Source organism: Mus caroli, unplaced genomic scaffold, assembly GCF_978045245.1.
Source record: "Mus caroli unplaced genomic scaffold, Mus_caroli_1 scaffold_5, whole genome shotgun sequence".
Lineage (NCBI taxonomy): Eukaryota > Metazoa > Chordata > Mammalia > Rodentia > Muridae > Mus > Mus caroli.
The window spans coordinates 94,465,199-94,609,130 of record NW_028227260.1 but is presented as its reverse complement, the minus strand read 5'-3'; the positions used below and the strand labels follow the sequence as shown (position 1 = coordinate 94,609,130).

Below are 143,932 nucleotides of genomic sequence, written 5' to 3'. Positions count from 1 at the left end.
ACAAAGGGGGGATACAACCTGTAGAGACCACCTCCAGTAGATAGGCATGGCCCCCAGTTGGGAGATGGGGCCACCCATGCATCTCAAAACTTTTAACTCAGAAATGATCCTGTCCAAAGGAATGACAGGGACAAAAAAATGGAACAGAGACTGAAGGAAAGGCCATCCAGAGACCACCCCACCTAGAGATCCATCCCATCTGCAGACACCAAACGTCCACACTACTGCTGATGCCAAGAAGTGCTTGCTGACAGGAGCTTAGCATGGCTGTCCTCTGAGAGGCTCTACCAGCACCTGACCAATACATATTGAGATAGAGCCAACCATTGGATTGAGTCTGGGGACCCCAATGGAAGAGCTAGAGGAAGGACTGAAGGACCTGAAAGGGATTGCAACTCCATACAAAGAACAATATCAACTAACTGGACCACCCAGAGCTCCCAGGGACTAAACCACCAACCAAAGTGTTAGTGGAGCCATGGGACCAAAGTCTCTGGAGCCATGGAGCGATCCATGGCTCCAGCTGCATATGTAGCAGAGGATGGCCTTATCTGATATCAGTGGGAGGGGAGGGAGGCTTGATGCCCCAGGGTAGGGGGATACTAAAGGGGTGAGGCAGGAATGGGTGAGTGGGTGGAGGAGCACCCTCATGAGGCAAAGCGGCGGGGGGTGAGGAAGGGGGTATGGGATAGGGGATTGTGGAGGAGTAACCCGGAAGGGGGATATCATCTGAAATGTAAACAAATAAAATGATTAATAAAAAACAAGTGAAAAAATAAAAACTGAGGAAAAGAAACAGTTATGAGATTAGCACCAGACAAAAGTAAACAGGGCAACTAGAACATAGACAATAGGGCAAAGCTTTTAAAATTGTAGGAGAGGCAATCCAGTGTTAGGGATCTCTTTCTGATCCAGGAGGTTATTTATTTCTCAATAAAACGTTGCCTGTTACCCCCCAAAAATTCTAAAGGAAAATGATTGTCCATAAGCAATGGAATCATGTACAAGTCAAAATATCTATCATGTGTAACAATGAAATAAGGAGTTATAGAGATATATGAATTAATAAATTTCTCTCAAATACATTTTCTTAAGAAGTTACTTGAGGATGTTCTGAAGCAAAACAAAGATATAAGCCAAAAAAAATGACAAACTCAGTGTGTGTGTGTGTGTGTGTGTGTGTGTGTGAGAGAGAGAGAGAGAGATCCAAGAATTAAAAACAAATTTGCTATATGTTTGTGAATTCAATGTTTTAGAATGTGTGATTAAGAGTTTGAAGAAGCTGGATATGGGTTTAGGATGTGGTTTGGTTGGGAGACTGCTTGCCTAACATACAAGAAACCTTGGGACTGATCCCCAGTGCCACATAAACTGGGGGTGATAGTATATGCCTGTACAGTACAGTACAACACTAAGGGTGTGGAATTAGGAGGATCAGAAGTTCAAGTCTTAGAACATACCAAGATCAATATCATTCGCAAAGTAAAATTTATCATAATTTTCTAATTTATGGCACATAAGAAAAAATAGCATAATGGGACAGTGTAGCATAATGGGACAGTGCTATCTTCTTAAGTAGTCCAGGAGTCATCACATTAGACTCATGAAAATGCAACACAACTCTAACATGTCTCCTCCTCCTTTTCCTTCCTCTCCTCCTCCTTCTTTTAGTTGAGATGAGGTCTCTTCAGTCTATAGCCCAGAGTGGTCTCAAACTGACAGCAATGCTTTTATCCTTAGCTTCCCAAGTGTTGAGACTACAGGTGTCAGCCACCATTCCCAGTCTTATGTGGTTATCTTAGTTGTAGTAAATTTAAACAACACACTTTAATTTCTCACGCCACTAACTTTAAATATCAATATTACATTTGACAGTTTTGTATCAGCTAGACTTTAATTTTACATTGTTGGGGTTCATATGAAAAAATTTGAAAAGATAATCACCAAAAAAAAAAGAACAGAAGAAAGTAGAACAAAAGGATATTAGAGTTTGAGAGACCCTAATAAATGATACCCATTTTTCCCACTGAGTTGTAGTGGAACTTAATAAGCAAACACACACAAAGTTCAGCTAAAAATCCCTTATTTAAAGGTTCTTCAGTAAACACATACAAGTTCAGTCAAGAAGTGAAACCTTCCTTTAACTAGATAATTTAAAATGCTATGGAAATACAGAGATGAAACAAATCCAGGTTTGCTGTCAAAAAAGACAGCCAACAGAAACACATGGATTCTTAAAGGGAGCCAACAGTGTTGAGCAGCTCCAGCAGCTTGTTGGCCAGCCCTGCTTCTATTCCCTCACCCACTCATTTTCTTAATTCACAGAAATGTGGCCCAGGACCTAGTTCTAGCCAGTGAAAGGTGAGGGTGAGTAGACTGGGGGATTCTGGGAAGCTGCAGCTGTTTTTCTCCCCTTGATCAGGGTGAGCCTGGAGAAGGCAGAGGATGTCTGGCCATAAGGCAGTCAGCCACCAAACACGTTTTTGAGGTCTTGTGAGATTAGATATTTCATCAATATCTGCTATTTTCCAGCTTTGGTTTAAATATTTTTTCCTCTGGTTATTGTTTGCTTTCTTGCTTGCTTAGGTTGACTGTTATTTTCTCTTTATGTTTTCTTTCTATGTACTCAAAGAACCAAGTTTGGTATTAATTTTCTTGCCTCTGTTTATTGACTTGGTACTTCCTCTGTTCTCACAGTTCCAGTGTTCTACATATTTTCAAACTTTGATTGTTTTCAAACTAAATTTAAATCTAATTCTAGTAGATCCCACTTTTGTTCATCATTTCTTTTCTAATTTTGAAACTTCTTGAGGGTCATTTTTGGGCCTTAATATTAGTCTCTGGCTCTTCCATGAACCCCCTTGCCACTATGCTAAGCAAGATCTACTATCTAGTGTGGGACACCCTGCAGGATATGAGAGAGGTGAAGGATGAGTTTTTGAGTCTTTATTTGCCTACCATGCACAAAGCCCTGGATTTGTTCCCTAGCACCACACAAACAGGGAGTTGTGGTTCCAGCTCTCCAGTGGTGAAAGCATGAAGATTAGAAACTCAAGGTCATCTTTAGCAATGTTTTTCTTTTGTTTTTAGAGTAAGCTGAATGTTGATAAAATTGAGAAGAGGTTAATGAAAATTCCCATGTACCTTCTGCCCCAACAAGATGCACAGTTCCCTCATTATCAACACCCATTAGAGTGAGACTTTTATATATTCAATGAATCTACACTGACACGTCATTATCATTCAGAATCTGTTACAGAGCACTGTTTTAAAGTGTGTGTGTGTTTGTGTGTGTGTGTGTGTGTGTGTTTGTGTGCTGGTTAGTCTTATGTCAACATGACAAGCTAGAATCATCAAAGAGGAAGGAGATTCAATTGCGAAAATACCTTCATAAGATCCAGCTGTGGGCAACTGTGTACTCTCTCAGAGTGATGAGAGAGAGGAAGGCCCAGCTCATTGTGGGTGGTGCCATCCCTGCACTAGTGGTCCTGGGTTCAACAAGAAAGCAAGTTGAGTCCATGCTTTCAGACAAGATCAGACACATTTGCCTTGATACACCTCTCTCTGTGGAAATGAAGCTCATGAGCAAGCATCTGCATAGTAGAACTTGGCCTGAGAACTGTCCCCTGAGCACCACTGTCTAGATCTAGCCTTGCTCCATGGTCTGGAGAAGTCACACAGGACCCCAAGAGCATCCTGCCTTCCCGTGGAAACCTTTGGGGGCCCCAAAACTAACCAGCTTGGAAGCCTGCCTGACCACCCATCCTAGTTGGAGCTGCCTGACACCTCAGCTGGGTCTGACTGGGACACACCCTGTAGAGTAGTGCCCACTCAAGAAAAAGCCTGCAGAGTGGTGTCTGCCTGAGACACAGCCAACAGAGTAGGGTATCCTGACCTACATTTTCTAGCCTATGGCTTCCCCCACCTCCCCATGAAGTCCTGCTGCTATCAGGATCATCCTGCCAGCACCAGGGAAAACCAGATGCCTAAAGGACAGTGTAAGAACACAATCAACAAGACTCAAGGCAATATGGCATCACCAGAGCTCAGCTATCCTCTACAACAAACCCTAGATATCCTAATGAAACTGGAGCACAACAAGAGAATCTCAAATCCAATTTTATAAAGATGATGCAGGCCTTTAAAGAGGACATAAATACATTCCCTAAGGAAACACGGGAAAATACATTCAAACAGAGGCATTAAAAGAGGAAGAAAGGAGCTAGAGAGATGACTCAGCAGTTAAGAGCACTGACTGCTCTTCCAGAGGTCCTGAGTCCAATTCCCAGTGACCACATGATAATGGGATCAAATGCCCTCTTCTGGTGTGTCTGAAGACAGCCACAGTGTATTCATATAAATAAAATAAATAAATATTCTTTTTTTAAAAAAGAGAGAAAGCAGGGCTGGAAAGATGGCTCAGTGGTTAAGAGCACTGACTGTTCTTCTAGAGGTCCTGACTTCAATTCCCAGCAACCACATGGTGGCTCACAACTATCTGTAATGGGATCTGATGCCCTCTTCTGGTGTGTCTGAAGAGAGCAACGGTGTACTCACATACATAAAATAAATAAATCTTAAAAAAAACGAGGAAGCAAATAAATATAAAGAAATACAGGAAAATACAATCAAACAGGTGAAGGACATGAATAAAACTGTCCAAATCCTGAAAATAAAATAGAAGCAATAAAGAAAACACAAACTGAGGCAATCCTGAAGATGGAAAACCTAGGAAAGAGAACAGGAACTACAGATGTAAGCATCACCAACAGAATACAGGAAATGGAAGAGAGAATGTCAGGTGTAGAAGAAGAAATAAATATATCACTCAAAGAAAATGCAAAGTCTAAAAGGTTCATGACACATCCAGGAAATTTGGGACACTATAAAAGACCAAATATCATCATCATCATCATCATCATCATAGGAGGAAGAAGAGGAAGAGAAAAGGGGAGGAGGAGGAGGAGGAGGAAGAAGAAGAAGAAGAAGAAGAAGAAGAAGAAGAAGAAGAAGAAGAAGAAGAAGAAGAAGGAGAAGAAGAAGAAGAAGAAACTATTTCCAGTGCCAAGGCCCCAGAAAACATCTTCAACAAAATCATAGAACAAAATTTCCCTAACCTAAAGAAAGAGATGCCTACAAAGGTACAAGAAGCTTATAGAACACGAAAGAAATTGGATCAGACCAAAAAAAAAAAAAATCCTGTGCCATATAATAATCAAAAAACTAAATATACAGAACCAAGAAAGAATTTTAAAAGCTGTATGGGGAAAAGGCAGAACTATCAGAATTACACTGATTTCTCATCTGAGGTTCTAAAAGATAGAAGGGCCTGGGCTGAGGTCTTGCAGACCCTAAGAGACCACGGATGTCAGCCCAGACCACTATACCCAGGAAACCTTTTTATCATTATACCCTACAGAGGATACTAGAAGGAAAATGCCAACCTAATGATGCTAGCTATAATTAAAAAAAACACAAGAAATAAATAACTTCACCATTAAAATCAATAGAAGAGAAATGTACACACACATTCAACCACTACCACACTCAAAATAACAAGAACTAATCATCATTGCTCATTACTATCTCTCAAAAATCAATGGACTCAATTCCCCAGGCTAACAGAATGGATGTGTAAACAGAATCCATCATTCTGCTGTACACAAGAAATACATCTCAGCAACAAATATAGTCATTATCTCAGTAGAAAAAGGTTTTCCAAGCAAATGGACCCAAGAAAAAAACTGGAGTAGCCATTCTAATATCTAATAAAATTGACTTTCAACAAAAGTAATCAAAAGAGATGGGAAAGGACATTTTATACTCATCAAAGGAAAAATCTACCAAGAGGACGTCTCAGTTGTGAACATCTATACCCCAAATGCAAGGGCACACACATTTGTAAAATAAACATGATTAAAGCTTAAATCACACATTGAACTCCACACATTAATAGTGGGAGACCTCAATACCCTACCAATGGATAGGTCACTGAGATAGAAGCTAAACAGAGAAATAATGAAACTAACAGTGGTTATGATTCAAATGGATCTAGCAACTACCTATAGAACATTTCACCCAAACACAAAAGAATATACCTTCTTCTCAGCCCCTTATGGAACCTTCTCCAAAATTGACCATATAATAAGTCACAAAGCAAACCTTAACAGATACAAGAATATTGAAACAAGCATGAATCTTACCACATCAGCATGGATTAAAGCTGTACTTCAACAACAACAGAAATAAACAACTTTCTACTCAATGATCACTGGGTCAAAGAACAAATAAAGAAAGAAATTAAAATTAAATTAAAGACTTTCTAGAATCAATGAAAATGAGGGCACAGCGTACCCAAGCTTATGGCATACAATTAAAACAGTGCTAAGAGGAAAACCCATAGCTCTGAGTGCCTCCATAAAGAAATTAGGAAGTTCTCATACCAGCAATTTAAAAGTACATCTGAAAGCTCTAGAAAAAAAAAGAAGCAAACACACCCAGAATGATTAGATGGCAGGAAACAATCAAACTCAGGACTGAAATCAACAAGAAACAAAGAGAACAATATAAAGAACCAACAAAAGCTGGTTCTTCCAGAAAATTAAAGAGATAGACAATCCCTTAGCCAAACTAACTAAAAGGCAGAGTACAGTAACAAGTTAACAAAATTAGAAATGAAAAGGAAGACATAACAGCAGAAAGTGAGGAAATTCAAAGAATCATTAGGTCTTACTTCAAAAGCCTGTACTCCACAATATTAGAAAATCTAAATGAAATAGATGGTTTTCCAGACAGATACCAATTACCAAAGCTAAATCAAGATCAGGTAAACTATCTGAATAGTCCAATAACCCCTAAGGAAACAGAAGCAGTTATTAAAGGTCTCCCAACCAAAAAAAACCACAAACAAACAAAACAAACAAACAAACAAACAAACAAAACAGGGCCAGATGGTTTTAGTTTTAGTGCAGAATTCTACCAGAATTTAAAAGAAGAGCAAATACCAATACTCCTCAAACTATTCCACAAAACAGAAACAGAAAGAACATTGCCAAACTCATTCTATGAGGCCACAGTCCTGATACCTCAACCACACAAAGACTCAACAAAGAAAGAGAATTTCAGACCAATTTCCCTTATGAAAATTGATGCAAAAGTAATCAATAAGATACTCACAACCTGAATCCAAGAACACATCAAAGACATCATCCACCATGATCAAGTAGGCTTCATCCCAAGGATGCAGTGATGGTTCAATATTCAAAAATATCCATCAATGTAATCCACCATATAAACAAACCGAAAGAAAAAAAACCCACATAATCATCTCACTAGACGCCAAAAAAGTGTTTGAAAAAGTCCAACACTCCTTCATGATAAAAGTCTGGGAGAGGTCAGGGATACAAAGGGGTATACCTAAAACATAATAAAGACATATCAAGCCAATAGCCAACATCAAATTAAATGGAGAGAAACTTAAAGCATTTCCACTAAGATTGTGGATAAGACAACACTGACCACTCTCCCCATATCTCTTCAATACAGTACTTAAAGTTATAGCTGGAGCAATGAGACAACAAAAGGAGATCAAGGGGATACAAATTAGAAAGGAAGAAGTCAAAGTATTGCTATTCGCAGATGATATGATATGATAGTGTGTGTGTGTGTGTGTGTGACCCCAAAAATTGTACCAGAGGACTTTTCATCAAATTGGCTGGATACAAAATTAACTCAAAGGAATCAATAGCTCTCCTCTACACAAGCGATAAATGGGCTGAGAAAGAAGTTAGGGAAACAGTACCCTTCACAATAGCCACAAATAACATAAAATACCTTGGTATAACACTAACCAAGCAAGTGAAATATTTGTATGACAAGGACTTCAAGTCTCTGAAGAAAGAAATTGAAGAAAATATTAGAAGATGGAAAGATCTCCCTTGCTCATGTATCAGTAAGATTAATATAGTGAAAATGGCCATCTTACTAAAAGCAATCTACAGATCCAATGCAATTCCCATCAAAATTCCAACGCAATTCTTTACAGAAAAACAAAAACCCAGGGTAGCTAAAATGATCTTGTACAATAAAAGAATTTCTGGAGGTATCCCCACCCCTGACTTCAAGCTGTATTACAGAGAAATAGTAATAAAAACTGCATGGTATGGGTATAGAAACACACATGTTGATAAATGGAATCACATCAAAGATCCAGAAATAAACCCATGCATCTATGGGCGATTGATTTTTGACAAAGAAGCCAAAACCTTATAATAGAAAAAAGAGAGCATCTTCAACAAATGGTGCTAGTCTATCTGGAGGTCTGCCTGTAGAAGAATGCAAATAGATCCAATATTTGTCACCCTGCACAAAACTCAAGTCCACATGAATTAAAGACATCAATGTAAAACCAGACACAATCTAATAGAACAGAAAGTGAGGAATAGCCTTGAACTTGTCGGTACAGGAGACAACTTCTTGAACTGAACACCCATGGCTCAGGCACTAAGGTCAAGAATTTATAAATGGGATCTCATGAAACTGAAAAGCTTCTGTAAGTCAAAGGACACTATCATTAAGATAAAAAGACAGCCTACAGATTGAAAAAAGATCTTCACTAACCTTACATCAAACAGAGGGCTAATATACAAAATATATATTGAACTCAAAAAGCTAGATACCAACAACCCAAATAACCCAATTAAAATGGGGTACAGTGATAAACAGATAAGTCTTAGCAGAGGAATCTCAAGTGGCTGAGAAGCACCTAATGAAATGTTCAATGTCCTTAGTCATCAGGGAAATGCAAATTAAAATGACTCCGAGATTCCACCTTATAACCATCAGAATGGCTAAGATAAAAACCCCAAAGGACAACACATGCTGGCATTGTTGTGGACCCAGGGGAATCCTTCTCCACTACTGGTGTGAATGCAACCTTGTACAACAACTCTGGAAATCAATTTGGCAGTTTCTCAGAAGATTGGGAATAGCTATACCTCCATACTCCACCATACCTGAAGGACAGTTGCTCAACTATGTTCATAGTAGCTTTATTTGTAATAGCCAGAAACTGGAAATAAACTAGATGTCTCTCAACTGAAGAACGAATACAGAAAATGTGGTGTTTCTGTACAATGGAATACAACTCAGCCATTAAAAACAAGGTCATCATGAATTTTACAAGCAAACTGCAAATTCCATCCTGAATTAGGTAACCCAGACACAAAAGTACATGTATGGTATGTACTCACTTATAAGTATCTATTAGCCATAAAGTACAGGATAACTGTCTTAATTAGGGTTTCCATTTCTGTGAACTGGCATCATGACAAAGGCAACTCTTATGCAGGCTGTCTTAGTTAGGGTTTTATTGCTGTAAGCAAACACCAAGACTAAGGCAACTCTATAAAGGACAACAATTAATTGGGGGTTTGCTTATAGGTTCAGAGGTTCAGTGCATTATCATCATGACAGGAAGCATGGCAACTTCTGGATAGGCATATCACTGGAGAAGCTGAGAATTCTTTTTTTTTTTTTTTTTTTTTTTTTTTTTTTGTTTTTGTTTTTGTTTTTTCGAGGCAGGGTTTCTCTGTGTAGCCCTGGCTGTCCTGGCACTCACTTTGTAGACCAGGCTGGCTTCGAACTCAGAAATCCGCCTGCCTCTGCCTCCCGAGTGCTGGGATTGAAGCTGAGAATTCTACATCTTGTTCTGAAGGCAAATAGGAGAAGAGCATTGTCTTCTGGCAGCTAAGAGGAGGATCTCAAACCCATCCCCACAGTGACACACTTCTTCCACAAGGCCACACCTACTCCAACAAGGCCATTACTCCTAATAATGCTACTCCCTAGGGCAAGCATATTCAACCACCACAAAGGCAAACGTTTAATTGGGGCTGACTTATAGGTTTAAAGGTTCAGTTGATTATCATCATGACAGGAAGCATGGTAACATCCAGGCAGGCATGGTATAGGAGGAGCTGTGAGCTCTACATCTTGTTCCAAAGGCAAACAGGAAAAGACTGACTTCCAGTCAGCCTGGAGGAGAGTCTCAAAGCCTACCCACCACTTCCTCCAGCAATGCTACACCTACTCCAACAAGAACAAACCTCCATATAGTGCCACTCCCTGGGCCAAGCATATTCAAATCACCACATTCCACTCCCTGGCCCACATAGGCTTGTTCAAACATGAGTCTATGGGACCCATAATCTAGTCAAAGCATAATGAAAAATATATTTTGTCCAACTTCGAAAGTTCCATAGTCTAAAAGAGTCCAAAATTCAGTCTTTTCTGAGATCTTTCAATCACTGATATGTAATCCCCTAAAAAACAAAATAAAAAGGCAGATCACATACCTCCAACATCACAGGATATACATTACCATTCCAAAATGATATTTTAAGGAAATCCTGAACAAAAGCAAAGCCAAAAAACAGCTAGGAAAACTCCAAACTCTGCATCTCCATATCTGATGTCAAAATACTCATCAGATCTCTAACTCCTTCTGCTTTGATGACTGCAACACATTTCTTTCTTTGGGACTGGTTCCACTCCCTGTTAGAAGCATTCCTCAACAGGTATCCCATGGCTCTGGCATCTCTATCATCTTGGGGACTCTAAGGCAACGTCAATTTTACACCTTCTTGTTCCAATGTCTAGGTTTCACACATGATCTTCTGGGCTCCTCCAAAGAGTCTGAGCCATTTCTCCAGCTCTGCCCTCTGTCGCACTCCAGGGTCTGGTTGATTCCATGCCACTGCTGCTGCTGTTCTTGGTGGCCATCCCATAGTACTGGTATCTCTAACATTCTGGAGTTTCTTAATGCAACTAGGTTTCATCAATATCTTTCATAGGCTCCCTTCATGGTGCCAAGCCTCAACTTCTTTGCATGACACTTTCTGTCCTGGAATGTCAACTGCCACTGAGGCTGCACCTTCACCAGTGGCCTTCCATGACCTCTCACAGTGCCAAGCCTCAGCTTCTCTCCATGATCCTTTCATGCCTTCAAAACCAGTACCACTTGGGTAATTCTTAATCGTTACCAAGTCAGCTTCAGCATGACTATTTCTGGAACATAGCTTATTTACGCTTTCAGAAAACACTTCCTAGAAGATTTCACCTCAGTGATGCCAGTCTTTTCTTAGTCACGACTAATTTCTTAGCTCTAGCTAACCAGCATCATCAATCGTCCCAGACTCCTACTCTTGATTCTAAAGCCAGAGCCACATGGCTGAAGCTGTGGAATTCTGCTGCTTACTGGAGCTGGAACATGCCTCCTTGTTCTATTGTATTCTCACCAACTTTCTGTTTTCCAATGCCTTCACTGCTTGGCTGTCCTGGGATTTTCTCTGTAGATTGACCTTGAATTTAGAGATCTGCATGGCTCTGTCTCCTGTTACATTGGGATTAAAGGCATGTACCACCATGCCTGGACTTAAGCTTCTCATGACCACTATTCCTCAAGATCTGGATCACAGTTGTGCCCTGCATTTCTGGATTGTAGTTCATTCCAGATTAAAAGTCCAAATGAAAGCAATATCCAGATAATAATAATGCCTAGATATAACTATTTCTTGTTCAACAGCAAATGTATAAACAGTAAGCTTAGCTGGGTAGGATCTTCCCCCCAAAGTTAACCACTTAATTTGCTTACCTCCTCAAACACAGAATTTAGTTCCATTGTACTTCCTGGTGCTATTTTATTACTGGAACACACATTTTGTATTTTTTCTTATTAAGTTTACTGTGTTTCATCAAAACGATCTTCATGAGACTAAACCATAACACAGATTCTAAACTGGATGGTTTTGAGACCTCCTTTGTCAGTGCAATTAATTTGACTCTCTTCACCTTAGCATCAAGCAGACTCTTCAGACAAGGGCAAAAACCAGCAACATTCTCCACCAAAGCATGGCAAGAATTATCTCCAGAATTCTATCTGGAGAAATCAAATTACCCTCAGCACCAATGTCTTCCATATTCTTACTAAGATAGCCCATTAAGCTCCACTTAAAGCATTCCATGCCTTTCCAAGTCCAAAGTCCCCAAATCCACAATCTTCCAAACAAAAGCATGGTCAGGCCTAGCGCAGCAATACCTCACTTCTGGTACCAACTTCTGTCCTAGTTAGGGTTTCCATTGCTTTGAAGAGATATCATGGTCAAGAAAACTCTTAAAAGGGACAACATTTAATCAGGGCTGGCTTAAAGGTTCTGAGATTCAGTTCAATATCATCATAGCAGGAAGCATGCATGACAGCATTCAAGCAGGGATGGGAAATTGATACTCAAAAGAGGAGAAGGGGGAGTGAGGGGAGGACTTGTGTGAGGAGGTACTGGGAGGAGAGGAAGGTCTGATATTATGTTGTAAAGTGAATAAATAATTATTTTTTAAAAAATGAAAAGAAAAGAAAGCAAGCTGAGCAAGCCACTAGGAGTAAGCCAGTATGCAGCACTCCTTCATGACCTCTGCAGCTCCTGCCTCAGGACCCTGTCCTGCTTGAGTTCCTGCCTTCACTGCTTTTGATGATGATCTATTATATGAAACTGTGAGTAGAAGGAACCCTTTCATCTTCAGTTCGCTTTTGGTTATGGTGTTTTACCACAGCAATAGTAACCCTTAACTAAGACAAATATGTTATATGCTCCAACATATAACTGGTTAGATTTTTAAATTTTAATTTTAGTATTTTAATTATGGGTACATGTGTACCAGGGGTATGTGAATATTAGTGCCGGTGCCCATGTGGTCCAAAAGAGAAAATATCTGATCCCTTGGAGCTGGAGTTACAGACAGTCATGAGCTGCATACCTTGGGCACTGGGAACTGAAGCTGAGTACCCAGCAAAAGCAGCAATGGCTCCTAACTGCTGAACCATTTTTGTAGCCCTCGGTTAGAATTTTAGTTTAGTTTTGGCTTTTAGATTTATATATTTCAGGAGTATGAATGTTTTGCCTTCATGTATGTATATGCATGATGGGCATGCCAGGTGCCCACAGATGCCAGAAGGGGACATCAGAGTCTCTGGAACTGGAGTTATGGTCATGAGCTGTCCCATGGGTGGTGACTATTGAACCCAGGTCCTCTGGAAGAACAACAAATACATTTAACCACTGAGCCATCTTGTAACTTTAATTTTTTTCAAGTCTTATTTTTAATGATGGATCTTAAATGCTTTAACCTCTCTTGTAGCCCACCATCTACCTGAGGGAGTGGAGAAAAAAGGATACTGGAGAAGTGGACCTGTTTAGAAAGGTTCTTTGGAGCAACTCCCATCTGTATTGTCTGGAAATCAGTTCAGTGCTTAGTAGGCAGTGGCAGCTTGATCCACTTGCAAACACTTCAGGAATACACCAGCAGTGCAGTTCTGTAGAGTTGGGTTAGCAACAGTGGTGACACAACCTAGCAGAGATAGTTAGGCCTCAACCTTGGCACAAGTTAGCCAGAGGGACCAGGAGGAATACCAGGAGAAGTTCTTGCCTGTGCCTCTCCCAGGGAAGGGAAGACAGGAGACCCACAAGCATTGCACAGCTAGCTCTGCCAAGTCACTGTCTGTCAATTCCTTTTTTGTGTGTGTGTGTCAATTCCTTTTTATACCCTCCAAATATCACAGGTCCTCCATGGGTCTTGACTCAGCACGTGTTTTGTCTCAACATTGTCTCAGATGACATCACTTGCCAATCAGGCCAAGTTGGCAGAGGTGGCAAGAAACCATAGTACACCACCAGAAGTCTTTTGGTGCATTTCTCTTTATGGAGTCCCCACAAATGCAGCTCAACTACTCAATATAAGGTGGACCAATACATGTGTGTTGTTAGCAAAGAATCCTTCATCGTGTGTCTTTTCACGTACTTGTTTTAGCAGAACATCCTGTCTCCTGTGTCTGCTTCAGTGAAACGTTCCTTCATGAGTCTGCCTTAGCCTTTCGTCTGTGTCTGTTTCAGAAAAACACTCTTTCATGTGTTTGCCCCAGCAAAACACCATCCAACTGACTTTCCAAAGAACCCTTAAGTTTCCACTTCACCATCTCTCCAGCCCTAACCCTGGTTACTTTTATATGTCAACTCAAAACTATTTAAGTCACCTTGGAAGAAGATCTCAATGAAGAATTGTCTAGATCAGTGATAAATTATTCTCTGCCATCGAAATGAGCCAATTCAAGCCAGATTAGAGTATATAAAGGCAGGTTTGTTGGGAAGCAGCTCTAGGTCAGTTTCACTGGTCCCAAGGAACTAGGCCAGGGAAGTTACCCCAGGGAGAGAGACAGAGGGGATGGGGAAAAGAGAAAGAACCTGCATATATAAGGAAAGAGAAAATGCACAGAGAGACAGAGATAGACACAGAGAGAGACCAAAATATCTACATTATATAGGGAAGAGCCTCTCGGGGAGGAGAGGACCAGCCCTTAGGCTGGAAAGTTCAGAGCAGAGGGCAGGGTATGCCAGGTAGGGGCTGAGGGATGCTGAGGGAACCTGGAGACCAGGTTCCTGATTTTGACTGTGGATGTAACTAGGTAGATGCTTCATATTCCTACCTGAACTTCTCTATAACTATGGACTGTAGTGGCTGGTGTTCTCTTGCTAATCATGTTACCAGAAAAACAAAAACAAAAACAAAAACAAAGACAAAAACACCTGTTTGCAGTGTCCTGCACACAGGCTGAAGAAAGCCTGCCCCCAGCTGGATTTGATTGGCAATAAAGAATTGCTGTACAGCCAATGGCTGGGCAAAGGGAATGGGGTGGGACCCTTAGAGTTGTGTGGGCTAAGACAAAGGAGGAAAAAGGAGAATTGCCTTGACCTGGCAGAGAGAGATGGGACAGATTTCGAGCTGCAGGGGGGAGATCATCCAAAATGTAGGAGTAAAGGGAAAGCAGCCCCGGGAAGGGCTGCCCAGAAGTGTCTTAGGCAGCAAAGACCAATGGACTTCACAGACCATAACAGGGCAGCAAAGTTAAAAGTAGATTTAGAAGGTGTTGAGCCAGGAATACCAGAGGGAAGGGCATGCTAGCTTCGGGAGGCTTAGAAGTGCCCAACCACTGAGCTAGTAATGCATGTTAAAAATAAGCTTATGTGTGTGTGCCTTTCATTCACGGATCCAAAAATAGCTCCTGGGTGGGTGCTCCTGCAACCCGCTGGGAGCCAAAAGTGGTGTAGCTAAAACTCACTGCTACAATGGACTATAACTTGGAATTGTAAGCAAATAAACCCTTTCCTTCTAAGTTGCTTCTCAAAATATTTTATTATAGCAACAGAAATGAAACTAGGACACATATGTTCTATTACTACTCTCCCCTGACTTAAGATTTCTTCTCCTCTCAATGTCCCCTTTCTAGTTTCTTCTCCCTCCCCCCCCCTCTCTCTCACACACACACAGTGTGTGTGAGTGTGAGTGTGTATGTTCAAATTTAAACAACACAGATGAGAGTTGCTCCAAAGAACCTTTCTAAACAGGTCCACTTCCCTTGTATTCTTTCTTTTTCACTCCCTCAGGTAGGCGGTGGGCTACAAGGGAGGTTAAAGCATTTAAGAACCATCATTAAAAATAATATTTGAAAAAAATTAAAATATATTTCTGCTTTTTTGTTTGTTTTTAAGACAGGGTCTCACTATGTAGCTCTGGCTATCCTGAAACTCACTGGGTAGACCAGGCTGGCCTCAAACCCACAAAGATCTACCTGTCTCTGCCTCCAAAGTGCTGTGATTAAAGACATGTGCTACCACATTGTGCCAGTATTTGTCTCTGTTAGTCTGGTTTATTTTCCTAAACATAATGATTTTGTTTTTTGGTTTTTTTTTATTTATTTTTTATTAGGTAATTTCCTCAATTACATTTCCAATGCTATCCAAAAAGTCCCCAATACACCCCCCCCAGTCCCCCACCCACCCACCCCTACCCCTTGGCCCTGGCATTCCCCTGTACTGGGGCATATAAAGTTGGCAAGTCCAATGGGCCTCTCTTTCCAGTGATGACCTACTAGGCCATCTTTTGATACAAATGCAGCTAGAGACAAGAGCTCTGGGGTACTGGTTAGTTCATAATAATGATCCACCTATGGGGTTGCAGTTCCCTTTAGCTCCTTGGGTACTTTCTCTAGCTCCTCCATTGGGGGCCCTGTGATCAATCCAATAGCTGACTGTGAGCATCCACTTCTGTGTTTGCTAGGCCCCGGCATTGTCTCACAAGAGACAGCTATATCTGGGTCCTTTCAGCAAAATCTTGCTAGTGTATGCAATGGTGTCAGCGTTTGGAAGCTGATTATGGGACGGATCCCTGGATATGGCAGTCTTTAGATGGTCCATCCTTTCTTCACAGCTCCAAACTTTATCTCTGTAACTCTTTCCATGGGTGTTTTGTTCCCAATTCCAAGAAGGGGCACAGTGTCCACACTTTGGTCTTCGTTCTTCTTGAGTTTAATGCGTTGAACAAATTGTATCTTATATCTTGGGTATCCTAAGTTTTTGGGCTAATATCCACTTATCAATGAATACATATTGTGTGAGTTCTTATGTGATTGTGTTACTTCACTCAAGATGATGCCCTCCAGGTCCATCCATTTGCCTAGGAATTTCATAAATTCATTCTTTATAATAGCTGAGTAGTACTCCATTGTGTAAATGTACCACATTTTCTGTATCCATTCCTCTGTTGAGGGACATCTGGGTTCTTTCCAGCTTCTGGCTATTATAAATAAGGCTGCTATGAACATAGTGGAGCATGTGTCCTTCTTACCGGTTGGAACATCTTCTGAACATAATGATTTTGAACTCCATCCATTTTTTCCCTAAAGTACTTGTTTTTATTTTTCTTTACAGCCAAATACATATATGAACCACATTTTCTTTGTCCATTCACCTGTTGATGACATCTATGTTGTTTCTGTTTCTTAATAGTGCAGTGATAAACATGGATGCACAACTACTTTTGTGGTAAAACTTAGAGAGCTTTGGATATTATGTCCAGGACTTACTTAACTGAATAGTCTCTCTCTCTCTCTCTCTCTCTCTCTCTCTCTCTCTCTCTCTTTGTGTGTGTGTGTTTTAGGGATCTTTACTGATTTTCATATTTGTTGCACCAGTTTACATTCCCAACAGCAGTATTTAAGGTTTAATCATTTCCTACATACTTACCACCATTTCTTTTCTTTTTATTATTTTTTTAAGATGGGGTTTCTCTGTGTAGCCTTAGTAGTTTCTACTTCCAGATCTCTGCGTTCAAGGTCAGTCTGGGAGAAAGCAAGTTCTAGATCCAGGCATGGTAGTATGCACCTTTAATCTGGGCTACAGCTCCTATAGGACATTGGAAGAAGGAAGATTAATTCTTAGCTTGCTTTCACTTACTTGCCAGCACATCTGTTAGAACCAGATTCTTCAAGTCTCCAGGTTATATAGAAGACCAGCTGAAAAAATTAGCCTTGTGGGACCGAGCAACTACTAGATTCTTGAACTTCCCATTCATAGTTGCCTATTGTTGGGTTAGTTGGACTGCAAACTGTAAATCATTACAATATATTCCATTAATATATAGAGACATCTATGACTCTAGAGACCCTTGACTAAACAGTTGGCAAATATTTTCTCCCATTCTTTAGGTTGCTCTGTCTTCACTCTATAACAATTCTTTTTTGTTTGTTTGTTTGTTTTTTCTTTTTGGTTTTTTGAGACAGGGTTTCTCTGTGTAACCCTGGCTGTCCTGGATCTCACTTTGTAAACCAGGCTGGCCTCGAACTCAGAAATCCACCTGCCTCTGCCTCCCAATTGCTGGAATTAAAGGTGTGAGTCACCACTGCCCAGCTATGGCTTCCTTCCTATTTCCAGGAAAAAGCCCTTCATCACTCTATGCTACATGGAGCTACCTGACAGATGGTGCAGTTTCTGTGTCCATCCAGGGGCTCTAGTCATCCTTCTCCCTCAAAATTGAGTCAAAGGCCACTTTTACAATGGAGTTTCCTAAAGCAAGGCATAGCCTGGAAAAAAAACACACTTTTTATATAATAACAGAGTAGGGCATAGCCTGAGCCCAACAACCACCAGTTTGTAAACTGAACAGGAAACTAAAGGGTTCTTTGGAAAGTCAGTTGTGTTGGATGGTGTTTTGCTAGGGCAAACACATGAAGAAGTGTTTTCCTGAAGTGGACACAGGTAAAAGGATGTTTTGTTAAAGCAAACATATGAAAGGACACATGAAGGATTCTTTGCTAACAACGCACATATATTGGTCCACCTTACATTGCATAGTTGAGCTCTGTTTATTGTGATTCCATAGAGAGAAACGCAGCAAAAATCTTCTGGTGATGTGCTGGCAGCTTCTTACTGCTTTCTCAGACTCTGACCAATTGGCAAAGTGATGTCAGCTGATACAAACTACGTGGAGTTTTGCTAAGACAGACTTATGTGCTGAAGCAAGACCTGTGGAGGACACATGATGTTTGGAGGGATATAAATATGACTCAATGAACAGTGACAGAGGCTTGGCTTGCTTGTAGCTTTTCAACACTTCTTCACTGATCTCTGCTTCATTAAGAGAGGTACAACAAAGAACTTCTCCTGGTGTCCCTGGTTTCTCCTGATGAGTCATGCTGATCTGGCTGAGGCCTGGCTGTTTTTGACACACACATACAGACATACACAAACCACATCACAAAATGAAAATAGGAGGAGGACTTATTGAGAAGTAGTGAAAGGGGGGTAAGAGAGAGATTAATGGGAGTAAAATGGCCCAAATATATTTTATACATATATAATATTTTCAAATATTAATAAATAAGAAAAAAGAGAAGTGAAGAGAAATGGAAGAAAGAGAGAAAAGGCTGCAGACAAAAAAGAGAAGAGAATAGGAATGGAAAAGGAACTTTTCTTTTATTAAATTAATTTATTCTGTCATATATTACCTCCTGACTTCAGTTTCCCCTCATTCCTTTCCTCCCAGTCCCTCCCCACTGCCCCTTTCCTCCCCATCTACTCTTCCTCCATTTCTCTTCAGTAAAGGGTAGGCCTCCCATGGATATCAACCAAACATGGAATATCAAGTTGTAGTAAGATTAGACACCTCCTCTCCTGTTAAGATGTGGAGAAAAAGGAACACTCCTCCATTGATGATGGGAGTGCAAACTTCTACAGCCACTTTGGAAATCAGTATGATGGTTTCTCAGAAAATTGGGGCTCAATCTACCTCAAAAACCCAGCTATACCACTCCTGTGTATATACCCAAAATATGTCCCATTATAACACAAGGACACATACTCAACTATGTTCATAGCAGCTTTATTTGTAATAGCCAGAAACTGGAAGCAACCTAGATGCCCCTTAACAAAAGAATGAAGAGCTGGGCAGTGGTGGCGCACACCTTTAATCCCAGCACTTGGGAGGCAGAGGCAGACGGATTTCTGAGTTTGAGGCCAGCCTGGTCTACAAAGTGAGTTCCAGGACAGCCAGGGCTATACAGAGAAACCCTGTCTCAAAAAACCAAAAAAAAAAAAAAAAAAAAAGTAGTTCACATATGTCTGTAATCCCAGTTCCAGTGAGTCTGACACCATCTTCTGACCCTTGCTAGTTCTTCATTCCTGTGATATACATACATACATACAGGCAGGCAAAATATCCATAAACATGAAAATAAAATCTCAAAACTTGAAAGAATGACACAGATTCTATACACTAACTTAAGACAAAACACATTTCCTCCAAAATGAAGTAGAACTTCATTATAAGAACTAACCAGTAACCCCAGAGCTTCCAGGGACTAAACCACCAACCAAAGAGTACACATGGAGGGACTCATGGCTCCAGCTGCATATGTAGCAGAGTATGGCCTTGTCTATCATCAATGGGAGGAGAGGCCCTTGTTCCTGTGAGGGCTAGATGCCTCAGTGTTGGGGAATGCCAGGACCAGGAAGTGGGAGTGGGTGGGTTGGGGAGCAGAGGGAGGGGGAAAGGGATAGGGGATTTTCGGAGGGGAAACTCAGAAAGAGGATAACATTTGAAATGTAAATAAATAAAATATCTAAAAAAAAATAAGAAAAAGAAAGAAAGAACAAAAACACTGGATTATTATAATATACCCACAACATCTGGCTCCTGTTATTTCTTACAGATGTTCACTCATGTTAATCATTATTTCTGATTAAGTTTCCAGAACCCTCCAGACATGGTGCCACACACTATAATCCCAACATTTGGGATGCTAAGGCAGTAAGGCAGGAAAAGCAGAGTTCCAGGCCATCCTCAGCTATAGAAAGAAGAGAGAGAGGGAGGGAAGAGAGAAAAAGAAGGAAAAAAAACAGAAGAAACACAAATGACAGAGAAAAGAAAGAAGAGTCCCAGATCTGGTGTTTCTTAGAGAGGTATCTGTGTCAGTGTGATTCAGGTTTAACCCACACAACTCATAAATACAGAGTAGGTTTTTGTTGCTTTGAGATAAGGGATCACTATGTTGCCACAATAATCTTGAAATGCTGGGCTCATGCAATCCTCTGCCTCAGCCACCCAAGTAGCTGGAACTACAGGTGCTTGTCACCATACCTGGCTAAGTAGCAGAGTTTTATCCCGTGGGTAACTAATGTGCTGTGCCTATTAAAGTAACCACCTACATGCCCCTTTCCTTTTGAAGCCTGGGAACTATACTCTCTGCTGGCTGGCTGCCTCCTTGGCTGAGATTACAGCCTACACAGGTTAGAAGTTCCTTCAATGTCACTGGCCTCAGGCTACATGCTATCTATGCACTGGCATGGAAAGTTCCTGCCAGGAACTCAGAGAGGGGAGGGTGTTACAGTCTCCCACTCTCTTCTCTTCTAGGAAAACTGCTGCTAATGAGGTGATATACAGGGGAGGTTGGGAAACGTCTTAGTTTCATCCATTGAGTTGACTTCTAGGTTTTTTGTCTATAGAAGTCTGAGAATCACGTCTTTCTGGTCCTCTGAGGGTTTTGGCTAATTTCCTTTACCTTTTGAGGTATAAAGCAAAAGCCCTGACTCTGGGCATGGAGGTGGAGTGGAGAGATGACTTAGTTGGTAAAGTGCTTATCTGAAAGAATGAAGAACTGAGCTTAATCCCCAGAAACTAATTAACAGCCAAGTGTGGCTGCTTGTTTTTGAAATTCCAGTGCTTGGGAGAAAGACAAATAGATCTCTGGAGTAAACTGGACAACCAGTCTAACCTATTTGGAGAATTCTGGGCCAAAAGAGAGCCTCTGATCTCCACACATATGAGCACACCTATATACACGAACATGCACATAACATTTAGACACACACAAAGTCATGTTTCTGGGAATCTTGGTTATGGTCCAGCATATAAACATAACACAATCTCTTAGGACACTTGTTCCCAGTTTAAAAACAGGAGACCTAAGCTGGTGAGATGGCTCAATAGGTAAAGACACTTGCTGACAACCATGATGACTTGAGCTTAACCCTTAGGATCTGAGAGATGGAAAGAACTGACTCCTGTAAGTTGTCCTCTGACCTCCACACATAGGCCATGGCACTCATGCATGTGTATGCATACACACATACAAACAAACAAGTAAATAAATGTAATAAAATATTTTAAAAAGTAATTCTGATATCCTGTCTCATTCTGATACCCTGTCTCAAGAAAGAGATGTCTCAGTGGTTAAAAAGCACTGTTGCTCTTCTAGAGACCTGGGTTCAATTCCCAGCACCTACAAAGTGGCTCACAATCATGTAAGTGAAATTCCAGGGAATCTGACACATTCTTCTAGCCCACAGGCACCAGGTATTTCAGCAGTACACAGGCATACACAAACAGGCAAAACACCCAAGGTCTATAACTTTAATTTTTTATCTTATTTTTAATGATGGTTCTTAAACATTTTAACCTCTCTTTTAGCCCACCACCCACCAGAATAGTGGAGAAGAAAGGATACAGGGGAAGTGGACCTGTTAAGAAAGGTTCTTTGGAGCAAATCCCATCTATGTTGTCTGGAAATTGGCAGTTCAGTTCACAGGTCAGCAGTGGCAGTTCAATCCATTTGCAAACACCTCACAGATATACTAGTAGTCCAGTTTGGTAGAGTTGGAATAACAAACAGGAATCAACAGTAGTGGTACTACCTAGCAGAGATATCCAGGCCTCAGCCTCAGTACAATTCAGTAGGAAGGATCAGGTGGGAGGCCAGGATAAGTTCTAGGCTGTGCCTCTGTCAGGGAAGCAAAGATCAGCAAAGATGTGAGACCAACAAGTGTAGTAAAGCTAGTTTTAAAAGCAAGTCAAGCTCAGCCTCCATCACTGTCTATCAAGTCCTATTTATACCCTCCAAATATCACATGTCCTCCATTGGTCTTGCCTCAGCACATGCCTTGTCTCAACACTGTCTCATATTACATCACTCTGCCAATCAGCCTGAGTTCGAGGAAGTGGCAAGAAACTGTAGCACACCACCAGAATTTTTTTGGTGCATTTCTCTCTATGGAGTTCCAACAAATGGAGCTCAACTACACAATGTAAGGCAGACAAATACATGGGTGTTGTAAGCAAAGAATTCTGCATTATGTGTCCTTTCATGTGCTTGCTTTAGCAGAACATCATTCCTCCTGTGTCTGCTTCACTGAAACGTTCCTTCATGAGTCTGCCTTAGCCTTTCATCATTTTGTAAAGCAAGTAAAGGTTTGAAATGCCCTATTTCTTTGTCAATTGTTAGGATGATAATTTAAAAAATGTATATAACTGTTTTGTCTTTGTGTATGTATGTGCACCACATGTGTGTAATACTTCTGGAGGCCAAAAGAAGGCATTGGATCTCTGGAATTACAGTTTTAGACCATTGTAAGCATCCATGTGGATGGTAGGAATTGAACCTGGGTCATCTAAAAGATGTTCTTAACCCCTGAAACATCTCTCCAGTCCCTCTCTGTCTAATTTGGATTTATCATCTGTGATCATATTATCCTTCCATGTTGCCTTACCATTATTTTATCTTTGTTACTTTGAGTAATCAATTTACCATTATTTTATCTTTGTTACTTTGAGTAATCAATTTACCATTATTTTATCTTTGTTACTTTGAGTAATCAATGAATAAATATTTACTTGGATAATATACAAAGAATAAAAATACTTGTGCATACTTGCTATTTTTTTGAGATAGGGTGTTATATATCACAAGCTGGTCTTGAACTTGACATACAGACAAGGTTGAACCTGTATTTTTGTTTTTCCAGCCTTCAGTTCCCAAGTGCTGGGATTACCACACCTACTTTATGTGGTTCTGGGGATCAAGAACACTGCTTCATATGTGGTAAGCAAGCACTCAACGCCCTGAGCTACATTTCAGCTCCTGGTTACTTTTCACTTATGCATTCTTAGCACCATCCACACATGTTTTGCTACTACTATATATGTATATATTTACATAAATACATGTAATTGTGTATTAAGTTACAATGTTTATAAAGCTTCTGTATAATAGAGGTCTGAATGAACAGAGCCCTTTTAAATAAGTAATATAGGAGCTAAAGAGATGACTTAGTAGTTAAGAGCACTCATTGGCTGCTCTTCCAGAGGACCTGGGTTTGATTTCTAGCATCCACATAGTAGCTCACATCCATCTTAACTCCAGTTCTAGGACATCTGATGCCCTCTTCTGACATCCTTGGATACTGTGTGCATGAGGTATACAGACATAGAACAAACATCTATACACATAAAATGAAATGAAATGAAAAAAGTTAAATAACCAATATTGAACATGTGTATGGTAGTGAGAAATGCCTGTAATCTCAGCATTGGGAAGGTAAAGGCAGGAGGATCAGAGGTTGGTTACATGGGGAATTTGAGGCCAACTCAGACTACACTAGATCCCATCTCAAAATAGCAAATGAATGAATCAGTGAGTGAGTGAACAATCAACATCTTTTATTTTCATATTTTTAAAATTGTTTCATTTCTTTTTATTTTTTTAAAATTATTTATTTACTTTCAATTTTTGTGTGCACTAATGTTTTGCCTGCATGTATGTCTGTGAGAGAGTGTTGGTTCTCCTGGAACTGGAGTTACAGACAGTTGTGATCTGCCATGTGGGTGCTGGAAATTGAACTTAGGTAGAGAGCAGACAGTGCTCTGAGCCATAAATATTGAGCCATATCTTCCACCCCAATATCTTTTCAATACCAGATATTTACCCAAACCCAGAGGTTTTTATTTTTACTATACAAGAAACTCACAGCACCTTAGTTCTGTCAACAGAGATGCCTGAAAAACCTGGACATGCATACACATATACATATGTATGTATGTATATATATATGTATATATATATATACATACATACATATGTATATGTGTATGTGTGTGTATCCATATATGTATGTGTATAAATATATGAACTGTGGCCACTTATAATAAATGGGGCATCAAACTATAAACAAAGGCTAAAGTTTCACTTTCTAGAGGATCTAATTCTTACTCAATTATCACCCTACTGTCCCTATAGGTTGTGATAATATATTGTGAGTCTGTACACTGCCAGCGCCAGGATTTTTTCATTTTCTGGGGCACCTGGCAACTGAGATATTAAATACCTGACCGTGGCAATTTCCTGATACGGGTTCCCCACAAAGCAGTGCTAAAATGAATATAATAGATCAGCAAGATGGATCAGCAAATAAAGTGCTTGCCATAAAAGCCTGATAATATGAATTTGCTCTCTAGAATTTACATAAAAGGTGGAAGGTAAGAACCAAAGATGCCCTCTGACCCTGCCACATGCATACTGTGCATGTATGCATTCACACATGCATCATATTCATACTACTACTATTACTAACAACAACAACAATAATAATACAAAAATGAATAGCACTGTTGACATTTCAGACATATGGGTATCTTTGTGGTGTGCTGGAATCCTTTGTGTCTATACCAATGCCTAGGGCTGTCACTATGGCAATGGAGGAGTCTCACAATGCAGTCTTTCCCAGCACACCGCAAAGATACCCACACGTCTATGTTTACATGTTTGTTCTCTTGCTTGTTGAGCACACTCAAGCATTTTGCCTGGCCTGAAACTATGTGAACCAGGCTGACCTGAAACTCACAAAGACCTGCTTGCCTCTGCCTCTAAAGTGCTGGGATTAAATTTGTGCATTACCATGTTCAGCAACAGTGACTTTGTTCTCAATAGCCAAGTTACAGAATGAACCAAAGTGTCCATTAGCACAGGAATAATAAAGAAAATGTGGTATGTATTTCTAAATGCAGTGTTTATTTAGCCATAAAAAATGAAATTATGTCATTTGAAGGAAAATGGATACAACTGAAGATAAATATGTTAAGTGAAATAAGGCAGATTTGCAAAGACAAATATGTAATTTTGTTCATGTATAGAACCCACATTTAAAAACTTATATGAGACTTGAAAGTGGATAGACTATTTGGGGAGATGACTAGGACTAGTTATAGGGTACAAGAGAGTAATAAGGGGTGAATATGTTCAATGTGTGTGATAGACAATTTGTAATGCCATCAAGAAGGCCATTATTTTGCATGTCAATATATATACTAGTAAAAAAGAAAAGGTAAGTCTTAGCAGAGGATGGCCTTATCTGGCATCAATAGGAGAAAAGGCCCTTGGTCCTGTGAAGGCTTGATGCCTTAGTATAGTGGAATGCAAGGGTGGGGAGGTGGGAGTGGTGGGTGGGTGGGGAGACACCCTCACAGAAGCGGGAGGAGGGGGACGGGATAGTGGGTTTCTGGGGGTGGGGAATCAGGAAAGGGGATAACATTTGAAACGTAAATTTAAAAATATCCAGTAAAAAGAAAAGAAAAGAAAAGCTAGAGTCTGGAGACAATGACTGTGGTTGCAATTTAGACAAATAGGCTGAGCCTCAGAAATCCACAGCACTGGGGATGTAACCCATGGCCTTATACACAATAGACAGCAAGTGCTCTATCACTGAAGCACATATCCAGCCCACAATCGCCTTTGGATGCAGGAATTTGAGTTATAAACATATTAACCTTGGCTTTTATTCAGTCAAACTATAAACTATTTTCAATTGAGCTTAGGTCTGTAGGGGAACTGGTCCAGTCTGGATTGACTCATCTCAAGCACTGCCAAAGATGTGCCATACCAATTCCTGGGGAAATCTTGGATTTTGATTAAAAAAAAAAAAAGCAGCTATTTGAAACAGTCAAACTATGTGTGGTGGCATATGCCAGTAATCTCTGAACTTGGGATATTGTTATTTTAAGACAGGGTCTCACTCTGTACCCTAGACTTGCTTCAAATTAGTGGCAATCCTTCCTCCTTAGCCTATTAAGTATTGAGATTATTGTTATTTTTCATTTTGTGTATGCATGTGTGTGAACATGTGTGTTATAAGTGTATTCCCCTGCACATGTGCTTGTGGAATCCAGATTGAATTTAGGTATCTTTCTCTATCACACTCCACTTTATTTTTAAAATATTTTTATTGTTAGTTTTTTTATGTGTATGTGTGTTTTGCCTACATATATGTCTGTGAACCACGTGTGTGCTTAGCAGAGGCCAGAAGAGGGCAATGACTAGAGTTATAGATGGTTGTGAGCCATCATGTGGGTACTGGAAATCAAACTCATGTCTTATGGAAAAATAGGCAGTTCTATTAACCACTAAACCATCTCTCCAGCCACTTTACCTTATTATTTTTTAAGTTAGAAGCCTCTCACTGAACCTAGAGCCTTCTTTTCATATGGAGCTTTACATGCATGTGCAACCACTCCAGATGGGTGCTGTGAACTCAGAGACTTATACACAGCAAGCACTTTACCCACTAGTATCCCATATCCTTTTTAGTTAATAAAAAACAGGTCTCACTGCATATCCCTGGCTATCCTAGAACTCTATGCAGATCGGGCTGACCTGGAACTCACAGAGATCTACCTGCTTCTGCCTCGTGAGTGCTGTGATTAAAGATGAACCTAGACTCATTTTATTTTTAAAAAATAAAAAAGCAATGAGAAAAAAAAAAGAGAGAGAGAGAAAAGGCAATGAGATTTCTGGGTTCAGGAAACAGAAGGAATACAACAAAAATCCTAACGTCTCATAGTCTTCTAAGAGCATAAAAAAAAAAAAATTCAAGGAGAAAACAAATGAGCCAGGCAGTGGTGGCACACACCTTTAATCCTAGCACTCGAGAGGCAGAGACAGGCAGATTTCTGAGTTCGAGGCCAGCCTGGTCTACAGAGTGAGTTCCAGGACAGCCAGGGCTACACAGAGAAACCCTGTCTCAAAAAAAAAAAAAAAAAAAAAGATTCTCTCTCTGCAACTGCCCAATAATTTACAATTTTCAAGAACCCAGGACGCAGACAACTGGCTAACTCCAGATCAGAATGCAGAGTTCAGGAAACCAGAAAAAACAACCACTTCATGCCACTAGGGTGTGACAAGGCATTAGGAGGTGCTAAGGGTCTCAGTGATCCCAGAATGTACTGTGATCCAGTACAGCAGGACACTGCCCAACTGTGCTTGAAAACACCAGCGTGCAGATGAGCTCAGGTCCAGTCAGAAGGCTCAGAGGAGCAAAAGGGAAAGAAAACGAAACTGGGTGGCCATGGGTACGGAAGCCCAAAGAGGTGCTGTGACCAGGAGAGGGCGCCTGAGAACCGAGGAAGCCACAGATCTATTGAGTTCCCCAGGGCGTACCTGTGCTAAGCTGGCATCTAGGAGACCAAGAATATTCAAGTATCAACAGCGAGAACAAAAGCAAAATAAAAAGGGAGAGGGGGACTGCATTTGCACAAAGGAGAAAAAAGCCCACAAAGTAAACAGTCTAAGCAGTAACAAGCAGAAGGTCTCCAGCAATGGTTCTCCCCCTAATTTTAATTGGATATTTTCTTTATTTACATTTCAAATGTTATCCCTTTTCCTGACCCCAAACTCCCATACCATCCCCCTCCCCCTGATTCTATGAGGGTGTTCCCCCACCCACACACTCCTGCCTCCCCACCTTCACATTCCCCTACACTGGGGCACAGAGCCTTCACAGGACCAAGGGCCTCTTCTCCCACTGATGCCCGACAAGGCCATCCTCTGCTACATAAGCAGCTGGAGCCATGAGTCCCACCATGTGTTTTCTTTGGTTGGTGGGGAGGGAGCTCTGGGGGTACTGGTTAGTTAGTTCATATTGTTGTTCCTCCTATGGGGTTGCAAACCCCTTCAGCTCCTTCATTCCTTTCTCTAACTCCTCCCTTGGTGACCCTATTGGGGACCGCACGCTCAGTCCAATGGTTGGCAGCAATGGCTTTTAATGTTCTCAGTGATTCACTGTGTTCTTCTTGAGTTCATGGGTTATTTATTTTTATAGATTTATTATTATTATTATTATTATTATTAAAGTTATTTGTTTATTTTCCACCCTGATTGTAGCTTTCCCTCCCCCCTCTCCTCCCAGTCACTTACTCTCACTTTCCCTCACCCTAATCTACCCTTTCTACTCCTCAGAAAAAGGCAGGTATACCATGTGTCTTAGTCAGGGTTTCTATTCCTGCACAAACATCATGACCAAGAAGCAAGTTGGGGAGGAAAGGGTTTATTTGGCTTACAGTTCCATACTGCTGTTCATCACCAAGGAAGTCAGGACTGGAACTCAAGCAGGTCAGAAAGCAGGAGCTGATGCAGAAGCCATGGAGGGATGTTCTTTACTGGCTTGCCTCCTCTGGCTTGCTCAGCCTGCTCTCTTATAGAACCCAAGACTACCAGCCCAGGGATGGTCCCACCCACAGGGGCCTTTCCCCCTTGATCACTAATTGAGAAAATGCCTTACAGTTGGATCTCATGGAGGCATTTCCTCAACTGAAGCTCCTTTCCCTGTGATAACTCCAGCTGTGTCAAGTTGACACAAAACTAGCCAGTACATCATGGTTATATCAACCAGCCTTGGCATATCAAATTGCAGTAAGACTAGGCACATCTTTTCCAATTGAGGCTTAAACAAGGCAGCCCAGTAGTGGAAAATGGTTCCAAAGGCTGGTAACAGAGTCAGAGAAAGCCCCTGTTCCAGTTGTTACAAGTTCCATACAAAGACTAAGCTGCACATTTGTTACATATATGCAGAGTACCTAGGTCCATCCCATGCATGCTGTCGTCTGGTTGGTGGATCAGACTCTGTGAGCCCTTATGAGCACAGGTTAGTTGGCTCCTTCAATCCTTCCTCCCCATCTTACACAGGATTGCCCAAGCTCCACTTTATGTTTGGCTGAAGGTCTCTGCATCTGTTTCCATCAGTTGCTGGATGATGCCTCTCTGATGAAGGTTATGCTAGGCTCCTGTCTGCAAGTATGTATCATTAACAGTGTCTCATGGCATGAGTCTCAAGCAGTCACTGGCTGTCCCTTCCCTCAAATTCTGCTCCATCGTTTTTACCTCTGTATATCTTGTAGGCAGGACAAATTATGGGTCTAAGGTTTTGTGGGTAAGTTGAGTCCCAATCCCTCCATTGGAAGTCTTGCCTGGTTACAGGACATGGCCGGTTCAGTCTCCATGTCTTCCATTGCTAGGAGTCTTAGCTAGAGTCATCCTCATAGATTCTTGAGCGTTTCCAGTGTCCTAGGTCTCTGGCTGGTCCCAGAATTTCCCCGCTATCAAAGAATGGATAAAGAGAAGGTGGTACATTTACACAAGAGAGTATTACTCAGCTGCTAAAAACAATGACATCATGAAATTTGCAGGCAAATGGATGGAACTAGAAAAGTATAGTCCCCGCTCCACCTGGGGATCCATCCTACATACAGTAGCCAAACCGGGATGCTATCTAGGATGCTGGGAAGTGCTTGCTGACAGGAACCTGATATAGCTGTCTCCTTAGAGGCTCTGTCAGAGCCTGACAAATACAGAGGCAGATGCTCGCAGCCAACCATTGGACTGAAGGGACTGAAGGAGCTGAAGGGTTTGCAGCTCCATGAGGGGAGCAATAGTGTCAATCAGTCAGATCCTCTGGAGCTCCTGGGGACTGGACCACCAACCAAGGAGTACACATGGAGCGACCCATGGCTCCAGCCACATATGTGGCAGAGGATGATGGCCTTGTTGGACATCAATGGGAGGATCAGCCCTTGGGCCTGAGGGGGTTTGATGCACCAGTGTAGGGGAATGTTAAGGTGACAAGGCAAGAGTGGGTGGGTGGGGGAATCACCCTCATAGAGGCAGGCAGAGGTGGGAAGGGATACGTGGTTTCCAGAAGGGACACCTGGAAAGGGGATAACATTTGAAATGTAAATAAAGAAAATATCCAATAAAATAAAAAAAATTGAAAAAACAAAAAGGAAAATATCCTGAGTGAGGTAACCCAGACCCAGAAAGACAATATGGTATATACTCACTTATAAGCAGATATTAGGCATAAAGTACAGGATAACCATGTTACAATCCACAGAGCCAAAGAAACTAAATAATAAGGAGGACCCAAGGGAGGACTCTTGATTCTCACGAAGAAGCAGAAATAGATTAAATATCGGGGTGGATGGAAAGAGGAGACTGGATGGGGGAAGGATGGGGATGAGGAGGGATGAGGTGGGGGGATGGAGGGAGACTGTACTGGAAGAGACAAATGGATTGGGGAATTTATATTCTTCATGGATTCTCTGTGTTTGAATCAATTCTTGTTATATAACTTTTCTGTTTTGTTTTGAATGTGGGTGTCATGCAGCCCAAGATGGCCTCAAACTCACTATGCAGTACTGGACCAAGTCAGAGGAGAGTATCAGGTTCCCTGAAACTGGAATTATAGATGTTTAAGAGCTACCATATGTGTACTAGGAACTGAACCCTGGTCCACTAAAAAAGCAACAAGTGCTCTTAGCAACTGAACCATGCTTCCAATCCCTATAAATTATTTTTGATATGTAATTTGTCATCATGTTGGCCAGTGGATACACCTTCCCAAGGGTCTTTTGTACTCTTGCCATCAGTTCTGGTGCAACCAAGATGCTTGCAGCTCATCACACATGTGTTTTACTAGGAAATACTCATCTAGTAAAGCAATTTACAAACACATTTTAAAAAGTGAGTTCCTATTAAAATTTCCAATTTCCAGGGGTTTTTTTTTGTATTTTTGTTTGTTTGTTTGTTTGTTTACATTTTCTCCTATTTACACTGAAGACCAGGATCTGTGGAACTCATTTCTTATTTTTGTTGTCTTATAATGTGAAAGCTTGTAAACAATACATATATGAAAGGGGGAAGACTGCTCTCAGTACAGGAACTGCACCCAGCTGAGAGTTCAAGAGAGATCATAAGACATGGGTGTCACTAAGCACAAAGTAGTTAAAAGTGACTCACCTGGCCCAATCCAGCTTTAAGTTCATAACCAAATATAGTGCAATACATTTTGCATTTAGTCTGGCAAAAAAAAGACTCACACTCTTGGCTTTATATTTATCCACTAGTTAAAACGAGAATAACTGAACCTGGCAAATGTTAGTGTTATTGTTGTAGACCCACGCTCCCTACCCCCTTGCTGAAGGCTTTTGTGTTTGTTCCCCAACTGTTGAATTCAGTAGTGAGGGTTCTAACTTCATCAATGAAATAACCTACTAATGGAGACAAAAATTGATAGAATTCTTGAGAGGTTGCCAAAAATATGTTGGTGAAAATGAGTTGTTAAGTATTCAAGGTACCTTCAAGGGGTACCTTGTCCCTACACCCTTCCTTTTTCTCTGTTTCCTTACTGGCTGCCATGAAGTGATTATCAACTCCTATAGGCTCCTACCTCTATAATGTGTTTGCCCTGAATCAAGCCTATAGGAAACTGAGCCCATCCACCAAGGGCCAAAATCTGTCTTCCTTGTAAGTTATTAGAAGGTATTTGTTACATCAATATAAAGCTCTGACTGTCATGTGACTTTTCCTAAGGAAACATAAAGAAATGTCTACTCACTCACTCCAGAATAAGAAAACACTGACAGACCAAAGAAAGTGTTCCATCTTGGAAAATCGGTGAGTTCATTGGGTTACTGCCAGGAATGTGGGGGACTCAAAGAGAGCCACACTAGTGGGAAGACCCTGGGCAATTTGTGGGCAGCTACACCACTAAAGAGTTCCACCAATAGCGTGGGTGACTCACAAGAAGCTATAGCACTAAAAATGCCACCCACAGCATGCATAATTCATAAAAAGCTATACCAGAGAAAAGTCCTTTCCACCAGTCAGCCTTCCATCTCCCACACAGGACCTGTGAGACCCATGATCTGCTTGTTTCTTTCCTTATTAGTGAGTGTTGTTTTGGGGTCATTCACAGCTATTCTGATTCAATATTGCAATTGCCATGTCCATACTAGAGGAAACAGCTACTAACATACCCCTATTAGAAACTTTAGTGCTGTTTGACGACTTCTTTTTTTTCAAGCTTTCCCCTGGCCTTCTTTCACATCCACCATGGGCTGTGTGAGATTTAGTAGGTTTTTGTTGTTTGTTTGTTTGTTTGTTTGTTTTTGTCAACTTGACACAAGCTAGGGTCATCTGGGAAGAGGAAACCTCAACCAAGTAAATGCCTCCATTAGTCGGGGCGGGGTGCATTTTCTTGATTATTTATTGATGACAGAGAGCCCAGTCCACTTTAAGAAATGCCACCCTGGGCAGATGGTTCTGAATGGTATAGGAAATTAAAGTGAGGGACCAGGGAGATAATTCGGTAGGTAGAGGCACCTGCTGCCAAGATTGACAATCTGATCAGGTTCAATCCCTGGGAGCTACATGTAGAAGGAGAGAACTGACTCCCACATGTTGTCCTCTGACCTCTGCATACACACACACACACACACACACACACACACACACACACACACACATACACAAATACTAAAATATAATTTAAAGAAAGCAGACAAGCTATGAGGAGCAAGGGTAGTAAGCAGTGTTTCTCCTTGGCCTCTGCTTCAGTTCCTGTTTCCAGGTTCCTACTTAAGTTCCTGCCATGACTTCCCTCAGTTATGGTCTGTGATGTGGAAGCATAAGCCAAATAAACCCTTTCCCCTCCAAGTTACTTTTGGTCAGTATTTTAGGACACAACAGAGAAGCTAACTAGGACAAGCTGAGATGCAGTTGGTAGTATAGTGAAGAGTTTTATCTCTAAAGATGTTTTAATATTTAATTGTGATCAAATGACCACAACAAAAATTTTGCCATGTTAAGCATTTCTAACTGTATAGTTCTGTGGTGTCACGTATGTGGACATAGTTATGAAACATCACAACCATTTATCACTAGAGCCTCAACATCTTGTTAAACGAGACTCTGGTCCCATGAATCACTAACCCCATGCAGTTCTCTCTGGGCCCTGGCATCCATCCTTCCTTCTTTTTATGAGTTTGACTACTCCAGGGACTACATAGTAAATGGAATCCAATTGTAACTGAGTTTGGAAAATATACCTCTTTTAAAAATATTTTTAAACTAAACAGGAGATAGTAATCAAGGGGAAATCCTTACAATCTAAGACTTGATTCTTCACTAGATTGTAAAAATGAAACTGGTTTGGAATGTGAGTTTTTTTCAAGCAAAAAAAAATATGTTGAGAAACTGGGTTTGATGGCAAGTGACTATAGTTTCAGTTTGGGAAACTGGGGCAGGAAATGTGTTTGAGCCCTGGAGTTTCAAACTAAATCTCTAACATCGGGGTAAAAAGCCTGGCATGGTAGTGCCCAGCACTGAAAAGGCCAGATGATCCAGAGGCTTTTTTTTTCATTAATTTTTGTTACATGTATATTCCTAAATATGACCTGCTCAGTCTGTATGTTACTTGAATGTTTATGTCTTCAGGACTGGCCATTTGGTATAGGATAACCAATTTGTGTGTTCTTCGCTGGGGAAGACTATTTATTTCTCTTACTCTCAATGTTGCTTAGTGTCCTTTAGTTCTTTGTGTAGGGTTGAATCATCCTAGGTTTCCCTGCCCCCATTCACGTTAGCTTGTTTTATTGTTGTTGTCCATCTTTAGCTCATGCTTGGGCAGTCATGTCAGTGAGACTTTATTGGTGTCGTTTCTGACATTTCTAGGAGACATACTCTCACAGCAAACTCCCTAGTCCTCTGGCTATTAAAATCTTTCTGAGCCTTATGTACAAGAGTGGTTTTTAGATGTATCTACAATTCTGCATTTTGATTGGTTGTGGTTTTCTGGAATGGTCACATGCCTTTAGTCCCAGCACTCAGAAGGCAAAGGTAGTCAGATCTGTGTGAGTTTGAGGCCTGCATGGTCTACACAGTGAGTTCCAGTTCTGCCAGGGTTACATAGTGAGACACTGTCTAAAACAAACAAACAAACAAACAAACAAACAAACAAAAAATACAAGTCTGGCAACCAGAGTGCATACCTTGAAACCCACATAAAAGTGTAAAAAAAAAAAACAAAACCAACTCCAATAATTTGTCATGAAGTCCAAGGGTGTAGCTTTGTAGTAGAATGCTTGCCCAGTATGTATACGTTCCACCCCCAGCCTCAATATCCATTTCAACTTCAGCCTGAGTAAGAAAGGTTGTTACCTTTTTTTGTGTGGGGAAGGAGCAAGTTGGAATTATGGGCTAGATATTTCTGGTAGACATAGAGATCTTCTGATTTTGGTAAGCTGTGTTTTCTAAGAGTTTGTCTATTTTACCATCCAAGTTGGCTGGAATAAAGTTGTTTATAACAGTCTCCTTGAAAAATGTGTACAGTGGGGCTGGAGAGATGACTCAGTGGTTAAGAACACTTGCTGCTCTTTCAGGGGACCTTGGTTCATTGCCCAGCACTCACAAGATAGCTTACAACACCTCTAACTTCAGTTTCAGGGGGTCTGATGCTCTCTTCTGGCCTCCATAGGCACTGGGCATACATTTGATCCACATACATACATACATGTAGGCAAACACATACAGAAAATGAAAGTAAATGATTTTTTAAAACATGCACAAATTTGAGTCATTGACCTCTTCTTGTCCCTCTATTTTCCTCCCTAGATTTTTTTTATGTGTTTTATTACTATTTTGAAGATGTCAAAGGCAAAAGAGCAAATGATTCCTTGTCTTGTAGTTGGTCTTATTGATGGACTTGAGAGTTGAATGAGGGGACAGGCATTCACCAAAAGTCCTAATAATAGACTTATATAATAAAAGTCCTAACAAAATGAGTCTAAAAGCTGAATGAAAGAAAGTGTCAGGAAGCTCTCAGAATTCCTAATAAGTTCTCCTTGTGAAGGTGAAGCACTATCTACATACAGAGGAGCTTGGTGTCTGGGAGAACTTCTACCTCTCCTGAGCTCCAGAGCTATCTCTCAGTTTTGCCCTGCCTGCCCTTGTCCAATATTATACTTATGACATCTCACTGTAGTGCTTCAAAACCCTAGGGAAGGAGTTTAGAAGTGGGAGGGGAAAGAGGAGGTGGAATAAGGTATTGAGTTCTAAGTCTTGGAGTTCCTGTACTGTTGAGTGCTAATTGATGATTAGGGCTAACAGAAGATCAAGTCTTGATTTAGCTTAAAGCGGATTACTACCTTAGAAAGTACCCAAACATGTGTGAGGACATGTGAGCTCCCCAGCTCTAATGACAGCTCCCTGGAGCTCCAGAAAAAGGGTGGGTAGAAGGAGAGGGGCCTTGGAAATGGAAGTGAAGGGTGAAGGTGGAGAGAAAATGGGAGTGTAACAAGGGCAATGGTGAGGGTGGAGAGAGAAAGAACTCCGATGTCAGCATCCTTTTCTCTGCCTCATCCCAGCATCATTTGCCATCATTGTACCAGCTGGTATCCTGGAAGCCTGGAAGATTAGATGTCACACTTATCTCTAATCTATTTCTAAATGCCTTTATAAAGGATTGCTTATTAGGAGTTCTGGAAGCTGCCTGTCACCTTCATTCAGCTCCTCTCAGCTTCATCTGGCAGGTCAAGGACTTTATCAGCAACAGCCAGTAGCTGATTTTGCTAGAGAACAAGGAACCATTTGATAATTTCCTTTGACATTTTAAAAGTCTACCACCCTAGCCATTTTCAAATGGACAGTCCAGTGGGACTAAGCATGATCTTTTTTCTGGGCAGCTGTCAGTACCTCCAACTCCAGAATCTGTTCATTTTGGACAAGTTGTACCCATGAAACACCAACTGCCCTGTCCTCTAGCTCCTGCCAATCACCAGCCTATCTGCTATAAATCTGGCTACTCTAAGGACCTCCTAGAACTCAAGTATTTGTCTTTTAATGCCCGATTCATTTCATGGGGCTTCATATCCTCATGGCTATTCATGTTGCTGCATGTATCAGAACTTTCTTCCCTTTTAAAGCTGAGTAATGGGTATGCCATGTTTTGTTTAGTCATTCATCTGTTGCTGCACAATAGACTGATACCCACCTCATCTCAGTAAGGAATATGGCTGCTGTCAAGATAGTGGTACAAGTTTTTCTTTGAAACCTCTATTTTCAAGTCTTTTAGATCACACCCTAATTCCATGTTTAAAATTTTTCAGAACGAAGCTGGATCAGTTAATAGGGTACTTGCTTGGCATGCATGAAGCCCTGGGTTCAATCTCTGGAGCCACATAAGCTAGGTACTGTGATTATAATCTCTGTATTTGATGGGTAGAGAGAGGGGAATCCAGAGTTCAAAGTCATCTTTAGCTATATAACAAGTTTGAAACCATCTCACAACCCCCCCCATTTCTTGCTGCTAAACTGTTTTACACAGTGGTTTCACATCTCTACCTAGTTCTAGAACACTTGCTTCACCCTCAAGGGATTCCCAGTACCCATTAGAGAATCATGTTCCAGCTGGCAAAACGTCTCAGCAGATAAAGACACCAACATCCCTGAGACCCACATGGTAGAAAGAAAGAATTGACTCCCACAAGTTGTTCTCTTGTCCTCCACACACACGCCATGGCATGTACCGTCCCCCCACCACACACGTAATTTAACATTTTTTAAAAATGTATTTTTATTTTATGTGTATGAGTGTTTTGCTCTCAAGTATTTGTGAACCACATGCATGCAGAGCCCAAAGGGGCCAGAAGAGGACATTAGATCCCCTAGAACCAGAGTGACAGACAAGTGCCATCCACTTTGTAAGTGCTTGGAATGGAACCCGGGCCCATAGTCCTGGGACCTTGTGATCCATTTGGCTGCCAGAAAACATGTGGCACAGCACTCTGTGATCCATGCTGCTGCAGACTGCTACACACAAAGAAGCTTCTTATGCAGTGCTTTCAATGACTGCAGACTCAGAACTTAGAGTCAGAGACATTGAAGGTTTCTGTAACAATGCCTCTTGAGCCCCCAAAAAGAAATAATCCAGACAGACAGCTATCAGAGAGTCCTTAAAAATTGTGATAACGATGCTAACATGTAATTCTTCACAGTTTGATGACTTCTTGTGATGCTGATAAATGGGGAGGACAGTTTTCTTTAAGAAGCTGGCCACTGGGAGTCTGACTATGCTCCAATGAGTATATGGGCAGCACAAATTGGACTTGGTAGGGTTTTGGGGGAGGCGCAAGGGTGGAAGGGCAGACCTGAGAGGAATGGGAATCAAATGATCAGGGTTCATTGTATGAAATTCCCAAATAATTAATAAAAATAGTACATTGAGAAAAAATTAAAATAATGAATCTTTAAAAATATTCTAGATATTGGGAAAGGAGATGGGTAGACAAAAGAGGTTGGATTTGAGAAGTGCCCATGCTGACATATTATAACCAATTCTTCTAGTATATAAATCAATACACACTACTAAAATATTTTTTAAAGTCTTAATCAAAAGATTTATCATGAGTAACAAAAATTAAATTATGCAGAGCAGTGTTTAGGGTAACTTTCCATACATCTCTTAAATGATTAGAACTCTGGTGCATAGGTTCTGGGCTTCCTAATAAAATTTTCAATAATATAAATGAATACTTTTGAAATCCTGTATCACAAATGCTATTTAATTGAAAAGATAGCATCAATTTGCCCCACTCCAGGAACTTAGAAATAAAGATTAAATGATCAAAAAAAAAAGTTACTTTCATCTCCCTTCCTCTAATGTACTTATCTACTTTCTGTCTCAATGGATTTGCCTTCTCTTTATACTTGACATCATAGAATCATATCTAAGTGGCTTTTGGTGTGAGTTCTGTGTAGACACATGCTTTCTGGGCTGCTGCTGGGCAAGACTGTGACCAGGATTAAGTTACACACAGAGCCTCTAAGCTTGGTTCTTACACGGTTACATCAATTAATTCCAAGAGCCATTCTTGGGATGGGTAGCTACAAAGGTTCTACCTAGCTCCCAGGTTAAGGGTAGGGTCAAGAGTAGAATGGTACTGTAGAATGATAGCACAGAGGGTGAAGACATTAATTCCATCAGCCCACGAGTCTTTACTGAGCCCAAGAAGCTAACTCAAAGGAGATACTCCTCAAGGCAGCTGGATTCCAGGACCAAGTAGAGAGGAGCTAGTGGATGTGCTTCCTGAGGAGGCCACAGTAAGAAAGCAGGAGTCTTTTCTTGGAAGTGGTCATGTTCAAGTAATTAGTGTCTCCTACTAATTGTGAAGCCAGCAGCAGCCACACTGTTATGAGTAGAGGAGGACAGTGAGGCACCCTGTCTAGACAATGTGAAGAAGCAGGCAGCAGCCAGTTAAAGTCCAAGGACATATTGTGCATTTGAACAGGCAAAAGGGAAGCACATGTGAGCACCTTCAAGTACTGTGCCATGCTTCTGGGAAGACCTACATGGTCTCCTAGTGACAATAAGAGTTGCAGCTGGCAGAGATGAAGGATAAAGAAGGCTAAAGCCGAGAGAGGCAGTCAGCTCCTACCCCCTTTTCCATGGGAGCAATCCTGCTAACACACAATGTACCCTTGGGGCCCACCAACAAACTGCGACACAGTTGTGTTCCAGATGTCTGCTTGAAAGGTTTCCAGGAGCTGCTTTCAGCAGGGTCAGAGAAAGGAAGTAGACTGGAACTCTGGGCTGCTTCCCTACTCACACTCTGGTCCACAAACCCCATTTTCCTGATCCATAGTAGTAAAAAGAAATGGAACACAAACCCTTATAAATAAGCCATTGTAAACAAGCAAGAGCTACAGTGGCTGCCACAAGCTTTACTGCAAGCCAGGAATGGGAACAGTGGTGTGTGTGCAGGCAAATGGCCCTGAGCCACCCCTGTGGATTGGACTCAGAAACATGGAAGTGAGGGTAGGAGGGGATGATCTAAGTCCTGGGCCCAATTAAGAGATCAGATGGTGAAGGGTTTGGGGGCCTTTAAGGTAAGGAGGCCTGGGCTGATCCTGCAGGCTGATATAAAGTCCTGTAACCCCATAGGCAATGTGCCAAGTCTGACAGGTTCCAGAGACAGTTTTCTACAGCCATGGCCCAAAGGCTTACAGGTGAACAGACACTGGACCACTATGAGGATAGCACCCATGCAAGCATCTTCACCTATACCAACAGCAACAGCACCAGAGGTGAGCAACAGGTGCACTAGAGGTTCAATAAGCAGGCCAGGTCTCTCCTTAAAGCTTCCCTAGAACCTGGGGTTGGCAACAACCTAGCATTGCCACTGCGGTAGGAACAGGGATCTCAGGCCAAACTAGCTAGAAAGCACAAACTTTCTGTACTTCACCTCCACAGGATTGTTTTGGTACCTGTGCCTTCAATGAGACACAACACCTCTGTTTTCTGATGCCAAGGGGGTTGTTTTGTGCAAAGCTCCAAATGTCAAAGTAATGGAAGAGTATCATGAACGCAGGTCCTTATAAAACCCTAACTTCCATAGGTTTTATCTTATTTCATCTGTGATTCTTCCAACCCCTTTCTTCCTGATTATTTTTATTTTAAAAATTGTTTTTTAAATCTTTTATTTATTTATTTACACTCCAGATTTTATTCCCCTCCCAGTCCACCCACCAATTGTTTCACATCCCATATCTCCTCCCTGCCCCCCCCATCTCCACAAGGATTGTCCCCACCACCTACCACCTACCACCCACCACCCACCCCACCTGACCTCTAAACTCCCTGGGGCCTCCAGTCTCTTGAGGGTTAGGTGCATCATCTCTGAATGGAAACAGACCTGGAAGTCCTCTTCTGTATATGTGTTTGGGGTCTCATATCAGCTGGTGTATGCTGTCTGTTTGGTGGTCCAGTGTTAGAGAGATCTCAGGGGTCCAGGTTAATTGAGACTGCTGATCCTCCTACAAGGTTACCCTCCTTCTCAGCCTCTTTCAGTCTTCCCTAATTCAACAACAGGGGTCAGAAGCTTCTGTCCATTGGTTGGGTGCAAATATCTGCATCTGACTCTTTCAGCTGCTTGTTGGATCTTCTGAAAGATAAGAGAGAATGAAGATAGGTAGGTAGATAGATAGATAGATAGATAGATAGATAGATAGATAGATAGAAAGATAGAAAGAGAGAGAAAGAAAGAAAAGAAATGAAAAGATAAGATAAGATAAGATAAGATAAGATAAGATAAGATAGAGACAGACAGACAGAGAGTTGCATATAGATATCGGAGGACAACTTGGGAACATATGTGTAGAGGTCCGTGGATAACTTGGAGCAGTCAGTTCTCTCTTTCTACTATGTGGGACCCAGGATCAAACATCAAGCTTGGCAACAAGCACCTTTACCTACTAAGCCATCTCACTAGTTCCTCCTGATTCCTGATTCTTAGACATAAATCTAACACATTATATCCTTCTTTATTTAAAAATTAATTTTTTTACTTATTCTTCACTCATATATTCCCCTCTCTCCACTCCTCCCAGTCTCTTCCCTCTAAGATGATAGGGCTCTATAAAACATAACTATGATGTCATCCTAATACTAAAAATTCAACAATGTTTCCTGGACTGTATGCATTATCTTAGTTGATATTAGAAAGATCTTACTTTCAAATGGTCATGGTAGCATATGCTTGTATTTCCAGCACCTAGGAGATAGAAACAGAAAGATCAGAAGTTCAAGGTACATACAGAGTTTAAGGCCAGTCTGTTGTACATGAAACCCTGTGTCAAAAAAGTAAATTAACCAGGTATATACCTTGTTCTAGAACTTGTGAGGCCGAGATAGGTGGATCTCTTTGATTTTGAGGCCAATTTGTTCTACATAGCAAGTTCCTGACCAGCTAAAACTATATAGCTCAAGTTCTTAGCTACATAGCTCTCAAGACTTTGTGTCAAAATGGTCATGTTTTGGTTTTGTTTTACATTCAAATTTAGTTATTTATTTATCAGATAATGCATACACAACATCCACATAGAGATCAGAACTTGTGAGAGTAGTGAGTTCTCTTCCAGAATGTGTGCTCCATGGACCAAACTCAGATTGCCACTGAGTTCTATTGACAATCTCATACTTGTGTGTTTGTTCATTTGTTTTGTTTTTGTTTCTGTTTTGAATCAGAATTTTCTTATGATTCTGACGCTATCCTGGAATTTACAGCCCAGGGTGGCCTTGAATTCATGATCTCCTGCCTCAGACTGCAGAGTTCTGGGATTACAGGCATGGACTACTATAACCAGAAAAAGTGTTTTATACTTTTTTTTTTAAGTTGACTTGAATCAAGGCCCAAATGAAATTTACAGATTCATGTGGATTACTAGATGAAACCTAGTGCCTCATATATGCACTCTACCATGTATCTACTTCCCCAACCCAACTGCTACATCTTTCATTTCCCTTGCATTTTTTTAAAAAAGAAAAGTAACTCCTTTCCTTTGGGCTTTCCCTCTCTTGAAACATTGCTGATGACTAGCCTATTATGATTTAGCTTGCCACTCTGAGTTGTATTATTTATCACCTTTTTTTCCTGTAAATTAACAGTTGATCTGAAAGTCTGACTGGTATGAGAGGCATCTTTTGGCAGAAGTAATAGAAATAAGAGCAAGTTCTGGGTCAGGAACTTCTAAGCAAATCTTTTTTTTTTTTTTAAGATTTATTTATTTATTATATGTAAGTACACTGTAGCTGTCTTCAGACACTCCAGAAGAGGGAGTCGGATCTCGTTACGGAGGGTTGTGAGCCACCATGTGGTTGCTGGGATTTGAACTTCGGAAGAGCAGTCGGGTGCTCTTACCCACTGAGCCATCTCACCAGCCCTAAGCAAATCTTTATTGGAGCATCAACTCAAGCAGAACACTCTCAACTTGAGCAGAAAGTACTCAGTATTGATAGAAACAGAGGTCAGGCTGCTCTGCAGATGGAGGAAGAGAGGCAAGCTCTTCTTTGTTTACTGGTCTAGCCTGAAGATTTTCTCCTGGCTATAGCTTTGGTCTCAAAAGATGTTCTATTTTTTATTTAAGACATTGGCTAGTCCTGGAAATCCAGGTGCTGCAGGTCTATACACAGAACGGAGTAGACTCTGGCTCAAACGTCAACGCAGTAAGGTGGAAGACAGATGAGCCAAGCCATATCATCGCATCCCAGTCACGCTATCAGACACCTGCAGGCCAAAGTAAAGAGAGAACTTTCAGCATAAACAGCCTTCAGGTCCCCGAACAGTAACCTAAGAAAGTCCTACCACAACCAACACGGCAGAGTTGTTCTTTGCATTGAAGCTAGGAAGTGACCTTCAGAATTTGTGCTATTTGAGCTGAAGAACTGAATGAGAGCACTTACTGCTCTTCCAGAGGATCCAAATTCAAACCCCAGAACCCACATCAGGTGTCTCAGAACGAGAGTCTCTAATCTAGCTCCAGGGAATCTGACACCTCTATCCTCTGAGGATAAATCTTAAAAAAGAAGAATTAGCAATCTTGAAGTTTACTGAGAGCCAGCAAAGCTAAAGTTCTTATTTAGTTTCCTCTCAGTTGTTAGACTAGCATCCAGCTGGAATCTTGTGTCTCAGTGATGACAGCTTTCAGAAGCATCTCTTGGGAAATCACAAGTTGCTGATGCATAATGCCTACACACATAAATAAAATATTTTAAAATCTTTTAAATAGGGTTGCTAAAGACCTAACATTTGTACATGTCTTTTTACACTTAGGATGTATGTCCTTAAGTTGTGTAGTTGAGACACTGTGCTTTCAATCCCTGTCTTGGAGTAATGCTATTGATTGGATGTACTCTTAGGCTCATTTGTTTTTGTTTGTTTGTTTTTGTTTTGTTTTGCTAACAAGGAATTACTTTTTTTTTTTTTGGTTTTTCGAGACAGGGTTTCTCTGTGTAGCCCTGGCTGTCCTGGAACTCACTTTGTAGACCAGGCTGGCCTCGAACTCAGAAATCCGCCTGCCTCTGCCTCCCGAGTGCTGGGATTAAAGGCGTGCGCCACCACACCTGGCTAGGAATTACTTTTTTAAAAGATAGATATGCACCAGCACACCTGGAAATCAGATATTACATTTTAAGTGTAAATTTTAGGTCAGGCATAAGCCACTTTGCTTGTAATCTTAGTACTTAAATGCAGAGGCAGGATAAGTTCAAGGACAGCTTGGTCTACATACCAAGTTTCAGACCAGCCAGGTTTACATACCTAAAACCTGTTCAAAATACATTTTATAATTATGTAATATGTTGGTTATAAGGTTCTAAAGGAGGCAAGTATAGTGGTTCATACCTTTAATCCCAGCAATCAGGATACAGAAGCAGGCAGATCTCTGTGATTTTGAGGCCAGCCTGGTCTACATAGCAAGTTCCAGCACATCCAGGGCTCAGTAGAGAAAACTTATCCAAAAATTTAATAAAGAAATATTAAAATTTCATTTTAATAATAATAATAATAATAATAATAATAAGTGTTCCGAAGGGAAAGCTAGAACACAAGATAGATTTGTAGAAGTCCAGCTTTCATGACCCAATTGTTTCCTTTCCTGTATTCCTTACAAATTTTTTATGTAGGATCTAACTTTTGATACCTTTTTCTTGCTTATTTCTTTATGAATCTTGTTCAGGCAGGAGAGACAGGCTGCTCTTGTGTCATTGCTGCCAGGGCCTGGATACTTACTTCTCTTTGTCAGTGCTCTGCCTGGTTTGAAGTCTATTCTCTAGAACGGGCTCTGGTTTAGAATCTGTGACATTCAATTGCTCTAACCTCTTTGCTTGTCTATAAACTAGAGGTTCAAAATACCACCCAGTTCTCCTTTTTCTGCTCCGGTTATTCTGCAGTGCTTTCTCAGGGGAGATACATTACAGTCTGAGGGTTCTCTGTTCTCATGTCTATTAAAATCCCTGTTGCTTCAAACTATTCCCTTCTGCATAGAGACTAAAACTCTGAGTCTGGGGTTAAGAATGGCCTGTTCTTACATCTCATATTTGGGGTTCCTGGAAAGCTGTGCAGGGTTTTCTTTTAGAAACAAATAGGACCTGTACGCAGAGTGAAGCAGAGGTATCACAGGATGCAATTTTGCTGGGGGTGAGATTTACCTGTCCCTCATAGCACAGCCAGAACAGCCTTGTTTTTCTTGAGCTATTTTGTTTTAGGGAGTTTGGGGAATTTTAGAGGAGGTTGGTGGGTTTTAGGGGAGGTGATGGGTTTTTTTTTTTTTTTTTTTGCTTTTTGTTTTTTGGGTGTTTGTTTGTTTGTTTGTTTGTTTTGTTTTGTTGAATGAATAGACTGGAGAATTCTATCAAACACAGGTCTCTTCGTGTGTGTTTTTCTGCCTTTCTGTGAAGCCTTATCGAGTAACAGAGATTGGGGCTTGTGACCCTATCCAATCATTCTGGCAAAAGGCAGCAATGGCAAATGTTCCCTTTTTATAAAGACACCCATCTTACTGGATTAAGGCTCACCTTAATTGCTTTATGTACAGGGCTCACATAGAGCAAGGAAAAGTGAGGTCAAGATTCTGGTTCGGCAGCATAAAGCTTTGTACACTTCCTCCTGTATTTTGTACTTCTTGCCTCCAGGTCCCTTTGAAGGCCCCAATTATCACATTGCTCCCAGGTGGGTGTACCACCTCACCAGCACCTGGATGATTCTTGTGGTCATTGCATCTGTCTTCACTAATGGACTTGTGCTGGCAGCCACCATGAGATTCAAGAAGCTGCGCCATCCACTGAACTGGATTCTGGTGAACTTGGCAGTTGCTGACCTAGCAGAGACCATTATTGCCAGCACTATCAGTGTTGTGAACCAAATCTATGGCTACTTCGTTCTGGGACACCCTCTGTGTGTCATAGAAGGTTACATTGTCTCATTGTGTGGTAAGTTGAAAGAAACACAACCTGGTATGCCTAAAGGAAACCATACTGCAAACCCTGGGGTTCACAAATGGTGTTCATGTATGAGACACAGTCTGAAGGGAGATACTCATAGTAGAAGCTGGATCACTGTCAGCACAAGGGTTGGAGGACAGGTTTACAGGATTTTGAAGACTTCCATCTAAGCACACATATTCAACTCAGTTTGCTTGAGTTCAACATCAAGACAGGTTCTGATTGTATGTACCCAGTTTGGGGCCTTGGGACTCATGTGAAAAGAGATAGATATTGAGCCAGAGAATTTCAGAAACATATGGATGACAGGCTCTGGGTACCTTCGATAGACTCCTAGCTAGTTGAGGAATATATGTGTTTTCATCCTATCTCTCAGGCTGGTTAATGGTACTGGATGAGCTGTTCTCAGAGAAAGACAGTTCCCAGAGCTTTTTGAGATATTGACCAGATTCTAGACACTTTTCTTTACAACTCTCACTAATACTGGTTGTCTATGGTTTGCTTAGGTTAGGTAACTAGGGGATGATGAGATGGTCCAGTGGGTAAAGAAGCTAGCTGCCAAACCTGATCAGCTGTGTTTCATTTCTAGGTCCCACATGTTAGAAGAAGAGAACCAACTCTCAAAAATTGTCCTCTAATCTCCATATATACACCATGGCTATACACACATACAAACCCTAAAAAGTGGTGGCTAAGAAGTACAAGTGTGCTATGTTCTGTACTGGAGAGGGCCTAGTAACCAGATGGGGGCAACACAATGCCTCTGTTAACCTCTCTCTTAGCTTATCTCTAATTGGGCAAGGAGAAGTAGCCAGTCTGGAAAACAGGCTTTGTTGAACATATATGAAAGGGGGGGGCATTGAATGTCATGCTTATAAGCAGATACTTTGAGAGGTCCAGACTGGGGGTGGAAGACCCACAAATGGTCATGGTTGGAACCCCACTTACCTAGCTATATACCCAGCAGACATCTATCTATCAGTGGCTGCCCTTGCTTTTGGTTCCCTCACTTTTGTTTCTCCTTGTTCCTCATCTATTTGGCAGATAAAAGTTCAGACCAGAGGGAGTATGGAGGCTGTATCCCAAAAGCATAGGGGTAGAATAATCAGGAAAGATCAAGTAAACAAAATTTATCTCCCAGGTCCAAGTGCTTTCAGTTATAGATGTGTGCCTTGGTGGTTACATGGCCTTAAGTGGCATCCTCATGTCTGGCTCTGCCTCTGGTAGGCTTGCCTTTGTCCTACTCACAGTGTATTCTTGGTTCATTCAGATGTCCAGTAGCCAGCATATTTTAGTATCACAGATGCCTTCACCCTCAGGAATGTTTTCAAATCCGTAAAATTAAATCCACAACATTACAAAGTTATCAATGACATTGAAAAATATTTATCAAAGTTTTAACTATTAGCAACATAGTCTTTCATAAGAAATATAAGTATTGCTTAACAATGGTGGCACACACTTTATTTTTTGTAATTTAGTGAGTTTATTATATCCAAAGTTGTTCAACAATCACTACAATCAATTTTAGAATAGTTTAATAGTGTTGAAAGAGGAATCATCTCTGTTAGCAGTCACTTGGTGTTTTCCCAGTTTCCATTCTAGGCTGCCTCTAGCCATATGTTCTAGACATTTCATACATTTAGTGATATGCTATGTTTTTTCTTCCAAGACTGATGTTTTCACTTTGCATGCTCTTTTCAGGGGTCTTCCAGTGGCAAGATATATGAGCATTTAATGTCTTTATTATTTTATTTTTTATCAATCATCCCATTTGTTTACATCTCAAATGATATCCCACTTCCTGGTTACCCCCTCCACCAACTCCCCATCCCACAATTGCCCTCCCCTTTACCTGAATGGGAGTGCTCCCTCACCTATCCACACTCTCCCACCCTACTGCTCCAGCATCCCCCCACGCTGGGACATCACACCTCCCCAGGACCAACAAGGGTCTCCCCTCCCATTGCTGTCAGGCAAGGCCATCCTTTGCTACATACGTATCTGAAGCCATGGATCCCTCCAGGTACACTCCTTGGTTGGTGGTTTGGACTCTGGAAGAAGAGAGTGGTCATGCCAGCCTGTGTTGTTCTTCCAATGGGGTTGCAATCCCTCTCTGCTCCTCCAGTTCTTCCTCCAGCTCCCCCACCAGGTTTCCTGAGCTCAGTCTGATAGTTGTCTCTAAGCATCTGCATTTGTGTTGGTCAGTTGCCCTACCTGGGGATCCATCATGTCTGCAGACACCAAACCCAACACCGTTACCGTGATCAAGAGGTGCTTGCTGACCTGAACCTAGTGTGGTGGTTCCCTGGGAGGTACAGCCAGCAACTGACCAATGCAGAGGTAGCACACACCTTTAATCCCAGCACTCAGGAGACAGAGGCAGGCAGAACTCTGAGTTCAAGGGCAGTCTGGTCTAAAGAGTGAATTCCAGGACAGCCAGAGCTACATAGTGAAACCCTGTCAAAAAACAAAAACAAAACAAAACCAAAAGACATAAAAAGAAAGCAAAACCAAAACGTACTAAACTGTGGACTAAAATGGAGCTAGAGAGATGTCTTAGTGGTTAAGAGTATCGGTTGCTCTTCCAGAGGACCTGGGTTCAGTTAGGTAGCATCCATATGAAGGCTCACAACCACTTTAAACTCTAGTTCCAAGGGATTTATCACCCTCTTCTGACTTCCATGGGCACTAGGCATACATGCACTAGGCATACATGGGCATATATGCAGGTGAAACACTCATACACTCAAAATAAAAATAGGTCTTCTATGAACTTCTTCACTAAAACATTAGCAACAGTGTTCTGTACTAAAGTGTTTCAACAAGGATCTGATCTGACTACTAATAAAAATTCAGTCAAATGACAATGAGTAATAATGTAAGGTGATATGAGAATATCTGTCACTTTTATATCTAGCTGACTGAGTCAGGGGTATTATTAATACTGCCAAGTTCATAAGAGAAGGTAATACAGTGTCCGTTAGAGGTTAGGTGAATGAAAGATGCTTTTTCCCACCCTGGTTTGTGGGTCCCTGAGGCCTGTGTACACACCTTTGGGCATAAGATGGAGTGAGAACCTGTGCCACCCTCCAATTATAGAGAATCTGAGCTGTCCCCAAACACTCAAAGAAACAGCAAATAAGCAGGAAGTGTATAGATCGCATGTTCTATTTCTTTGGAACAATAACACCTCAGTGTGGTCATGCCAGAATGAACATGTGTTTCCAGGAATTTCATCAATGACATCAGAGGAAGACAATCTCAGAGACCAAGGGAACAAAAAGGGTCCCTGTGGACAAGTCAGCCAGCTACCATAGCCCTTTCTTGCCTTCTTTACAGTGATGAGGTGTGCAGGCTGAAGTTGAGGAAAGAGAGCTATGAGAGTTCTAAGTTACCAGTCTCAGGATTCTATGACTCAGTAACTAAACTGAGAACTAGGACATCCTGCTCCAGAGCACAAGCAACTCTGGTTAGAAGGAAGGTGAGAGAGTAGAAAGACAGAGGAGAAGGCAAGTTGCTGGGTTTAGCTTGGAAGCAAAGCAGATGAGCCTAAAAGAGGAGGGGAAAGAAGGTGAGACACCTATGTCATAAAAATGAATTGAAAAAAAATCCATTCACCAAGAGGTCCATGGAACTCTAGATCTAAAAACCTTTCCAAGGATTTGGTGTGGCAGCTAGGAGTCTTAAAATCTGCCAGCCAGGAGGAGGAAGCAGTATGAATAATCCTTTGTTTGGCTTGAAGCCTGGTCTATCTCTTCTTCCGTGTAGGAATCACAGGCCTCTGGTCCCTGGCCATCATTTCCTGGGAGAGATGGCTGGTGGTCTGCAAGCCCTTTGGCAATGTGAGATTTGATGCTAAGCTGGCCACTGTGGGAATCGTCTTCTCCTGGGTCTGGGCTGCTATATGGACGGCCCCACCAATCTTTGGTTGGAGCAGGTAAGGGTGTAATGATGCTAGAAAGGTAGCCCCTGTAGGACCAAGTGTGGAAGGTCAGACTGTGATCTTTGGGGAAATCACTTCTGATTTCTGGGTCTGTGTGGCTCCTTGCTTACAAGAAGGAAGGAGGAAACTCGCCTCAGGGTAGTGAGGCACGCACATGAATGTATGTATGTATTTGCCTATGACATCAAAAGAGGCCCTGAGGCTCACTCCCTAGACATGAAAATGTTTATCTCAAGTGTAAGAAGCCCACAAGAAGGCTAGGATTATTCAAAATGCCCATCCTAGGGCTATAGTGTAAGTGAACACTGGGTACATTTAGATTTCAGGGCCCTCTTAAAAGCTCTGTGCCAGGCACTTCTCATACATTTTACCCCACCACCTTCAGAGGTTTCTTAGACGGTACAGGAGGTCATGGAAGCCATATATATCCTTGCCAGATTCATTCTTTGGGGGAAATACTCAAAGCTGATGAGGCAATGGCTTAGATATTTTAGCAGGGAGGAATGAGATATGGACAACGGATTTTACTGTTGTACATGACAATCTTGAGTGTGTGTTCCTGTGGTATTTGGACAGGGAATGTTCTTTCTTTGGGAAGCTTCCATCATTCTGTGAAATAAGCCTTGTTAACAGCTTGTCTTTCCACAGAACCACAACAATTACCAGTAATTAAGAATGTCCTAGTGCTAGTGCTGGGGGAGGCTTAGACTGGATTATTTCATTTCACTTCCATGGTTACCCAGTGAGCATTCCCCTTCATTACAGCCCTGGCACAAACTGGCCTCATAATAAATTCAGACATTCTTAGGGTTTCTAAAAAGGAAGAGAAAGAGGAAGCTTCTTCACCTCCTTATGAAAATATTCTAGAACTAAGTAGTGATAATTGCACAACCTTGGGAAAGTCTTGAATGTAATAATGGCAAATTTCATACTATGCATATTTTGTCACAAAGAGAAAAGATGACATGAAGAATATAAATGGACAAGGATTTACCAAAATCCTACTACAGAGTTTTAAGATGATCAGAATATTCTAGAAGTACAACACTGTGTAGATATGAAATGCTATTGACTTGTTTACTTCTAATTGGTTAATTTCTTCTCAATTTAAAAAACCCTCTGACTCAAGTCAGGCATGTGCCCTGGCTAGTTGGGGAGGTTCCAGGTTGCCCCAGCTTGAATTAGGATGGGCTGCTGGCCCTTCTCTTTAGGTACTGGCCTTATGGCCTGAAGACATCCTGTGGCCCAGACGTGTTCAGCGGTACCTCGTACCCCGGGGTTCAGTCTTATATGATGGTCCTCATGGTCACGTGCTGCATCTTCCCACTCAGCATCATCGTGCTCTGCTACCTCCAAGTGTGGCTGGCCATCCGAGCAGTAAGCCCTTTACCCTCCTGTCCTCATACCAAACTTGCAAGATGTGTAGGCAACTCAGAGGCACACCTGGTAACTCTCCTGCCTCCACATTGCTCTGATCCCAAATCAAGCAGTTCACCAGAGTCTCTTAAATGCACCCCCCTTTTATTTTTGGAGACAAGGACTCAGTATAGAGTCCTGGCTGGCCTGAAATTTGCTATGTAGATCAGGTTAGATTCAAATTTACAGAAATCCACTTGCCTCTGTCTCTTGAGTGTGTACCACCATGACTGGCTTAAACCTTTTTATCCCTGTGAGTCTTAGTTGCTGTTCAATTGCTGTTAAGAGACACCATGACCAAGGCAACTCATATAAAAGCATTTAATTGGGGGCTTGATTACAGTTTCAGAGGCTTAGTCCATTATTATCATTGTGGGACTTGGACAGGCATGGTGCTGAGCAGACCCTGATCCGAAGGCAAAGAAAGGAATGCTGGCCTGTTGTAGGCTTTTGAAACCTCACCTCCAGTGACATACTTCCTCTAACATGGACAAACCTACTCCAACAAGGCCACCTCTCTCAATCCCTCTCAAATAGTGCCACTCCCTGATGACTAAGCTTCAAACACTTATGGAGGGGGCATTCTTATTCAAACCATATAAGCAGATCCCATCCATATAAAAAATATTAAGAACCAATAGTATAGGACAGGAAGTGTAGCTTAGTGGTAGAATATTTGCCTAGCATGTATTGAAGCCCTGGGTTCCATCTTAAGCACCAAATAAACTGTGAGTGGTGGCTCTTAGGCAGTGAAGGCAGGAGGATCAAAAAAGTTCAAGGTTATCCTCTGCTATATAGCAAATTCAAGGCCAGCCTGATATGTACATAGACTATGGAGATGCAAGGAGTTCCTTTGGGGGATAAAATTTAGGGATTTTTTTACTTAAAAGGTATGTACAATATTTTTTATCATATTCTTTCCCCTCTCTCAACTCCTCTCAGATCCTCTCCACCCAACTTCATATTCTCTCACACTCTCTGCCCTCTCTCTCCCTCTCTCCCCTTAGGGGGAAAAACACAAAACAAAGGTCAAAATAAATTAACAAGCAAAATCCATTAAGACAAAATTTACCAAACAAAAAGTTCACAAAGCAAAACAAACAAACAAACAAACAAACAAAAACCCAATCAAACAAACGACAAACCAATTGTGGAGTCCATTTTGTGTTAGACAGCTACTCCTGGATCTGGGGCTTACCCTGGAGTGTGGCAGATATACCTAGTGACGCGGTCTGATACAGAAAACTGACTTCCCCCTTTTCAGCATGTATCAGTTGCAAATAGCATCTTAGTTAGGGATGGAACTTCTTTCTATGCTGAAATTTTGTGTGGTTTGAACTTTACAGGTCTTCTCTGTGCTGTTACAGCCCTTAATGCAGAAAAGGAGTTAGAAGTATTGTAAGATGTAAAGGTAAAGAATAGCTCCAATGAAACTGTCATCCAGACACAACAGGACTGATGTACACATAAATGAAATTATTGTAGTCTCAAAACCTGGCTTCCTTGTTCTCACTCCAATGAGATGGAAAGTGACTGCCCATTCCTAGAGGACTCAGAAAGAGAGCAGAGCTGTCTGTGCCTTCTCCCTGGCCCAGTACAGCCCTCCCATGGAGCATAATCTACAGAAAGCCTGCATCCCCTCCTCAGGTGTCTTCATTACTATTCTATTGCTGCGAAAAGACACCATGACCAAAGCAACTTATTTTTTTTTTAAAAAAACAGTGTTTGATTAGGGGATGCTTACAATTTCAGAGGGTGAGTCCATGATAAATGTAGTAGGGAGCATGGCAGCAGTCAGTCAGGCATGGCACTTGGAGAAGTACCTGAGCTTAATCCTGATCTGTAAGTTGAAGGCAGAGAGAGAGAGACTGACCCTAGCATGGGCTTTTAAAACATCAAAGCTCACCCCTCATAATGCACCTCCTCCAAGAAGGCCACACCACCTAATCTTCTGAAACAGTTTCATGAACTAGAGACCAGATTTCAAATACATGAGCCTATGGGGGCCCTTCTCATTCAAACCACCACAATGAGGCTCTTGGGGAAGATCAAGAAGTGAACTCCAGAATGCCATTTGTCTCTAGACCTGCTCGACACTGTCCTGTGTGCTCCATCTTAGGAAGCCCATTCTGTCAGGACTCCCTGTCTCACCAATGTCCCTATCTAGGTCAGGTTACACTGGGGAGATGAGAGTAAGAGAATGTGTAAGCTGGGTACTGTATGCTGAGTGCTGTGTGCTCCTCTAATGGTTTCCCTCCCCAGCAGAAATTGTCCCTTTGTTAAACAACCCCCCTACCATTTACTTTGTGTGCCATTTGTTCAGTGCCCCAGCATTGTGTAGCACAGCTGGCAGAAAGTCTCTCTCTCTCTCTCTCTCTCTCTCTCTCTCTCTCTCTCTCTCTCTCTCTCTCTCTCTCTCTCTCTTTCTCTCTGTTTTGTTTTTCGAGACAGGGTTTCTCTGTGTAGCCTTGGCTGTCCTGGAACTCACTCTGTAGACCAGGCTGGCCTCGAAACTCAGAAATTCGCCTGCCTCTGCCTCCCAAGTGCTGGGATTAAAGGCGTGTGCCACCATGCCTGGCACTTTTTTTGTTTTGTTTTGTTTTGTTTTTCGAGAAAGTCTCTTAAGGTGGTGCTTTACCTATATGAAGGTGCTTTGCGCTCACTCCTGCATGAGCAGGTATTTACAACCTCTTTCTGGAGAAGACTATGAGCTCCACCAGAGGCACCATTCACCTTCATGTCGTGTAATGAAGGCTGCAAATTGGTTCCTGTGTTGGTGGTCCAATATGAGAATCAATTTATCTAGTTCCCACAGTGTTTCCCTCCAGCTTCAGCAGTATTAGCTCTTAGCTAGCAGAGCCCATCACTGCTATTCCAGCTCTTCCTTTATTATAGCTTTCCTTTTACAGCTGTCTGTCATCAGTAAGCCTTCCATGGCAGATAGTGGTTGGCCTCTAGCCTCTTAAAAACCCGGGGGAAGTGTATATATGGATCTTGCAGTACCACTGGGCACCTGGCAATTACTAGGCTTGGTTTAGTTAAAGCAAACTTTACTTCTAGGACTCCATTCAGGACTCCCGACTCAAACCTGAGCACAAGACTAGATCTTCTTAGAAGGAATCAGATACAGACTAAATTCAGTCTCTTTAGTTCTCCTTCACAAGCTTCTGTGAAACTATAAACAACAGCTTCAAAGGTCTGGTCTGAGGGTTGTCCTTGGCCAGGCCAGCCACTTGTTCCCACAAGGCCTATATAAAGCTAGCTCCAGGACCACTCTGGCCCCCAAGTCAGGTCATTCTCTGACTTAGGGTGGGAGGCAGGATTGGGATACTAGGTGCAGTATTTCCTGCTCTCCATAGATCCCTAGAATTTCCTTTTGCTAGTATCCTAACTTGGTACCTGAGCAATAACAATAGTCCCTCCATATATAGAGGCCTATCTGAGTAATCCATTCACCGCCCTTGTCTTCTCTAGGTGGCAAAGCAACAGAAAGAATCTGAGTCCACCCAGAAGGCCGAGAAGGAGGTGACACGCATGGTGGTGGTGATGGTCTTCGCATACTGCCTCTGCTGGGGACCCTATACTTTCTTTGCATGCTTTGCTACTGCCCACCCTGGCTATGCCTTCCACCCTCTTGTGGCCTCCCTACCATCCTACTTTGCCAAAAGTGCCACTATCTACAACCCCATTATCTATGTCTTTATGAACCGGCAGGTAAGCAAGAGCCTGAGCAGAGCAAACTCATAATGACCCAGAACTCAATGAAGGTTCTTAACTGGAATCAAATCATCAATAAGAAAGTTTTATGGAGAACCTGGGAGTGGGGTTAATCATGATCCTCCAAGTAAATAAGTGTGGAAAGGCTCTACAGGTGACCCACCCTGGACAGACCTCAGCTCAACAATGACTTCTGGTATCTTTGCGCTATCTCCACCTGGGTCTGGTGCTTAAGAAAGTGTGGTGCACTGCAGGCCCTTCCATTCTGATGACCCCACAACTATGGACAAGAATCTTCTAAAGGTGCTGCTAGAATTCAGATGCATCAAGAATGCAGTGAACACACAATGATCCTAGCTAATTCTGTTTCTCTTGTGTTTACGGATTCAACTCTAATTTTTTTTTTTTCATTTCAAACCTTGACTTTGAATTTTTGCCTCCTTAAAAGTTTAGCTTTCCTTAGTTACACTAGCTAAGAGTTCAAGGGATTTTATGAGCTCATGAATTAGTTTAGAGTGAGCATGTTATGGTCTTACCCAAGGTCTTATCTGATGGCAACCATCTTTAGCTACCATATTGGACTTTGACACAAGTTGCTCATGGCTGTTAGAACCCCCTGGTAGGTTATAAGTGGATCTTATGAGGCTCATCACCTTCTAAATGCCATTTGCCTCTGTCTTTCTTGAATACATCATATGCACTTCATTAAGGAGCATTTACTGTAGGAGTTATTAATAATCACAAGTGTTCAATGGAGCCTCTCATTTCATCAGACTCAGTGAATCCTTCCAACTGATGCTTCTTTCCCCTCTCATCTTTCTTCCTCTGGTACTTGGGATGGAACACAGGCCCTGGTGCATGCCAGGCAAGTATTCTACCCCAGATCTCCTCTTCCAAAAAACTGAAAGCAGTCCTAGAAAGAAATCCTTGTGAAAGACAGGAAACAAGGGTAGGAATTGAAACACATTCTTCTGAGCAGGTGCACAAATTTTGCTTTCACTCATTCTGCTAAATTACAAGAAAACTGGAGCAGGGGATTCCATTCTTGTTCACTGCTACATACCTCCAGAATAGAGTTAGAGTCAGACATAAAGTGAAAACTAGGTACATCAGCCAGCTTTTCAGCCAAATTCATGTTGTTATTCAGCCCATCTCTGATGTTCTCAATGTGAGCACTTAAGTATTCTCATTTTGAGGATTTTAATGTTACAGGGAGTGAAATAGAGTTGAAGTTTGGGGACACGTTTAGGGTTCTCAAAGCTTTGTAGTTAGGTTTCTTAGATGGCATTGGTTTGTTTGGTTTTTTGTCACTGCCTAAATATCCTGAGGCTATCACAACAAATTCCACAAATTTCATGGCTTAAAACAACAGACTTGTATAGCTCTGTGTAAGAGAATTTGCCTAGTATGCACAGAGTCCTAGGCTAAGTTCCTACCTCTACAACAAGCAAGCAAACAAGAAAATAGAGCTAGAACCAAGAAAATAGTTGTAGAACAAAGGAAGCTAGGAGAAATACATTAAGTTTCTCACAGTTCCAGAGGCCAGAAATCTGAGGTTTAGGTATCATCTGGCCTCTGGAACTGTGAGAAACTTAATGTCTCTCTCCTACTTCTCTTGTTCTACAACTCATAGGCATGCTGCACCAATATTATAGCCCTTTTTCTGTATGTGTAGTATTGTAGAAATTATTTAATTCCAACCCAGGGTTTCTATCCTGCCTTTGATCATTTAGTTCCTGAATAAAAAAATACATACAACCTTTATATTTACAATAAGCCTTAGACAGTACAAGAGCTGGACAGATACCTAGCTCTTTTTGATATTATAATCAACTATCATATAGATAACCCCCAATTATTACTTACTACTTACTATGTTTCATCTGGGCTGTCCTTAATTCCAATTGACCAGACCTCAGGGCCATGTTTTCTTGACTCCTAACCCATGGAGGCCTCTCCTTCCTCCTCCTGCACTTTCTTTGTCCTTGTGGTCGCTCTCTGAATCCCAAGTCTGGGAAACCTAAACCCCACTTGTGTCAGCTATTGGCTGTTGGCATCTTTATTTACTAATGAGAAATAACTTGGGGCCAAGGTATACATTTGGACTCTCATCTCTGTGAAAACCAGGTCCTGGGGGCCTGCACTTAGCATTACAATAGACAGCAAAAGACCAAACATTAATAATTCCCCCTTTAGTCCAATAAAAGGCCCTTTTCTCTCAGATACAAATTGAATACAATTATAAAAATTATGAAAATTGCCGGGCATGGTGGCGCACGCCTGTAATCCCAGCACTCGAGAGGCAGAGGCAGGCGGATTTCTGAGTTCAAGGCCTGCCTGGTCTACAAAGTGAGTTCCAGGACAGCCAGGGCTATACAGAGAAACCCTGTCTCGAAAAACCAAAAAAAAAAAAAATTATGAAAATTATAAGGTATGGTATGCACTTATAACATCCAGTCCATTATATCTGGCAATTTAGATAAAGTATTTTATCATCTATCCTAACTTAATGAGTTTACAATCCTGTACCTCAATCATGTTTGATTTTAACTTGTATTACTAACCGAAAACTATCCTTTTACATCTAGAACACCTTCTTTAATGCTAAACAACTTAAGTTCAACTGTGAGACTATAACTAATCTTCAACCCTGTCAAAGATTTAAAAAGGATTAGTTCATATTGTTGTTCTATACCCCAGAGCTCGTGTCTCTAGCTGCATATGTAGCAGAAGATGGCCTAGTCGGCCATCAGTGGAAAGAGAGGCCCCTAGGTCTTGCAAACTTTATATGCCCCAGTACAGGGGAACGCCAGGGCCAAGAAGTGGGAGTGGGTGGGTAGGGGAGCAGGGCGGGGGGAGGGTATAGGGAACTTTTGGTATAGCATTTGAAATGTAAATAAAAAAAATCTAATAAAATAAAATAAAATAAAAAAGATTTAAGAAGGAATATATATTTGAGTATGTAGGAATGTAACTTCCACATTTAAACAATTGGCAGAGACAACTGACTACCTGGTTAGTCCTCAATATTCCTTATAATATTGGAGCATCTATCTTTAGTCTTCTGGCCCAGAACATCTGAAAGACCTCAAGTGAAGCAGGAATTTATAAAGAACTAGTTTACCCTGTCTTGGCAGAGCTTAGCAGTTAACTACCCTGTGTCCTTGTGTTCTTTTTGGACAGCATTCTGTTTGTAGATAAAATTAGGTCATTTCATGCCCAGTGGCTACCTGGCCACAACTGAAGCAACTCCACATGGAGGTACTGATGCTCATCACCTTCCTTGAAGTGGAATGGGGGTACTGTCAGGAGTAGACATGTCTCATAGTCAAAAGATCTTTTAATAATGAAACAATATTAAATGCCATATTCTATGGATCCCTGATGCTTTTGAGCTATTTGAACTAAACATTGATTATTTTTAGCTATTCACTATTTGAATAACCTTGAAAACATTATATTGCAATTAACTAAGTTCGACTCTAATATGACCATGAGTGACTATCTGATTCTTAACTTGCATTACTTAATTATTCTAGACAGTTTGTAATAGCAACTATTAAAAGGACTGGGTCTTGTATTCTTAAATGAGTTGCATAGGCACAATGCCTATCGAAGAGTAACAAAATTAATTTTAAATTTCATATCATTATACAAAGATTTATACCAATGAAAACCTTAAACTGTATCAATATGCAAATTCTATACCAGTGTAAGGAGATATAACTTCAACTCTGCATCAAAATATAGAGATTTCTACCAAGGTAAGATTATGGCTATAGAATGCTTTAACAGTAAATTTAATAATCCATCCATATTTGTCTAATTTGTTATAATATTACTATATCCCCCTTTTTTCCTATTCAACCTCCTGCTCTTTACCTAAAAAAGACAGGATAGAGAAGAGGAAAAGAACGATAGAAATCCCTGAGTCTAAGATTTCTTTTAGTTTCCTCCCTGTCCAAAACTATAATTATTTGTAAGTTATCCTTTAAAAAGACAACATATCTATAATTCATAAAAGGATGAAAACCATCCACCTCAACTTAAGAGATTAGGAAGATGATCTTCTTATGATTGCTTCTTGCTTAATTGAAGTAAAGAATTCCTGTTTAGGACCCAAGGGAAAAAATGATTAGGTTGTTTGTTTGTTTGTGGGTTTTTTAAGATTTTTTATTGCTTAATATTCATCCAAATATATAGCACAAGGTATGGAAACAGCATGTTTTTTTTTTCTAGAGGTAAAAAATCACTATGTTATACATACAGAAGTCATCTATGTTTTCAAGTCCTTTTTTGAACTTTTCATTCTGTTCCATTTGTTTTCGGCTCACTTTTGTACCAGTGCCACACATTTCAATTACTGAATTTTTTTTTTATATTTTTATTACATATTTTCCTCAATTACATTTCCAATGCTATCCCAAAAGTCCCCCATAGCGCCCCCCACTTCCCTACCCACCCATTCCCATTCTTTTGGCCCTGGCATTCCCCTATATTGGGGCATATAAAGTTTGCAAGTCCAATGGGCCTCTCTTTCCATTGATGGCCGACTAGGCCATCTTTCGATACATATGCAGCTAGAGACAAGAGCTCCGGGGTTCTGGTTAGTACATCATGTTGTTCCAACAATAGGGTTGCAGATCCCTTTAGCTCCTTGGGTACTTTCTCTAGCTTCTCCATTGGGAGCCCTGTGATACATCCAATAGCTGACTGTGAACATCCACTCCTGTGTTTGCTAGGCCCCGGCATCGTCTCACAAGAGACAGCTATATTTGGGTCCTTTCAGCAAAATCTTGCTAGTGTATGCAATGGTGTCAGCATTTAGAAGCTGATTATGGGACGGATCCCTGGATACAGCAGTCTCTAAATGGTCCATCCTTTCATCACAGCTCCGAACTTTGTCTCTGTAACTCCTTCCCTGGGTGTTTTGTTCCCAATTCTAAGAAGGTGCACAGTGTCCACACTTTGGTCTTCATTCTTCTTGAGTTTCATGCGTTTATCAAATTGTATCTTATATCTTGGGTATCCTAAGTTTTGGGCTAATATCCACTTATCAATGAATACATATTGTGTGAGTTCTTTTGTGATTGTGTTACTTCACTCAAGATGATGCCCTCCAGGTCCATCCATTTGGCTAGGAATTTCATAAATTCATTCTTTTTAATAGCTGAGTAGTACTCCATTGTGTAAATGTACCATAATTTCTGTATCCATTCCTCTGTTGAGGGACATCTGGGTTCTTTCCAGCTTCTGGCTATTATAAATAGGGCTGCTATGAACATAGTGGAGCATGTGTCCTTTTTACCGGTTGGGACATCTTCTGGATATATGCCCAGGAGAGGTATTGCTGGATCCTCCGGTAGTACTATGTCCAATTTTCTGAGGAACCGCCAGACTGATTTCCAGAGTGGTTGTACAAGCTTGCAATCCCACCAACAATGGAGGAGTGTTCCTCTTTCTCCACATCCTCGCCAGCATCTGCTGTCACCTGAATTTTTGATCTTAGCCATTCTGACTGGTGTGAGGTGGAATCTCAGGGTTGTTTTGATTTGCATTTCCCTGATGATTAAGGATGTTGAACATTTTTTCAGGTGTTTCTCTGCCATTCGGTATTCCTCAGGTGAGAATTCTTTGTTCAGTTCTGAGCCCCATTTTTTAATGGGGTTATTTGACTTTCTGGAGTCCACCTTCTTGAGTTCTTTATATATATTGGATATTAGTCCCTTATCTGATTTAGGATAGGTGAAGATCCTTTCCCAGTCTGTTGGTGGTTTTTTTGTCTTATTGATGGTGTCTTTAGCCTTACAGAAGCTTTGTAGTTTCATGAGGTCCCACTTGTCAATTCTCGATCTTACAGCACAGGCCATTACTGTTCTATTCAGGAATTTTTCCCCTGTGCCCATATCTTCAAGGCTTTTCCCCACTTTCTCCTCTATAAGTTTCAGTGTCTCTGGTTTTATGTGAAGTTCCTTGATCCACTTAGACTTGACCTTAGTACAAGGAGATAGGAATGGATCGATTCGCATTCTTCTACATGTTAACAACCAGTTGTGCCAGCACCATTTGTTGAAAATGCTGTCTTTCTTCCACTGGATGTTTTTAGCTCCCTTGTCGAAGATCAAGTGACCATAAGTGTGTGGGTTCATTTCTGGGTCTTCAATTCTATTCCATTGGTCTATTTGTCTGTCACTATACCAGTACCATGCAGTTTTTATCACAATTGCTCTGTAGTAGAGCTTTAGGTCCGGCATGGTGATTCCACCAGAGGTTCTTTTATCCTTGAGAAGAGTTTTTGCTATCCTAGGTTTTTTGTTATTCCAGATGAATTTGCAGATTGCACTTTCTAATTCGTTGAAGAATTGACTTGGAATTTTGATGGGGATTGCATTGAATCTGTAGATTGCTTTTGGCAAGATAGCCATTTTTACAATGTTGATCCTGCCAATCCATGAGCATGGGAGATCTTTCCATCTTCTGAGATCTTCTATAATTTCTTTCTTCAGAGACTTGAAGTTTTTATTATACAGATCTTTCACTTCCTTAGTTAGAGACACGCCAAGATATTTTATATTATTTGTGACTATTGAGAAGGGTGTTGTTTCCCTAATTTCTTTCTCAGCCTGTTTATTCTTTGTGTAGAGAAAGGCCATTGATTTGTTTGAGTTAATTTTATATCCAGCTACTTCACCGAAGCTGTTTATCAGGCTTAGGAGTTCTCTGGTGGAATTTTTAGGGCCACTTATATATACTATCATATCATCTGCAAAAAGTGATATTTTGACTTCATCTTTTCCGATTTGTATCCCTTTGATCTCCTTTTGTTGTCGAATTGCTCTGGCTAGGACTTCAAGTACAATGTTGAATAGGTATGGAGAAAGTGGACAGCCTTGTCTAGTCCCTGATTTTAGAGGGATTGCTTCAAGCTTCTGACCATTTACTTTGATGTTGGCTACTGGTTTGCTGTAGATTGCTTTTATCATGTTTAGGTATGGGCCTTGAATTCCTGATCTTTCCAAGACTTTTATCATGAATGGGTGTTGGATCTTGTCAAATGCTTTTTCCGCATCTAACGAGATGACCATGTGGTTTTTGTCTTTGAGTTTGTTTATATACTGGATTACGTTGATGGATTTCCGTATATTGAACCATCCCTGCATCCCTGGGATGAAACCTACTTGGTTAGGATGGATGATTGTTTTGATGTGTTCTTGGATTCGGTTAGCAAGAACTTTATTGAGGATTTTTGCATCAATATTCATAAGGGATATTGGTCTGAAGTTTTCTATCTTTGTTGGGTCTTTTTGTGGTTTAGGTATCAGAGTAATTGTGGCTTCATAGAATGAGTTGGGTAGAGTACCTTCTGTTTCTATTTTGTGGAATAGTTTGTGAAGAACTGGGATTAGATCTTCTTTGAAGGTCTGATAGAACTCTGCACTAAACCCATCTGGTCCTGGGCTTTTTTTAGTTGGGAGACTATTAATGACTGCTTCTATTTCTTTGGGGGATATAGGGTTGTTTAGATCATTAACCTGATCTTGATTCAACTTTGGTACCTGGTATCTGTCTAGGAACTTCTCCATTTCATCCAGGTTCTCCAGTTTTGTTGAGTATAGCCTTTGGTAGAAGGATCTGATGGTGTTTTGGATGTCTTCAGGATCTGTTGTTATGTCTCCTTTTTCATTTCTGATTTTGTTAATTAGGATGCTTTCCCTGTGCCCTCTAGTGAGTCTGGCTAAGGGTTTATCTATCTTGTTGATTTTCTCAAAGAACCAGCTCCTTGATTGGTTGATTCTTTGAATAGTTTTTCTTGTTTCCACTTGGTTGATTTCACCCCTGAGTTTGATTATTTCCTGCCGTCTACTCCTCTTGGGTGAATTTGCTTCCTTTTGTTCTAGTGCTTTTAGGTGTGTTGTCAAGCTGCTAATGTGTGCTCTCTCTAGTTTCCTTTTGGAGGCACTCAGAGCTATGAGTTTTCCTCTTAGAAATGCTTTCATTGTGTCCCATAAGTTTGGGTATGTTGTGGCTTCATTTTCATTGAACTCTAAAAAGTCCTTAATTTCTTTCTTTATTCCTTCCTTGACCAAGGTATCATTGAGAAGAGTGTTGTTCAGTTTCCACGTGAAGGTTGGCTTTCTATTATTTATTTTGTTATTGAAGATCAGCCTTAGTCCATGGTGATCTGATAGGATGCATGGGACAATTTCAATATTTTTGTATCTGTTGAGGCCTGCTTTGTGACCAATTATGTGGTCAATTTTGGAGAAGGTACCATGAGGTGCTGAGAAGAAGGTATATCCTTTTGTTTTAGGATAGAATGTTCTGTAGATATCTGCCAGATCCATTTGATTCATAATTTCTCTTAGTTTCACTGTGTCCCTGTTTAGTTTCTGTTTCCATGATCTGTCCATTGGTGAAAGTGGTGTGTTGAAGTCTCCCACTATTATTGTATGAGGTGCAATGTGTGCTTTGAGATTTACTAAAGTTTCTTTAATGAATGTGGCTGCCTTTGTATTTGGAGCATAGATATTCAGGATTGATAGTTCCTCTTGGAGGATTTTACCTTTGATGAGTATGAAGTGTCCCTCCCTGTCTTTTTTAATGACTTTGGGTTGGAAGTCAATCTTATCAGATATTAGAATGGCTACTCCAGCTTGTTTCTTCATGCCATTTGCTTGGAAAATTGTTTTCCAGCCTTTCATTCTGAGGTAGTGTCTATCCTTTTCTCTGAGATGAGTTTCCTGTAAGCAGCAAAATGTTGGGTCTTGTTTGTGTAGCCAGTTTGTTAGTCTATGTCTTTTTATCGGGGAGTTGAGTCCATTGATATTAAGAGATATTAAGGAAAAGTAATTGTTGTTTCCTGTTATTTTTGTTGTTAAAGTTGGCCTTTTGTTCTTGTGGCTGTCTTCTTTTAGGTTTGTTGAGGGATTACCTTCTTGTTGTTTCTAGGGCGTGGTTCCTGTCCTTGTATTGGTTTTTTTCTGTTATTATCCTTTGAAGGGCTGGATTCGTGGAGAGATAATGTGTGAATTTGGTTTTGTCGTGGAATACTTTGGTTTCTCCATCTATGTTAATTGAGAGTTTGGCTGGGTATAGTAGCCTGGGCTGGAATTTGTGTTCTTTTAGTGTCTGTATAACATCCGTCCAGGATCTTCTGGCTTTCATAGTCTCTGGTGAAAAATCTGGTGTAATTCTGATAGGCTTGCCTTTATATGTTACTTGGCCTTTTTCTCTTACTGCTTTTAGTATTCTATCTTTATTTAGAGCATTTGTTGTTCTGATTATTATGTGTCGGGAGGTGTTTCTTTTCTGGTCCAGTCTATTTGGAGTTCTGTAGGCTTCTTGTATGTTCATGGGCATCTCTTTCTTTAGATTTGGGAAGTTTTCTTCTATAATTTTGTTGAAGATGTTTGCTGGTCCTTTGAGTTGAAAATCTTCATTCTCATCCACTCCTATTATCCGTAGGTTTGGTCTTCTCATTGTGTCCTGTATTTCTTGGATGTTTTGAGTTAGGATCTTTTTGCATTTTACATTTTCCTTGATTGTTGTGCCGATGTTCTCTATGGAATCTTCTGCACCTGAGATTCTCTCTTCCATCTCTTGTATTCTGTTGCTGATGCTCGTATCTATGGTTCCAGATTTCTTTCCTAGGGTTTCTATCTCCAGTGTTGCCTCATTTTGGGTTTTCTTTATTGTGTCTACTTCCCTTTTTAGGTCTAGTATGGTTTTGTTCATTTCCATCATCTGTTTGGATGTGTTTTCCTGTTTTTCTGTAAGGACTTCTACCTGTTTGATTATGTTATCCTGTTTTTCTTTAAGGATTTGTAACTCTTTAGCAGTGTTCTCCTGCAATTCTTTAAGGGATTTTTGTGCTTCCTCTTTAGTGTCTTCTGCCTGTTTAGCAGTGTTCTCCTGTAGTTCTTTAAGTGTGTTATTAAAGTCCTTCTTGAAGTCCTCTACCATCATCAGGAGATATGCTTTTAAATCCGTGTCTAGCTTTTCCGGTGTGTTGGGGTGCCCTGGACTGGGCGAAGTGGGGGTGCTGGGTTCTGATGATGGTGAGTGGTCTTGGTTTCTGTTAGTAAGGTTATTACGTTTACCTTTCGCCATCTGGTAATCTCTGGGGTTAGTTGTTATCGTTGTCACTGTTTAAAGATTGGAGCAGAAGCTGTGTTCCACTCACCAGCAGTCTCTAAATCCTGCGGCGGGGGTCGTGGGTAGCTGACGGTACCCCGGTGCTGGTCCAGCCGGAAGAGGCCTGTGGTCCTACTCAGGCCGGTTTTCTGCTTCCCTAACTAATGCAGTCTCTGGTCCCGCGTGCAATTGGATTGGAGCAGAAGCTGTGTTCCACTCTCCAGAAGTCTTAAGATCCTGTGGCGGGTGTTGTGGGTAGCTGGCGAGTGTCAGCCGACCCTGCGCCCCAGCTGCCCCGGTGCTTTTCTGACCGGAAGAGCCAATTACTGAATTTTTAAAGTATGCTTTAATATCTACTGAGTCTTCTTTTTTTCTTTTACTTTCTTTTTAAAAATTAATTAATTAATTTTTTACACTCCATATTTCATTCCCCCGTCCCCCCTCCAACTCTTCCACATCCCATACCTCCTCCCCACGCCCCTGTCTCCACCCCACCTGACCTCTAAACTCCCTGGAGCCTCCAGTTTCTTGAGGGTTAGGTGCATCATCTCTGAATGAATACAGACCTGGAAGTCCTCTACTGTATGTGTGTTGGTGGCCTCATATCAGCTGGTGTATGCTGTCTGTTTGATGGTCTAGGGTTTGAGAGATCTTGGGGGTCTAGATTAATTGAGACTGCTGGTCCTTCTACAGGGTTGCCCTTCTCTTTAGCTTCTTTCAGCCTTCCCTAATTCAACCACAGGGGTCAGTTGCTTCTGTCCATTGGTTGGGTGGAAATATCTGCATCTGACACTTTCAGTTGCTTGATGGGTCTTCCAGAACGTGGTCATACTAGGTTCCTTTTTGTGAGCACTCCATAGCCTCAGTAGTAGTGTCAGGCCTTGGGACCTCCCCTTAAGCTGGATCCCACTTTAGGCTTGTCACTGTACCTTCTTTTCCTAAGGTTCCTCTCCATTTCTGTTCCTGTAATTCTTTCAGACAGGAACAATTATGGGTCAGAGTTGTGACTTGATGTCCTGTCTTCCTGCTGGAGGTGGGCTCTGTAAGGTCCTGCTCCCTACTGTCAGGCATTTCATCTAAGGTCCCTCCCTTTGAGTCCTGAGAGTCTCTCACCTCCCAGGGCTCTAGTGCATTCTGGAGGGTTCCCTCAACCTCCTACCTCCTGAGGTTGCCTGTTTCCATTCTTTCTGTTGGCCCTCAGTGCTTCAGTCCTTTTCCCTACCCCAAATGGAGACATACTTGAAGCAATCCCACTGAAATCAGGGACAAGACAAGGATGCCCACTCTCCCTGTATCTATTCAATATAGTACTCGAAGTGCTAGCTCGAACAATAAAACAACAAAAAGAGATCAAATTGTCAAAGAAGAAATAAAAGTACCACTATTTGCAGATGATATGATAGTATACATAAGGGACTCCAAAAATTCTACCAGAGAACTTCTCCAGCCATTAAACAACTTCAGCAAAGTGGCCGGATATAAAATTAACTCAAATAAATCAGTAGCCTTCCTTTATACAAAGGATAAACAGGCTGAGAAAGAAATTAGGGAAACAAATCCCTTAACAATAGCCACAAATAATATAAAAATATCTTGGGGCACTAACCAAACAAGTGAAAAACCTGTATGAAAATAACTTCAAGTCATTCAATAAAGAAATAGTTTGAGGTAAATTGGTATCAGGTCTTCTTTGAAGGTCTGGTAGAATTATGCACTAAATTTATCTGGCCCTGGGATGTTTTTGGTTGGGAGGTTTTTAATAACTTCTATTTCCTTGTGTGATATGGGCCTGTTTAGATAATTTACCTGCTCTTGATTTAACTTTGGTATGTGGCATCTGTCTAGAAAACCATCCATTTCATCTAGATTTTCCAGTTTTGTTGAGTATAGGCTTTTCTAGTAGGATCTGATGAATTTTTGAATTTCCTGTTTCTGTTATGTCTCCCTTTTCATTTCTGACTCTATTAATTTGGATACTGCCTCGTGGCCCTTTAGTTAGTTTGGCTAGGAGTTTATCTATCTTGTTGATTCTTTCAAAGAACCAGCTTTTGGTTTTGCTGATTCTTTGTATTGTTCTCTTTGTTTCTATTTGGTTAATTTCTACCCTGAGTTTGACTATTATTATTTCCTGCCTTCTACTCCTTTTAGGTTAGTTTGCTTCTTTTTGTTCCAGGGCTCTCAGGTATGCTGTTTGTAATTGGTCCCCACTGATCTGTACCTTTTGTGGTTGATTTTTTTGTTGACTGATTTTATAACCAAATAACTAAGTGAATCTCCTCTTTGTATTTCTTCTGGAGCAATCTATAGCCTCCAGCATGGCAGAATTCTTTGTGTAACCTTAAAAGTACTCTTTAAAATATCTTTGTCAGAATCAGGCAACAAAATGTCAATAAATAATAGATTGAAGAAATTGCTTGTGAATTATTTCTAATGGTTGTTACACAAAATACTGGCATAAAGTTGGACTATTTAACACTCCCCGTGGAAGTACCTTTTTAAATCTCTTTAATGGATGATTATTATTCAAAGTAGATCTAAATCTTTTTCTCATGAGAACATTGCTCATTGGACTAGTAATAATGCTAATCTAGTATGACCTCATTGTAACATACATGTGCAAAGATCCCCATTCCAAAAAAGTCAGTTACAGGTTCCAGTAATTAGAGTTTGCCATACATTTTAGGAGAGGTCACAATTCAACTACAATCACCATTAACTGCTGAATTGGATGATTTAGACCTCCTCCATTCATAGGTGTAAAGAATGAGCTGAGTTTTCCCCATCCCACTCATAATATTCTTAATGGGAGAAGGGAAGGTGTACATTCATGAACAGCCCAAACTGCACCTTTAGCACAGTGCACTAGCCCTTTCTGCTTTGCTGAATATGTTTTTTTGTCCTTCTAGTTTCGAAACTGCATCTTACAGCTCTTTGGAAAGAAGGTTGATGATAGCTCTGAACTTTCCAGCACCTCCAAGACAGAAGTCTCATCTGTCTCTTCAGTGTCACCTGCATAAAGTCTGCCTCCAACCTGTCCCATCCATCAAAGCTTTGGCCATGTTTTACCTCCCTTCTCATATATCCTTGTGAAATAAACATAATTTCTCCTTGCTCAAACCAACCAAGTCCCAGAGATGTCTGTAATGTGAGGTTATTTAAGCTGCTGGGTGTTCAGGAACTAGACCTGGAGGGAATACAATGTAGGCAAAGACACCAGAACATATGTGGGTTTTTTTCCACTTTTAATCCAGTCCCCGTGTCTGTAGATATTATGAAAAGAGAATGGAAAACTGGAAGGAGAAGGCAAGTGGGCATCTGCAATGTATCTCACTGGGCTTGCAGTTACAGAATTAAGAAAATGAGAGCAACAAAGTAGCTTTCCAAAGAGGTCTTACTGGATTCCCTCAACAACTGAAAGGAAGAAATTCAGGTGAATGGCACTTCTTGCCCCTCAGTGTCCATCTGATGGAGGCTTAGCATCCTTTAAGTCTGGTCTCCACTTAAAGGGGACCCAGGCCTGCCAGTCAATAATAGAGATGACATGGCGCTTCTGCCAGGCCAAAGTCCCAAGCCCAATGATCATAAATACAATGAAGATGCGCAGGCGTGAGCTGAGCAAGGGCAAGGGGCAAGAACACAATGTAGAGACCATGAGCAAGAGGATGGTGGTCAGAGTGAGAAGCAGGCTTATGAATCTGAACAAAAAGTCCTTGGGACGGGTTCTGAGGCTGGCCATCATCTCCAGTTGGGTAGCTTGCTGTAGAGTTTCTAGCTTGGTTATTCTGCTCTTGAAAGTCTCCATTACATCCTGCAGGGAACATACACACATATACTCACCAGAAGCCAGACAGAAATGTGCTTATCTAATCTAGTAATTTATTTGTTTAGCGGTGTTCAAAAAGCACTGTTAAGATGTTTTTCTGTTTTTTTTTTCCTTCCTTGTTGATTTATTTATTTGAGACAAGATCTCTCTGTATAGTTCCACGTGGACCAAAACTTGTTAGATAGACCAGGCTGTTCTCAAACTCAGAGATCTGCCTGCCTCTGCCTCCCAAGTCCTGAAATTAAAGGCATGTGCCATCATACCTGATGAGTTGAATCTTTTAGGAAAGATGGGAAGAACCTCTTGGGTATGCCCAGCAGAGACAGACAATTGCTGTGGAATGCTGGGCTGATGGGTCCTGGTGAGAACTATCTACTGCTGAGACTGAAAACCTAGGTGAAAAAGGTCTAACCAGGAACAGGAGTAGGAGCTATGAGTGTGGAAAAGACTGAGGGGCAAAAAGCTAGACCCCAAGAAGAGATTCCCAAAGGCTTTCTCTCTACTAGCAATGCAAACACCCCAGCATTCCTTGGGCTTGTCAGGCCTCACTCCTGATTTATAGGTCAGAGACTCCAGGGTATGAGTCAGTAATTGACCCTACAAGATGAGAACCACTGTCCAAAGTCTCCAAAGCACCTTGGCTGCATGGTAAGGAGTGGAGTTCACACAGGCATGCAGGGTGGACACTGCTGGCTCTAAACCAGGTTACTATTATACTATCAAGCCAGACACAGCTCTATATCTTCTCTTGCCTTGGCTTGGGCATATCCAAATACATCTATTCATCCCCATATCCTTCTCACTAGTCCTTTCTCCCCAGTGCCCTCACCCATATTTCCTTGGCTCTTTCATAGGACAAATAGGCCATTTTCTCTTCAGTGCATGCCAGATGCTGTTTGAGGTGGCAAATCTCATCCAGGTATTTCTGCAAGTGATCATTCACCTGTTTTTCCATCAGTGATTGTCTAGGATGCAAGAGAGAAAGTAACACTCCCTCTGTACCTTTACTCAGAGCTCATGCTGGCATTGAGTAACCTGAAGCTGGATTTACTAATAACATCTCTACACAAACATACACACACACACACACACACACACACACACACACCTAGGATTCTGTCAAAGGGGGATGGATCTTCTATCTCTGCCTGGGAATACTTAAACTACTTACACTAATAGATCTTATTAACAATTATTCTCTACTATTTTACCAAGTATGCAAAAGACTAGAAAGTATAGAAATTAAATTTTAAGCTATCCCCCCAAATGCTCCCAGGAGCAGTGTTGAAGATGCAGTAGCTACTCCATAAATGAATATTTATTATAAAGACCTCATTGTGTAAAGTTCCATTTGTATGCAATCCACAAACATGAGTCATATGAGTGGGTGCCAGGAACTGGGAACCAGGAGTGACAAGGAATGACTGCTAGTAGGGTTTATTGTTTCATGACATGCAAATTAAATTTCAACCCATATATTGAAAAATATAAGCAAAATATACTACCTCTTATATATACAAACATAAACAAGAAAGTATTATAACACGCATGGAAAAGATTAACACCTCAATGAGGGTAGTGACGTCAGACAAAGAGGCTGGAGTAAGAGGTACCAAGAGAGCGCCCCTGAATCTGTGTGAGTGCATGCAAGCTTATGTGTGTTACTGAGGGTGTGTGTTACTGAGTTTGAAACCTGGAGCCTTACACATGTGAGGCAAACATCTGACTAGTCCATACAACTGGATGCAAGATTGGATAATAGATTAACTCTGAATATACTAAGACCGTACTAAAATTGTATGCTTTGGTGGGAAGATAGAATTGGTGACTCCTCCATGAAGCACATAGAAAGTCAGGGTTGCCCCCAAGGTCAGGGGGGAGAGTCACACATGATAGGACCTGGATTCAATCTCTAGTATCACAAACAAAACAAAGCAAAGCAAAACAAGCTTTACCCTGTCTAACATAAGTAATTTCTTTCAAAGGTACAAGTCTTGCCCATTTCTGAGAAGTGACTATTAGCATCTTCAATTAGAATCCAGTGGCTTTCATCTTGGAACTGAAGTCCAAGACTGAGAGCTAGATACAGAAGGGGATGTAGAACAGACATGGTAGTTACTATGTCACCCCAAGCCAAGGTACAAAGTAAAGCCATGGGGATTAAAATAAAAAGGGGGGCATGTAAGACAGGAGAATTCCCATGATAGTTGACACAGCTAGACTCCAAATTAGAAAGTGTTTGAAGAAGGTATAATGATAACAAGCATCAGATAGAATTGGATAGTGAAACAGGCAATGAAGATAGTGCTAATAGAGTAAGAACACAACTCAGGAGCTTGAGGCACGTGATTATAGGGAAAGAGCAGAGCGGAGGCTGGAAAACTGAAAACTGAGGTGGAGTGAGTAGCCAGAGAGTCATGAGGATGAATGGAAACAACTCATCAGAAGTCCATCTGGGGACTGATAGAATCCAATAAGGTATGTGGGATGGCAGTTATATGAAAGACACTGTATGCCTAATATCCCACCTAAAAAGCCCATGTGGTGTCACACACCTCTGATTCCAATACTCCAGATAATAAATTAGAAGACAGCCTGGGCTACAAATGAGGACTATCTCAGAACAAGTAAATAAATCTCTAAGGAGCCTAACAGGCTTGGAAAGCAGATACTGCTGTTGTTAACCCATGGTCAGAGAGATTCTATTCTTACTGCTCTTCTAGAGGACTTATGTTCAATTCCCAGAACCCACATGGTAGCTCACAACTGTCTGTAACTCTAAACCCAGGGGGTCTGACCCCTCTCTGAAGACTGCACTCACATGATGCACAAAAACTCATGCAGGCAAAACACCAAAACACATAAAGTAGAAAATAAAATCTAGCTCTCATCTCTCACTAATGAAGCTTCTTATTAAAGTAGATTTGGATCTTTAGAGAAAATCGCAATTGGTCAAAATGCAGAGATCACTGACTGTGGGTGCCTGTCCCCAAACAATACATTTGCAATACAACCCCTACACTTAAGGTTCAGGGAACATGATAGAAGAGGTGGCAGAAAGATTGTAAGAGCCTGAGGACTAAGATGGGTGCTTCAAGATAATCTTCTAAAAAGAAGAAGAAGAAGAAGAGGTGGAAGAGGAGTAAAAGGAGAAGGAGGAGGAGAAAGAAAAAGAAGTTGAAGAAGATGATTTGGAGAATGAGTGCATCCAGGAAGATATTGGAGAATAAAGAATGAATATAATGATGGTACATGAAAATTTCTTTTCTTTTCTTTTCCTTTCTTTTCCTTTCTTTTCCTTTCTTTTCCTTTCTTTTCTTTTCTTTTCTTTTCTTTTCTTTTCTTTTCTTTTCTTTTCGACAGGGTTTCTCTGTATAGCCCTGGCTGTCCTGGAACTCACTTTGTAGACCAGGCTGGCCTCAAACTCAGAAATCAGCCTGCCTCTGCCTCCCGAGTGCTGGGATTAAAGGCGTGCACCACCACACCCGGCTATGAAAATTTCTAAGAAATAAGAAAAAATATATAAATAAATATATATAAATAAATGGGTAGGTTTGGAGAAAATGGCTCAGGACTGGTTTTGAGATCATTTCACCCTAAGAAAACCTTATTTCTAACACCTGCTTGGACAAGTCATTGGATCAATCTGAACTTTAAAGGTTGATAATAATAATGAATAATATTAAATTATGAAAATCTTACTAAATTATCATAACTATGAAGTGGCAAGGTAAAGATCCCAGTGGGTTAATGAAGACTAAAGAACATATAACAGAGGAATGAGAAACTCTAGGAGTTTGGACAAGGATAGTAACAAGAGAAGTCAGAGCTTGAAGATGCCAAGGATAAGTAATGTCATGGAGGACTGGCAAAGTTTCTGCTATGACTATGGGATAACTAACTGACTGGAATAGAGTAAAGGTAAAGGCCACTGGGCCTGAGAGTCTAAAGTATCTAATGGGATCCTTGACCTTTGTACCAGACTCTGCTACCTCTACTAACCCCAGAAGGAGTTCCATGACAACTGGCATCAGATTCATCAATCCAATATCCTCCATTCTCTCTCCTCCCCCATGACAGACAGTCTTAGATGTTCCAGTCACCAGCTGGTGCCTACTGTGCTTTCTTTGTGAAATCCACAACCAACAACTTGAGGCAGAATGAGCTGCAGAACTTGGCTGATTGAGGAATTTCCACATGTAAAGGTCATATACAGTAGGAGAAACCAGCAAAAGAACAAGAATAAAAAGAGGTTTCAGAGAAAGAACAACATTTAAAAACCATAGTTGAAAATGAGTAAAATTACACACAGCATCATCACAGCAAAACCAATGAACACCAAAACAGAGAAATTCAAGGTTAGCCAGAGCTACACTAAGAAAAACTGTCTCAAAACAAAACCCTATAAACTCCAAAAAAAAAAAAAAAGAACCAGAGGAAAATAAAAGTGATAATATTCAAAACACCACCATCAAAACAGTAGCAGCTAATGGACCAGCCTGACTCCATCTTAAGACTAGAAGACATCTTATTACAAGGTTAAAATAGTCATTCCTGTTTTCTGCAAAACTTAAGTTTGGCCATGTCTTGACCCACTTTCTGGAATTTGACATGTTTCACACACTATACTCTAACCATACCCTGACTCCACCCTGATAAGATGTTCTGTCAAATAATTTTCAGATGTCCTGAAAAGTTAGTTCCTATGTAACCAAAAACCCTTAGAAACCTCCTAGCCTTGCAGTTTTTTGCACTATATAAACCCCACTTTCTCCTATGTTAAATGCTATTCTCTCAGACCCCACTACAGGGAGATAGGCCTGTCTAATAGAAAATAAAGCTTGTTTAATTCAACCAAAAATTTGGGTCGATGGTCTTTATTCTCATTTGTTAGGATTAATACAGCCTTTTCAACACAAATAAGAGAAGCCAAAATGGATGGTTTTCCATATGCATAGTATTTTTAAAAAATAAATTCTAACCCAGAATTCTAAGTCTAGCAAAGATATCCTTTAGAAGTAAAATAGGTATACAATGGCTCTGCTGGTAAAGGGAATTGCTACCAAGTCTGACCACCTGAGTTCAATTCCACATGGTGGAAGGAGACAACTGACTCCTGAAAGTTTTTCTGTGACCTCCACATGTGCCCACATACTTATAGGATTAAATAAATTTAATAATAAAAATCTTTTAAAAGGAGAAAGAGAACTAAGTATGAGCATTCATCATTGTTTGCTTCCTGACTATGGGTAACCTTGAGCTCCTTCTGCCATGAGTTTCCTAAAATGGGGAACTTTACCCTCAAACTGTGAGCCAAAATAAGCTCTTTCTCCCTTAAGTTGAGTTTTTTAGGGCTTTTAAAAAAATACTTCCACAAGACAAAAAGTAATAGTACATCAACACCTTGGAAGTATTCCAAGATAAGGAAGCCAGACATTTCATAAAGAATGAATGTGGATTATAAAGAACTAAAGAAAATAGTGTCTCACTTCTCCTCTGCTAGCTGAGGCTTCTGCCCAATTGCCATGGAGGACCCATCAGAGATGTTTGACCCAGTTGTGGATCCAGAAACTCCTCATGCAGAGTCCTCCCCATAGCCAGGTCTTGAAAAAGCTGACCACCAACCCCAGTGCCAAGTAGTTAGTACATTGTTGCCATCATTGGATTGAGAACAGATCAGTAAAGAACAGAAGTGAAAAAAAGCTTAGGGAAAGTTCAAAGTGCCTTTCCCAGAAGGGTCCACATGTTATTGTTGATGCAGAGAGATCCTGTAGTAAGGATGAAAAGAGTTATTTGGTGCCACGCACTCTGGTCGAGTCAGCTTGACAGGCCAAGAGGCCTGGAAGCCACTCACGAGGCAGAGAGTTTCACGGAAACTCACCTCCTGCAGTCTGGCATTCTCTTTAACCCATATACTCATACCCTATTCCCGAGTTAGTCTGGTGTATGGATCCACGTGCTCTCTTTTAGTATTATCTTATTATAAGTGCCTTTTAAGATTGAATTCTGACATAGCTAAGCCTTCACCAGTGTTCCAACGTCCTAGAAAGTCCTTGAGCAGACCATGGGCTTGGAATTCAGTAAGAATGTTGCCTATTCCGTGACATTCAGAATTACCTCTGATATTACACTATCACTTTGAATAAAAGCTAAGTCACTGCCCTACACAGGAATTTACCATCACCAAGGAAGAAGGAAGTTTGAGACCTAAGAAGGAACCAGAGTAGATACTTAGAACTATAGATAGCTGAGTTACACCCATACACACGTATTTACAATGGCCTAGGAGGAAAGTGGACTATATAATAGACTAAAATAGGAACTATGGCAAGGGCACGAAGCCCTTGACCCTGGCTTCTAAGATTAAGTGGATCTTAGGTGGAACTCTTTTTGATCCCAGTTGTTAACAATGAATTCTATCCCAGGTGGTTCCTGTCAGACCTTCTGTGTTTATATTCCTCTGTTTTGTGTAAGAATCCAGTAACCTCTTTGTATCTTGCTGGTGTGTCACCCAACTTCCCTATTTTCTTCTGTATGAAAAGTTTGATGCTCGATTTGACAAATTACATTCAGATTCCACACAACCTCTCCTGTGTGCATCTGTCTGTCATTTCATCTGACACTTTGCCCACCTGCCCCAGAGACCCATTCCATGCAGACAAAGGGATCCAGAAGGTCTGAGGCAATTTGGATTGAGAAAAAACCTAAGCTAAGAAGTTTTAAGGAAATTAGTATAAAGAGAAGAGTGAGCTAAAATAGGAAAAAAAAATAGGATAGTCAATTGAAATTGTATGCAGTCCTTACTGCTAATAATGCAATGCAGCAGATCTGAAAGCTATTTTTCTTTCTTTTTTATTTTTTATTAATTATTTTATTTATTTACATTTCAAATGTTGCCCCCCCCCAAGTTGGGGATAGCCCTGGGGCTAATTATATTTGATGTTAATTCCATTCTCCTGTGAGTGGCTGCGAACAAGGAATGTAAACCTGCTGCCCAACTTAATTTGTAAAATACAGGAGAGCTGATGATTGGGCAGATAAAGGGGAGGTGGGTCGGAAGATGGGGAGAGTGAAGAAGGAGAAAATGGAAGAGGGAGAGGACACAGAGGAGGAGGAGGAAGAAGAAAAGTGGAGCAGAAGCACATAGCCTGGAGAAACGGTAAGTTCTAAGGGGTCTCATAGATGGAGAAGATGGTAGTGTAGCAGTAGATCTGCCCAATCTAGACTCACAGCATGTATTCATATTAATTGAGTTGTGTGTTCATTGCCGGGGCATATTTGGGTTGGAGAGATTTACCACAATACCTACCCCTTCACAGTTCCCCCTCCACGAGCACACCATTATATCTCCCCTTCCCTTCACCTCTAAGAGGGTGCTCTCCTACCTGCCCACCCAGTCCCACCTCACCCCTCTAGAATCCCCCCTTTTCTGGGGCATCAAGCCTCCACAGGACCAAGTGCATCCCCTCCCACTGAGCCCTGGAGAGATGGCTCAGTCATTAAAGGCTAGGCTCACAACCCAAAGTTTTGGGGTTTGGTTTTTTTTAAGATTAAAGTTTTCCTGGTGCTGAAGCATCTCCTCTAAACTTGTTAACCTTTAAATTATATAGAATGTGTGAAGTTTGAATGCATGTGAATGACTTTTGACCCAAAAAAGAATGGGTCTAAAGTATTCTGTGAGCTTTAGAAGCCTCAAGTCTGGGGTTAAGGAAGAATGTAAATAGAATTTGGGGTAGTTTGGTTTAGAAGGTAATTGGAATAAACCTTTGGATTTCCTAGTTTGCAGAATTTTTTAATAAAGGCAATCTTGTTACCTTAATTTTTAGTAATAAATACACAGAACAGATTAAAATGAACCATTGGCATTTGGGAATTGTTTTTACATGTGTATGTGTGGGCATGAATACTCTAGTGCGTGTGGAGATCAGAATGACTTGTCAGTATTTCTCCACCCATGGGATCAAACTCAGAATGTCAGGCCACCAGACTTTGTGGCAAGCACCTTCAGTCACTGAGCCATGTAGTCCCCCACCATAGTTGAATATCCCAACCAATGAGAACATGATAAATGTACAACAAATACATGTTCCTAAGGAAATCCCCTACCCCTAAATCCTCATTGGTGGAATAACTTGGCACAGGCAGGTGTTTGTGGATTTCAAGCTTAAAACATCTATAGGATTCTAGCTGGGGGTTGTAGTTCAGCTCCCCAGTATGGACTATATGGATTGATCAGCCTTGGAGTGTGTGGTCAATAAACCATCCCTATTTGAGTAAGATTGGTGTCTGAGTGGTTTGTGTGATGATTCCCAGACCCCAACAGTTATAGACATCTGATTTTTTTTTTACAAGAAATGTAAATATGGGCTGATGAGATGGCTCAGCAGTTAAGAGCACTGACTGCTCTTCCAGAGGTCATGAGTTCCAATCCCAGCAACCACATAGTGGTTCACAACCATCCATAATAAGAAACAAATAAACTTATGCGCCCGAGCCAGCAGGGCCCAGAGTGAGGGTAGTCTGAGCAAGTGGGGCCAGAGCAAAAGGGAGTAGGGAAAGGGGGGGATGTAGATGTGTGTGTGTGTGTGTGTGTGTGTGTGTGTGTGTGTGTTAAAGAAAAAGAGCCCCTTCAACAAACAGTACTGTGAACACTAGAATAATGGAACTTAGTTCCTATCTCTCACCCAATTAAAAACAAATCAATCTCAAATGGATCAAAAACCATAATTTAAGACCTGAAATGCTGAAATTATAAAAGGAGAGGGTAGAAAATGCTTTAAGATAATAGACATAGTCAAGGACTTTCTAAATAAGACTTCCAAGTCTTGCTCAGTCATGTAAAGAATGGAATGACATGGTTCCCACCCCTGGAATAGAGCCAGCAGGGCATGGACCTCCACAAGTGTTGATGGTTTCAGTAGGCATAAGACTTGTTTGTATGATAATGTACATAATTTCATTCCTCCTTCAAGGAATGTTCTCTCTACCAAGGTTACTAACTCCATGATAATCAGAAACAGCATAAGTCCAAGAGGTGAGGATGTGGCTAATGTCTCAGCAAAAGGTAAATGCTGAGACCTTCAGAATAGCCCTTAAGGCTGTGGGAAAGAACTCTAAAAACATAAGTTCAAAAATATATAATTTCTCAACTATGCAATATATAAGGATGCAGTACTAATTATTTGAGGGGCTTCTCAGACCTAGAAAAACAGAGGCAACTGCACTATGAACCAGCTTGTCAGAAAGATACCAAGGAAGGAGAAAAAGAATTACTTAGAGAACTAACACAACACTTTTAGAATGTTTTCTAGCAGTTATCCAGAGAAGGCTGTCTAAAGAGTGAACATAGTTCTTTTAGAATGTTTTCTGGCTTTCTGATTTTGATCAAAAACCCAAAAATTACTTTTAGAATTTTTCTAAAATTTCTGGATTTGGTTAGAAAATTCAAGAATTTTTATAGTAGCTTTTTTGACTTTGATTGGAAAATCCGTGAGCTATCCAGAGAGCTTTTAGAATTGTTTTCTAGCAAGAGAGCTGTCTCAAGTAGAGAGAGCTCTCAAGAGAGCAACTACAGAGAGCTATCTACAGAGAGCTTTCTAGAGAGCCATCCTGAACAAAACATGGGCTCTCAGCTTGGACCCATAACTTGACTTCAAGTCCTTCTCTCTCTTGCTAAGCTGTTGAGGAGACTTGTATTAATGGTTGCCTATGGTGATAATGACATGAGACGGAGCAAGGTACACAAGGCTTGTGAGATACCAGAGAAGGGACTCAATAGGATTGCAATGAATCCATTGAGGGATTATATTTTTGTATTTTGATGTTTATTGTTTTAAGACGGGATTTTACTATGTATCGAAAACTGGCCTTGAAATCACTACATAGCAAATTCCTGGCTTGCTTCTTTATAAGTTAGTGGATATCTGTTTTGCCTTAGAGAAAAATAAATAAATTCGAACCACAGCATACTGAAGACAAACATCCAAGAAAGGTAGTCACTTTTGAACTGAATATCTAATACATCTAGTGCTTAACATACTTCAGTTCAGACTGAGTCTCAACAAACTTTCCCAAGAAATGGGACATAGGGAGCATTGCCTTTCTAATACTAATGGCCTGCTAGGCTCTCACTGCACTTGGCTGCCTCTATTGCTCCACTACACCAAGTAGACTCTCTAGCAGGTACCCTAATTTAACCAGCAAGGGACAAAGCATGAGGTGGCAAGAAAAGAACCACTCATTCCATTGTAGGTAACAGTCACCAAAGAGGAGCACAGATCTGTTCTTTTCATCTGCCCTCACCCTGACACTGTCCCTGGTTCCTTCCTAACCCTTCATAGGTGAATCTCAAATTATCTCTTGACCGCTTCTTAGCTTGGGAACCAAAATGTAAAAGGGAGCTTTCCTTACTTGGTTTTCTTTTCCTGGAGTAACTCCAGTATCCTCTGCACATCAATCATATGACTTTCCTTGAGGCTTTGATGGGAAACCTGAAAGCTAGCATGGACCTTCTCGGCTTCTGTCAGTTCTTCCTTCATCTTCTGCAAAAGCAGCTTTTGTTGCTGGGCCACATACTTTTTGTCTGAGAATTTCCTCTGCTGCATTTCTGATAAGTGACTCTCTAGAGTAGAGGACCTAGCAAAGTTGATGGGCAGGCTATCTTCCCCACTTGGCTTGGACAACTTGGAATATGAAACCTTCCCACTTGGCTGCTTATGGCTATCCAAGCCACTGCCCACTTTCAGCACTGAGCTTGTAGGACTGCAGCCCTCTTCCAGCTCCTTCAGCTGCTGATGACACTGATAGAGTTTTCGTTCAATGTGAGCAATAGTGGCAGAGGTGCGCTGGTTCACCCTCTCAAAGGCCTTCCGGATGTGTGGGGCCTGGTGCCGGTCAGCTTTGGATACCAGTTTGAGGTAGCTCATGATATTTTTATCCCTACTGGCCTTCTCCACTCTCAACTGCTCTGAGAGGTATAAGATTCGATGCTTGACACCTTCCCTCACATTGTGGGCAAGCTCACCATCTGAGAAGCTAGTGTGACTACTAGGGCAATCCTCACGGAAGGAAGACAGAGACCTGTAAGAGGGCACGTTGGGGGGGAGGGTTGCACTTGAGCTCTTGGTACTTTCCACCTGCATTGAGAAACAAGAAAACATACAACAGATGCCATGTGAGCTTCAATTAGAAGATTTGAACATGTATGGAGTCACTTCAGAAAAATACATGTGTGCATAGACAGTAATGAGTACGATTTGTATACTCACAATGAGCCCAATGCAGACTGTGGGGAGGTGGGGTTCATTTTCTGGGCCCCAATTCCCCACTTTTCAACACCTACTCCTTGCAATTATCCTACTACAAATCTCAGATGGGTATAAACTGATGTCTACATCAGGCTCATCTGCCCTTGAATCTCTCTTTCTAGTATCTATTCCAAGAATTACCAATTATGTCTCTCATTTATTAGGGGCTGTTCTTATAAAGTAGCCATAAACTTATTCACAATAATCAGTGCAGCTTCTGTATTGCTATTTCTGGAAGATAGGAGGAGAGGAAGGTAGAGAAATTTCTATGCTAACAGATTTATTCATTCATTAAATCATTTGTCCCACACATTATTTACTGAGCATTAATGAGACAAGGTAGGCAGGGAGTCAGATGAGGACAATGCACTACTATACAACAAAGGAAATAAACCACAACATTGAGGCTTATGAAGGACTCTTACAAGCATATCGGTGAACAGAAGAAACCAAACAAAAGACTTCACATGGTATCTTGTTCTGTTTGGATAAATTTTAAGAGCGTGTAAAACTAAGTAATCTTGCATAGGGATGTCTACATAGGTGACAAACTATAAAGACAAAGCTTAGTCATGAGTATCATAAGTGAAGTGGAAACTTAAGGGTTCTTTGGAAAGTCAGTTGTGTTGGATGGTGTTTTGTTGGGGCAAACATATGAAGGCATGTTTTCCTGAAGTTGACACAGATGAATGGCTAAGGCAGACTCATGAAGGAACTCTTAGCTGAAGCAGTCACAGGAGAAAGGATGTTCTGCTAACGCAAGCACATAAAAGGACACATAATGAAGGATTCTTTGTTACAATGCACATATATTGATCCACCTTATATTGTATAGCTGAGCTCCATTTGTTGGAATTCCATAGAAATGCACCAAAAAACTTCTGGTGGCGTGCTACAATTTCTTGCCATTTCTGAGGACTCAGGCTGATTGGTAGAGTAATGTCAGCTAAGACAAACACACATGCTGAGGCAAGACACATGGTGAGGCAAGACCTATGGAGGACACATGATGTTTGGAGGGTATAATAGGGATAAATGGACGGTGATGAAGCCTGAGCTAGGCTTGCTTATAGAGTTAGCTGTGCAAAGCTGTTTGGTCTCATCTTCACTGATTGTCACTTTGCTGAGAGATTCACAGCTAAGAACTTCTCTTCGCATTCCTCTGGGTACCTCCTGCTGACTTGTGCCTAGGCAGAGACCTGGTTGTCTCTGCTAGGTTGTGCCACTGCTGCTGATTTATGTCTGCTGTCCTGACACTATCAAGTTGGACCTGGTATCTGTGAAGTGTTTGTGAATGGATCAAGCAGCAGCTGCTGCTGACCTGTAAACTGAACTGCTGATTTCTAGACAACACAAATGGGAGTTGCTCCAAAGAAACTTTCTAAACAGGTCCACTTCCCCCATATCCTTTCTTTTCCACTACCTCTGGTAGATGGTGGGCTAAAAGGGAGGTTAACGAGTTTAAGAACCATCATTAAAAATAAGGTTTGAAAAAAAATTAAAGCTACACATGAGCATCAGGAGGAGGATTTCCCTGAAGGTGAAAGAAAGGGTTATGATTATAAGGGAGGTGGAGACAACAATTCTTGGTCTAGAAGAGAGTTACTTACATGTTTACCTTACCATTATTACTTTTTACAGGCATTAAGAACATCAATTAATATTTTTGGCTGTGAACTTGGCCTTTAATGGCTGAACCATCTCTCTAGTCCAAGAACAACAAGTAAGAAATGGTATCTGCATTTTTTATCTCCTTGTACAAAGCTCAAGTCCAAGTGGATCAAGGACCTCCACATAAAAACAGATACACTGAATCTGATAGAAGAGAAAGTGGGAAAGAGCCTCAAACACATGGGCACAGGCTGAGCTCCAGACCTCTGTGCACCTTCCCTGCCAGAGGAGAGCTTGCCTGCAGAGAGTACTCTGACCACTGAGACTCAGGAGAGAGCTGAACTCCCAGGACTGCTGACAGAGGCTAATAGAATCACCAGAGGAACAAGCTCCAGCCAGAGATAGCTAGAACATCTAACACCAGAGATTACCAGATGGCGAAAGGCAAACATAAGAACCTTACTAACAAAAACCAAGATGACTCGGCATCATCGGAACCCAGTACTCCCACCACAGCAAGTCCTGGATACCCCCAACATACTCGAAAAGCAAGATTTGGATTTAAAAATCATATCTCATGATGATGGTAGAGGATTTTAAGAAGGGCATTAATAACTCACTTAAAGAAATAAAGGAGAACACTGTTAAACAGGTAGAGGGCCTTAAAGAGGAAGCACAAAAATCCCTAAAAGAATTATAGGAAAATACTGCTAAACAGGTAGAAGTCCTTAAAGAGCAAACACAAAACTCCCTTAAAGAACTACAGAAAACACAACCAAACAGGTGATGGAATTGAACAAAACCATCCAAGATCTAAAAATGGAAGTAGAAACAATAAAGAAAACTCAAAGGAAGACAAATCTGGAGATAGAAATCCTAGGAAAGAAATCAGGATCCATAGATGCGAGTATCAGCAACAGAATACAAGAGATGGAAGAGAGAATCTCAGGTGCAGAAGATTCCATAGAGAACATGGGCACAACAATCAAAAAAAATGCAAAATGCAAAAAGATCCTAACACATCCAGGAAATCCAGGACATAATGAGAAGACCAAACCTACGGATAATAGGAGTAGATGAGAATGAAGATTTTCAACTTAAAGGGCCAGCAAACATTTTCAACAAAATTATAAGAATAAAACTTCCCAAACCTAAAGAAAGAGATGCCCATGAACATACAAGAAGCCTACAGAACTCCAAATAGACTGGACCAGAAAAGAAATTCCTCCAGACACATAATAATCAGAACAAAAAATACACTAAATAAAGATAGAATATTAAAAGCAGTACGGGAAAAAGGTCAAGTAACATATAAAGGCAGGCCTACTAGAATTACACCAGATTTTCACCACAGACTAGGAAAGCCAAAAGATCCTGGACAGATGTTATACGGACCCTAAGAGAACACAAATGCCAGCCCAGGCTACTGTACCCAACAAAACTCTCAATTACCATAGATGGAGAAATCAAAGTATTCCAAAACAAAACCAAATTTACACAGTATCTTTCCACAAATCCAGCCCTTCAAAGGATAATAACAGAAAAAATAACAATACAAGGACGGAAACTACACCCTAAAAAAGCAAGAAAGTTATCCTTCAACAAACCTAAAAGAAGGCAGCCACAAGAACAGAATGCCAACTCTAACAATAAAAATAATAGGAAGCAACAATTACTTTTCCTTAATATCTCTTAATATCAATGGACTCAACTCCCCAATAAAAAGACATAGACTAACAGACTGGCTACACAAACAGGATCCAACGTTTTGCTGCTTACAGGAAACCCATCTCAGGGAAAAAGAAGACACTACCTCAGAGTGAAAGGCTGGAAAACAATTTTCCAAGCAAACGGTCTGAAGAAACAAGCTGGAGTAGCCATTCTAATATCAAATAAAATCTACTTCCAACCCAAAGTTATCAAAAAAGACAAGGAGGGGCACTTCATACTCATCAAAGGTAAAATCTTCCAAGAGGAACTCTCAATTCTGAATATCTATGCTCCAAATGCAAGGGCAGCCACATTCATTAAAGAAACTTTAGTAAAGCTCAAACCACACATTGCACCTCACACTAAAATAGTAGGAGACTTCAAAACCCCGCTTTCACCAATGGACAGATCGTGGAAACAGATACTAAACAGAGACACAATGAAACTAACAGAAGTTACAAAATAAATGGATTTAACAGATATCTACAGAACATTTTATCCTAAAACAAAAGGATATACCTTCTTCTCAGCACCTCATGGTACCTTCTCCAAAATTGACCATATAATTGGTCACAAAACAGGCCTCAACAGATACAAAAATATTGAAATTGTGCCATGTATCCTATCAGATCACAATGGATTATGGCTGATCTTCAATAACAACATAAATTATAGAAAGTCAACATTCATGTGGAAACTGAACAACACTCTCCTCAATGATACCTTGGTCAAGGAAGGAATAAAGAAATTAAAGACTTTTTAAAGTTTAATGAAAATGAAGCCACAACATACCCAAACTTATGGGACACAATGAAAGCATTTCTAAGAGGAAAACTCATAGCTCTGAGTACCTCCAAAAAGAAACTAGAGAGAGCACACACTAGCAGCTTGACAACACACCTAAAAGCTCTAGAACAAAAAGGAAGCAAATTCAGCCAAGAGGAGTAGACAGCAGGAAATAATCAAACTCAGGGGCGAAATTAACCAAGTGGAAACAAGAAGAACTATTCAAAGAATCAACCAAATGAGGAGCTGGTTCTTTGAGAAAATCAACAAGATAGATAAACCGTTAGCCAGACACACTAGAGGGCACAGGGACAGCATTCTAATTAACAAAATCAGAAATGAAAAGGGAGACATAACAACAGATCCTGAAGAAATTCAAAACACCATCAGATCCATCTACAAAATCTATACTCAACAAAACTAGAAAATCTGGATGAAATGGACAAATTTATAGACAGATACCAGGTACCGAAGTTAAATCAGGATCAGATTAATGACCTAAACAGTCCTATATCCCCTAAAGAAATAGAAGCAGTCATTAATAGTCTCCCAACCAAAAAAAGCCCAGGACCAAATGGGTTTAGTGCAGAGTTCTATCAGACCTTCAAAGAAGATCTAATCCCAGTTCTGCACAAACTATTCCACAAAATAGAAGCAGAAGGTACTCTACCCAATTCATTCTATAAAGTCACAATTACTCTGATACCTAAACCACAGAAAGACCCAACAAAGATAGAGAACTTCAGACCAATTTCCCTTATGAATATCGATGCAAAAATACTCAATAAAATTTTCGCTAACTGAATCCAAGAACACATCAAAACAATCATCCATCCTGACCAAGTAGGTTTCATTCCAGGGATGCAGGGATGGTTTAATATATGGAAATCCATCAACGTAATCCACTATAAAAACAAACTCAAAGACAAAAATGACATGATCATCTCATTAGATGCTGAGAAAACTTCTGACAAAATCCAACACCCATTCATGATAAAAGTCTTGGAAAGATCAGGAATGCAAGGCCCATACCTAAACATGATAAAAGCAATCTGTAGCAAACCAGTAGCCAACATCAAAGTAAATGGTGAGAAGCTGGAAGCAATCCCACTAAAATCATGGACTAGACAAGACTGCCCACTTTCTCCCTACCTATTCAATATAGTACTTGAAGTCCTAGCCAGAGCAATTCGACAACAAAAGGAGATCAAGGGGATACAAATTGGAAAGGAAGAAGTGAAAATATCACTATTTGCAGATGATATGATAGTATATATAAGTGACCCTAAAAATTCCACCAGAGAACTCCTAAACCTGATAAACAGCTTCAGTGAAGTAGCTGGATATAAAATTAACTCAAACAAGTCAATGGCCTTTCTCTACACAATGGATAAACAGGCTGAGAAAGAAAGTAGGGAAACAACACCGTTCACAATAGTCACAAATAACATAAAATACCTTGGTGTGACACTAACTAAGGAAGTGAAAGATCTGTATGATAAGAACTTCAAGTCTCTGAAGAAAGAAATCAAAGATTTCAGAAGATGGAAAGATCTCCCATGCTCATGGATTGGCAGGATCAATATAGTAAAAATGGCTATCTTGCCAAAAGCAATCTACAGATTAACGCAATCCCCATCAAAATTCCAACTCAATTCTTCAACGAATTTGAAAGGGCAATCTGCAAATACATCTGGAATAACAAAAAACCTAGGATAGCAAAAACTCTTCTCAAGGATAAAAGAATCTCTGGTGGAATCACCATGCCTGACCTAAAGCTGTACTGCAGAGTAATTGTGATAAAAACTGCGTGGTACTGGTACAGTGACAGACAAGTAGACCAATGGAACAGAATTGAAGACCCAGAAATGAACCCACACACCTATGGTCACTTATCTTTGACAAGGGAGCTAAAACCATCCAGTGGCGAAAAGACAGCATTTTCAACAAATGGTGCTGTCACAACTGGCAGTTATCATGTAAAAGAATTCGAATTGATCCATTCTTATCTCCTTGTACTAAGGTCAAATCTAAGTGGATCAAGGAACTCCACATAAAACCAGAGACACTGAAACTTATAGAGGAGAAAGTAGGGAAAAGCCTCGAAGATATTGGTACAGGGGAAAAATTCCTGAATAGAATAGCAATGGCTTGTGCTGTAAGATCGAGAATCGACAAATGGGACCTCATAAAATTGCAAAGCTTCTGTAAGGCAAAAGACACTGTCAATAAGACAAAAAGGCCACCAACAGATTGGGAAAGAATCTTTACCAATCCTAAGTCAGATAAGGGACTAATATCCAATATATATAAAGAACTCAAGAAGGTGGACTCCAGAAAATCAAATAACCCTATTAAAAAGTGTACAGAGCTAAACAAAGAATTCTCAATTGAGGAATAATGGCTGAGAAGCATGTGAAAAAAAAATGTCCAACATCCTTAATCATCAGGGAAATGCAAATCAAAACAACCTTGAGATTCCACCTCACACCAGTCAGAATGGCTAAGATCAAAAATTCAGGTGACAACAGATGCTGGCAAGGATGCGGAAAAGGAACACTCCTCCACTGCTGGTGGGATTGCAAGCTGGTACAACCACTCTGGAAATCAGTCTGGTGGTTCCTCAGAAAATTGGACATAGTACTACCGGAGGATCCAGCAATACCTCTCCTGGGCATATATCCAGAAAATGTCCCAACAGGTAAGAAGGACACTTGCTCCACTATGTTCATAGCAGCCTTATTTATAATAGCCAGAAGCTGGAAAGAACCCAGATGTCCCTCAACAGAGGAATGGATAGAGAAAATGTGGTACATTTACACAATGGAGTACTACTCAGCTATTAAAAAGAATGAATTTATGAAATTCTTAGGCAAATGGATGGATCTGGAAGATATCATCCTGAGTGAGGTAACCCAATTACAAAAGAACACACATGATATGCATTCACTGATAAGTGGATATTAGCCCAGAAACTTAAAATACCCAAGATACAATTTGCAAAACACATGAAACTCAAGATGAAGGAAGATCAAAATGTGGATACTTCATTCCTTCTTAGAATGGGGAACAAAGTACCTATGGAAGGAGTTACAGAGACAAGTTTTGAGCTGAGACGAAAAGAAAGACCATCCAGAGACTGCCCCACCTGGGGATTCATCCCATAATCAGCCACCAAACCCAGACACTATTGCGTATGCCAGCAAGATTTTGCTGACAGGACCCTGATATAGCTATCTCTTGTGAGGTTATGCCAGTGCCTGGCAAATACAGAAATGAATGGTCACAGTCATCTATTGGATGGAACCCAGGGCCCCCAGTGAATGAGCTAGAGAACGTACCCAAGGATCTAAAGTGGTCTGCAACCTTACAAGAGGAACAATATAAAGTAACCAGTACCCCCCACCTAGAGCTTGTGTCTCTAGTTGCATATGTAGCAGAGGATGGTCTAGTTGGCCATCAATGGGAGAAGAGGGCCTTGGTCTTGCGAAGATCATATGCCCCAGTACAGGGGAATGCCAGGGCCAGGAAGCAGGAGTGGGTGGGTTGGGGAGCATGGTGGGGGGGAGGGTATAGGGGACTTTCAGGATAGCATTTAAAATGTAAATGAAGAAAATATCTAATAAAAAAGAATGAGGCAAAAAATAAATTGAATTTACATAAAAAAACAAGATACCATGCATTTTGAAGGTAAATGGGTGGAAGTTGAAAATATTATCTTGAGTGAGGTAACTCAGTCCCAAAATGATATGCATGGTATGTACTGACTAAGTGGATATTAGCCATAAAATAGGATAGCCATGCTAACACTCCACAGACCTAAAGAAGCTAAACAAGAAAGTAGGCCCAAGTGTAGAAGCCTGAATCTCACTTAGAAGCGGGAATAAAATAGTCATAAGAGGCAGATGAAGAGAGGGAACTGGGAAAAGGGGGATAGGGAAGGAAGTAGGGGATTCAGGATCAGATGCAGGGAAGAACAGGAGAAATGGGTAGATGACCATGAAAATGAATGGAAATCTGCAACTGACAAGGGTGAGGAAGTCGGGGGCATCTCCAGGATGAGGTGGAGACCTGGGATAAGGGAGGCACCCAAGACTCAATAGAGGTGACCTTAGCTGTGACTCACTACATGGGTGATATAGAACCTAAAGAGGCCACCTCCTGTAGCCAGAACTTCAGTGGAATGATAGATACACCAACCCATCCACAAAAATTTTGACACAAATTTTGTCCTCTCTACAAGAAATGCAGGGACAACGATGGATCATAGACTGAGAGAATGGCCAACCTATAACTCCCACAACTTGAGATCCATTCCATGGGCAAACACCAATCCCTGACACTATTAATGATACTCTGTTATGCTTGCAGACAGGAGCATGTTGTCCTCTGAGAGGCTCCACCCAGCAGCTGACTCAGATATAGGTACCCACATCCAAACAGTGGATGGAGCTTGGAGACTCCTATGCAAGAATGGGAGGAAGGAGTTCAGGCCTGAAGGGGATAGAAACTCCATAGGAAGACCAACAGAGTCAACTAACCTGGACCCTTGGAGTTCTCAGATTCTGAACCACCAAAAAACATACATGGCAGGACCTAGGCCTCCCCACACATATGTAGCAGATGTGCAGCTTGGTCTTCATGTGGGTCTTGAACAACTGGAATGGGGCTATCCCAAAAGCTGTTGCCTGTCTGTGGGATATGTTCTACTAGCTGGGCTGCCTTGTCTTGTCTCAGTGGGAGAGGAAGCGCCTAACTTTGTAGAGACTTGAAGTGATGGGGATACCCAGGAATCCACACACACCTGCCCAGAGGGGTGGGGGAACGATTGTGGGAGGGGGTGACTGGGAGGGAGGTAGTAAGCAGGATGTAAAGGGAATAAGTAAAAAATAAAATTAATTTTTAAAAAAGAGAAAGAAATGGTATCTTATAAAAGTTTCTTTTTAATTTTTATTTATTACATTTCAAATACTGCCCCCTTCCCAGTCCCCCATCACAGAGACCCTCCCCTTCTCCTTTTCTTAAGATATATGTTACTCACTGATAAGTGGATATTAGCCCAGAAACTTAGGATACCCAAGATATAAGATACAATTTGCTAAATGCATGAAACTCAAGAAGAACGAAGACCAAAGTGTGGACACTTTGCCCCTTCTTAGAATTGGGAACAAAACACCCATGGAAGGAGTTACAGAGACAAAGTTTGGAGCTGTAACGAAAGGATGGACCATCTAGAGACTGCCATATCCGGGGATCCATCCCATAATCAGCCTCCAAACGCTGACACCATTGCATACACTAGCAAGATTTTGCTGAAAGGACCCAGATATAGCTGTCTCTTGTGAGACAATGCCGGGGCCTAGCAAACACAGAAGTGGATGCTCACAGTCAGCTATTGGATGGATCACAGGGCCCCCAATGGAGGAGCTAGAGAAAATACCCAAGGAGCTAAAGAGATCTGCAACCCTATAGGTGGAACAACAATATGAACTAACCAGTACCCCCCGGAGCTCATGTCTGTAGCTGCATATGTATCAGGAGATGGCCTAGTCGGCCATCACTGGAAAGAGAGGCCCATTGGACTTGCAAACTTTATATGCCCCAGTACAGGGGAACGCCAGGGCCAAAAAGTGGAAATGGGTGTGTAAGGGAGTGGGGGGGTAGGGTATGGGGAACTTTTGGGATAGCATTGGAAATGTAAATGAGGAAAATACCTAATAAAATATTAAAAATAAATAAATAAATATTGTTTATGAAAAAAGATATATGTTTATGCTTTCTGCACCTTTGTGTGCATATGCCAGATTCTGCAATTTTAAAACATGTTTTAAATGTTCAATAGATGGATTTAATAGATTTTATATGACTAGAGAAAACTGATAAATAGTAAAACAGACCTGGAAAAAAGGTATCTGGGATCTAGCACAGAAGTGTACAGAAATAGAAACTTTAAATAGTAAAAACAGAAGACAGGATGAGGAGATCTATCAAAAATCTTTTCACTGTACCAGTGTGAGAAGCCAGAATGAATATTTGAAAAGAACTTATCTTTAGAACTAGCAAAAGTCACAAATCCACACATTAAGAAGTTTAATAAATTTCAGGTAGAAAAAACAAACAAACTCAGAAATAGATCTGTCTCAAGAGACAAAGTATTACAACCAGAGGTGGGAAATATATTACCTTTAAAACCATGACTTTTAGATAGCAATCTGACTTCTTAATAGCATCAATAAAATCAGGAATAGTATCCTCAGGACCAGAAGAGATACACTGTTGGAGAAAAATAAATTAAGTGAAATTCAAAGAATTGGAATTCAGAATGTCTTCAGACTTTTCAGCACAACTAGAGGGGGATGAGATAATGCACTTGAAGCTTGAAGGATAAATGATTTCCAACCTCGAATTTTATACTAAAGTCATTTCTACGATAGGGACTCTTTTTTTCCCTTTTCTTCCTTTTCTCCTCTCTCTTTTGCTTTTCCTTTGCCTTCTCTTCTATTGTCTCCCCCACCTCTAATTTCTTTCCCATTCTTTTCCATGCTAGGGATTGGACCCAGGGCCTCATATGAGGTAAAACTTGCTGCCCACATTCGAAATCCTTAACTATGAATGCACAGGGAAACCTTTTCAGACATGAAAGAACTCAAATAGTTTACTTCCTTTATAATCTTTCTCTAGATTTTTTGTTTCTTTTATTTATATTAATTAATGTATTTTTTACACTCTATATTTTATTCCCCCCTCCCCAATCCACTCTCCGACTGTTTCACATCCCATACCTCCTGCCCACCCACCTGTCTCCACATGAATGTCTCCACCCCCCACCCCACCTGACCTCTAAACTCCCTGGGGCCTCCAGTCTCTTGAGGGTTAGGTGCATCATCTCTGAATGAACACAGACCTGGAAGTCCTCTACTGTATGTGTGTTGGGGGCCTCATATCAGCTGGTGTGTGCTGTCTGTTTGGTGGTCCAGTGTCAGAGATCTCGGGGATCCAGATTAATTGAGACAGCTGGTCCTCCTAGAGGATCGCCCTCCTCCTTAGCTTCTTCAGCCTTCCCTAATTCAATAACAGGGGTCAGCTACTTCTGTCCATTGGTTGGGTGCAAAGATGCCAAAACATACAATGAAAAAAAGAAAGCATCTTCAATAAATGGTGCTGGTCTAATTGGCAGTCTGTATGTAGAAAAATGAAAATAGACCCAAATTTGTTACCTTGTACAAAGCTCAAGTCCAAGTGGATCAAGGACCTCAGCATAAAATCAGACACACTGAATGTAATAGAAGAGAAGTGGGCAAAAGCCTTGAACTCATTGGTACAGGGAGAAATTTCCTAAACAGATTTTTTGATTTACAAAAGAGGGTGCTGGATGCAGGGGTGAAGAGAGGAAGGTGGAAAGAGAGAAGAAAAAAATCATTTTTTATTTTCCAGTTGATAAAAAGAAGAGCCTGTGCTCATGACTGAACAACAGGCCGGGGGGAGACGGAGAGAGAGAGAGAGAGGGAGAGAGAGGGAGAGAGAGAGAGAGAGAGAGAGAGAGAGAGAGAGAGAGAGAGAGAGAGAGAGAGAGAGAGAGAGAGAGAGAGAAGGTTCCTTTGGGGATGAGGAAATGGCTCAGTGGGTAAATTGAGGGCCTGATGCTGGATCCCCAGTGCTGGACAGGAAGATCCCAGTGGCTTACTAGCCAGCCATCCTTAATTGGAGAGCTCCAGGTTCAGTGAAGGTGGAGGAGGAGGAAGAAGAGGAGGGAAGGAAGGAAGGAAGGAAGGAAGGAAGGAAGGAAGGAAGGAAGGAAGGAAGGAAGGAAGGAAGGAAGGAAGGAAGGAAAGAAGGACTAGCTGGAGGCGCTAGTACTAGGGATTGGTCAATGGTTAAGAGTACTTGTTGCTCTTTCAGAAGACCACAGTTTGGTTCCTAGCACACATGTGGTGGCTTACAAATATCTGTAACTATTTCGAGGGGATCTGATGTCTTCTTCAACCTTCCTGTACTAGGCATGCATATGATGCATATGCACACATGTAGGCAAAGCACAAATATACATAAAATAAAGTAAATATTCAATAAAAGTTATAAAAAATATAAGGTACAGATGGAGGAAGATATCCTGACATCTACTCCAGGCCTGAATACATGCAAACATGGGTAAATGCACACATACACAAACACAAAGCTCTTTTTAAGAGGTCCTGGGAGCCGGGCTTGGTGGTGCACGCCTTTGATCCCAGCACTCAGGAAGCAGAGACAGGCGGATTTCTGAGTTTGAAGCCAGCCTGGTCTACAAAATGAGTTCCAGATCAGCCAGGGTTATACAGAGAAACCCTGTCTCCAAAAACAAAAACAAAAAAAAAAACAAAAAAAAAACAAAACAAAAAAAAAAAAAAACAAAAAAAAACAACAAAAAAGAGGTACTGGGAATCAAGTGACTAGAATGCTAGACATCTTTGAACATATAGGTAGATTTTTACATAGACACTTGGTAGAAGTGCTGAACTCGAGGGAGTACAAATGTTGACTCCAGAGAAAAGAAAATGTTAGATGAGGAAGGAAAAGAAATTACACTAATTATTCATTTGTGACTAGTGTTCCCTTAGATTTGAGAATTTGATAGTGTTAACTCCAAAAAAATGATGCACCTGAAATCATCAGTGTGCACTGTTCAAGAAGGAAGGCCAAATATGGAGTATGTGGTGGCTAGAGAGGAGCCAGGTAAAAGAGCTACATCATCACCTTCCCTATAAGAAATCATCTAAGAGTTGCTAAAATGCAAAAAGATAAATACGATTACATAACCAAATCATTTAGATAACTGGAGGCAAATGCCAAACAAAACAGCAAAAATGTGAAAAATGACTGGGCAGTGGTGGTGCATGCCTTTAATCCAAGAACTCGGGAGACAGAGGCATGCGAATTTCTGAGTTCGAGGCCAGCCTGGTCTACAGAGTGAGTTCCAGGACAGCCAGGGCTACACAGAGAAACCCTGTCTCAAAACACAAAAACAAAAACAAAAAAAAAGTGGAAAATGTTTGATTCTGGAGAGCAGACAGTGAACGGTTGGAGCCTGGCTATTGATAACATTTTTATGTTAAATTATATCTTCCTTTAATTAAAAAAATAAATAAAGTTGCTCTCACCTGAACAGCAAAGTAGAGTTGGTCTTGGTTGCAGAGGGCGGGCGGGGATGGATGAGGGTGAGTCAGCTCTGAGAGTTAGAGAGTGGGAAAGCTGGTCCAGCCCCTTGCTTGCTGCAGGAACCTCATCTGGGTATCATAGTACAGCTGGCTCTAATGGCATGGGCACAGATGAGCCAGCTCTGAGGGAATGAGAGCAGGAGGGTTGGTGCCCCTTGCCCATTGTGGCATTGGGTGAGCTAGCCAGGACAGTGCTGGAAAGCCCACCCCAGTGGCATGGTTACAGGAGTGCTTGCCAGTTGACCATCTCAGTTACTATCCAGGCCCAGATCCAGGGCTTTGAGTTGGCCATACCAACAATCTACTCCATTGATGAACTGCTAGAGCGTATGAAGGAGCCAGTCCTACAGATCCAAAACTACAAGATCTCCAGAAGATGGCTCCTAGGATAACAATGCTTGCCACCAAGCCAGATAACCTGAGCTCCACTCCTAGAACCTACATGGTAAAAGAAAATAACTTATTCCCACAAAGTTATGATTTGACTCTGTGTATTAACTCTTGAACACTCACAGCCCTCCCACCCCCGACACGCACAAATTACTAAAAAAAAAAAAAAATGCTAAGGATGGTGCTCAGACGACTCATCTAACACACCAAAGGCCCTGGGTAAGATTCCATAGCACTGCTTAAAATGAGGTGATGGAGGTGCACAGGCCTTTAACTTCAGCACCTCCAAAAAAGGGAAAAACTGGAAGAGCAAGCTTCTTGGCCTTAGTCAACTTGAGGCCCACCTGGGCCACATAGACCCTGTCTCAAATCAACAGAAGAAAAGGTCAACCTAAATGTAAACAAACAAAATAACAAAACACAAAGCAAAATTTTAAAAAGGAATTAACTTTTCTTTGCTCTGGCCTACTTCCTCTCCCTTGGGATTATATTATCTCTTAATAAACTGCCCCTGCATTTGTTACTTAAAAAGCAAAGAAAGAGATGGCTCAGTGAATAAGAGCACTGGCTGCTCCTCCAGAGGATCTGGGTTCAATTCCTAATACCCACCTAGCAGCTTATGTCTGTCTATAACTCCAGGGGATCTGACACCCCCATACAGACATACTTGCAAGCTAAACAACAATGCACATAAAATAAATATTTAGGAAGGAAAGTAAAAACAAAACAAAATCAGGATAAGGGTTAACAGAGAAGCCTTTGTGTAAAAAAGCTCTTGCTTCAAATACTGATGACTTGACTTGTATCCTCAGAACCTATAGTGGAATGAAAGAACTAACTACTAAAAGTTGTCCTCTTAATACCCACATATGCACCATGGAATTATATACTTTTGTATTTGTGCATGCATGCACACACATACATGCGCACACACACAAACACATTCCATATGCATTAATAATAATAATAATATAATAATTTATATTTATATTTATAAAATTTAAACAAGAAAACATGGCCTAGTGGCATACCTATATGTAATCCTAGCACTTGGAAAGCTCAGACATGGTTCCAGGCCAGCCTAGGCTGCTGATACCATGTCATTTTTTAAAAAGCCAAAAGAAAACCAACAAAACAAAACAAAGAAATCTACAAGAAGAGCCAGCAAGATGACTTAGTGGGTAAAGGTGCCTGTCATGCAAGCCTATCGATCTGAGTTCAATCCACAAAACCCACAAAAAGGTGGAAGAGATCAAACTCCACAAAGTTGTCCTCTGACCTACACACACACATGCATACACACTAATGCTTTTTTTTCTAGTTACTGGAATTTATTGGTAATTGGAAAAGAATGAAAATAAATATGTTCAGATAGCTAGGGTAAAGACAAATGATGCTAGATCAAAATAGAAACTTTTGCCAGAAAATTATGGTGTGGGGGAGAGATGAAAATGCCAGAGCTAAAACTGCAAGCACAAAGTAGGGTGAACGTTTAAAAGAAAACACTAATGCTTTTTTAAGAGCTGGGAGTGTATCTCAAGAATAGAGGACTTACCTGGGATTTATGAGGACCAAGATTTGATCTCCATCACCACAAAAAAAGAAAATATAAAGTAAGATGTTAATAAGATGAGATTATTAATAGCTATATACCATGACTTAGGGAGATTACTTTACTTAATATTATAAATATCTAGTTATAATATATGTATGTATATATATATATATATGTAAAATGACAGTTAAAAATCAAACAGGGCCATGTATGGTGGCATATACTTGCAATTCCATCACTTGGGAGATAGCATCAAAAATTCAAAGTCAGCCTGAACTACACAGTGAAACCCTATCTCGATTTAAAAAAAAAAAAAGCCAACCAAATGAACAAAAAAATCCAAGTGAGAATATCTTGTGAGTCTTAAACTAACTGACTTCAAAGTTTAAAAAAGAAAATGCAAAGTATCTATGAAATTTTGAGGGAAAATACTAAATTAGAGTCTTAGGCTACTCAAAAAAATAGAGTGCTACTTTACTTTATGTATAGTATTAGACTCTAGACAGAATAAGGAACTAAACATAAGAAGCACAACTATTAAATGTTAAAAGTACAACTATTAAATGTTAAAAGGGCTCGAAGCAAGCTTAGCAATTAAAAGCATTTGTTGCTCTTATAGAGGACCTGGGTTCAGTTCTCAGTATCCACGTGGTGATTCACAACCATCTGTAACTCTACTTCCTGGGGATCTGACACCTACTTCTGACCTCTTCATGGACCAGGCATGCATGTAAAGCACACACATACATGCAGGCAAAACACTCATATACATAAAATAAAACAAAATAATTAAATAGTTAATTCAAGAAAAATTAAAAGTATATAATAAACATTTTTACAATCTTTGAATAGAAAAGACCTTTCTAAACAACGCTCAGGCCTAAATGCCATTAAAATGATTTACATATTTTATTACCTTAAAAACTCTTGTAACCTTCTGTACAGAAGGAAAATTAAAGTTAAATTTTAGGTTTTGTTTAATTTTTTCTTAAAAAATAAAGTATCAGCGGGGCAGTGGTGGTGCATGCCTTTAATCCCAGCACTTAGGAGGCAGAGGCAGACAGATTTCTGAGCTTGAGGCCAGCCTGGTCTACACAGTGAGTTCCAGGACAGCCAGGGCTACACAGAGAAACCCTGTCTCGAAAAACAAAACAAAACAAAACAAAATGGGGGCTGGAGAGATGGCTCAGTGGGTAAGAGCACCTGACTGCTCTTCTGCAGTTCCTGAGTTCAAATCCCAGTAACCACATGGTGGCTCACAACCATCCCTAACGAGATCTGACTTCCTCTTCTGGTGTGTCTGAAGACAGCTACAGTGTACTTACATATAATAAATAAACAAATCTTTAAAATAAAACAAAACAATCTAGCTTACCATTAAAAACTAAAAATAGGAGCTGGAGAAATGGCTCAGTGGTTAAGAGCACCATCTGGCTGGTCGTGGTGGTGTATGCCTTTTTAACCCCAGCACTTGGGAGGCAGAGGCAGGCAGATTTCTGAGTTCGAGGCCAGCCTGGTCTACAGAGTGAGTTCCAGGACAGCCAGGACTGCACAGAGAAACCCTGTCTTGAAAAAAACAAAACAAACAAACAAAAAAACAACCAAAAAAACTCCAAAAAGCACCATCTGTTCTTCCAGAGGTCCTGAGTTCAATTCCCAGCAACCACATGGTGGCTCACAACCATCTGTAATGAGATCCGATGCCCTCTTCTGAAGTGTCTAAAGACAGCTACAGTGTATTCAAATACATAAAATAAATAAACATTTTTAAAAGAGAATGGTGTGTTTAAAAAAACTAAAAACAGATAAAGATTAAGGGCATAAAAGCAAAATATTTATAGTAAATGACTAACCAGCATCATATTTAAGGAAATTATATAAATTAATAATCTAAGAACAGCATCACTAAATAAAACATCAAAAGATAGTATCAAATACTTCAGATAAGGTGAACTTTAAATAAACAACAAACAATACTTTTTTTAAATTGGGCAAGGGACTGAAGAGATTGCTTAATAGTTAAGAGTACTTGTACCGGGCGTAGTGGTGCACGCCGTTAATCCCAGCACTTGGGAGGCAGAGGCAGGCGGATTTCTGAGCTTGAGGCCAGCCTGGTCTACAGAGTGAGTTCCAGGACAGCCAGGGCTACACAGAGAAACCCTGTCTCAAAAAACAAAAACAAAAACAAAAAAAACAAAAAAAGAGTACTTGTTGCTTTTACAGAGGACCTTGGTTATATTCCCAGCACCCAGATGGTGGTTCATAGTCATGTATAATTCTTGTTCCAAGGGATCCAAAGCCCTCTTCTGACATCTTCTGGGACTAGGCATGTCCATGGTACACAAACATGCGTGCAGGCAAAACATTCATACACATAAAAAATAAATATTTTTTTAAAAACTAAAAAATAAAGTGATTAGCAATTTGTAAATCAAAGCATTAATTAAATACTTATCCATCAGATTGCTAAATTAAAATTAAATTAAATTTAAAAGTGTTAATAACATCCAGTAGTTATGAGAATGAAGGAAAGGAATACTCACTTACTCTGTAAGTAAAATCAATTCAGATTCTTTACCATGCTAAATCAGGCAGATGATTTTTTTTTTTTTTTGGCATACTGAACATTTAAATGCAGGAAACTTTTAACCTAGCAAGAACAGCAAAGTCCAGTGGCACTCAGGTGACAATTTTGGAGGTCTTACACAGGAACTTATAACTTTTGAGTCAAGATACTTTACTTGAACTACCACATTACTGAACCTGGCACACCACTGGGTGCCATGCCAGTGTGAAAAGTTATATACCAAGTCTTTGAGATGAACCAGGTCATGTTTATGGAGAGACATAGCCCAAGAGTTTTTAAAAAAATATTCTATCATAATGAAAACTCACCCAAGTCAGACTCCACAGTCAACTTACAGGTCAGCTTTGGACTAAACAGTCACTCTGGGTTTGTAGGACAAAAAGTTCTAGAAAGGAAAATAGCTCAGAAACATCTTAAAGTCTCAAGATGGCCAGCTCACCTCACCAGCTGAGAAATCTGACTAGAGACTGGACTGCCTTATGTGAGGTATAACCATCTAAAACCTTTGGAATTCCAGGATGTACTTTTTAATATGGTGATAAATGTGTATATCAATGTGACTATTACAACTATTTTAAGTTTCACAATGCTCACTACATTCTCTACATCTTCAGTCATGACTACACTCTAATTACGGAACTTTTTTTCGCCCCCAAGGAAAACTGTACCTGAACATGGAGGTAGTCCCTTTGAGGAACTGATAACACAAAGAAAAATATAAAGATATAAAATTAGTCTTTATAGTGCTGAAAATGCAAGTGACAAATGTTCAAAATTCTCTTGAAATGGCCACACAGAAGCAGCATACAGTCGTCTGGCGGAGGTGTAAACTTGTAACGAAAAGCATACTCAACTGTAAAAAGCGGAAGGATACATGCAGAGGAGTGATACACGTGCAACAACGGAAGACTACATGTGCAGAGTGCAGTGGAAGACTACATGCAGAACAACAAAGGAATAAATTCATTGTGGAAGGATGTTTGATGAGACACACATATAACCGAGATAAACTTGTGACTGGGTCACAGACTTGTGGTGGAGGCATGGACAAGCAGAGTTGAGGCATAAGCCTCCATAAGCAAGCGTGTGCGCATGTGCAAGCGCGGAGGGATCAGTCGGTGACAGGGCCGGGCATGACTGGGCGGGGCATGCCAGGGCCTTTTAATTGAGCGGCACAGCTGAGGCAGCCGTTTAGTGCTGTGGCACAACGTAAAGGAAGGATGTCGGAAGCTGAGGAAAGCAGTGGGATGGCCCACAACGCTGGACCTGATGAGAAGACATTGCAGGTGTTGCGGGACATGGCCAACCGCCTGCGAATCCGTTCCATCAGGACCACAAATACCTGGACCACTAGGTAAAAGGCCTGGGAAGGCCTTACCATGCTGTTCTTTGGTTGTTCTTTCTGAAGCAGTGAGTGAAGGGAACCTGCTGTTATCCTCCATTTTCTGCCTTGTGGGTGCCACCTACTGCTTCTAGATGCCCATGAGGTTCAGTCCTCTTCAGCCCTGGTGGCAGGGGTATACCCCTGACTACATTGTGACCAAAGTTCTGGAAGCCTATAAGACCACCTTAGTAAGGAAAAATCTAGAACCCAGTCGGGTGAGTGAGCAGTGTTCCCTGGTATTTATCAAGCTAGCTCTAGTTTGGCATTTTACCTAGAAATGGTGTTTTGTGTATAAGCAATTTCATTGGAATTGGGGTTGGTCATGACTGTGTGGCCATTACTCAGGAAAATAAATTCAGCTCTGTCGAGAGCACACCAGAGGGGCAGTGCTCCAAGAGGTAGGGCAGGAAAGAGAAAATGTGAGAGGCAGCAGCACACAAGAAATATACTTTCAAAAAATAGTGGATGGCTCGTAAAAAATATTGGCTAGTGGGTTTGCTGATATTTGTTAAAGGTAATTTTGCACTGATATTGATAAAGAACAGGTTGTTTTGTCTATGTGGTCTAAACCAGCCCTGGAATTATCCTGCCTCCACAATATTTGGGATTAAGGCCTATAACACTGCTTGTCCACAGTTTTTTTTTTTCCACAGTTTTTCTTTTCTTTCTTTTTTCTTTTTTCTTTTGGGGGATATATATATATATATATATATATATATATATATGATAGATATATATATATATCTTGGAATTCAAAGTGTAGACCAAGCTGACCTGTAACTCACAAAGATTCTTCTGCCTCTGTCTTCTGAGTGCTGGGATTAAAGGCACACCCCACTACACACGTCTTCACAGTTTTTCAATAAACTAGTACTTGTATGTCTATTCAGGCTTACTAATACTGAACAGGTCTTGTTAAGTTTTCTCTTTCTAGGAATTTTTTCAGTTACTTTGATTAACAAAGTTTTTTTTTCAGGATACAGTTGTTCATGTTATTGTAAAAATTCGTGTTCATTTCTGTAGGAATGACAGAATAGCCCCATTTTCATTTTCTGAGTTATTTTAGTCTTTTCATAGTTTTGCTTTTTTTGTTCTAGCTAAAGCTTTGCTAATCTTTCACAAGAACCAACTTAGGATCCTGTGGATTGTAGTTCAGAGCAAACCACTTGCCTAACATGCTGTGAGACCCCAGACTTAGAGCGTTTCTCCCTGGAAGGTAAAGCCCCGGGACGTTCCCCAAGCTTGTTTTCCCTGATCTCTAAAAATACAGCCAGAAAGAAGTTCTTTGTTCTCTATAGCCAGCAAAAAGCCTTTTTGTTTCTGTGCCTTACAGCCAGAGATGCAATAGTAGGAAGACCTACAAAGACACAGAGATAGACACTGGAGAGGAGCTACAGCTCATTCCCCCCCCCCCCGCCCCCTTGCCAGAAAGGAGCTGTAGCCAACTCTCCTCCCAATTCCTCACTTTTCCTTTAAAAGCCCCCTACTGTTACCACTAGGGGTCGAACTCCCCTGCCCTGATAATAAAACCTCTTGCAGGTTTGCATCAGGTGTGGTTTTCTCCCGAGTCATTGCGGTGCTGGCCAGCTCATCCCAGGACTTGAGCGGAGGCCCAGCTTCAGGGGTCTTACAATGCCCTGGTCTTAAATCACCAGCATTGCACAAAAAATAAGTTTAGTTTCATAGATTTTCTCCCCCATTTGCCACACCATTTTTTATTTCTGCTGTGATCTTTACTATTCTTTCCTTTTCTTAAAGGCTTTTGGTTTAGTTCTTTTGTAGTTCCTTAAGTAGTAAATTAGGTTGTTAACTAGAAATTGTTACCAAAAAAAAAAAAAAACAGACAGTGGTGGTGTATGCCTTTACTCCCAGAACTTGGTAGGCATAGGCAGGCAGATCTCTGTGAGTTTGAAACCAGACTTGTCTACAGAGTAAGTTCTAGGACAGCCAAGACTACACAGAGAAACTCTGTCTTGAAAAAAAAAAAAAAACCAAAAAACAAACAAACAAAAAAAAACAAAGGGAAGAAGGAAATCATTTAAAATGAGTTTTAGCTATACATTTTTCTTTGCACTGCTTTGCTGCATAAGATTTGGGGTTTGCTTTTATTTTCATGCATCTATTTCTAATTTTCTTTGTAATATATTTTCCTTTGGTTTGTATAAGAGTTCATTATTTAATTTCCAGAACTCTGTTGAATGTTTTCTGTTTTTCTGTTAGTGTCTAATTTCATGCCCTTGTAGACACACAAAGTACTTTGCATGTTTTTTTCTCATCATGCCCTGGGGTTAGGAATGCATCTCAGTATTAAACTATTTGCCTAGCATGTGCAAAGCTATAAGTTCCATCCCCAACACTACAAAAATAATTTGTCCTGAAACCTGGACTATGACATTAAGAGGTCAATATAGTTAAGACACAAGATTTTTTTGTTTTACATTTTTGTTTTATGGGTTTTAATGTTATCTCAGGCCTACCACCATGACTACCATCCCCTACTGAGGTTACAGTTACATGACATCACACTAGGCTTTTTTTTTTTTCTTGAGACAGGATTTTTTGTGTAGCTCTGGCTGTCCTGAAACTCACTCTGTAGACCAGGCTGTCCTCAAACTCAGAAATCTGCTTGCCTCTGCCTCCTAAGTGCTGGGATTAAAGACGTACACCAACTGTTCAGCCAAGCTTTTTTCTTTTTTCTTTTAATGAAGCAAATACATTTATTTGTGTCTTTTAATTTTATCAAATACAGAGAAATGGGTTTAAGGAGGCAAATATTAGACAGGCACGGTGGCATATGCCTTTAATCTTTGAATTGGAGGCTAGCCCGATCTACAGAGTTAGCTCTGGGGCAGTCATTTAAAAAGAGATGCTTATTACAAACCTACATTATCCTAAAATAGATTAAATAGTATAGAAGTTTCTTCCCTTTGTTTTTGTTTTGTTTTGTAGAGCTTGAGTTCTGGTGACTGAACTGGGGTCCTTGATTTTACAAGGCAAACACATCTTTGTCTTTTATAATAGTTTTTTTTTTTTTTTGGTAGGGTGAGATGATATTTCATTATAGTTGTTTGTTTGATTTTTCGATGCTGGGGATCAAACTTGGTCACCCACATGTTTTTTGTTTTTTGTTTTGCTTGTTTTGTAGCTGTCTTCAGATGCACCAGAAGAAGACGTCAGATCTCTTACAGATGATTGTGAGCCACCATGTGGTTGCTGGGATTTGAACTCAGGACCTTCAGAAGAACAGTTGGTGCTTTTAACCACTGAGCCATCTCTCCAGCCCAGGCATCCACATGTTACTTCTAACATAGCTTCCAGCTTTAGCCTCTTGAATGCTGGGATTATGGGTATTGGCCACCATGTCTTATTGTAGTTTAGATTTACATTTTTGATAACTAATGATACTAAATATGTTTATATAGTTGTTGGCCATCTTTCTTCTTTCTTTGAAAAATCTGTTTAAACTGTTTGCCCACTTTAATTTGTTGTTAAATTTTTGAGTTCCTTATCTTTTGAATATTAATGCCCTGTCAAATGAATAGCTGGGAAATATTTTCAGGGAGTAGGTTTTATCTCCTGTCCTGTTTTCTCTCCCCTATAAGAAATTCATTTTAGGGCTGGAGGAATGGCTCAGCAGTTAAAAGCAGTGCCTGCTCTTTCAGAGGTCCTGAATTCAATTCTCAGCACCCACATGCTGGCTCACAGCCATCTATAACTGTAGTCCCATGGGACCCAATGCCCTCTTCTGGTGTACAAATGTATTTTTAGACAAAACACCCAAATACATAAATTATAGAAACCTTTAAAATGAGAAATTCGTTTGAAGTAGTAGAATGGAATCTATGTGGTGGTTCTGATAGAATGAAGCATGTGGAAGTTCTACAAATGGTAACATGTGAGTGAAAGAATGTTCAAGCATATAAGCTCAAGTACATGGTGCCCCTCTGATAGAAGAGTGCTAGGTTCAGAGTGTGTCACTGTGTGCAGAGAGAAAGAGGGATTGAGACATTGGTAACCTCTCAAATGGCCCTTAATGCCTCAAGCATGGGGGGGGGTCATGGCCCAACATCCCCAATTCTTGGCTGAATTCAGTCAGGCTAGGGGAAATGACTATTGCTTCTAGTTGAAAGACAACGGTGCACTGCTGCTATACATAAAAGTACACAGTGCCCATTGATAACTATTTGACTGTGAGAAATGACTTGCATCATATCTGCCTTTCAGCTATCTCATACCATGCAGCAATGCTGAGATCATGTCTGTGCTGTTCTTTTATACAATGAGATATAAACAGGAAGACCCTGAAAACCCAGACAATGACCGGTGCATCCTTTCAAAGGTATGGCGATGGGAATACTGCTGCTTCTTGTTTTTTTGTTTGGTTGGGGTTGTTTGTTTGTTTGTTTGGGGAGTGGTACTTTGTTTTTTGGTTTTGTTTGTTTGGGTTGGGTTGTTTTTTTTTTCTTTTTTTCTTTTTTCAAGAGAAGACAAGGTCTTGTATAGACTAAGCTAAACTTTAGCTCACCATGTAACACAAGCTGACCATGAACGCTTTATCTTCCTACCTTCAAGTTCTGAGTTTTGGGATTATGGTGTGTACCTGGCTTGAAGCTTGCTTCTTAAAATACTCTTTAAAGTCAACATGGATCAATAAGCTTGAAATGGGTCATTTGCTTTTTTGTTTGTTTTGTTTTGTGTTTTTGGGTTTTGGGGTTTTTTGGGGGGTTGGTTTTTTTGTTTGTTTGTTTTTTGTTACAATACGAAGTTGTTCTAGTGAGGCTCACAGCCCACTTAGAACTGTATGACATGTGTGCCAGGAAAGATGGAATGTGGCAGCTGGCCATCTTTTCTTTCTTTTTTGTTTTGGTAGTTTTCTACCTCACTCCATCTAGTATTGAAGCCCCCATTGGCACTTCAATCATACTTCTTCCATCCTCTGTTCTGCTTTGAGATGCAGGTGACTTCAGTGCCTCGTTGAACCTGCAGAAAACTGAGGATGACTTGGAAGAAGTCAACCCAAAACTGAAGGGCTTTTAATTTTGCCAACTTTATTTTATTTTTTTCTAGATAAGGAGGCCTGGGAAGTAGCCTAAAAATCTTTGTGTGAACAACGTCTTGAAACATGCTTATGCTTGGAGAAAGATGAGCATTGCTTGGGAGCAAATTCTTCCCTTTGGTGTACATACCTTTATTCTAGCCTTTGCTACTCCCAACTTGTGCCCCTCAATGCATAATAGTTAATAAGAAAAAGAAAAGAACCCTAGCTGGGTGTGATGACACATACCTGTAATCTATACACTTAGGCAGTTGAGACAGGAAAATTACCAAGTTTGAGGCCAGCCTAAATTACATAGTCCCAGGCCATGCTGAACTACAAAAATAGCCTATTTTTAAAAATGTGGGATAAGGAACCTTTTCAGGGGGGCTGGAGAGATGGCTCAGTGGTTAATAGCACTGACTGCTCTTCTGAAGGTCCTGAGTTCAAATTCCAGCAACCACATGGTGGCTCACAACCATCCGTAAAGAGATCTGACACCCTCTTCTGGTGTGTCTGAAGATAGCTACAGTGTACTTAGATATAAAAATAAATAAATCTTAAAAAAATGGAAAAGAAACCTTTTCAGGGACCTTGTGCCATATCAGGCTTCTTGCATGTACCCAATGCATAATCTCAATCTCTCCAATAGTCTCCTACTCTTGAGTGGAGACTCTGACTCCATGCCAAAAGATGAAGTCCTGAGGCTTATTTGCCTTCAGCTTCACAGCTAGGAGAAAGAGGTGTTGTAGGTCTGCAATCTAAGAATGAAAGACATCTGGGAACCAGATCTTGTTATGCTAGTTGTTTTTCTGTTGCTAATGAAACACTCTGACCAAAAACAACTTGAGAAAAAAATGTTTATTTGGCTTAAACTTCCGTGTCACAGTCTATCATTTAGAAAAGTCAAAGCAGAAACTCAAACTGCTTTACTGGCTTGCTCTCCTCTGTGGCTCATACACAGCCAGCTCTCTCTCTCTCTCTCTCTCTCTCTCTCTCTCTCTCTCTCTTTTTAATTTATTTATTTTTGTTCTTCTTTTTAGAGATTTATTGTAGAAAGGCAGAGAGAAGGTAAAAAGAGGGAGACCGGCCATGACCACGTGGAGAGAGGAGGGAAGGGAGGGGGAGAAGGAGAGCTAGAGATGAGAGTAAGAAAAGTGAGAGCTTAAGAGCTATTTTTATTCTTTAATCCTTTTTTACAATCCAGACTTCATCCCTTCCCAGTCTCCCAGTCTGCCCCCCTGACTGCTCCCCGTCCCATACCCGTCCCATACCTCCCCCAACACCCCCCACCCCACCAGGAGGATATCCCCACCAAGAGGATATCCCCACCTCTATCCCCACCCCACCAGGCTTCCTCACTCCCTAGGGCTTCAAGTTTCTCAAGGGTTAGGTACGTTTTCTCTGACTTAATCCAGACCATGCAGTCCTCTGCTATATATTAATTGGGGATCTCATATCAGCTTCTGTATGCTGTCTGGATTTCAGGGGTCCAGGTCAGTTAAGACTGCTGGTCTTCCCATTGGGCCAGTCTCCTCCTCAGCTTCTTTCAGCTTTTCCCCAATTCAACCACAGGGGTCCCCAGCTTCCATTCATTGGTTTGGGTGTAAGTATCTGTATCTGACTCTTTCAGCCTCTTGTTGGGCCTCTCAGAGAGCAGCCATGCTAGGCTTCTGTCTGCAAACACACCATAGCATTAGTAATAGTATCAGGCTTTGAAGCCTCCTCTTGAGCTGGATCCCAATGTGAGCCTGTCGATGGACTTCCCTTTCTCTCATGCTCTTCTCTATTTTTGTCCCTGCAGTTCATTCAGACAGGAACAATTCTGGGTCAGAGTTTTGACTATAAGATGGCAACCCCATCCCTCACTTGATGCCCTGTCTTTCTGCTGGAGGTGGGATTTACAAGTTCCCCCTCCCCACTGTTGAACACTTCATCCAAGGCCCCTCCCTTGGAGTTCTGAGAGTCTCTCACCTCCCAGGTCTCCAGTACATTCTAGAGGGCCCTCCCACCTCCTACCTCCTGAGGTTGCCTGTTTCCATTCTTTCTACTGGCCCTCAGGACTTCAGTCCTGCCCTCCCCCAATACCTGATCATATTCCCTTCCCTCCCCTCCCCCTCCCCTCCCCTTCCCTTCCCTTCCCTCCCCTCCCCTCCCCTCCTCTCCCCTCCCCTTCCCTTCCCTCCCCTCCCCTCCCCTCCCCTCCCCTCCCCTTCCCTTCCCTCCCCTCCCCTCCCCTCCCCTCCCCTCCCCTCCCCTCCCCTCCCTTTCCCTTCCCTTGCCTTCCCTTCCCTGTCTCCTCTCCTTCCCAGGTCCCTCCCTCCCTTTGCCCCCCAACCTTGACTGCTTTCTTCTCTCTCCCAAGTGGGACTGAGGCATCCTCACTTCGGTCCTTAAGCTTGTTAACCTTCTTGAGTCCTTTGGTTGTGTCCTGGGAATTCTGTACTTTTGGCTAATATCCACTTATTAGTGAGTACATACCATGCATGTCCTTTTGGGTCTGAGTTACCTCACTCAGGATGATATTTTCTAGTTCCATCCATTTGCCTGCAAAAATCAGGATGTCCTCATTCTTAATAGCTGAATAGTATTCCATTGTGTAAATGAACCACATTTTCTGTATCCATTCTTCCATTATGGGACATCTGGGTTGTTTCCAGCTTCTGGCTATCACAAATAAGGCAGCTATAAACATAGTGGAACTCATGCCCCTGTGACATGGTGGAGCATTGGGAAAAAAATTTCACTAACCCCACATCTGATAGAGGGCTAATATCTAAAATATATAAAGAACTCAAGAAGCTAACCACCAAAAAAAAAAAAAAAAAACAGCCCAAACAAAAAATGGGATATAGAACTAAGCAGAGAATTCACAACGGAGAAATCTCGAAGGACTGAGAAGCACTTAAAGAAATGTTCCAAGTCCTTAGTGATCAGGGAAATGCAAATTAAAACAACCCTAAGATTCCACCTTATACCAATCAGAATGGCTAAGATCAAAACCTCAGGTGACAACACATGCTTGTGAGGATGTGGAGAAAGAGGAACACTCCTCCATTGCTGATGAGATTGCAAACTGTACAACCACTCTGGAAATCAATCTGGAGATTCCTCAGAAAATTGGAAATAGTTCTACCTGAAGATCCAGCTATACCACAACCAGCTTTCTTACACAGTATAGGCCCCCTTGCCTAGGGATGGTACTGCCCACAGTGTAGTACAGCTGGGCCTTCCAAAATAAATTGTCAACCAAGACAGACTGTATGAGACATAGAAATGAGCCACTCCATATTGAGGTAATTCTTCAATTGAGGTTCTTTCTTAGGTGACACTAAGTTGTGTCAAGTTGACAAAAAAAATATCCTAGGCATATATCCAGAAGATGTTCCAACTAGTAAGAAAGTCACATGCTCCACTATGTTCATTGCTGCCTTATTTATAATAGCCAGAAGCTGGAAAGAACCCAGATACCCCTCAAAAGAGGAATGGATACAAAAAATGTGGTACATTTACACAATGGAGTACTACTCAGCTATTAAAAAGAATGAATTTATGAAATTCCTAGGCAAATGGTTGGACCTGGAGGGCATCATCCTGAGTGAGGTAACCCAATCACAAAAGAACTCAAATGATATATGTACTCACTGATAAGTGAATATTAGCCCAAGAAACTTAGGATACCCAAGATATAAGATACAATTTGCAAAACACATGAAACTGAAGAAGAACAAAGACCAAAGTGTGGACACTTTGCCCCTTCTTAGAATTGGGAACAAAACACCCATGGAAGGAGTTACAGAGACAAAGTTTGGAGCTGAGATGAAAGGATGGACCATCTAGAGACTGCCATATCCAAGGATCCATCCCATAATCAGCCTCCAAACTCTGACACCATTGCATACAGTAGCAAGATATTGCTGAAAGGACCCTGATATAGCTGTCTCTTGTGAGACTATGCCAGGGCCTAGCAAACACAGAAGTGGATGCTCACAGTCAGCTATTGGATGGATCACAGGGCCCCCAATGGAGGAGCTAGAGAAAATACCCAAGGAGCTAAAGGGATCTGCAACCCTATAGGTGGAACAACATTATGAACTAACCAGTACCCCAGAGCTCTTGACTCTAGCTGCATATGTATCAGAAGTTGGCCTAGTCAGCCATCAGTGTAAAGAGAGGGCCCTTGGTCGTGCAAACTTTATATGCCCCAGTACAGGGGAACGCCAGGGCCAAAAAGTGGGAGTGGGTGCAGTAGGGGAGTGGGGGGGGGAGGGTATGGGGGACTTTTGGGATACCATTGGAAATGTAAATGAGGAAAATACCTAATAAAAATTAAAAAAACACTAACTAGCATACTCCATCTCTTGTTAACTTGACACAAACTTGTCACTGTTAAACCATAACCTTTCCTTTCTTGTTTGTCCCCTAATTTCATGTTATTGTCATATTATTAGATACAGTACAACTTTTTTTAAGATATTTTTATTAGATATTTTCCTCATTTACATTTCCAATGCTATCCCAAAAGTTCCTCATACTCTCTCCCCCACTCCCCTACCCACCCATTCCCACTTTTTGGCCCTGGTGTTCCCCTATACTGAGGCATATAAAGTTTACAAGACCAAGGGGCCTCTCTTCCCAATGATGGCCAACTAGACCATCTTCTTGTACATATGCAGCTAGAGACACGAGCTCTGGGGGTACTGGTGATTTCATATTGTTGTTCCACCTATAGGGTTGCAGATCCCTTTAGCTCCTTGGGTACTTTCTCTAGCTCCTCCATTGGGGGCCCTTTGATCCATCAAATAGCTGACTGTGCGCATCCACTTCTGTGTTTGCTAGGCCCCGGCCTTACAGTACAACTTTTAAAGTCACATTTTTAAAAGAATTCCAACACCTTACAAATTTAATGCCTCTTTAAAAGATCAAAGTCTCTTAACTGGGATCCTACAAAATACAAAATAAGTTACATACTTTCTACAAAAGGGAGAACCAGGGTATAGAAACAGTCAAAGTAAAACCCAAAATCCAGAAGTATAAATCAAATCCTGTAGCTCAGTGTTCAACATCTCAGAGTCACTCGTGATATAAAAAGTGCAGGTAGCTCAACCTTCCAATTCTGGCATCTGCAGCACACACATCTTATCTCCTAGGCTCAGGTTCAATCCACTTTACATCTGCTGCTGCCATTGGTAGACAGTGGCAATGAATAAATTTAATGTGTCTGGCCCCTCAGAAGCAAGGTGTCTCCCACCAAATCAGCAACACTTTGGTATGGCTTTGTGTCCTGTAGAGAGGGCCCATTCTCTCCATGGCACAATTGTAACCTGCCATATATAAATTAATGGATATTAGCTAAGGGGAAATAGAGTAACAGAAAATGATTAATCGCAAACATTGACATTGTCTAGAATACTCAAACACTTTTGTGTTTCTAGTCTTTTGGGAATTTATTTATTTTATTGGTTATTTTATTTATTTACATTTCAAATGTTATCCCTATTCCCAGTTTCTCCTCCACAAGCCCCCTTTTTCCCTCTTCCCTCCCCCTGCCTCTATGAGGGTGCTGCCCCTGCCCACCCCCACTCCTGCATCAATGGCCCAGCATTCCCCTATCCTGGGTCATCAAGCTCAAACTTGACCAAGGGGCTCCCCTCCCAGTGATGCCAGATAAGGCAGTCCTCTGTTACATATCCAGCTGGAGCCATGGGTATCCCCTCTGTACTCTTTGGTTGGTGGTTTACTCCCTGGAAGCTTTGGGGGCTCTGGTTGGTTGATATTGTTGTCCTTCCTCTGAGGTTGCAAACCCCTTCAGCTCCTACAGTCCTTGCCCTAACTTCCCCATTGGGGTCCCCATGCTCAGTCCAATGTTTGGCTGTGTACATCCACATCTGTATTGGTCAGGCTCTGGCAAAGCCTCTCAAGAAACAACTGTATCAGGCTCCTGTCAGCAAGCACTTCTTGGCATCTTCAATAGTGTCTGAGTTTGGTGGCTGCGTGTGGGATGGATCCCCAGTTGGAGCAGTCTCTGGATGCCCTTTCCTTCAGTCTCTACTCCAATCTTTATCCCTATATTTCCTTTTGACAGGAGCAATTGTGGGTTAAAAATTTTGGAGATGGGTGGGTGGCCCCATCCATCAACCAGGGGGCCATGCCTAACCTCTGGATATGGTCTTGACAGGTTCTCCCTCCCCTTCATTGAGTATTTCAGCAAATGTCATCCTTGTGGGAATCTGGGAGGTTCATGCTTTCCTGGCATCTGGGACTTTCTCTTTGCTACCCACAGTTCCCCATACCCCATTGTTACACACCTGTCTTAGTCAGGGTTTCAATTCCTGTACAAATGTCATGAATGACCAAGAAGCAAGTTGGGAAGGAAAGGGTTTATTCAACTTACACTTACATTTGCTGTTCATCACCAAAGGAAGTGAGGACTGGAACTCAAGCAGGTCAGGAAGCAGGAGCTAATGCAATGGCCATGGAGGGATGTTCCTTACTGGTTGCTTCCCCTGACTTGCTCAGCTTCCTTTCTTATAGAACCCAAGACTACCAGCCCAGGGATGACACCACCCACAATGGGCCCTCCCCTCTTGATCACCAACTGAGAAAATGCCCCACAGCTGAATCTCATGGAGGCACTTCCCTAACTGAATATTCTTTCTCTGTGATAACTCCAGCCTGTGTCAAGTTGACACACAAAACCAGCCAGTACAACACCTCTGTTCAATTTCCTGACCATCTATACATCTCGTCCATCTCCTTCCATACCTGATTCTGCCCCTCTTTTCCCCTCCCCATCTTCTCTTCCTCCCAAGTTCCTTCCACCCTCTACTTCCCTTGATTATTTTGTTCCTCCTTCTAAGTAGAATTGAAGCATTCACTCTTTGGTCTTCCTATTGAGTTTCATATGATCCATGAGTTGTATCATGGGTATTCCATGCTCTTTGCCTAATATCCACTTATCAATGAGTACATATCATGTGCGTTCTTGTTTTAGGATGAAATGTTCTATAGATATCTGTTAAATCCATTTGGTCCATAACTTCTGTTCGTTTCACTGTGTCTCTGTTTAGCTTCTGTTTCCAGTATCTGTCCACTGATGAGAGTGGGGTGTTGAAGTCTCCCGTGAGGTGCAATGTGTGCTTTGAACTTTACTAAAGTTTCTTTTATGAATGTGGCTGCCTTTGCATTTGGAGCCTTAGAAGTTCAGAATTGAGAGAGTTCATCTTGGTAGATTTTTCCTTTGATGAGTATGAAGAGTCCTTCCTATCCTTGATAACTTTGGGTTGGAACTAGATTTTATCTGATATTAGAATGGCTACTCCAGCTTGTTTCTTGGGACCATTAGCTTGGAAAATTGTTTTCCAGCCTTTTATTCTGTGATAGTGTCTGTCTTGGTCACTGAGGTGCATTTCCTGTATTCAGCAAAATTCCAGGTCCTGTTTATGTAGCCAGTCTGTTAGTCTATGTCTTTTGGGGAATTGATTCCATTGATGTTAAGAGATATTGAGAAATAGTATTGTTGCTTCTTGTTATTCTTGTTGTTAGAGGTGGAATTATGTTTGTGTAGCTATCTTCTTTTGGGTTTGTTGAAAGAAGATTACTTTCTTGCTTTTTCTAGGGAGTAGTTTCCCTCCTTGTGTTGCGTTTTCCATCTATTATCCTTTGTAGGGCTGGATTTGTGGAAAGATAGTGTGTAAATTTGGTTTTGCCGGACGTGGTGGCGCACGCCTTTAGTCCCAGCACTTGGGAGGCAGAGGCAGGCGGATTTCTGAGTTCAAGGCCAGCCTGGTCTACAAAGTGAGTTCCAGGATAGCCAGGGCTCTACAGAGAAACCCTGTCTTGAAAAAACAAACAAACAAAAAATTTGGTTTTGTCATGGAATATCTTGGTTCTCCATCTATGGTAATTGAGAGTTTTGCTGGGTATAGTAGTCTGGGCTGGCATTTGTGTTCTCTTAGTGTCTGTATAACATCTGTCCAGGCCCTTCTGACTTTCATAGTCTCTGGTGAGAAGTCTGGTGTAATTCTGATAGGTCTGCCTTTATATGTTACTTGACCTTTATCCTTTAGTGCTTTTATAATTATTTCTTTATTTTGTGCATTTGGTGTTCTGATTATTATGTGACGGGAGGAAATTCTTTTCTGATCCAGTCTATCTAGAGTTCTGGATGCTTCTTGTATATTCATGGGCATCTCTTTCTTTAGGTTTGGGAAGTTTTCTTCTATAATTTTGTTGAAGATATTTACTGGCCCTTTAAGTTGGGGAATCTTCATTCTCATCTATACCTATTATCATTAGAGTTGGTCTTCTCATTATGGATTTACTGTGTGTTTTGGGTTAGGAGCTTTTTGCTCTTTGCATTTTCTTTGACTGTTGTGTCCAAGTTTTCTTTGGGCATCTTCTGCACCTGAGATTCTTCTCTCTTCTATCGCTTGTTGGTGATTCTTGCATCTCTTTCCTAGGTTTTCTATCTCCAGGGTTGTCTCCCTTTGTGATTTTTTTTATTCTATTTCCATTTTTACATCCTGAATGGTTTTGTTCAATTCCTTCACCTGTTTGGTTGTGTTTTCTTTAAGGGATTTTTGTGTTTCCTTTTTAAGGGCTTCTACTTGTTTACCTGTGTTCTTCTGTATTTCTTTAAGGGAGTGATTTATGTCCTTCTTAAAGTCCTCTGTCATCATCATGAGATGTGATTTTAAATCAGAGTCTTGCTTTTCTGGTGTGTTGGGGGTATCCATGGCTCAATGTGGTGGGAGAACTGGGTTCTGATGATGCCAAGTAGCCTTGGTTTCTGTTGCTTATGTTCTTGCCCTTGCCTTTCGCCATCTGGTTATCGCTGGTGTCACTGGTCTTGCTGTCTCCGACTGTGCTTGTCCTTCCTGCAAGCCTGTGTGTCAGTACTCCTGAGAGATGAGTTCTCTCCTGGAGGAATTTGGGCATGGAGAGCTGTGGCACAGGGTCAGCTCCGGAGTGTAGGCAGAAACCAGAAGGATTCTGTCCCTGGCTGTTCCTTGGTTCCTGTGTCCTGATGGCTCTGAACGGGTCCCTCTTGGGCCAGGAATTTGAGCAGAAGTGGTGGACTTACCTGTGCTCACAGGCATGTTGGCACTCCTGGGAGACCAGCTCTCTCCCAGCTGTATTTGGGTATAGAGAGCTGTGGCACAGAGTCAGTCCCAGGCGCAGACAGAAACTGGAAGGATCCTGTCGAATTTCTAGACTTGAAGAACCCATATTCTCCAAAAGGTTTAACATCTGGCTAATGCACAACTGAACCAAAGACTTTATGAAAATGCTTTACATTTTGCACTTTGCAGTGAGTTTCTCCCTCTATGTTCTAAGAACTCCAGTTACTATCACCACACTATGGATTGGCAATGGGCATCTTCCTTATCTTTGCCACTCTAGTTTCCAATTTAGGGTAGACCCCAGGCTTGGCCCATGGACATATTTTGACATTGATCTGAGACTTTGTAGATGTGGCAAAGAGGATTTCATCCAGTGGGGTGGGAGGGATAATTCCAATGGGTAAAAAGGAGTAGCCTACATTTGGTACCACAAAACTGCCCAAAACCCATGTCTTGCAGCTATTCCTCTATTCACTAGGTCTCTTTTCTCTTACAGGGACTACCATTTGTTAATGTGGCAACAGGATGGCCTGGACAAGGACTAGGGGCTGCCTGTGGGATGGCATATACTGGCAAGTACTTTGACCAAGCCAGGTAAGGGGCTTACCAGAATCTTTTTCACTGCCCCACCCGTGCACTTTGCCTCATTAGTTTGAGAAGTAAGTAATGGTTTTGAAAGTTCTGGTTACACAGTGTTGAGGCAGTAAATAAATTACATTTGTGGAACTGTTCTTAGCATCTCTGGTTGGATGTTAATGGTGACTGCAGTATTAGAACACTAATATTTTCTGAGACAGCTTCATGTTTTGTCCTGAAATTTTTCACTGTGGAGTGAACAACATGTACTTTGCATTAGGAGCCCCAGAATGTTAGTAATACAAATATTAGTTACACAGGTCCTTTACTGGGTTAATTCACAGTCTCTTTTTTGGACCTGTGCTCATCTGCTACTTGTAATGCCTACACGTGAAATGCCTGGTTTAGATCTGGAACTTCATGCAGCCTCTGCTGCATGTGGTGAGCCTGAATTCAGAGCTCCTCTGGTTCATATTCTCCAGGGTGTGGTGCTTCTCTTTCCCAGGGTCTCAGGAGATAGCTACCTATATCTCTGGAGACCTTGTTTGACCTCATAGAAGCCCTTTGGAAGTAGTTGGTTGTGTTTCCTCCACTCTTCCAGCAGCCTTCTTATGCCATTTTCACAGAACTGTTAAAACATTTTATCCATGATAGCTTTTTAGTTACTACATTGAGTTTAATAACTGTTCTTAAGAGATAGGAAGGTATGTGGCTCAGCAGTTAAGAGCACTCACTGGTTGGTCTTCCAGAGGACCCAGATTGGATTCCCATCACCCACATAGCAGTTCACAACTGTCTGTAACTCCAGTTGCAGAGGATCTGACACTGTCTTAGACATACACACAAAGAAAACATTCATACACATAAAATAAAAGGTTTTTCACAAAAAACTTTTCTTAAACTCACAGTACTTTCATGAGATCTAGGGTGCATTTTTTGTTATAAATGGCTCATGTCTCTGCTGCAGAGAAGTGTACAGCTTATAGTGGAGGAAAGCTCCCTAGGTGGGATGTTTCCATTACTATGATGATTACAAATAAAATTTTAAGTTCAGAACTAACTGCTTTTAAAATGGAGTGTTCTGAAAAACAAAACATATGTACCTTATTTACAAGTTTCAGGTACCTACTTTCTCATTCCCTCTTGCTTGCTGACAAACCAAGAAAGGGAACTGAAGCAACTTTAAAAAATAGTATTAGAAGCCGGGCAGTGGTGGTGCATGCCTTTAATCCCAGAACTTGGGAGGCAGAGGCAGTCAGATTTCTGAGTTTGAGGCCAGCATGGTCTACAGAGTGAGTTCCAGGACAGCCAGGGCTACACAGAGAAACCCTGTCTCGAAAAAAAACCAACAACAAAAAATTAGAACTGTTATAAGAATGCTAGTCAAAAGTAAAGTCCATATCATGGGGCTCAGATTTCCTCTGCTGCTAAGCTAGGGAAGAATTGATGAAGAAAATTATCTTAAGGACATTGGTCTGAAGCAGCTCCCAAGGTCTCTCTCTTCCTTCCTTCCTCCCTCCCATCCTTGGCCCCTCCCCACTCCTATCCTCCCTCACTTTCTCCTCTTCCCCTCCCTCCCCACTCTTTCTCTTTATATCTCCCTGAAATGCATTTGTTTGAGTGGCCCAAGTGAGCCCCAGAAGGGTCCTAATTATTTCTTGATTTGTTTCTAGCTACCGGGTGTTCTGTCTTCTGGGGGATGAGGAATCTACAGAAGGCTCTGTTTGGGAGGCATTTGCCTTTGCATCCTACTACAATTTGGACAATCTTATGGCAATCTTTGATGTGAACCGCATTGGACACAGTAGCTCCATGTCTGTTGAGCACTGCATTGCCATCTACCAGAAGCGTTGTGAAGCCTTTGGGTAATTGTGCCTCTCTGTTCCTGTGTCTTTTTTCTGTCCCATCTTCCTTCTTCATTTAACCTTCTTCATTTAACCTCAATGACAGGTGGAATACTTATGTGGTGGATGGCCGTGATGTCAAGACCCTATGCCATGTATTCTCACAGGCAGCTCAAGTGAGAGGCAAGCCCACTGCTGTGGTTGCCAAAACCTTCAAGGCCCGAGGCATGCCAAGTAAGTATTTCCTTCCTGTGAGTATTCAAAACATTTATCCATGGAGTAGAGCAGGCAGAAAGAGGCATTGACTAGGCTGATGATTTTCTTTTCTTTTCTTTTCTTTCTTTCTTTCTTTCTTTTTTTTTTTTTATTTTTCGAGACAGGGTTTCTCTGTGTAGCCCTGGCTGTCCTGGCACTCACTTTGTAGACCAGGCTGGCCTCAAACTCAGAAATCCGCCTGCCTCTGCCTCCCAAGTGCTGGGATTAAAGGTGTGCGCCACCACACCCGGCTGCTGCTGATTTTCTTAATGAACAGCATTAATGCTGGTAACATGCTAGAGGCTGCTTCTCTCTCTTGACTTCATTAGCTAGTATGTCTGGTTAGGATAGGAGAGGTAGGTCAAACTTCTACCAAGTAAACAATGTTTTTCTACCCTTGTAAGGGAGTGGCTAGTGAACAGTTCACAGGAGAGAACAATTCCCTAATAAGGAAGGATCTGTATGGTTCATAGTCAGAAAGTATGGTATATGTATGAGTAAAGTGGTGTATGCATATTCACTTGTCTAGACCCAGACTTTCTGAAAGAACACATAGAGAACAGAAAGTTGGGAACTAGAGGCTAGGGAAAAAGAGACTTATCTTTTAATTAAAATAATTTTATTCTAATTAACTCATAAATAAGAACATCAGCTAGTTTAAAGAAGCAACTCAAACACTTGCCCAGTCCCAAACTATACAGTTAGTATGGTCATTCGGAAGCAGTAGAATTTCAGTTCAGATTTTTAACTTTCTTTTTTTTTTTTTTTCATTTTATTTAATCTTTTTTTTTTACATGCCAGATTTTATCCCCCTCATGGTCTACCCTCTGACTGTTTCATATCCCATACCTCCCTCCACTCCTGTCTCCACAAGGATGCCCCCACCCACCACCCACCCCACCTGGGACATCCAGTTTCTTGAGGGTTAGGTGCATCTTCTCTGACTGAACCCAGACCCAGCAGTCCTCTGCTGTATGTGTGTTGGAGGCCTCAAATCCTATGTATGCTGCCTGTTTGGTGGTCCAGTGTTTGAGAGATCTTGGGATTCCAGGTTAATTGAGACTGCTGGTCTTCCTATAGGATTGCCCTTCTCCTCAGCTTCTTCCAGCTTTTCCCTAATTCAACCACAGGGGTCAGCTGCTTCTGTCCATTGGTTGGGTATAAATATTTGCATCTAACTCACCTGCTTGTTGGGTCTTTTGGAGGGCAGTCATGATAGGCTCCTTTTTGTGAGCACTTCATACGTCTTAGTAATAGTGTCAGGCCTTGGGACTGCCCCTTGGGCTGGATCCCACTTTGGGCCTGTCACTGAACCTCCTTTTCTTCAGGCTCTTCTCCATTTTTTTGTTCCTGCAGTTCTTTCAGACAGGAACAATTCTTGGTCAGAGTTTTTGACTGTGGAATGGCAACCCCATCCCTCACTTGATGCCCTGTCTTTCTGCTGGAGTTGGGCTCTACAAGTTCCCTCTCCCCACTGTAGGGCCCTTTGAGTTCTGAGAGTCTCACATTTCCCAGATCTCTGGTACATTCTGGAAGGTCCCTCCACCTCCTACCTCATGAGGTTGCCTGTTTCTATTCTTTCTGCTGGCCCTCAGGGCTTCAGTCCTTTTCCCCCCATGCAATACCTGATCATATTCCCCCCTTCCCCTCCCTGTCCCCTTTCCCACCAAGGTCCTTCCCTCGCTCCCCCTCCTGTGACTGTTTTCTTCTTCCTTCCAAATGGGATTGAGGCATCCTCACTTGGGTCCTTCAGTTTATTAACCTTGAGTCCTTTGGTTGTGTCCTGGGTCCTTTTTGGCTAATATCCATTTATTAGTGAATACATACCATGCATGTCCTTTTGGGTCTGAGTTACCTCACTCAAGATGATATTTTTTAATTCCATCCACTTGCCTGCAAAAATCAGAATGTCTTCGTTCTTAATAGCTGAGTAGTATTCCATTGTGTAAATGAGCCACATTTTCTGTGTCCATTCTTCTGTTGTGGGGGGACATCTGGGTTGTTTCCAGCTTCTGGCTATCACAAACAAGGCAGCTATGAACATAGTGGAACACTTGTCCCTGTGGCATGGTGGGGCATCTTTTGAGTATATGCCGAAGAGTGGTATAGCTGGGTCTTCAGGTAGATCTGTATCCAATTTTCTGAGGAATCTCCAGATTGATTTTCAGAGTGGTTGTATCAGTTTGCAATCCCACCAGCAATAGAGGAGTGTTCCTCTATTTTTCACTTTCATTATTACATTTTTTATTCACTTAATCCACTGGGGAGTAGGGGGGAAATGAGACATAATACAAGATGTAACTGCACATTTCAAGATTGTCATATGGAATTTTCTACCTCAAATTTAGTTTCTCAAGTATAAGTAGTTGAAAAGTGTATGGGTAATCATTTTTTAAAATGATACAGATATTTTATAATAAAACTTATTTGTGACTCCTCCTCCAAAAAGCAGCCTTATTCTGGTTCTAAGGATTTGGTTAAATACAACTTTAACAAAAAGCCCCTACTAGAACCTGAATGTTTTCCTTGCCTTACATTCCTCCTTACATACCCAGTCACTAAGAGTGTATCTCATATACATTCTGTCCTCTTTCTCCCTGCTATCTTAGTTATCACTTAGTCCCCATAATCTTTATTGAACCACAACAGCTTCACAAAGAGATGGTCTGCTTCCTGATTACTCTTAGAAGCATAGTACCGCAACAGCAATCTGTCTCTATAACACATCTGATCCTTCACTCCCCTTCTAAAGCTGTTGTCATTTTAATCTTGCTTCAGATAAAAACTCATACATATAATGTCACTCTCCCAGTCTATCTTTTCAGCTTTGTTTCCTCCATTAAACCCTCCATTCACCAGCAAGTGAATCAGTGCTTCCCTCAAAAGCCACAGAACCTTTCTTAGGCTGCTTTTCCTTATTGCAGTTGCATCCCAGGACCCACCCTATGTTGGATCCTTATTTCTATGATTTCTGTTCAGATATCTTTTCCCCCAAAGTGACTTTCAGATGATCTGGGTCATTAAGCACCTGGAGTAAATATCCTTTGTTTTGTTGCAGATGTTGAGGATGCTGAAAGTTGGTATGGAAGGCCAATGCCAAAAGAAAGAGTAGATGCAATTGTCAAATTAATTGAAAGCCAGATACAGACCAATGAAATTCTTGTACCATCACCCCCTATTGAGGACTCACCTCAAATTAACATCATGAATATATGTATGACTTCGCCCCCTGTTTACGTAGCTGATGACACGGTAGGCAAAAATGTAGACTATTTAATAACATATAAATCATCATGGGTTTTTTCTTCCTTGATACACAAGAATCTTTATTTACTAATTAGCAGACAATAATGGAATTTGACTGATGGTTATGAGTTGTAAAGACAATATGCCTTCTCTTATTAACTCTAACTTTCTTCGTGTTTTTGGCTGGGAGGGTTGATTGGTTTAAGGAAGGTTTTGGGGTTTGTTTTGTTTTGTTTTGTTTTGTTTGAAATAAGGTCTCAACTACAGCCCAGGCTAGACTTGAACTCATTCTCTCTTTTGAGTTCTGAAGTTACAGGTGTCAACCACCATATGTATAATTCTGAAGGAGACTATTGGTAAATCAAATTTATTAAAGACAACAATTTATAATTCTATAAAGTAGTAACTTCCTTCTAAGTGTACTTCCAAGAAAATCTAACCACTTGACACTTTATTCAAGGTGTCTACTCAAAGAGCATGTGGTTTGGCTCTAGCTAAACTGGGCCATGAAAATGACAGAGTTATTGTGCTGGATAGTGACACCAAGAACTGCAATTTTTCTGACATATTCAAGAAAGAACACCCAGAGAGATTCATCCAGTGTTGTATTGCTGAACAAAACATGGTGAGTGTATCATGCAGGTCTCTCAAGTCCTTTCTCATTAGCTTTCAGTAGTCTATGAAAGGCTTTGTACAGAAACATTCCAAGGAAACAGTAGTAGTCACAGAGGTGGTTTCTATGTCTTATGAACAGGGTATATGTAAACTGCCCAACACCCTCTGGACATCCTGTTCATACAGATAGAAGGCAGCAGGCTGACCGCTCTAGATCTAAAGTGTCCTAAGCTCCCTAGTAGCCCTTTCTGTCCCATCTAGCCAATAACTAGACAATTTTACAGCCACCAAGAGGGCAAACGGATTTGGACCTGTCACTGTACCTTCTTTTCCTCATTCTTCTCTCCATTTCCATCCCTGTAATTCTTTCAGACAGGAACAATTATGGGTCAGAGATGTGAAAGTGATGTCCTGTCTCTTCTAACCCACCAGTGCTGGAATTTAAGCATACTTTACTTTTTAAGTAATGGGTCATCACAATTATAAAAACATGCATGTTCATTTTTAGATCTTTGCATTTTGTTTTTATTATGGGGCTATGGATTAAACCCAGGACCTTACAGAAGCAAGGCAAGTGTTCTACCACTAAGTTACACCCACAGCTGCTCTTTTCATTTAGAAAAAAAAAAAAAAAAAAAAAAAAGAGGTGCAATCCTTTTTTTCTAAAATGAGCTCCCTATCAAAAAAACTTGCTGGTATGATTGCTTCATTGATTACTTCAGTCAACAGCCATATGTTTTAAGTCTCCCTTTGGTAGGCCTCTAGCTAGTAACTTATTATAATTATATACCTAAAAATGAATCTTTTGATCTTCATGTCTCTACCTCCCAAGACCTGGGATTACAAGTGTAAACCACAGTGCCAGGCTCAACATGATTATTTCAAATTGTTTACTGTTTGATCTGAAGGTTTTATACTCCAGAATGCCACACACTATAAAATTAAGGTGGGTGTAAGCATGTCTTTTTAGTTTGTTAGCTGGAAGGTGGTTGGCAGAAAGACAGTGGGAAAAGAGACCATGGGTCCTTTCTCAGTATCTTGATTTTGGAACCAGGCACAACCACCTTTTCCCTTGGCAAGTTCTGGTTTGCTCCCAGAATAGGTCATGTCCTAGTTCAAAGCCTTCTAGAGTATATGAACCTAGAGTGCCTGCCAAAGGAGATGTAAAGAATAACAGTATAAAGTGGAAACCATTAATGTGATCGTCAGGGGCTGGAGAGATGACTTGGCCAAAATATCCAATACCAATGCTTGACAACAGCCTATAACTCCAGCTCCAGGGAACCCTGTGGTCTCTTTTGGCCTTCATGGGCACCCAAACACACACAGACACACATGGAGGGGTATAATGTGTAATATTTAAAAACTATAATAAATTCATCTCCAGCCTCAGCAGTTTCACCCATCTCCCATGGCTCGCCCTAAGCAGCCATCTGGCCCTGATTCCAGAAGTCTGCTACTGAGCTAACCAAACCAGTTTTTCATGAAAATGCGTAGGCCAAACCCTGTGGATGGTCTGTAGAATGCAAACAATACATTCAACTTCCATTCAACTTCCTCTAGCCTCATGAAAGGAAAACACTAGAGACTTATATTTATCAGCCAGATTTATATCAGTAAATCTCCAACCCCAATATGTCCATGCAAAGAACACACAACTCAGTTAATATGAATACAAGCTTCACACCAAGGTTGGGCAAATATACCCTACCCTACACTATTGCCCAGCTATGAAATCACTAGCTACCTGCGGCTCCTCCAGGCTCCATCTTCTACCTCTTCTTCCTCCATCTACTTCTCCCTCCCTCCTCCTTCTCATCTTTTCTTTCTCTGTCTCTTTCTAAAACTTTCAGCTCCGCCTTTTCCTTCCACTGCCCAATCACAGGCTCTAGCCTTTATTTCTCCAATTAAGATTTTATCTGACATCACCTGAGTGTGTGATCTACTCCTCATAGGGGGAGCTCCTCTTGAGTGAGCAGAAAATACAACAGAGGGGGGCAAAGGGGAGGGAGAGAGAGGTTTTTTAATTGTGCAAATCAGACAGAGTCTCCCAGATCCAGTGGCCCAAAGAGGAAGGATAAGCACAAAACTTGGATAACTCACTCTGTATGCCCATCAACAAGAGGTGTGCAACCTTCATGAGGCAGCTGGACTGATCCTATTAAATCACAGAACTCTGGAGCATTGGGCCAAAGAGAGGTGATTTGTTCTAAATACTATTAAGAGGTCAACTGTGATGCCACTCAAGGTCAAGAGACCACTTGGAAAATTTTTAACTTTAGAGTTTTCATGGGAATGGAGGCCTAGATAAAGTAGGCCATGGAGAAAGGAGTAAATGAGGATAATGACTAGATGACTTTTTGATAATTTTTCTGTGAAGTAGAACCAATTAGGGGCAGTTTCTGGAAGGAAGGGTAAGGTAGAATGGGAAAGTAGAGATAGAAGGTATTGACATCATTGAATGGCAACAGATGATTTAAAAGAAAGTGAGAAATTGATGAGAGGGAGGGAGTCATAGGATTGGAGAAACTACCTAGTAAGAAGTTTGGGATCCAGGATGAGCATTAGGCAGACTATCCACAAGGTGTTGGTTAGGGGATGGACAAGCAGAAGACAGACACTACATTTCTTAACTTGGTCTCTAGGAGTATGTGTACCACCAGAGGTGGGTAAGAAAAGTCCAAGAAAGAGACACGCTAAAATTACAAAAATGTTGACCATGTACAAAAGGACTTACGTAATCTTTGTGCTTTAATGGGGGAAAGGATGAAGACAAATTCAGGGATGTTCTGCTTCCTGTTCTTTGTGTTTTAGGTAAATGTGGCTCTAGGATGTTCCACCCGTGACCGGACCATTGTTTTTGCTTACACCTTCGCTGCCTTTTTCACCCGAGCATTTGATCAGATCCGATTGGGAGCCATCTCTCAAATCAACATCAACCTTATTGGTTGTCACTGCGGGGTATCTACTGGTATGTATTCTCAACATTGTCATGTTGATGGCTTTGTTTAGTCATTGCATTTTCTTACTGTTCACTAAAGGGATTTATTTTTTAAAAGTTGTATTGTGTTTAGATGTTACAGGTCCTCTGGATACTAACCCAGATGAGGCATATTAGTATAAAGTACCCAATCAGGCATTGAGAAATGCTTCTGTGCAGTCTTTTCTGAAATTTGCTATATACCAAATCTGAATAAAGATAACATACACATCCCAGAATTGTTTTCTGTCTTCTGTGTGGTCACAAACTAATTGGAATAAGCAGCAAGGATAGAGGGAAAGGAAGATTGTGAGCCACTGAACACATAGTTAGATAGAAGCAGAGCAAGATTGCTGTTATACCTTTTTGTATTGTCCGGTGGCAATCTTTGAGGAATATGATGCAGGAAATTATGCTAATGAAAACTTCATTCTAGTATTAGTAACCTGCCAGGAATTGCTGGAAACAGAAATGTCTGAAAAAAAGATTGAAGAAAGGTGTGAATTAACAAGAGGATAGAAAAACTAAAGGTGGCCCTGAGAGAGCGATAGATAGATAGATAGATAGATAGATAGATAGATAGATAGATAGATAAAATGTTGCTAACTAATAGAAGGATCTGGAGCTATATAAAAAGCAAAAAAGCAAGTATCTAGGAGTTTCTTAGTTAAGATAGAATCTTGCTCATGAATTACAGAAATTGCATGGGAAAGATAAGTCAGCCGGTAACAAGTCATCTGGATAGTTGTGGCAGCTTACATTTGCTGCTAGAGTGCTACTTTTGTACATTCAGGAACCAACCATATAAGTAGCTGGCTCCCTGGGAGAACTTAACTGTAGAAAGCAGCTCTGGCTGGAGCTTGGAGTGGAAACAGCTAGATGAGTGAAACTGAGGCACAAATGGTATCCCAGGGAGCAAATATAGCTGAGAGACAAGGCAGCTGAGACATAGAAGCAATGTAGTATGGGCAGGAATAGCAGCCTGAGAAAGGTCCCTAGAATCTTCAACCAAAACTGGGTTCACTGAGAATTTGAAAATCAGGACAGTCTACAGAGACAAGTGAATCTATCAGAGAGAGGATCTGCATTTCTGAGGTTAGACAGTTGTCCTAGGCAACACAGTATACACAGAACACTCCTTTTCCAAGCCTGAAAAAAGTAGGCTGCTTCTTTGTACATTGTGACTTCTGTATATTGATCGTATATACTCAAGGGCATCCTTAGTTACAGCAGCATTCTAGGATATCCCAAAAGTATGTTATTCAATACTTGACTGGCAAAGTGAATAGGACACTTCAGTGTGAAAAAGTCTAATTCCTTGAGGGTGAAAAGTAGAATGAGCTAGAGAGACAACACTTTGGGAAGCTCTTAAAGAGAGGAAGACACAGGATCAGAGACTGGTATGGCTGGATAGAGCTGACTCAGGAAGAGAGGGCATTGGGTTAACTTGGACAGGAGTAATACTGTGTGGCCAGCCAACTGATCACTGAATTGAAAGATTACTTACTAACATAACTCAGAATATTTTAGTGAACTTTCAAGGAAGATGGCTATGTGTTTAACCTTGCAAGGCCTTGCTGCAGTTCAGGATGATCTGGAGCAGTAAGAATAGCTGCTTCTCAAGAATGATGGAAGGAGTTGAGGGTTGTATTCATGCTTTTGTTGGTCTGTGATTTTTCTCAGGTGATGACAACCCCTACCATATGGCCCTGGAAGACCTGGCCATGTTCCGAGCAATTCCCAATTGTGTTGTTTTCTATCCAAGTGATGCCGTCTCCACAGAACATGCTGTTTATTTGGCAGCCAATACTAAGGTATGTTTAAAGGATGCCAGATCAGTCAGAAAATGTTTCTGGACTCTACTACAAGTTTTGAACTGATGACAGATTTTTGTTTTGTTTTGTTTTCCTAGCATAAAATATAAAATGTGGTGCTAGAAGCTGAGGATATAACTCAGTTGCTAGCATATTTACGTAGCATGCATGAGGCCCTGGGTTTGATCTCCTGCACCATATAAACTGGTCGTGGTGGTGCATTTAGGAGATGGAGCCTGGAAGGTCAAATTTTCAAGGTCATATTCAGCTATATCACTAGTTTTAAGCCTGCCTGGGATGCATGAGTCCCTGTCTCAAAAAAAAAAAAAATACAGCTTTACAACAGATGACTATGTACATGAATGCATTGAGATTGTAAAACACTCAAATGAAAGCCTAGTATAGGGCTAGAGAGATGGCTCAGTGGATAAATAACTGCACAAGTAAAAAGGACCAGAATTCAGATCTCTAGTACTCACATAAAAAACTGGACAGGGATCCAGGTGTGGTGATACACATCTTCAATCCTAGCACTTGAGCTTGAAAATGTGTGCATTCAACTTAACAAAGTTATATTTATACCTTCTCATTGAAAATGCCTGGGTCACTCCATATTCACATGTTTGTCTATTGATGGATGAATCATTACTAACTATATTGTGGTAAAATTAATTTTCATTGTGTTTTTCTGTCAATAAAAGTCAGTGCCTCTGCCCTGACTTTTTGTTTCATGAGAATAGGAAAAGTCAGTGCATATTTTAGAAATCTTCCCAAACCAAAAAATGGGACAACATAGAAAACTTACCACTGAGGTCATCACTAGAGTCCTGCTTGAGAGTTTCCTGTGTCCATAGCAAAGTCAAATGTTGTACTGGCTAGTTTTGTATGTCAACTTGACACAGCTAGAGTCATCAGAGAGGAAAGAGCCTCAGCTGAGGAAATGCCTCCATATGATCAAGCTGTAAAGCATTTTCTCAATTACCGATTAATGGGAAAGGGCCCAACCCATTGTGGGTGAGGCCATCCCTGGGCTGGTTGTCCTAGGTCTGTAAGAAAGTAGGCTAAGCAAGTCATGGGAAGCTGGCCAGTAAGCAAAGCACCTCTACCTCTGTGGTCTCTGTATCAGCTCATGCCTCCAGATTCCAGCCCGTGAGTTGTTGTTCTGACTTTCTCCAATGATGGGCTATGATCTAAACATATAAGCCAAATGAACACTTTCGTTCCTAACTTGCTTTTTGGTTGTGATGTTTCACCAATAGAAACCCTAAGACAAATGTGTAACCTGCTCACTGGTAGTTGAGCTTCTCCCTCACTCCAGAGAATGCATTTTGTTGTTAGTATGAAGAGCTGTTCACTCAGCTTGGCAGTGGTGATGCACAGCTTTGATCCTAACAGCCGGGAGACAAAGGCAGATGAATCTCTGTGAGTTCAAGGCCAGCCTGGTCTACAAAGCAAGTCTCAGGACAGAAACCCTGCCTTGAAAAAAAAAAAGGAAAGAAAAAAGAAAAGGAACTTTTTGTTCTTCTTTTCTAGTGTTACATGGCTTATTACTTGGAAATTTATGATTTGGCTTAATTTTTTATTTTGAAATTATAATATAATATTCCTCCCTTTTCTTAATTCTCCAAGTCTTTCCATTTATCTCTCCTTACTCGCTTTCAAAATCATGGCCTCTTTTTTCACTAATTGGTGTGTGTGTGTGTGTGTGCGTGCATGTGCGTGTGCATGTGCGTGTGTGTTATTTGTAAATATAACCTGCTTATGATGTTACTTGTACGTTTATGGTGTGCTCTTCCTGGAGAAGATTTATCTCTCCCACTCTCAACATTCCTTAGTGACCTGTAGTACTTTTTATAGGGTTGAGACATCCTCCTGGGCTTCCCTGCCCACATCCATGTTAGCTTGTCTATTATTGTTGTCCATATTCAGCTCATGTTTAGGTAGACATGTTGGTAAGACTTTATGGGTGTAGATTCTAACATTCCTAGGGGACACAGTCTCATGGCACACTCCATGTTCCTCTGCTTCTTACAGTCTTTTTTTTTTAAGGAACTAAGTTTTGCCAATTTCCCTTTTCATATTTCATTTATTTATTTATTTATTATATGTAAGTACACTGTAGCTGTCTTCAGACCCTCCAGAAGAGGGAGCCAGATCTCATTATGGATGGTTGTGAGCCACCATGTGGTTGCTGGGATTTGAACTCTGGACCTTCGGAAGAGCAGTCGGGTGCTCTTACCCATTGAGCCATCTCACCAGCCCCTCTTACAGTCTTTACACCCCCTCTTCCTCAGTGTTCCCTAAAGTTTACATTTGAGAGTGTTTTGTAGATGTATCCATTGAGATTGGGCTCCACAACCCTGCATTTTGATTGGCTGTGGTTTTCTGTAATGATCTCCATCTGTTTCAGTTTGATTTTCTTAACTGTGGTTTCTGGTTTGCACTCATGCCACAGGAAATGTGCTTTATTCGTACCAGCCAAGCAGAAACTGCAATTATTTACACCACTCAAGAAACCTTTCAGATTGGACAGGCCAAGGTAAGAGCATAAGTTTTCCTGTATTGTCTAGTATCCATTATATAAAGAGACCCATTCTAACCCTTACATGATGTGTTTTGATCACTTTTCCTATACTAAGTCTGTTGTGATCTTTGCCTGCTGAATCTGTACTTCTTTCCATATGGAGTCTCTTTTTTTTTTTTTTTTTTTTTTTGTCTTTTGTTTTGAGACAGTATCTCATTATGTACACCAGGCTGGCCTTAAACTTGGAAACCTTCTGCTTTACCCTCCTATGTGCAGGGGACTATAGACATGTGACAGCACACCCAGCTTTGCTGACACCTTTTATAGGAGAGGGTTGTTTAGTTTTGATGGTGCTATGGATTGAGAATAGTCCTTATGCATGCTAAGCAAATGCTCTGTCTCTGGGTACATTGCCAGACAATTCTTCCCCCATTTGTATTTACTAACTGTATGTGCTTGTGTGTGGCAGGTGCATCACTACTGCATTCAGGTGTTCCAGGCTTTCTTTGACATCTCCGCTTGGCTGTGAGAGCCCCAGAGTGACAATAGTATTCAGATAACTATATTTCTTTTTTTCATTGAAATTCATCCAATCTGAATTTGCATGCAAGTGTGAAGATCACAGGACAATCCTGGGGTAGTGGTTGATTCTCTCTTCCCACCTGTGGGTCTAATGAATAGAACCAGGTCATTAGGCATGATGGCCAGCACCTTTACATGCTGAGCTATATATAGGCTGTACAATTGTTAGTCCTTCCTTAAAGTTTTATTTTACAGTAGGCTTTCACAAAATTGTTCATGCTGTCCTTAAGCCTGAAATCTTTTTGCCTCTGTTTCTTGAGTGACTGGGAATACTGCACCTGGCTTTTAGGTGAATTAATTTACTGATAAATTTGTTGGCATTAGGTTAGAAGCAAAGAATCTTTGAGAAGACTTTCCATAGTAACCATATTTTGTTTCGTTGGTACTATACCAGGTTGTCCGCCATAGTGACAATGACAAGGTCATAGTTATTGGAGCAGGAGTCACCCTGCATGAAGCCCTAGTAGCTGCTGCTGAGCTCTCTAAAGAAGGTCAGTTGATTGTGTAAGCATTGAAGTTATAACAAGTAGAATGTCACGTATGTGATATGCTCAAACTGATCTGGCTCCTGAGTTTAAGTCATGTGCCACCACCACCCAGCTGTCTTTCTTTCTTTCTTTCTTTCTTTCTTTCTTTCTTTCTTTCTTTCCTTTGGTTTTTCGAGGCAGGATTTCTCTGTATAGCCCTGGCTGTCCTGGAACTTACTCTGTAGACCAGGCTGGCCTTGAACTCAGAAATCCACCTGCCTTTGCCTCCCAAGTGCTGGGACTAAAGGCTTGCGCCACCACTGCCCAGCAGCTGTCTCTGTTTTTTAAACTAAGCTGAAACTATTTTTCTCCAGATATCTCTATCCGTGTCATTGACTTGTTTACCATTAAACCTCTGGACATTGCCACCATCATTTCCAATGCAAAAGCCACGGGTGGCCAAATTATCACCGTGGAGGATCATTATCCAGAAGGTGGGTTGGGTACTTTAGGTATGCTTTTGCAAGTTTGTTTTGGTAGAAAGTGTTTTTGTTTTGCTTGACTGTAGATATACCATGTTCTCTATATAGCCTACCACTAGTTCAGTATACCTTTGATATGATTCTTACAAGTGCATCCTTGTAGGGGCCTCTTAGCTGCCTAGAGTGGTTTCTTGAGCATGGATGTACTTTGTGTGTCCCTATCATAAAGCCCAGTCAACTAGGGTGGGTCAGTAGCACCACTGAGGTGGCTAATTGAACAATAGACAGGGAAATAGTCACAAAGCTTCTACAACTTATTTTGAGTTTTGAATTATTAATAGTTTACTCCCATACCCCTTAAAAAGCTAGCTCCTTCTGGGCAGTAGTGGCACACACCTTTAATATAGCACTCAGACAGAAACAAGGTAGATCTTTGAGTTTGAAATCAGCTGGGTCTACATAGCATGTTCCAGATCTGCTGGGATACATAGACTGGTCTCAAAAACATCTAGATCCTTACAAACAAAACAGCAGGTGGCAAAAAATAAAGAGTATTTCAGGGAGATAAGGCTTGGGCTATGTTTGGGCCTAGAAAAATAGGTAGGAGAGACCACATTCTGTTTTTATTACACAAGGCCTTAAGACCACATCTCATTGGTTATTTCTCTGAGAGGGCTCCCAAATTGTGCATGCAAGTGTGAGAACCTCTGGTAGAGATGGGGAAAAACACATACACCCATGAAGGGTACAAAGAACACTTCCTAAAAAGACTATGTCTGCCCAAGGGTACACATAATTAATGATAAGGCACCCCATGATTCTGATGAAAACTAATGTGTTGACAGTTTCTACAGACATTTATACCAAAATTTACCTGATTCTTGGCAGAAAAATGGGCAATTGTTGTAGTCTGTATTGTTTGTACACATAGTCTAGGCACAAGGGCTACCACCCTAGGAAGAGGGAGAGGTAATAGCAGTGAAGAACACTTATACCAGCCAAAGACCACCCTATCACTAGCTATTTGTACAAACAATGCAGGCTACAAGATGTGGAATTAGAAATGAGAACTCTTTAAGCCAGTTGGAGTATGACTGTTTGTGTGAATCAATGAGTAGTGAAGTATTTTGCCCCGAGAGCAACAGATTTACAAGTCTATATCACAGGATTTTTTAAAGTTTACTAGATGTCTGAAAAAAAGTTATTATCTTTTGTTTCTGTAGGTGGCATTGGAGGAGCTGTCTGTGCAGCAGTCTCCATGGAGCCTAACATTGTGGTTCATAAGCTGGCAGTAATGGATGTGCCTCGTAGTGGAAGATGCAATGAAGCACTAGATTTTTCTGGAATCAGTTCCAGACACATCATTGTGGCTGTGAAATGCATCTTAATGACCTAAATTAGCTGTTGTCTTTGGTCTGAGAAGACTAGCCTCTTCTCTGTATGTTTATGCTTGTGCCAAAACCATCAATTAGATAGAAATGAAGATTGTGCTTTGTTCTCCTTAAAGGCAAAACCAGTTAACACCTTTGTTCCACATTCAGAAATTCTAATTCCCCTTTAATCTGTGACTACACATACAAATACCACTGTTTTAACCATCAAAGGGGTTATAAAATTTATAATGGCAGAATAGCTAACAAGACAACTACCTGACACTGAACTTTCTCATAAGACTGAACATAAGTGGATTAAGGAACAATGTAGAAGTGACAGTTTAGAAGTATTTTCTTCATAAGTAAAGCAGATGTGTGTTGAATTGTAGTCCGCAGCCCACCTTTCACAGAACTAGACCCGGAGATACATACTGCTGTTCAACTTGAGTACCATGTACACTGCCTCCAGGTTCCTGAGTTATGTGTAATTTCAGATGCTCTTGGTTTTTCTCTGCTGTTTCCCTTTATATCCCCTCCACTGTTCACAGGTTGATGAACAGAACAAAAGCAGTTATGATCACTTGTGCTGTTGTGATGACTGTTCTGTGAAGACATAAGGACACTTGATCTCCACACTATGCTGTTTGATGTTAATAAAGAACTTTAAAAAACATCTACTTTATGCAGTTTGTGCCTTCTATAGGATTGGATCCCTCTTGCAATAGTCTTAAGAGAAGGACTTCTATCTCAACCAGACAAAGTCATAGTCCCTAACATTAAACTTAGGATGGGGTAATAGGCTGCAGACTAGGCCACTCATTGTAAAATAACATAGCCTAGAAAATCTACCCTAGCCAAGTCCTTCCATCATCTGGAATATAAGCTGGGACTGAATTTCAAAAGCATATTATATGTCACATTTCTTCTTATTCTCATTAAGTGGGCATTGGGAATTTGGGGATGCATAACCAACCACATTGCTTCTGGAGTTGTGCAACAATGTGTGGTAGAGATTAAACCTGGACTAAGTATCATTAGAGCCTGCTCATACTACTCCCACCCCTACTGCACTGATTGGGTGTCCTGCTCTGTAAAAGGAAAATCATAAAGATTGAGAAAGTGGGGGCTGGTGGGATGGCTCAATGGGTAAGAGCACTGACTGCTCTTCCGAAGGTCCTGAGTTCAAATCCCAGCAACCACATGGTGGCTCAAAACCACCCATAATGGGGCTGATGAGATGGCTCAGTGGGTAAGAGCACCCGACTGCTCTTCCGAAGGTCTGGAGTTCAAATCCCAGCAACCACATGGTGGCTCACAACCATCCGTAAGGAGATCTGACTCCCTCTTCTGGAGTGTCTGAAGACAGCTACAATGTACTTACATATAATAAATAAATAAATAAATAAATCTTAAAAAAAAAATTACTTACAAAAAAAAAAAAAACACCCATAATGAGATCTGATGCCCTCTTCTGGTGTGTCTGAAGTCAGCTACAGTGAACTTATGTATAATAATAAATAAATCTTTAAAAATAGAAGAAAAAGAAAAGGAAAAGTGGGCTGCAGCGATGGCCCAGTAGTTGAGAGTACTTGCTTCCAGGTTTGGTTCCTAGCACCTCCATGAGGTGTCTCACAATTGACAATAAGCCAAGTTCTGGGGAATCTGATATTTCTTGTCTCTGGGCGCGCGCGTGCCCGCACGTGCGCGCGCGCGCACACACACACACACACACACACACACAGCATACATTCACAGACATACCGTACATACTCTTAAGTCAAAGAAAGTCTTTAAATGACTGGGTGTGATGACACATGCCTTTAAGCCAAGCACGTAAGAGGCAAAGGCAGGAAGTCTGAGTTTGAGGACACCCCGGTCCACATAGGCACAGGCCAGTCAGTCAAGGCTAAGTAGTAAGACCCTGTCTTAAAAAAATAGGCAGGTCAGTGGTAGCTCATGACTTTAAATCTCAGCACTCAGGAGGCAAATGCTTGGGGCCAGCTTTGTCTACAAAGGGAATTCCAGGACAGCCAGATGACACATAGAAACCCTGTCTTGGGGGGGGGGAGAGAAAAAAATGTTTGAAATTATTTCATGATAATCACAGTATTTGCTGGGTACGGTGGCACTTATAATCCTAGCACTTAGGAGGATTAGAAGTTCAAGGTCATTTCAGCAATGTATCGACTTGGAGGCCAGCCTATACTATTCAACAATACCTCGTCTCAAAACATTTTTACCTTATTTCCCCATCTTGGGATAATTACTTTCTCATAAAATTTACTCCTTTAAAGCATACAGTTCACAGGGTTTTGTCTACTCGGAGTTAATTTTAGAATGCTGATATCTCACAAATTCCATACCACATTTCCCCTCCCACCTCATAGCAATCACTGATTTGTTTTTGTCTGGATTGTACTTTTTAAGAGGGTATTTTGTAAAAATTGAATCAATACATGAGCTTTTTGTGTCTGGCTTTCAAGAAACATGATGCTCTTTGTATATATGTACATGCACATGGAAGCCAGAGGACAAACTTTGGTACTGTTCCGCTGATGCTCACCATCTAGCTTTTGGGCCTGGGGCTCACCAATTAAGCTAGGCTAGCTAGCCAGGAAACTCCAGGGATCCACCTGTCTCTGGCTTCCTGGTGCTGAGATTATCAAAGGGGAATCAGCTAGTCTGACTTGTTTTACATGTGGTCATATTTTACAAAGCTAAAACATCTCTATTTGGATCTGCCCCTGCCCATCCTGCTGGGTTCCTGCTTCCCCTCAGCTTCAGCCATATCCCACTTGTCCCACCTCCTCAGTTGATCCTCACGCTTGCCACTTTCCTGAAATTGACCATATTGGGGTAGCAGCGACTCTGTTTTGCTTTTCCTCTCATTTGCTAGGCCTCCTCCTCTGCAGCCCTGTCTGCTCACCGGGCCCCTCCATTCTCCAGGTCATTGCTCAGATGCTGAACTCTCTTTCAAATGTTATCCTCTTCCTAGTCTCCCCTCCATGAACCTCCTACTCCATCCCCTCGCCTTTGCCTCTAAGAGGAAGCTCCTCCACCCACTCACTCCCCCCTCCCCGCTCTAGCATCCTCTTTCTCTGGAGCATCAAGCCTCCACAGGTCCAAGCACATCCCCTTCCACTGATGCTACATGAGGCAGTCCTCTGCTACATATGTAGTGGGAGCCATGGACCAGCCCATGTACACGCTTTGGTTGGTGGTTTAGTCCCTGGGAGCTCTGAGTGGTCTGATTAATTGATATTGTTGTTCGTCCTATGGGGTTGCAATCTCCTTCAGCTCCTTCAACTCTTCCCCTAACTCTTCCATTGGGTTTCCCAGGCTCGGTCTGGTGCTTGTCATGAGCATCTGCATCTATCTTAGGTGCTGGCAGAGGCTCTCAAAGGACAGCCATACCAGGCTCCTGTCTGAAAGCACATCTTGGCATCAGCAATAGTGTCGGGGTTTGGGAATGGATCACACGGTGGGGCAGTCTCTGGATGGCCTCTCCTTCAGCCTCTACACCATTTTTGCCCCTGCATTTCTTTTAGACAGGGACAATTCTGGGTTAAAATTTTTGAGATGTTTGGGTGACCCCATCCCTCCACTGGGGACCATGTATAGGAGGTAGTCTCTTCAGAAGACCTCAGGAGATGGGAAGATCTCCCATGCTCATGGTTCAATAGAACTAATATAGTAAAAATGGCCATCTTACCAAAAGCAATCTACAGATTCAATGCAAACCCCATCAAATTCCAACTCAATTCTTCACATAGATAGAAAGAGCAATTCTCAACTTCATATGGGAAAAAAAAAAACAGGATAGGGAAAACAATTCTCAACAATAAAATAACTTCCGGGGGAATCACCATCCCTGACCTCAATCTGTACTACAGAGCAATAGGGATAAAAACTGCATGGTACTGGTACAGAGACAGGCAAGTAGATCAGTGGAATAGAATTGAAGTCCCAGAAATGAACCCACACACCTTGGTCACTTGATCTTTGACAAAGAAGCCAAAACCATCCAGTGGGGGGAAAAAAAAAAAAAGACAGCATTTTCAACAAATGGTGCTGGTCTAACTGGATCCAGGTCAGCATGTAGAAGAATGAAAATTGGTCCATTTTTATCTCCTGTACAAAGCTCAAATCCAAGTGGATCGAGGAACTCCACATAAAATCAGATACATGTAGGGTTGTAGGTCCCGTGTTCGCTCTGCCACTGGGCATGGTCGCTCAGGAAGGTGGCAGGAAATTTGATTGCACTTACCCCACACCACTGGCGGTGGGGGCAGTTGTGGGCTGTATTGAAGCACTGAGACACCTTTCAGAGAGTGGGGAAGTGCAGTCTGAGGCAAGGGACAGCTGGAGCTGGTTCAGGGGTTACCTGGCCTGCGAAGAGGCTAGGGCCGTGGAGTTCCCAGGCTCTTGGACACCCGGATGCTGCTAGAAGTTGAGGAAGAGCTGAGAACAGAATCTGGGCCAGAAGGCTGGATCTAGCCTGGGGTATAACATGCTTGATTTTTTTTTTCAGTACTGGGATGGACCCCAGGACCTTGCATGTGCTAGGCAAGCAATCTAACACCAAGTTAGATGCCCAGCCCCTAAATCTTTATTTGTCTATGCCTCAGAAACCATTGTATATTTCGAGGAATTGGTGTGGCTTTGCATCCGAATCTGTAAACATCAATGAGAACTGCTCTCTGGGCTCATGGGAATTCAAGGAAGATGTCCATTTTGATTTGTAAAGTCTATCCTGATGAAGCAAGAAGAAAAGAATGCTTCTCTTTTTACCCTCCTCTATTTTTCATCTGATGGCCAGACTCCTCAGTGACTCCTTCCAAAGCAAACCTGCTCATATAGGAACCTCAGAGAGAGAAAGGGAGGCAAGAAGGGTAGGTGGGGAAATTCGGAGGCAAGGAGAGCACAGGGTCCAGCCCCAGAGGCCAGATTCTTTGAATCACACTCTGCCTCTGGCATGTGCCAGCTTGCAATTTGGAACAAGCTATTTAACCCTTCCGCATACTGTTTCCCTTATGTCTTCCCCGAGGAAAAAAAAGGGTCAACATTAGCACTAACAGTGTGGGTGGGTGCTGTTGACGGAAGAACAGATTGGGTCCTAGTGAAGTACTTGGAACAGCCTAGCACAAGTCAAATATTTATTCATTACTGTTGATCATATTACTAAGTATCTGAGAATTATGCTCTCAGAAATATGACAGCTCCAATCTTGCTCTTTGAGCTACCTGTAATTGGACTTTTACTACTTTGTGGGTTCTTTTTTTCATCTATCCTTTCAACCCCTCACAGTAGAAAAAAGAGAAAAAATAGAGAGGAAAGGAAAGAGATACCTGAACAAAATCAGGGATTGGAAAGGGAGGTCAAAATTATCATTACACTACTTCTTGCTGATTAAGGAGGCAAGTTTGATCTTCATTGTCAGGATATCTAATTTCTTCTTGTTATTTGAGCATGTCTATTTAACAAACCAAAACCAACAACAATCAACAGCAGCCAACAACTCACCTACACTCCCAGGCTTGAGCATTTATATACCCTCTGAAAAGTTCCCAGAATTCCAAACATCACACAAACGATCTGCAGCTGGCAAAAACTATGCCTCTGCTAGAGCATGAGGCAAATCATAGTCAGCTGCGTCGAAGCAGCCCACATCCCCAACACTTGGGATTAAAATGAAAATATATTCTTACAATGCTTCTGTGGTTTTTGTTTGTTTGTTTGTTTGTTTTGGCTTTTCAAGACAGGGTTTCTCTGTATAGGCCTGGCTGTCCTGGAACTCACTCTGTAGACCAGGCTGGCCTCAAACTCAGAAATCAGCCTGCCTCTGCCTCCCAAGTGCTGAGATTAAAGGCATGCGCCGCCACTGCCCGGCTACTTCTATGTTTTTTAAAGAAACCAAAATTCCAAAATTATCACTACATCTACCTCTTAATTCTTAGAGACAGTGGCAATCTCTGCTGCTTTCAATGTGAGCTTATTGGCCCACCTTCAGCTTCAGCCTTCGGAGTCCTGTGCATGACTATGCTCTGCCAGGGTCCAGCAGTATGACATGACTAGTTGTAGGGTAACTTCCTGTCTTTCTAGGACTTCCCAGCCTTCTACATAAGCTATGGGAAGGTGAACTCAGCTCCTGGGGGTTCAGAGAGGCTTCCTCACCTATTGATATATATCAAAGTGAAAATGGACTCACTTCCTTCATCTAGGGATCTACCCTGTGCTGAGGCTAAGTTTACAACCATCCTCCATTTTTATCTTGCAGGTAGGTTGCCAACAGCTCCAGATGTAGGTGAGGATCTTGGTCCTACTCAGTAATATGCTGAAAGATCAAAAGCTTCTGCCCTGAAGACCATCAAGGTGCAAGTATGGTAGTGTAAACTTCTAATCCCAGCACTTGAGAAGATGAATCAGGAGGATTGGTATGAGTTGGAGGCCAATCTGGGCTACATAGAAAATATTAAGCCAGCTAGAGCTACATAGCAAGATCCACATACCCACTTTGCCCTCTGAGAACACTTCATTCACATGTACAAAATCACACACAAACACATAATTAAAAAGAAAATAAATCTTGAACTCGGCAGTTAAGAGCACTTGTTACTCTTCTAGAAAGCCTGAATTCTGTTATCAGCACCCACATCAGACAGTTCACAACCTCTTGTAACTCCAGCTGCAGGGAATCCAATATAGTCTTATAGCCTTGCCAGGCACCTAAACTCACACATGCGCAGACCGACACATATATACATAATTTAAAACAAATTAAAAAAAAAACAACAACAAAAACTTCCTGTGCCTTTATAGCCAAAAGGATCTGGCCTAAAGTGTACTTCCCTTCTCAGTGGACATTAGAATTTAAGGTCAATATACACAGGGAGGAAGAAGAATGTGAAAATAAATATGCAGGATTTAAACAGAATTTTTGGCTACCTTCTTTGGGAATGAGGGAGTCAAAATCTTTTAAAACCATTTTATTTAATGTGTATGGATGTTTTGCATGTATGTATGGCATATGTGTGCCTGATGTCAGTGGAGGCCAGAGAGATTGAATTCCTTGGGAATGAAATTACAATATAAGCCACTATGTGAGTACTAGGAAATGGACGCAGGTCCACTACAAGAGCATCTAGTACTCTTTACCACTAAGCTATCTCTCTAACTCCACATGTCCTAAAACATGCTTGTCTTTGCCTCCACCTGGATTCTTGCTCAGAAGGCAGAATGTGTCTCTAGTTAATTTGTTTGTAAGCTTACAGGAACTCATGGGGTCTCCTGAATCCTGCACATGTCACAGGAATTGTGTAGCCCTAGATGATAAAAGAAAGGGACTATCATCTTCCTATGTCTACTGGCTCTGCTCTTAGGAAAGCCAGGCTCCTCTCCTTCCCACTTTTAAGAGTCACCGTCGAATCTTTCAATAAATGTCTTTTTCACAAGAATTGTGTCGCCGGGTGTGGTGACGCACGCCTTTAATCCCAGCACTTGGGAAGCAGAGGCAGGCAGATTTCTGAGTTCGAGGCCAGCCTGGTCTACAGAGTGAGTTCCAGGACAGCCAGGGCTATACAGAGAAACCCTGTCTCAAAAAACCGAGAGAGAGAGAGAGAGAGAGAGAGACAGAGACAGAGAGAGAGAGCTAAGAGTTCTATATTCAGATCAGATCAGTGGGAAGAGAGAGTGACACTGAGGCTGGACTGAGTATTTGAAACCTCAAAGATCACCTTCAGTGATACACTCCCTCCAACAAGGCCATACCTACATTAGCAAGGCCACAGCTACAAATAGTGCCTCTCCTTACATGCCTATGGAAACCATTTTCATTCAAACTACCACAAGTTGTAAATGTAGTCTTCTGCTGTCACTCTCCTCATCTGAAATCTATGATCATCAACGTGAACATGGTCAACAGCCCCACCCACAGCCACTAAAATTGGAACAAGGAGCTTGGTGGTATCTCATCCTGAAAAATAACCTCCCAGAGGCATTAAATTATAACTACTGGTGCTCTGTGCTCTCAGGCAGGGCACTGCAAGTCTTGCTCACAGGCCTTTGCATAATCCATTGGTGGGAAGTGAAAGAGGCCACTCTTCCCACCCAAACAAAAGCAACACTGCTAGTATACCCTTTGTCTCACTGTCACAGTCAAAGAGACGAGATATAGGTATCTCATGATCCTAGACAAACTGATGGGGAAGATTACTTGGAAAAGAAAATCCTCATCTAAAAGGGTCATCTGGTAAGGGAGCAGTATATGTTCTGAGTGTGAGAACATACCCAATGCATCCCAGTGCAAGTGTTCTCTGAAGGAGGTGGGAAGCTTACCTGTGAATAAATGGAAAATTAGTGTACATGAGGCTGCTACAATAATTGAAGGAAAGGTACAGCTAATAAAACAAAGAATTAGAAGCCAAAGCTCTGGATTTCATTCCCAACTCTTCCCCCACTTTAAAGATTTATTTATTTTATGTATGAGTGCTTTATCTGCATGTACACCTGCATGCATAAAGAGGGCATCAGAACTCATTATAGATAGTTGTAAGCCATTATGTGGCTACTAGAGAATTGAACTCATGACCTCTAGGAAGAGCAGCTGGTACTCTTAATCACTGAGCCATATCTTCAATTCCTACTCTTTAGCTCTTTAGGAGAAGCAACGTGTAATAAATGGGATAGAGGGAACTGGTTTGAGAAAAATAAGAAGTGAGAACCTATATTAGCCATTGTCATTTACACCAACTATTGAAATCCATTGACCATATATCTGTGTTGATTATATGCTAATATATGATTATATGATATGATACTAAAATCTTATGATTATAATCTCATTATTATATTAGTTACAGGCAGAATTCACCAGTGGTTTTCCTCTTAGCCATTGTTTCAGGAAATGATGTAAGATACAGATCACTTTGTGGCTCAGCTATCTAGAGCCAAGGGCTTTCTGGAGACTGGGGAAGAAAGAGATGGATGATCTGCATGGGGTTTGGAAAACACTCCCTTCAGAAATTCAAAGTCAGCATCAGCTACATAGCTACTTTCTTTTTTTTTTTGTTTTTTTTGTTTGTTTGTTTGTTTTTTGTTTTTTTTTTTCGAGACAGGGTTTCTCTGTATAGTCCTGGCTGTCCTGGAACTCACTTTGTAGACCAGGCTGGCCTCGAACTCAGAAATCCGCCTGCCTCTGCCTCCGGAGTGCTGGGATTAAAGGCGTGCGCCACCACGCCCGGCGGCTACTTTCAAGCTAACTGGAGCTACATGAATCTTTGCCTCAAAACAAAAACAAAACAAAAAGCAAAAAAAACCTACACACACCAAAGACCCTAAAACAGAACTGGTAGAATAGTGTGCGTATGGAATTCCAGCACTGTGGAGGCACAAGAATTGAGAGTTTGAGCCTTGTCTCATAAACAATGAACAAACAAAAGGTGAAAAGCAGAATCACAACTCAGAAAATAGTAGAAGAAAATGTAGAGGATCTTGTTTCCAATCCTGACAACCAGAGTTGTATGCCCAGGATCCAGATGGTAAAAGGAGAGAACCAACTCTCATAGGTTGTCCTCTGACCTCCACGCACATTGTGGCACACATGTTCACAGTCATATACAAAATAACTGTTAAAAAGGAAAGACATTGTAGAATAGTGTTGTAATGTGAGGATAGCACCATAAGATACACACCTCAGACAACACAGAAATGACTTAGCAAATGTTTACATAAATAAGACTGTATAACTTCTCAGGAGTCAAGAATAGCAGAAGACAGAACAAGGGCAGATATTAGTAATGTTACACGCCAGGAGGAATAGCCATAGTGTACAACAACCTTTCTCGGGGTGCAGCAATTCCCAGATCCAGAAGCTCAAATAGAGGAAGTCATGCTCAGCATGGAGGAGAAGAATACAAAACCAAACAACTGTGCTTTAAAGCATTAAAACTAGAAAATTGGACAACAGCAAGAGAGCTTCTCCCCTGTTGCTGAGGCAGCATTAAGAATGTATAACACAGCCGGGTGTGGTGGCGCACGCCTTTAATCCCAGCACTCGGGAGGCAGAGGCAGGCAGATTTCTGAGTTCGAGGCCAGCCTGGTCTACAGAGTGAGTTCCAGGACAGCCAGGGCTATACAGAGAAACCCTGTCTCGAAAAACGAAAAAAAAAAAAAAAAAAAAAAAGAACGTATAACACAGGATAGGGATAATCAAATGTGTCCCGTGTGTCCCATGTTACAAATAACTCTGCAGCAACAAAAAATTGAAGTAATTATGCCATTAGGGCCATAGAGAAAGAACCCAGAAACTCTGTTAAATGAGAAAAGCCTTCAGCAGATTGTGACTACAGCACACTGATATTTGAGAAAAGCCTTCAGCAGATTGTGACTACAGCACACTGATATTTGGGGACAGAGAAAACCCATTCACACGAGGAAGAAAAAAACAATCAAACTCCAAATTCCAAAAAGGATACACATACCTAAGGACAGAGGGAATCAGCACAGAGCCTTTGGAAAGAGGGTTTGAAGGGAGTAGGAAGGCAGGAAGAAGGCAAATGAAAATGAATCTTGTTCTCCCATCCTCCATGTTAGTGAAGCTGTGGATAAAAGGTAGTGCAATTTGAAATGAGATGGTGTAAAAACAGTAGGGGATTTCCCCTAGGGGTAATTCTATACTGTATAACATTTCAAATATATTTTTGTATACTTTTATTTGTTGTACATTTGTTTATGTTTTGACACACAGTCTTGCTATGTAGCTCCAACTAGGCTGGAACTCACTATGTAGATCAAACTATCCTCGAAATCACAGAAATCTGTTTGTCACTACCTTATGAGTGCTAGATTTAAAGGAGTGTGTCACCACGCCTGGCGTAATATTTTTTGCATCTGGGATTTGTTTGGTGGTGTTGCTGTTTTGTTTTGTTTTAGATTTATCTGGCAAAGGATAGCTGGAGATGGTTCAGCGGTTAAGAGCATGTACTCCTGTAACTCCAGTGGATCTAACACCCTCTTCTGGTCTTGGGCATGTACATGCATGCAGGCATGACAACCTTACATTTAAAATAAATAAATCTAAAACTTTTTTGAAAGATTTGTTTGTATTTTATGTGTATGAGTGTTTTGGCTGCATATAAACACCACTATGTGCACCAAAAGAGGGTGTCCATGTAAGCCCCTCAAAGCTCTTGAGTAGGGCATCATCTTGAGTGAGGTAACACAATCACAAAAGAACTCACACAATATGTATTCACTGATAAGTGGATATTAGCCCAAAACTTAGGATACCCAAGATATAAGATACAATTTGCTAAACCCATGAAACTCAAGAAGAATGAAGACCAAAGTGTGGACACTGTGCCCCTTCTTAGAATTGGGAACAAAACACCCAGGGAAGGAGTTACAGAGACAAAGTTCGGAGCTGTGATGAAAGGATGGACCATTTAGAGACTACCGTATCCAGGGATCCATCCCATAATCAGCTTCTAAACGCTGACACCATTGCATACACTAGCAAGATTCTGCTGAAAGGACCCAAATATAGCTGTCTCTTGTGAGACGATGCCGGGGCCCAGCAAACACAGGAGTGGATGCTCACAGTCAGCTATTGGATGTATAACAGGGCTCCCAATGGAGAAGCTAGAGAAAGTACCCAAGGAGCTAAAGGGATCTGCAACCCTATTGTTGGAACAACATGATGTACTAACCAGAACCCCGGAGCTCTTGTCTCTAGCTGCATATGTATCGAAAGATGGCCTAGTCGGCCATCACTGGAAAGAGAGGCCTATTGGACTTGCAAACTTTATATGCCCCAATATAGGGGAATGCCAGGGCCAAAAGAATGGGAATGGGTGGGTAGGGAAGTGGGGGGCGCTATGGGGGACTTTTGGGATAGCATTGGAAATGTAATTGAGGAAAATATGTAATAAAAATATTAAAAATTAAAAAAAAAAAAAGCTCTTGAGTAGCTAGGCCCCACCCTACAGAAAAAAAGTCCAAGATCAGGACACAAAATTTCACCAGTCCCTGAGCTTGCCTAGGATCAAGCCACAAAATCCCTCCAATCCAAAGCCACCATGGAAAGCCCCCTCCCCCAAACACACACCAAAACAAATCCTATATAAAGCCTGCCTCCTTGCTGCTTCTTTCCTGCACAGGGGCACCACCCTCCTCCCTATGTGTTTCTCAATAAATCTATTATGTGACATTTGTTGTGTGGTATGACTTTGTGGTATCCCTTGGCTCCTGACTGCCAGAATACATTTCCATTCAAACTATCACACAGGCCAGTTCCCTGGAAACTCAAGTTACAGGTGCTGAGAACCAAACCCTGGTTTTCTGAAAGAACAGTATATATTCTTAACCACTGAGCCATCATCAACTCTAGCCCATATTATTTGGTTTTTGAGATAGGATCTCAGAACCCAGGCTAGCCTAAAACTCAGGGTGAGTTTGAACTCTTTTTTTTTTTTTTAATTTATTTATTTATTATATGTAAGTACACTGTAGCTGTCTTCAGACACTCCAGGAGAGGGCGCCAGATCTCGTTACAGATGGTTGTGAGCCACCATGTGGTTGCTGGGATTTGAACTCTGGACCTTCGGAAGAGCAGTCGGGTGCTCTTACCCACTGAGCCATCTCACCAGCCCCGAGTTTGAACTCTTGATCCTCCAACTTTTACATTTTGAGGACTGAGATTATAGGCATGTAACAACACACCCATTTTAAATATGCAGGTTTGCCCTGTTAATTCTGCTTAGAGCTAATTATCCCAGAGAGATGTACACACCTTCAAGGCTGTTAGTTGCAGAAAATAAATAAGTCGCGATAAAATAAGTAATTTTGAGATGATATCAACTGGGGATTATAAATTATAATAGTTATCCTACGAAATGTAGTAAGACCAGAGGAAAATGAACTAGCTGGTTTCTGTAGACGTGGAGGACCTCAATGATTTATTGCTGTATAGGAGGATCAATCACAACAAAAATGAATTGGCATCTGTGTTGCTTCAAAGCTGTGTGAATACTATGTTGGTGATCCCAAGCAAAAACAGAAGATAGAGAAAACACAGTCTTGTTTAAAATACTTTTTTTCTGGCAATTTTTTGAATGACTTGCTCTAAAAATATGCATGCTGGAAGGCAGCTTGATAATTTCCACTAGACTCACACATCCACTCCCACATGAACTAGCAACCACTATAAGGAAGAAATGCAACTATGACTCTGCAAAAACATATAGGTGAATGTTGAACCCTGGATTCTTGTGTAGTTTAAAAGTTGAAATGAACCGGGCATGGTGGCGCATGCCTTTAATCCCAGCAATTGGGAGGCAGAGGCAGGTGGATTTCTGAGTTCGAGGCCAGCCTGGTCTACAAAGTGAGTTCCAGGACAGCCAGGGCTACACAGAGAAACCCTGTCTCGAAAAAAAAAAAAAAAAGTTGAAATGAAGGTTTAAGGATGTAGTTTTAGTTAATAGAGTACTTGCCTAACATGCATGAAACCCTGAGTTCAATCCGTGGCCCTGCATAAATTGGGCATGGTGGCAAGGCAAATGCCTATAATTCTAGCACTCCAGAAGTGGATGAAGAAGGATCAGATGTTCACGACCATATTCAACTCTATAGTAAGTTCCAGGCCAGACTTGGATACTTGATATCTTGTCTCCAAAAAAATTGAAAAACAAAACTCTGGCCCTTTAACTGACCACTGCTCAAACTGTGGTTCACCCAAATGTGAATTATTGCACAGCATTGAAAGGGAAAAATATTGCTAAAAGCAACAGTGGTCTCTTTTTTTTTTTAAGATTTATTATTATATGTAAGTACACTGTAGCTGTCTTCAGACACACCAGAAGAGGGCGTCAGATCTCATTATGGATGGTTGTGAGTCACCATGTGGTTGCTGGGATTTGAACTCAGGACCTTCGGAAGAGCAGTCAGTGCTCTTAACCGCTGAGCCATCTCTCCAGCCCAACAGTGGTCTCTTGAAAGCATCAAATTGAACAAAAACAAGACTACTGTTGAGGGTTGTAGGCTACATGGGTACACTAATGGCAACACTCTTCCAGGGACTAAAGTCAAAACCCTGAACAGGAAGTAGTTTCCACACATTGACATGGATTGTCAGGAAGAGGCAGAGTCTATAGGACTATAGTTGTTGATTATAGTCTAGAGACAACAGGAGGGATCCTTGAGCTAAGGAGGCCTATGTCCTAGCTGGGGTAGTGAAAAAGACACATGTGATAAGTAGGCCCAACACAAGCACTTAGATACTTTGTAGGCACAACACAAGCACAACACTTAAGAGTTCAAGGAGCTGTTATTTTTAACAGCTGGGGATGGAACCCAAGACACCGTTTCTG

The 143,932-nt window shown here is 41.2% G+C and overlaps 3 protein-coding genes across 3 annotated transcripts; 2 read left to right on the top strand and 1 right to left on the bottom strand.

Annotated features, from left to right (window-relative positions):
• Positions 1-39,303: 39,303 nt before the first annotated feature.
• On the top strand, positions 39,304-67,322 carry Opn1mw (opsin 1, medium wave sensitive). The gene is made up of 6 exons (XM_021153782.2): positions 39,304-39,400; positions 44,784-45,080; positions 48,864-49,032; positions 50,250-50,415; positions 53,929-54,168; positions 67,212-67,322. Exons 1-6 carry the CDS (start codon positions 39,304-39,306, stop codon positions 67,320-67,322), a joined length of 1,080 nt encoding a protein of 359 aa, XP_021009441.1.
• Positions 67,323-67,687: 365 nt separating this feature from the next.
• On the bottom strand, positions 67,688-79,269 carry Tex28 (testis expressed 28). The gene is made up of 3 exons (XM_021154104.2): positions 78,539-79,269; positions 68,958-69,093; positions 67,688-68,113 (listed from the first exon to the last, which is right to left on the bottom strand). The coding sequence occupies exons 1-3, from the start codon at positions 79,267-79,269 to the stop codon at positions 67,757-67,759; spliced, it is 1,224 nt and encodes a 407-aa protein (XP_021009763.1). The 3' UTR covers positions 67,688-67,756.
• Positions 79,270-98,487: 19,218 nt separating this feature from the next.
• Positions 98,488-129,839, top strand: Tktl1 (transketolase like 1). The gene is made up of 13 exons (XM_021153444.2): positions 98,488-98,621; positions 102,876-102,990; positions 113,308-113,405; positions 115,061-115,252; positions 115,338-115,465; positions 118,545-118,738; positions 119,193-119,357; positions 122,162-122,318; positions 124,011-124,141; positions 126,597-126,680; positions 127,642-127,738; positions 128,089-128,208; positions 129,420-129,839. The coding sequence occupies exons 1-13, from the start codon at positions 98,488-98,490 to the stop codon at positions 129,590-129,592; spliced, it is 1,788 nt and encodes a 595-aa protein (XP_021009103.1). The 3' UTR covers positions 129,593-129,839.
• Positions 129,840-143,932: the final 14,093 nt, after the last annotated feature.

Bases quoted from the DNA above. Each gene is read 5' to 3' on its own strand.
- Tktl1 (XM_021153444.2), top strand. From the start codon at position 98,488: ATGTCGGAAGCTGAGGAAAGCAGTGGGATGGCCCACAACGCTGGACCT. The intron at 122,319-124,010 runs GTATGTATTCTC...GATTTTTCTCAG, and splicing joins TCACTGCGGGGTATCTACTG to GTGATGACAACCCCTACCAT. The intron at 124,142-126,596 runs GTATGTTTAAAG...CTCATGCCACAG, and splicing joins ATTTGGCAGCCAATACTAAG to GAAATGTGCTTTATTCGTAC.
- Opn1mw (XM_021153782.2), top strand. From the start codon at position 39,304: ATGGCCCAAAGGCTTACAGGTGAACAGACACTGGACCACTATGAGGAT. The intron at 39,401-44,783 runs GTGAGCAACAGG...TCTTGCCTCCAG, and splicing joins CAACAGCAACAGCACCAGAG to GTCCCTTTGAAGGCCCCAAT. The intron at 54,169-67,211 runs GTAAGCAAGAGC...TTGTCCTTCTAG, and splicing joins ATGTCTTTATGAACCGGCAG to TTTCGAAACTGCATCTTACA.
- Tex28 (XM_021154104.2), bottom strand. From the start codon at position 79,269: ATGCAGGTGGAAAGTACCAAGAGCTCAAGTGCAACCCTCCCCCCCAAC. The intron at 69,094-78,538 runs GTAAGGAAAGCT...CTTGCATCCTAG, and splicing joins CTCCAGGAAAAGAAAACCAA to ACAATCACTGATGGAAAAAC. The intron at 68,114-68,957 runs GTGAGGGCACTG...TGTTCCCTGCAG, and splicing joins AAAGAGCCAAGGAAATATGG to GATGTAATGGAGACTTTCAA.